Source organism: Cervus elaphus, chromosome 15 (assembly GCF_910594005.1).
Source record: "Cervus elaphus chromosome 15, mCerEla1.1, whole genome shotgun sequence".
Lineage (NCBI taxonomy): Eukaryota > Metazoa > Chordata > Mammalia > Artiodactyla > Cervidae > Cervus > Cervus elaphus.
Window position 1 is genome coordinate 81357662 of NC_057829.1, and position 142527 is coordinate 81500188.

The 142527-nt window shown below is 44.3% G+C and overlaps 7 protein-coding genes and 2 non-coding genes across 11 annotated transcripts in view; 3 read left to right on the plus strand and 6 right to left on the minus strand.

Annotated features, from left to right (window-relative positions):
- Positions 1-404: 404 nt before the first annotated feature.
- NANOS1 (nanos C2HC-type zinc finger 1) lies at positions 405-2958 on the plus strand. The gene has a single exon (XM_043925467.1). The coding sequence runs from the start codon at positions 833-835 to the stop codon at positions 1715-1717; it is 885 nt and encodes a 294-aa protein (XP_043781402.1). The 5' UTR covers positions 405-832; the 3' UTR covers positions 1718-2958.
- A 2076-nt stretch (positions 2959-5034) lies between these two features.
- On the minus strand, positions 5035-36104 carry EIF3A (eukaryotic translation initiation factor 3 subunit A). The gene is made up of 22 exons (XM_043925466.1): positions 35911-36104; positions 30547-30737; positions 30254-30390; positions 29702-29865; positions 28152-28351; positions 26807-27015; positions 24903-25074; positions 21641-21745; positions 20956-21054; positions 19580-19696; positions 19127-19312; positions 18164-18511; positions 17626-17730; positions 17432-17545; positions 15942-16064; positions 15282-15435; positions 14522-14706; positions 11622-11710; positions 10348-11063; positions 7816-8053; positions 6972-7153; positions 5035-6244 (listed from the first exon to the last, which is right to left on the minus strand). Exons 1-22 carry the CDS (start codon positions 35957-35959, stop codon positions 6027-6029), a joined length of 4101 nt encoding a protein of 1366 aa, XP_043781401.1. The 5' UTR covers positions 35960-36104; the 3' UTR covers positions 5035-6026.
- On the minus strand, positions 20023-20152 carry LOC122709756. The gene has a single exon (XR_006345718.1). It is a non-coding gene; the product is annotated as a small nucleolar RNA SNORA19 (small nucleolar RNA).
- LOC122709757 lies at positions 21189-21318 on the minus strand. Its single transcript, XR_006345719.1, has one exon. It is a non-coding gene; the product is annotated as a small nucleolar RNA SNORA19 (small nucleolar RNA).
- Positions 36105-50948: 14844 nt separating the features above from the next.
- Positions 50949-51242, minus strand: LOC122708613 (10 kDa heat shock protein, mitochondrial-like). Its single transcript, XM_043924877.1, has one exon. It carries the CDS (start codon positions 51240-51242, stop codon positions 50949-50951), a length of 294 nt encoding a protein of 97 aa, XP_043780812.1.
- A 5941-nt stretch (positions 51243-57183) lies between these two features.
- Positions 57184-74869, plus strand: DENND10 (DENN domain containing 10). 2 transcript variants are annotated; one of them, XM_043925116.1, is made up of 9 exons: positions 57184-57318; positions 59623-59819; positions 61180-61259; positions 64103-64251; positions 65193-65304; positions 67272-67372; positions 69535-69642; positions 71743-71837; positions 73323-74869. In XM_043925116.1, exons 1-9 carry the CDS (start codon positions 57264-57266, stop codon positions 73497-73499), a joined length of 1074 nt encoding a protein of 357 aa, XP_043781051.1. In that variant the 5' UTR covers positions 57184-57263; the 3' UTR covers positions 73500-74869. The 2 variants fall into 2 exon arrangements, with proteins under 2 accessions (XP_043781051.1, XP_043781052.1); XM_043925117.1 differs by lacking the exons at positions 57184-57318; positions 61180-61259 and having other exon boundaries at positions 59682-59819.
- Positions 74870-77033: 2164 nt separating this feature from the next.
- Positions 77034-92754, minus strand: SFXN4 (sideroflexin 4). The gene is made up of 14 exons (XM_043925119.1): positions 92548-92754; positions 90918-90983; positions 89654-89728; positions 88734-88760; positions 88596-88650; positions 87871-87896; positions 86957-87010; positions 86815-86871; positions 86617-86682; positions 85888-85966; positions 84535-84650; positions 81629-81714; positions 79070-79187; positions 77034-77447 (listed from the first exon to the last, which is right to left on the minus strand). Exons 1-14 carry the CDS (start codon positions 92584-92586, stop codon positions 77370-77372), a joined length of 942 nt encoding a protein of 313 aa, XP_043781054.1. The 5' UTR covers positions 92587-92754; the 3' UTR covers positions 77034-77369.
- A 2115-nt stretch (positions 92755-94869) lies between these two features.
- PRDX3 (peroxiredoxin 3) lies at positions 94870-103993 on the minus strand. The gene is made up of 7 exons (XM_043925120.1): positions 103857-103993; positions 102242-102377; positions 100422-100563; positions 99311-99446; positions 98393-98496; positions 95946-96111; positions 94870-95732 (listed from the first exon to the last, which is right to left on the minus strand). Exons 1-7 carry the CDS (start codon positions 103890-103892, stop codon positions 95679-95681), a joined length of 774 nt encoding a protein of 257 aa, XP_043781055.1. The 5' UTR covers positions 103893-103993; the 3' UTR covers positions 94870-95678.
- A 19091-nt stretch (positions 103994-123084) lies between these two features.
- The window catches only part of GRK5 (G protein-coupled receptor kinase 5), a 225651-nt gene continuing 206208 nt past the window's right edge, over positions 123085-142527 (plus strand). The window contains exon 1 of one of the 2 annotated variants that reach the window (XM_043924897.1): positions 123085-123433. In XM_043924897.1, coding sequence (XP_043780832.1) covers positions 123382-123433 — 52 coding nt within the window. In that variant the 5' untranslated portion in view covers positions 123085-123381. The remainder of the gene's footprint in view (positions 123434-142527) is intronic. The other variant, XM_043924896.1, reaches the window with a different exon arrangement.

Genomic DNA, 142527 nt, shown 5'->3' on the forward strand with positions numbered 1-142527 from the left:
CTCTCTCAAGCTCTCTGAGGTTTGTGCGAGGATTCCACCCAGTTGAAAGCTCTCCAGAACGCTGTGCGAAAGGAAGTTACTTGATTGCTGGGCGGCTCCCACTTAAAAACTGCATCGTTAGCTCGCACCAAGTCTTGCCTCCCCATCTTTCCTTGCTGATGCTGATGAGAAGGAGAGAGCAAACAAGGGGTTTCTCAGAAGGCAGAAGGCTGGCTCAGGGTACTAAAAGCTTGGGAGGTGGGTTTCACCCCCAAGCCGAGGGAGATCCAGGACTGGTCACCTGTTTCAAACCCCGGGAACAGAGCTCAGGCGAAGGCGGGCCCCAGCATCCGCCCCTCCCCTACATCCCCCTCCCCTCCCAGCTGCGCGGTAGGGCACGCCCCCTCCCCCGGATTCACCAATCAGCGTCTGGAGCGGCGCCCATGGCGCAGGGGGCTCTGGTCAGCAGCCAATTAGCGTAGCGGCCCGAGGCGGCGCCTGTCCGCCCCCTCCCAGAATGAAAGCTGCCCCGCAGCTGGCTAGGCGGGCGCAGCGCGTGGGGTGCAGGAGCCTCGCGGGCCGGAGCAGCGCGCGCTCACTGCCCGCCCGCCCGCCCCCCGCGCGTCCGCCTCCGCTCCGCCTCCGTCCCGGGCGCGGGCGAGGTGGCCCGGGCGGGGGAGGGCAGGGGGCAGGGCCGCGGCAGAGAGGCTGCGGGGCGGGGAGGAGCGGGGCCCGATAAAAGGCGGCGAGGCAGCCCCACCCCGAGGCAGGCCGGCGGGCAGGCTCGGCTCGTCCCTTCCGTCCGGCCCGCGCCGGCGGCGGGGAGGTGGCGCGCGCGGCCCGCAACCCGCCCATGGAGGCTTTCCCTTGGGCGCCCCGCTCGCCCCGCCGCGGCCGCGCCCCCCCGCCCATGGCGCTCGTGCCCAGCTCCCGCTACGTGAGCACCCAGGGCCCGGCGCACCCGCAGCCCTTCAGCTCGTGGAACGACTATCTGGGACTCGCCACGCTCATCACCAAGGCGGTGGACAGCGAGCCGCGCTTCGGCTGCGCCCGCGGCGGGGACGGCGGCGGCGACGGCTCCCCGCCCTCTTCTTCCTCCTCGTCGTGCTGCTCCCCCCACGCGGGGGCCGGGCCCGGGGCGCTAGGGCCCGCTCTGGGGCCTCCCGACTACGACGAGGACGACGACGACGACGACAGCGACGATCCGGGGTCCCGGAGCCGCTACCTGGGGGGCGCGCTGGAGCTGCGCGCGCTGGAGCTGTGCGCGGACCCTGCCGAGGCCGGGCTCCTGGAGGAGCGTTTCGCTGAGCTGAGCCCATTCGCCGGTCGCGCCGCCGCCGTGCTTCTGGGCTGTGCACCCGCCGCCGCCGCCGCCGCGGCCACCGCCGAAGCGGCGCCGCGAGAGGAGCGGGCCCCGGCGTGGGCGGCCGAGCCCAGGCTGCACGCCGCCTCCGGGGCGGCCGCCGCCCGGCTGCTCAAGCCCGAGTTGCAGGTGTGTGTGTTTTGCCGGAACAACAAGGAGGCGGTGGCGCTCTACACCACCCACATCCTTAAGGGACCCGACGGGCGGGTGCTGTGCCCCGTGCTGCGCAGGTACACGTGCCCCCTGTGCGGTGCCAGCGGCGACAACGCGCACACCATTAAGTACTGCCCGCTTTCCAAAGTACCGCCGCCGCCTGCAGCCCGCCCGCCGCCGCGCAGCGCCCGGGACGGCCTGCCCGGCAAGAAGCTGCGTTAAGGGCCCGGACCCCGGTCTGCTGCTGCCACCTGATGCCACCAGGGTAGCCGCCCGCCCACTCTCGTGTTTGGTCTGCGCACCATCTCTTCCCTCGCTGCCGGGGAGTGTGGAGCTCGTCTTGGTTTTTCCAGAGGAAGCCGACGGTACTATTTTCCTGTCGAAGAGCGGTTGAGACTAGACGTTAAAATCTTGATTATGTTTCTAGTTTGTGCACATCCAGACGGTGAAGGCTGGGTATTCCACTAACTGAAATGTGGCAACTTAGAGGCGCTGTGGTTTATTTATACGTCGACCTATTTTAGATGCGCATCAGTATGAAATTGTCTCAATCTAATCTTGGATGTTTAATTTTATGAATGGAGGCACTTTACTAGGTCTAGAATATTTTTTTAAAAGCCTCTCAGCTGAACTTAAAACAGGCGATTTTATGGAGTGTCAGCAAAATGACTATTTTATTGTTTGGAACAATTAATATTTCTGTTGTCCTTACCCAGTTATAATTCCAGGTGAAGCCCTGCCTGGTAGCATCATTAAGTGAAGAGTTGGTATACTTTACAGTGTTAGTTTGGGTGGGTGTTCCCTCCTTGTGGCTTGTTTTTGTCCTAGCTGGAGATGTATAAAATGTACAATTTGTAGGTAGGTAGAATACAGCTCATGTACCAGATCTTTTTATTACTGAGTGAGCAACTACCGTTTTCCCCCTTTAAAAATAGTGCCAAGTTATAATTGTGTATACACTTAAATGGTGCTGTTAAAAAAATTGTGTATTTATACAGTAACAGTATATGAATTCATTAACCATGCCTTTAACTCTACTACTTGGCTTTTTCTTTATGCCCCTTCCTATTCTAGTTCTTCAAAAATATGTCATACTTAAGATCAAAAGGATGCAGTATTAATTCACTCTGAATTGCTGCTTTCAGGGTCTCTAAATAGTGGCAATCTCATTCCAGCTGTTGCCTCTCAGACTAAATGCAAGATGGAATCCTTTGAGCTCCGGAAGGTTAATGGAACAACTGGTGTTCAGGAAGGTTCCACTCTGGACTATGTCAGATTTAAACCATCATATAAGTTCTCAAACCAGTATAGGCACCAATTAAAGGAACTGGGGGGGGGGGGGGGGTAAGACAAGGAACAACACAGCCTCCCTCTGTTGTGTTCCCATTCTCACTGGAAGACAACCCTTCTGGAATCCCACCAGTTATTTTCATCAGTGAGATTAAATCTAATCTTTGGGCAAAGGTGCTTGACTTCTACTTTAACCTCCCATCTTCATTTTCAAGTCCACCATAGTGAATACCACATCTACCATCAGAACAGACACAGAAGGTAAAAATGGAAATGAGTTAACATGAAGTCATCTAAACTGTACAAAATCACTATCTGAAAAATAACAGCAACAGACTTAGTCTTTAGAGGTCCCAGGATAGCTTAGCTAGGTTATTATAAATTAGACTGCCTTCATATTAAACAACTCCCTCCATTTTTTGAACACTTCTTTGAAAATCTAAGAAGCTGCCATAATAACTGAGATAGCTATGAGCTTTTTTGGTCAAAGGGTGGGAGAAAGGGGGGGCACACAAGCAAACCATTCATTTCTTGGTCAAGAAAAAATCCTGTTAGTCTAGCTCCAAATTAGAGAACTTCAGACATGAATATACATAAACTCAAAAGCATGCATTAAATTCTCTTCAGTTTTGCTAGAAAACATACCAACTTAAAATAGTTTTCTAGCTTTCTGGGTTGTTTTTAGGTCACATGAATTCCTGTCACCTCTTGCCACTGCTTTAATTCTACCTTTTCAAGATTTACTATTAACAGATGGGTGCATTCTCCAGGAGGGAAGGACTAGGCAGGTGACTTACTGTATCAGCAGCACCGCAACCCCCCCACCCCCACCCCCCCCACCCCCCGCCATTTGCCTGTTTTCCAGCTAACTTTAGCTTCTAGTATTTTAAAGCATAATGGAAAATGTCAGTAGTTTTCTAGAACTCTCTTATGAAAAGTTTACTGAACAGGCTCTAACACATTTAAAAGCAACTCTCAATCTGAAACATGTTTTAAGTACTTGAAAAGCTAAATTTAAGGTAAAAGGAAACCCAATTTTCTGAAGTCTAGAAAGTATACAAAATACTGACAAAATTACTTATTTTCATAAGACTGCATGTTTTGGGGAAAAGAAGAACATTCCTTCCATTAATTTCCAGTATATTTTAGACTCCCAAAATTTTAAATCGGTGTACAGTCAAATCATGTCTCACATATAGATGCCAACCTCCCCCTAGTAGCCACTTTGGACAAATACTGGGATGTGGAACCGTTTCTGGGCCGCTGTCTCCACCCTCAGATCCATCCATACTGATAATGATGCCCGGTCTAAAAATGCAGAAGCCACTGGGAACGTGGAAGACACCTGAAAATACACACTGAGGGAGGGGTAAGGCTGTGAGGCCCTGAGCATGATCACAAGCAGCTGCCCTCCTCTGCCCTTACCTTGTGCTCTGAACTCGGGAGAACAGTACATCTGGGAAAGGGTCTGGGTTGGAAGGGTGATTTGCAGACCAGCCTGGAAACCTAACCATCAGACCACCATCTAAACAAATCCGCTCAAATCAATGTCTGTCGGGGGCCTGTATGTGACTGCCACATATGTCCTGCTCTAGTAACTTGGGACAGAGCAGGTTACTGTCCCAAGTTTTCACTTGTTACAAAAGGTCTTCTTCTCACAAGACTTTTACTTGTTTGAAATATAAATTAAGAAAAATGTTTTTTAAAGTGATTTCTATCACTAACATCGAAAAGGAAAGGCTGCATTTTGTAAAGTTTTTTTTTTTAAAAAGCACCAATACTCCCTCTTCTGGCTTCATGGCTGCACCAAGAGTAATTCTCCCCACTACTCAACACCAGAAAGAATCTAAGTGCCTAGAGCCACTATAAATTTGCAATTAACATTCTGTAAAATCAATTATGCTTTTAATTTCAGGGGAAAACTCAAGATGTACATCACACACACACACTCACCCCACACAGAGAGGACAACTTTACAGGGAAACACAACTTTACACACACACACCATACAGAGAGGACAACTTTACAGGGAAACTAAGAAGTTCATCCAGTAACAGAGGAGGACACTTCAGTGGGACCATCCTAACCACATTTGCTTTTTGTTATATTTAGGTTATTTTCTTTGATACTCAACAGTGAGAAAGTTAATACCACTGGTAAAACCTCAAGTGAAATAAACTCAACTGAATATGCAAGCTAAACATTATATATAAACACTAACTCTAACCACAAATCAACACTAAAACAAATTCTGTAAGTGTTTTATTTATCATTGAAGAAAAAACACAGCAGCAAGTTCTGTGTTGGCTTCAATAAGACCAAATAGTTAATCTTTAACATAGCTACTACACTCCAAAATTGAAGTCAACACAGTCATTACTACAAATTACTTATTGAAAGAATCTATTCTGAAGAGAAAGGAAATTAGGAAAAAGAATTTAAACAATTCCTCCAAACCACACATTTATAAATATTGTCATATTTAAAATGCTTGAAAGGCATGAATTCTCCATAAATGGAAAAGCAGTTTGCTATTGGCAACAGAAAAAACTCAGCCACAGTTTACCAAATGCTTTAAAATTTAAAAGCTATATCTGTTTTGGATTCACACTCCAGCAGTATTCTCGTCATTATAATAATGACCGCAAGTTGGTTTATACTCACCTTCTTTCAAGTAAAATCTACCAAAAACTCCACTGTATCCAATGTGTGTAATGTTTACTGCACTTAAGAGTAAACCTAAAAACCTTCTGAATTTAGTAAATAGTAAATACCTCAAAATACCTAGAGGTATGTCTCAATGGTGTGAGAACTGTTTCAGCTCCCTGTTTTAGAGACTTCAAATACATTCTCTATAACAGAACCTTACTTCATTCCAAATTAATACCAGATATTTCAAAATCAAAAGAAAAAAGATCAGTTCTATACCAAGATATAGGTGTTACTCAATACCTGAAGAATTCTCATTTTAAATTTATTTTTAGTTTTTCTTTTTTTGTAAACAAATGATTGATGAAATAATGCAACACCTTAAATTCAAAAACATGGCGTGGTTTTCCAACCGTCTGTGGATGCGGTGTCTGATCAATCTATTATATAGGATTAATACAAGTTCATGCTTTTTGCGTTATGGTGAGACATTAAAGAATCCAATTTAGATTGGTTGAAGCACAAGTATAATAATCCTTGAATGTGATCAAACCTATGCAGAGACATGAGTTTGAATCCATTATCTTGAGACTTAACGTCGTACTGTGGTCCATCCATCTTCATCAGTCTCATTTTTAGTACGACGGAGAGATTCCCTATCTTTCTCAGCTCTCCAGGAGGTCTTCTCTTTCTCACCTTCCCTTTCTCGGTCTCGATCTCTCGAAAGAGCTGCAGGAGGAACACGACGAGGGGTTTCCCTCTCTTCTGCCCGGTCCTCTTTCCTGTCATCAGCACGTCTCCAAGAACTTACTTTAATTAAAAGAAAAGGAGAGAATAAATTTATTACTGTATTCTATCAGCTCAGACTAAACAGAACTGAAGCGAAAGGAATGCCTCAAATTACTCAGAAATCCAGTACTGAAGATAAAGAATCATTGGGAAAAAAAAAAAAAAAAAACACCTAAATACATTTTAATCATTTTGATACAATTTCTGAAAAACCTTTAAAACAAACTTAAAATACCAACTCGCAAGCAAGACATCACTGGCCTGGGAAGTGTACTAATTTTTAAAAAATTAGGATAAGGTGACAAAAATCTGGCTGGATAAAAATTTACAGGATTTTTGGCTCCTGTTGAAGACTTAACAGCAAATAAGTGAAATATATTTCATTATACTATAAAAGAAGAAATACCCTCAATGTAAAACCAAATAGTCAAAGCTTTTGAGGCAAAAGTGCCATGGTCATTTAAAAAAAAAAATGAAAGTCAAAGTTAAGTTGCTCAGTCGTGTCTGACTCTTTGCAACCCCATGGACTGTAGTCTACCAGGCTCCTCATTCCATGGAATTTTCCAGGCAACAGTACTGGAGTGGGTACTCCTCCAGTAAGTTTGTGAAAACCATGAACTTTAAAGGGAATAAATGATCTACTTGGCCATCTTATTTTTGGTGTTCACACAAGTTAAAGAGACAGTAAATCCCCTCATCAACTATGGCTCCCCAGTGTTCAGCAGTCACACAGAAAATACATCTCTACCTTCCTCGCGCTCTGATCTGAGAGGCGGTCCTCTTCGGTCCCTGTCGTCTCGTCTGTCCCTTAGATCACGGCGATCATCTCTCTCACGACGCCGGTCATCGCGGTCCCTATCGTCACGACGACCTGCATCTCTCCAGCTTGAAGACTCCTCAGCTGGTCCTCTTCTCCAGCCACCTTCATCCCTGCAAGCCAATTCAAATGACATGTTAAGTTCTGCTGTTAGACAACAGGGGTAAATTTAAGGGCATATATAATATCCAGGTCAGCAAATAACAGGAATAAACTTTATAAACTCATGAGCTGACCTCACCCTGATGCTTCAGGCATGAAGTCAAATGAGAACATCTGGCTCTGCACTGTCCAACAGAACAGTCAAACGTGACAGCTGGTTACCATGTGGACATTACATCTACAGGACACTTTCATCCTTGCAGGAAGCTGTACTGAACTGTGCTGATCTAGATTAGATTAGTACAAAGCCACTCTGACCAGATGAAGCAAGCCAGAACTCTTAAAACTAGTAAAAGCAAAGGGACTTTTTAATAATTCAAAAGCAATAACGGACCTCAACTACAGGGGAAAACTAATGGACAGTGAAGAACCTGGACTGGTTCCACCACCACAGCAGCCACACAACCTACACACAGCACCAGCCCGCCTGTCCCCTCTTTGAAAGGCGGAATCTGGTTCAGTTAGATGACCTCTAAAATTTTTAAAATCTGACTCTACTAGATGAATATATGAAAAGGGGGAGCATGTTTTTCAAAAAGCTGGGAATGCATAGGACAACATTACAGGAGTTTTAACCATAAGGCCACAGACAGTCTTAACCGGAGTATCCAACCTTGGCCGTCTGAAGCGGTCCTCTCGATCGCCGTCTCGGTCTCGGTCTCTCTCTCTCTCTCGGTCCCTCTCCCTCTCTCTGTCCCTCTCTCTCTCCGGGTCCCTGTCGTTCTCATCTCGATCTTGATTATCTCGGTCTCTCTCTTTTTCCCTCTCCCATTCACGGTCTTCTGATGGTCTCGAGTCGCGAGGTGGACCCCAACTCTCTTCTCTGGCTTTTTCTTTCTCTCTCCATCCACCTAGGTTTTTAAAAAACAAAATGAAAATTTCCACTCAAACAGATTGGCAACCATGAATCTTGATGTTAACCCATCACCACTGTAATAGCTAATAAGACACTCTAACCCAATTTAAAAAACTAAATGCATTTACCTCATTTCACAGAACCAACTCCTATTTATGACTACCTATTACTGTTTTTCTAACATATAACATATAGGAACTTTATATTCCACATGCAGAGATTTCAGGTATAAAAATCTATAAACCTGCTCTGACAGTGAAGACAACTCATTTAAGCAGAGAGCTTCAAGGGTGAGGGGTAGGATCTAGATCTGAAAGATAGAGCCCCAATTATGAGTTCACTGTTATCTTTCAACATTTTCAAAACCTTTCTAACTAAAAAGACTCTTTCCTTTCACAATCCTGCCCCCTACCATTTACCACCATAAGGTCATGAAATAAGGACAAAGCCATTGGCCCTGCTCAATACCTCCCTTAGCCATGGGATGTCCAAATCTAGGAAGAATGTGTGCACACAAATCCACAGGCACACACACAAAAGGAAATGAAGCAGATTATTTTGATGAAAACCTCTTATAGCTGCAAGGCCAACAATTATCATCACTAACATTTATATTCCGGTGTGCTACAGCACTAGTCGAAACCATCTGTCTATTATTAGCTCTTTCAATCCTATCCACAGCTCTGAGATAAGGAGATTATTCCATACCTGCTAATTTGCTACCTGCTAAAAACCTGTGATTCCAAAATTAGCACTCCAGCACTTTCACAAGTCACTCCCAGGCATGTACCCAGTTGTGAAATATTTGAGCCGCCTGACGGGCCTGTTCTCAGCTGAGCTCAAACAAGGCAATGCTGTCTTCTGGCTGCAGCTCTCCTACTTTAAACAAGTACCCTTTGAATGGCCTATTTAGTGCCACATTTCCACTTTTTTTGTGCTTTTTGTTAGTGACTTCAGTTTTTAAGTGCACCATCAACCCTACCCCCAGCATTCTCCCAAAGACAAAAAGACAATGGACACGATTTAGGGGGAACATACGGGTGTTAGATAAGCTTCTTCAGGAACAAGTGACCGTGCTGCTGGCCAGGGGGTTCAATGCTAACGAACCAATCACATACATTAAATGAGGTAAACTGACCAGAGGGTTCAGGAAAAGACAGGAACCTAACCTAGTATTTCCCTTAGTAGCAATGGTTCAGTATTCACTGACTTTATAAAAATGTAATTATCATGAATTAATGAGAATCTACTATGCTATTATCCCCATGTTACATAAAGCACAGTAAAGTTAAGCTAACCCAAAAGTCACAAAGTTTCACAATGGAATGAAGTGAGAAGAAACACAAGTGTGCAACAGAAACCACTCAGGGGAAGGGGCAGGCAGGCACTCAAACTGCTTTTAAAACAAATCACTGAAAAGACGTTGGTCATTGAAAAGATACAAGAAGGATGAAAGAGCAGAGTAAAGGAGAACGCCCATCTTATACAATTAGATGGACAGTGATGCCCTTGAAAAGGAACATGTGTGTGTGTGTGTGTGTGTTTTGGGGGGGGTGGGGGGGGGCGCAGGATTCTGTCTTCATAGGTTGAGTCTGAAGTGTCAGTGACCAGGTGCTACATAAAAGTTGGAAACACAGGTCTGAAGGTATGGGGAAAAGTCATCTGGGCAAGACAGCAATGAAGGCACAGACCTGTACACAATTACTCGAGAATAATAAAAATTATGAAGGGGGGATATTTCCCTGGTAGTCCAGTGGCTTTAAAAACTCCACGCTCCCAATGAAGGAGGCCTGGGTTCAATCCTTGGTCAGGGAACTAGACCTCACATGCCACAACCTAAGATCCTGCGCTCGGCAACTAAGTCCCAGCACAGCTGAATAAATTGAAAAAAAAAAAGTATGAAAGGATGAACCAGGCCCAAGACCGAGAAAGGAAATGGGCTCCTCTCACAAACATAATGTCATGGTTGACAAGAGTACAGACAAATGATTAATAAGAATATTTTTATTTTTTACTACTTCTACAAGCAGTCCAGTCCAGGAAGGAACCTGAAGAACACCGATACTTTGGGAAAAACACAGAAAGAACCTCAAAAAAGCCCTGCAATAGCAGGAACACTTCTAACTTAACAATCAAACTGTAATTTGTCCTTTGAGACCTGAGTTTTTTCTTTGAAATTACCTGCCATTCTCTACAGAATAGTGGGGATAAGCTGGTGTAAAATTTTAGGTAGCATTTGAAAACACATATAAAGCATCCAATTTGGTTTTTTGAATACCACAATTTTACCTGGTTTGACAAATGGTCTCCAGGGGCCAGGTCGTGAATCATCACCCCTTCTGGGAATCCGATCGTCATCAGCCCGCCTTGAGATCCGATCGTCATCCATGTTTCTCCAAGGCCCCCTGTCATCATCTGCAACACGCCTGGAAAATCTGTCGTCATCTGCACCTCGCCTAGAAAATCTATCATCGTCGGTATTCCGCCAAGGTCCTCGGTCATCATCCAAGCCCCTCCTGGGACCCCGGTCATCATCCATGCCCCGCCTGGGACGATCGTCGTCAGCATTCCGCCAGGACGAACGCTCATCGTCCGCACCTCCTCGGCGTGGCCCCCGGTCCTCATCCAGCCCGCGCCTGGGTCCTCTGTCCTCATCGGCCGTGCGCCAGCTTCCTCTGTCCTCGTCCAGTCCTCGTCTAGGTGGTCTGTCGTCATCCGCGTGACGCCAGCTACCCCTGTCTTCATCGCCAATTCGTCTGGGAGGCCTGTCATCGTCTGCACTACGCCAAGAAGGCCGGTCATCATCTGCCCCCCTGCGAGAGAACCGATCTTCATCAGGACCACGTCGGGGGCCTCTGTCATCATCCATGCCACGTCGGGGAATCCGATCATCGTCTGGTCTGAGAGAGGACTCTCTCTCTTCATCATCCCCCAGACGCCTTGGTCGGTCTTCATCTCTTCTGTGAGGTCTCTCTTCGTCCCGCCCTTCTCCACGTCTCCACTCCCTACAGAGTAACAAGCCAAACACCGTTAAGAGTATGCTTTCTTAAGTACGTACGTGATCTCTTTCGGAATGATTTGACTCACTTCCAAAGTATAAATTCACTAACCTTAGTCCTACAAGAGTATGTTCCAATAAAAACAACCCCACAAAACCCAAAATTTTATGTTGACAAATAAACGAGTAAGCAGACAACTCCCTCTAAAGAGTATCTGCACCTTGTGAGGAATGCCTGAGCAAATTTTAAATCTATTACTACAGCTTTCAAAACGACAAGAAAAATACTATGAAACCATTCACTATACTCTAACCACAATACCATTAGTTTAGGAAATTAAAAATAAAAGAAAAATCTAAAGCACATATTGTCCAAGATATCTATTCTATGTCAGTAATCACAGCAGCATTGAAGTAAACCATGAAAACATCTCAGTAATAGATACGCATACAATTCTTCATGACTCCCTTTTTCCCCACCGCCACAAAATATGCCAAATTAGAAAAATACTAATAAGATGCTAACAGGACCTATGATCAGTCTCTTCTCCTTAATTCTACTCACTTCTCTGGAGGGCCTCTTCTCCACTCAGAATCTGTTTCGGGTCCTTTTCTCCAGGTGCCTTCTGTATCTCTATCTCCCCAACGAGAGTCCTACAATGAGCAAAGTCAGAGTCACCACATTAGCAACACCACTGATAGAAACTGAACAGGAGCCTCAGAGTTAGTTGCTATAGCACAAAGAGATGAAAAGAGTAAATGAAACATTAAAAGAGATCAAGAATAGGACGTTGAAAGGCCAGAAGAAGAGAAAAGGAGAAAAAAATCTCCCTGAGTTAAGACAATTCAATATGCTCTAAGTAAACTGAATCCTGACTGATGGGGCACACATGCCAAAAAGGGTGAACAGTAAAGACCTAAGCTTAGGCAACTAAACAAAGACTTGGTGAAACATTAGAACTTCTTTTCTCAGAGCTTCCTATGAATAGAGCAGAATATCTACTGAAGTAAAAAAATCGAGACTATTGTCCAGAACCCTCCTCTTCCCACTAAGTACTAGGACAGTGAGGACAGACAGGTCTCTCAGCTTCTGGAGGAGGATGATTCTGAACTGGCCAAACCAATGAACCATTATGCAACTGTGAAAGAAAAACAAAACCTCTTGTGAGGCATACACAAAAATAAAACAGTTAATATACAGAAAAAAAAAACTTACATGCAAAGGGGAAAAGATACAGTGTAAACATATTTTAAACTAAATCACCTTGCCAATGCAGTTGTAAAACTGCTAAGCAATTTCTAAATAAAAAACATTGTTTAAATGCACTGGAGGCAATAAATTTAAGTAAAGCCTTTAAATAGATGTGGCTCAGATGGTAAAGAATCTGCCTGCAATTCAGGAGACTAGGGTTCGACCCCTGGGTTGGGAAGATCCCCTGGAGAAGGGAATGGCTCTTCACTCCAGTATTCATGCCTGGAGAATTCCATGAACAGAGGAGCCTGACCAGCTATATACAGTCCATGGGGCTGCAGAGTCGGACACAACTGCATGACCAACACAGGTGCTACTGCAAGAGATAAAGAGGCCTTAAGCCTTATAATCTTTGGGCTTCTCTGGTGGCTCAGTCAGTGAAGAATCCACCTGTAATTCAGGAGACCTGGGTTCGACCCCTGGGTTGGGAGGGCATGGAGGATGGCATGGCAGCCCACTCTAGTATTCTTGCCTGGAGAATCCCCATGGACAGAGGAGCCTGGCGGGCTGCAATCTGTGGGGTCACAAAGAGTCAGATGCGGCTAAGCTCGCAGTGGTTGTTTTGTTTGTTTTGCACATTTTGTTTGTTCTGAAGAAAGGGAAGAGTTCTCAAAATCTACAGAGTGTAAGTTTAGACTCTGAAAAGAATGGATGGTAGAAGACCAAAGAAAAGCATAAAGGCCAAAACAAACGTCAGGAATAAAGCCACAAGCACTAGTTACCATAGTTAGCTGCCATGTTAAACATGAACAGAAAGAATGAACACTCTCCAACTGAAAGGGGGGGGGGGGGGGTAACAAAACAGAAACAACAACAACAAAGGATTAACACAGAACTGCAAAAACCGATAAAAACCTTTGAAACCCATAACCATGGGTGGGCTACCTCATCTGCCTCAGAAGAACTAAATTAACAGGATGTAGCAAATCAAACAGTTAACTCTTATTTTACACACACACACACACACTCTCACACAACACTCTGTGCCCAACAGGAAAAGAACACTCATAATAATTACCAACAAGACTAACAAAACTAAAAATCCATTCATATATTATAAAACAAATTGAAGGCTACACAACTAAGAGCAGACCCTCCAATAAAGGGAAGCATTTGATACAGGTGTGGCACAGATAAAGGATCAGAGACATGGCAGGCAAGAAACCCTCCAGCTACTTACCCCTAACCTTAAAAAATAGCAGTATTTCATTTAAAGGACAGCATGGACACATTGCAGGAAAAACAAAGAGCATGCGGGCAGATGTCACAGACACAACGGAAGACAACACTAGCTCAGAACAGCTAGAGTATAAGTGCTAAGAAAACAGTGACTGATGAAGCTAACAAAACAGCAGTAAGCATAAAAGGCCCTGACTGCTCCGGTGTGCTCAGCTGGGCTGTAAGCAATGAGCGCGACCCAAAGGCAGGTCTGAGACCCAGGGCAGCGGCAACGATCGAGCACACGACGTGCAACACCGAGCAAGCCACAGTACAGACGGAGCTCTGAGGCTGGGGGAGGATCGCAACCACGGGTGAGGCCTGGAGGTGATACGGGCAAAAGAAACCAGCTTAGTTAAATAAGGCAGGAGCAGAGGAACAGAAAGGAGGGGTGGGTTTGAAGCAATGTGGTTTAAGCAGGTAACAAAGCTACTGCCAGGAGAAGGTATTGGACACCCTCTTTATACAAGATAAAGTCAGAAGCACTGGTCATTTTGGACATGAATGGAAATTAAAAATAAACACTTAGACCAGCATTTGAAGAACCTGGTAATCTTGTTAAAATGCAGATTCTGATTCAAAAGATTTGGCTTTGAGCCTGAGACTGCATTTCTAACAAGGGATGTCGAACACTGGCTGGTCCCCCAAATTCATCTTTGAGGACCCTCACATCATAGCAACTCCCTTCAAGGAACCGAACAGCCCCTCTTCCATATGACTGTGTTACTTTTCATCAAATACTTAATTTCATGGGATTAGTTCTTACTGACAAGTACTCTAAAGCCTATAAAATCCCAGCTTGCTAAGACAAGTCTAATCCCCTCCCCATCCTCCTTAGGAACCCTCTTTGGAAAGATAAGGCAATACCAGACTTAAATCTGAACAGATGTAATTCAAAACACCATGCCCAGACACTGACACACGCACGGACAGCTCTGTCATGCAGAGACCTGGCTGATACCCACACATCACAGAACACTGACGGCCGTACTTACCTTTCTAGAAAGTGAGTCATCACCAAGTCTCCTCTCCTCCTCTCTGCGACGCTCCCTTTCTTCAATTTCCAACTCCCTCTGACGTTTTTTTCTTTCAACTTCTTCCAACTTCTTGACCCGCTCCTGATATTCCCGAAGCTCCTCCTCACGCTTCGCGCGCTCAGCCCGCTCCCGCTCTTCTCGCTCTGCACAACACATCAGGTTAGAAAGTGTGCCTCCCACCCACACATTTCCACCAGGGCCATACGTCTACTTTTCTGGTATTAGAGGCAGCATAATGTAGAAGAAAACTATTTTTAAGAATTTTAAAATAGTTTACAATCAGCTAAACTTGAATATCAGAAAATATTCAAGAAAACAAGTATTATCCCACTCAACACAACTAAAGAATATATCAGAATCCCTCCCCAACACCCGAGCATCTGCAACGACACAAAAAGGATCATTTGAGAGACTTCACGTGGCACGTTTTGCTCAATCAATGTTAATACTATACAGACTACAATGATAAAAAATACGAGGGCAGAGTTTGTGATAGAACGATTCCAAAATTGTTGAAATAGGCCGGCAGAGGACATTAACACCCTCACAGGTAACACACTGCAGAGAACTAAGTCAGGCTGTCAGAACCTGAGAACTAGTTAGCTGCAGTGAAGAAACGAATCACCTTGGTTCCACATTCCTTTCCTAAGTAAGGTTGTACAGAGGAGACCTATTATCAACCTTGCCGTATAGCCCCATTCTCGGTCTAAAACGTTACCTTTTAGCATCTTTTCTTCTGCCCTCCTCTGCTCTTCCTCTTCTTTTTCTCTATAATAGGTTATCCTTCGTTCTTCTTTACGCTGCCTTTTACGTTCTTCCAAGCGATTATGCCGTTCTTCTGCTAATCGCTCTTCAAACTGTTTAAGTTTTTCCTGTAATTGAATGATCACCAAAAGAAAGGAATCAAATTATCAAGGGCTACAAAATGGCAGTAAGTTACAAAAGCACTGTTAAATTTGGTGGAACCATAAAAAGCAACCTACAAACCTAAAAATCAAATTTCCAAATGAGAAGTTCTCAAATGGTTAAAACTTTGAATCGACAGTATTATCTATACACAGTGGATTTATTTATACAAAATAAATGATTAAATCAGAGTCTAAGAGCAGGACTGTTCGATCTAGTTTTTTTCTCTTTCTGAATCAAAGAACAAAAGTTTATATCAAAACCAAGTTTAATGCAGTCTATTTTCACCTTCAGAAAAAATCCATTTATAGTGATGGCTACTTAAGTCTAGGAAATAATTCAAGATATCTCTATTAAAATATTATTTGAATGATGATTATGTTAGCTCAAGACAGAGAATGTACCACCACACTGAAGATTCATTAAGGCAAAAGCTCATGAATAAAGGTTTCCCTGAAACCAGGAAATTCACCTCATAAACAGACTGTCGTGCTGCCTTGAGCCGCATTACAAACAAATCTCTGTCTTCAAGCATTCGTGACATCCGGTTCTTATGTTCTAGAGCCTTTTCCCGTTCTAGCTGCATCGTAGTAATCTGCAAACACATGATACAAAGTTAAATTTCAAAGTGCTCATTATCTGATTATGAATTTATCCCAAATTTCTGACAGATATTCTTGAAGAAGTGTAAGCATCTCCTCTGCCCCCTCCATTCTGCCATACCAACAGCTCCCTAGGATGACAATGAGGAACAGAAGATGAATAAAAAAGACTTGGGGCATCTCTAAGAAATAGCTTTAACCCCACGGTACCAGAACATCACTGACTCAATGAACATGAGTTTGAGCAAACTCCTGGAGATAGTTAAAGACAGAGAAGCCTGGAGGGCTGCAGTTCATGGGGTCACCAAGAGCTGGACAGGACTTAAGAGACTGAACAACAACAACCACAAAATTTAAGGAGGAAAAACTAAAATGTGTATGATAAAACAAAACAACAAAGACTTCATGGCTTTATTATTTACTATATTTTCTTCTTTAAAAGCAATTGGAGGGACTTCTCTGGCCCCTCCAGGGAGTGTGGGTTTGATCCCTGATCAGGAAACTAAAATCCCAAATGCCATGAGGCACAAGCAAAAAAACTTTTAAAAATTTTGTTTCAATAAATTAACTTAAAAAAGCAGGAAATCTCAAGCTTTTAGCTGGTCTGTAGCACTTCCGCTAATTTCATGTTAAAAGAATTATCACACAAATTCCAACTTTAAGAAAACTGGAAAAGATGGTTAATACTAGGCCCAGAATGACAACAACCAAGAGGATGCAGCCACCACAGATAAATGTTGTCTCCTGCCCGTGGTTACTTTTTTAACCAAAATGAGGTCACTCATTTTTTCTACAAATTTGGCCACTATAAGCATTTGCAAATGTTGCTTTTCTACTGTTAAGTACATATAAGCAAATAAAACTACAGAAGGAGCTGTTTAGTCTCACACACACACACACACTCACACACACACACAGACTATACGATTCCATCTCTAAGAAATACCCAAAACAGACACATCTAGAGACAGAAAGGAGTTAAGTGGCCACTGAAGAAGTGGAGAGAAAATGGAGTGACTGCTAATGGGTATGAAGTTTCCTTTGGGGTATGTTCTAAAATCAGATTGTTGCCCAATTCCATAAATATACTAAAAATGTCAATTGCACACTTTAAATTCGTGAATTGTATCTCCATAAAGCAGTTTTCAAAAAAAATAAAGTTCAGCTATCCTTTGTACTTTACAAGTTTCATTTTTTAATCCCTATTTTGTAAATGTCTATTGCCCTGTTTGTATACAGCCATGAGAGCGCAATTTCTGGCAAAATAATACAGAAATCAATTTGAAACCCTGTTCCCATTACTGGCTTTATTATAGCTTTCTTATAGTCTAAAAATATTACAATTAAATTAAAGCCTTACTCTTTCTTCTTCTTGTTGTTCCCACAGATCCATGTCTTTAATTCTCTGTTCTTCATAGGCACTCTTTATCAAGGGGATTTCTTCCAAACGCTTAGCTCTTTCAAAGTAGTCAATCTGAGAATCATGAAAACAAATGTTGTTAAAAAAATTTCTTTTAACTTGGCACGTTAAAGTTCATCAGTTCTTTCATTTACCTTCTTTTCTTGATTCTTTAGGCGTTCCTGAAGTTCCTTCTTTTCCTTCTCCAGCTGTTCAACCTGTTTAGCCATGATGAAATCAGGATCCAATTCTTCAAGGTCCTGAAAAGTAACAGAAATGTACCACAATTAATAAGAGTATAAAAGAAGTGCATACCAGTCAATATGGAGCACCACTTCTTTCTAGAAATGGATCCTAAATTAATTTATTTCAAAAGGGCAAATGCTTATAATGAGTAAATTCAGGCAACAGAAGAATGTCTTTAAAAGAGGCTTATTTGCTTGTGAGGAAAAACAATGTAACCATAACATCTACTTCTTATTCCTGTATTCTACTGTACCCAAATTCCATTTCAACAGTGACTAAAAGCTGTGGAGTCGCCAAATCAAATGCTTATTTCATAGACTATTAATAGTTGTATCAAACGGAGCAAAATAACCAAATAACCCAAAGTAAACCAATAAATGGTAAAGAACTGTGCTTCAAAGGGACCTGAATAAAACTGGCATTTTAATGCATTAATATGCTACATACTTCAATGTCAATATCTTTGAATGCTTTGGCACCCAGTTCTGTCTTCTTGATTTGCTCCAAACGCTCACGAACAGTTTTCTTCTTGATTTGTTCATGTTCCTGTAAGATCCGCTCCTTCTCTCTCTCCTTTGCCTCCTGTCTCAGCCTCTCTTCCTCAGCCTTCCGCACTTTCTGGAGTTCAGCTTCCCTCTGCTCCAGTTCTTCTTTCTCACGCTGAATATTCAGACTCTCAAGCCGCTCTTTTCTTTCCTCAATTGTCTGACGGCGAGCCAGGATACGCTGATGCTCTTTCCGTGAATTTTTAAGGTATGCGGTAACAGCCAACTGATGCTGTTCTTCTTTCTCTTGCTTCAAAAACAAATGCATTAAAAATATTAAAATAAATAAATAAAATAAAAATAATTTTAACTGACATACCACAGTATTCAACACCAAAAATATTGCTACATACTCCTAATGTGTTTTCCTAACATGTATTTGCATTTAAAAAGAGAGTGACATTATTCAACTACTGGTTTCTAGCACCAAATACTACAACTATTCAGTCTTTAACAGCAATGATATAGCTGAAGAACCTTTATCTGCTAGGCCAACTTTTATCTGAACCACATATACTATAAAGAGTTCAAGCCAAGGAGAAAAGACTAAAAGAGCTCACAAACAACTTAAACAGAAAGGAAAAGCGTGATCACAGTACTCCCTACATGGAGGGTCATCACCTGTGGTCTGTTACCACTCATCACAGTACTCCTATGATCACCTTACCTGTATTCTGACCCAAAGAAGGTAGCTCAATGATCTGTGTTATCTGACAAAGATTTAACAAAATATCAAAAGTATCAAACACACCTAAGACGAAATATATAATAAATCCCTTCTCTGAGACATCATTTCAAACCTTTTTGTGCAAGACCTAGAGGGCCCCTCCTAATTCCGTCATCCACTTCTCCCACAGATGCGTACCAGAATATGAGCTGGCTTAATGACTTCAAGTGCTTTCGCAAGTACTGAGGACATGGCAGTCAGCTGATTTCTTATCTGTTCTGAAGGCATGCTTTGCAGATGAGGACCAATTGGAGCATCTTCTCTAGTAGCATAATTCAAATCAGATCCAAAACTAAGGGTCCGAGAAGTGTGGTCAATACGAACCTATGAAAATTTGAAGAGTATTTTAAATAGTTAAATCTACATGCAAATATAAAGTAACGACAAAGTTACAAATGAGTAACTTTGATTAAAATTTCAACTGAATTTAAGAAAAAAGATCAACTGAAGAATGTCAAACATCAAAGCTAGAAGCCTCAATTCATGAAAGCTTTAAAACAGTGCCACTCGACCAGAAGCAGAGAAACAAACAGTGTGTGTTTCAGTCCTCGCAGGCTTGCCACCCCCTCAGTGTGCCCTGGGAGCGCCTACCTGCAGGTCGCAGTGCCTAGCTGCGTCTACTATGGCCCGTTCCAGTTGGAAAGCATCAACAAAAGGAACCAGAGAAGTCAAACGAGAAAACTCAATGCTCTGATAAATTTGTGCCACCTGCATAAGAAACACAGGGTTAATAATAATAGCTATCATTTATTTAGCCAACTGTTAAGTGGAGTCTCATGGAACAGTAAAAAGTTAGAAAAGTTAGCCTATTTTTCAAAGAAAAGAAACGGAAGCTCAGAGTATGTAAACAATGCACTGCTGGAGCTAGAATTAAAATCCAAGGCTAATGAAAAGATTACGCTATATTTCAAACCATCACATAATCCTTTCGAATCCTAGTTCCATAAAAACAAACCAAAAAATCCCTAAATGGTCACATATTTGTAGACAGAGACCTGCTACTTACCTAACTCATCTGAACATTTAATAAAACTGTTTGTCTGAAGGAGACTGGCAGTATTACTATTTAGTTATACTGCTAATTAACCTTCAATTATTTGTATAGCACAGAAGAAATAACACTGCTCACACACAGGAGAGAAAGCAGGTCAATGACATGTGCACCAACATGAAGTTAACACACAGTAAACACTCTCCACCGCCAATGAGACAAATGGAAGACAGAACAGGATCATTTAAGTCATACTGTAAACCATAATATTCAAACTTAAGTACAAAGTTGAACTACAACAGTTGAAAGGCTGGCAATACTGGGACTTCCCTGGTGATCAAGTGGTTAAGAATCCATGCGTCCAATGCAAGGCATACGGGTTCCATCCCTGGCTGGGAAACAGATCCCACATACCACAGGATTGCCAAAAAAACTAAAAGACTGACAATATTTAGTGTTAGCAGGAAAAAAAGCTTTCTTCACTACTGGTGGGAGGGTCAATGAATTCAATCTTTGAGGATCTGTTAAAAGTTTTAAATGTGTAGACTATGGCTAATTCCACTTCTTAGCTACAAAAGTTACAGAAGTATGCAAAGATACCTGTATGGAAAATGTTCACTATTTCAACTTTTTATTATGGCCAAAAAAACTAAAGAATTTCCACCAACAGTCTGAATAAATAAACCAGGGTACTTCTAGACAATGAAAAACTAAATAGGTATTAAAAGGAGTAAGATGTACATGGCTAACAAGGAAAAATGTATGAAGACAATGGTTAACAAAAAGAGACAAAAGCAGCTATGAATTATGTAAAATAGTGATTTTTCAAATCAAACACATCAAAACTACTTTTGGTGAGGGTTAGAATTTGATGAAGCTTTTTCCTGGGCTATTTCTAAATTTTTTAGTTTTGTGTTCCAAACAATCGATGGAAAATTCCCAGCTGTTCATAACACATCCATTTTTTCATCTTTACCTGCTGGAGAAGCCGGAGTATGGTGTTGTTCTGCAGTTGGGGAACATACTGTTGTAACTCTGGTTCCTTTTCAGGTTGTTCCCTAACCCAATTGAGAACCTATAAAACCCATTACAAGAGTTATATTTTCTCTACAATAAATACTAAAACACTGGTGATACTTTTTCATTTTCTTCACAGACAAAATCATCACATAATGCAAAGAAACACAAAATGTAACAGGAAGCTATGACTCTTGTATGAAGGTGACTGACAGCAATGGCTGAATTAAGTCATGCTGCTAATTTACCTCCAAAGGTTTATTTAGCACATCAGAAATATCTTTTCTCCTGACATAAAGAAAAAAGACAATGAAATGTGCACCAAATTCGAACACATAGGATAACACTTCTCTGTTAACAAATATGGGACTAACTGGGAGGTTCTGACTGACATGTATACACTGCCAGGTGGAAAACAGCTAGTGGGAAGCCACTACACATAAAGCTCAGCAGGTGCTCTGTGATGGCCAGGGAGGAAGGGAAGTCCAAGACAGAGGAAGACATATGTATGCACATGGCCGCTTTACTTCATTGTACATCAGAAAACTAACACACTGTAAAGCAATTATATTCCAATAAAAAGAAAATACTACAACATAAAACTGTAACAGGGATGGCTACATGATAATATAACCAAAGCTTACCTTTGTGACTCTCTCACAGAGTTTTAGTGGGTTAAATTCGACTTCCAGCCAATTGTAAAGGTCTTTTACTTCTGGGACAACATATTGTAGCACATTGAATCTGACCTACAGTAAGCAAAACAAAAGGATTAACTGCTGAAGGTATTTTGTAACTGGGATTCTGAATTGATTATAAATTAAATAAAAATATCAGGCTGGAGACCTGGGAAATAACTGGTATTTATCTAGCCTCAACCACCTCTAAATTTACCAAAGAGAAATCCAGGACCACTATGTTGAGTCTCTTACCCCAAATTATGCAGCTCTCTACAGTGAGACCCCACAGGAGTTTACAAAGGAAATAAAAACTCATCAACACAGTCAAAATATTTACAAAGACCATTCATGTGGCCAACACAAATCAGCTTATTATCAATAAAAAGTAAACACCAGTTTACAAATAGCTGTATCAGAGAAAAGTTATTACAGCAACCCTGCTCGGAAAGCCAAAAATTCAAAAAAAAAAAAAAAACTCAGGACAAAACAGGCCCTGATTCACATAATACACAAAAACAGTCAAAGAAAGAACAACTATATTCAATACATGAATATATCTCACCAGTGAGAAGAATTTCATATAGTTATGTGAGATTTAAATTTCATATAAAATACACAAACAGGCAAAATTAATCTGTGGTGTTATAAATTAGGACTGTGGCTATTCTTGGGAGAAATAGGAAAAAGTGGTGAATGGAAAAATCTTTTTGAGAACTTACACAATTATACTTAGGACATGTACTTTAAATATGTATGTTACAATTTAATCAAAGTTGATATGTGAATAGAACTTTCTTGCACAATAAGGATGTAGCTTGTATAACCTGCCCTCAGGTTATGGGACATCAGTCATATACCTATCAAGAAATTATTCTATGGCCATTAGCAAAAAAAATCTACAAATAACAAATCCTGGACAAGGTATGGAGAAAAGGGAACCCTCTTACACTGCTGATGGGAATGGAAATTGGGGCAGCTACTAACGAAAACAGTATGGAGGTTCCTCAGAAAACTAAAATTAGAATTATCATATGATTGAGCAATCCTACTCCTGAGCATAGATCCAAAAAAAAAATAATTCAAAGAAGATACATGCACCCCTACTATTGTGAATAGCAGCACTATTCTCAACAGCCAGGGCATAGAAACAACCTAAATGTTCATCAACAGATGAACTGATAAAGAACACACATACACAGTGGAACACTATTTAGTCATTAAAAAAAAGAATGGAATAATACCATCTGCTGCAACACAGATACAACTAGAGATTATCATATCAAGTGAAGTCAGAAAGAGAAAAAAATACCATATGGTCACTTTCATGTGAAATCTAAACTATGACACAAATGAACCTATCTATGAAACAGAAACAGACCCACAGACATAGAGAACAGACTTGTGCGTGCAGGGGATGGACTGGGATGCTGGGGTTTAGTAGATGCAAACTGTTACATACAGAATAGATAAACAAGGTTTCCTACTGAATAGCACAACTATATTCAGTATCCCAAGACAAGCCATAATGGAAGAGAATATAAAAATGAATGTACATAAAATTAAACCACTTTGCTATACAGTAAAAATTAACACATTATGAATCAACTGTACTTAATAAATGAATATTCTGGATTTTCCACTGAGCACCCCCTCCAAATAAGGAATGTGCTGAGATAGGCTATCATAATCTACTGAAGTATACTTGCTTCCCAAGCTTAACAACCTCTTATGAACTTGATTAATTTGAGTCTGTTCCTGAGATATAGAATCATTCTCTAGGTGATTATGAATTTACCTACATAAACCTAATACTCAGGTCTCAACCTTGTACATATAGTGAACACAAAATTTATAAAATGCCTCCTGACATCTAGTTAAGCCATTCATCTGGCACCAACTAAAAGCCTTCTTATAGGCATTTATTTATGGGTCCAATGAGGACCCAAACGTGGATGTCCTGCCTACTGACCCTGACCCCACCAACGGATTCCTGCATCAGTATCAAAGCTGATCAACTTTAACATTGAGGTGTGCTACATGAGCTCAAGAGATATGGATAATACTTCCAATCAAGCACACTTTTCAGTATTCAAAAAAAATTTTTTAAATACTTATCTGCTAGTTAAGACCTCTTCCTAAACACAATGCTCTTATTTAATTATATTTAATCCTAATTCAGTCCCATAAAAACATGCCAAGACACAAAGCCGGTTTTTATAAATGGCAGCAGAATAAAACATGAAGGCATTCAGACAGAAATACTATTTCAGAGGTTAAGTTAGTTCTTTTAAAAAATTGACCACAAAGGGAACTTGCCTTGCTACTAACAGAGCACTGTTAACAGAGAACTGTTACAAGCGAAAACTGTTGCCATATACAAAATGTATTAACTTTTATCCAAACTGATTGACTCTGCCAGTGAAGGAATAAGGCCTATTCTCTAACACCTGTCCCTCTTTTTTCTCTTATCCTGAAGTAATTTGCTAGAGGGGTACCACAGTAACCACTAAGTCAAACTACTGTGAACCAAACTCCTCTGGAGTACAAATTCCATTTAACTATCACCTGCCTGGCAGGTAACAGACACTAACATGATAAATTCCCACTGAATTAAAGAGTCCAATGTAAAACACTGTGAGATACAAAACCTTGGGCTCTATATTCTGAAATCAATTTAATATATGCAGTGGATGAAACCTAGAAATCTGCATTTTCAAAAGTACTTCACACACAATTACAGTGCATAGCCCTAATTAAGAACCACTGCCAAAAAAGAAAGAACCACTGCCTTAACAATGAAAGTTAAAGAAAACAAAGTTGGAAACACTTGAGTTATCCAGAACTGGGCCTAATCTAATTCCACACTTTCCTGGACTCATCATCATATTTCTAACACCTATCAGCTTAATTTTTTCCTACAGCCCCTGAAATAAGCCATGATCATTCTTGCCCATCATACTTCCCTTATCAAGGGGTCCATGCTATTCCTCAAAGCTAGTCTGAGTCTTGTCTGCTGCATCCAATTTAACTCCAGCTCATTCAAGACAAAACATCTCACCTCAACACAGGGCTGACTTACACCAATGGTTCTCAAACTTGTCCATGCATCACAATCCCCTGGCAATGCATCAGAATTCCCAGCATTTAATCATAAATTATAAAACCTGACCATAGAGCGTTCTGTCCAAAGCTGTTAAGAGTTAAGAGTGCTAAAACTTATACCAACCATATCGTTAATAAGGCCAATTCGCGTTGGTGGGGCTTGCAGGCCTAGCAGGGTTGCAAGGCGACGCTGTTTCTCTACTATGATGCCGTCCATATCCAGAAGTCGAGCAATATCAGTACGCTCAGGGGTAATAGGGATGGAAAGAGTGGCCAAAAGGACTCTAGTAGACATTCTGGAGAACAAAGTTACAATCTGTTAAATTTGCAAATGTCACTTGATAAGCAGAAAGACACTTCTCTTTAATTATCTAGTAAAATATGCCAGTGACAGAATTATGTATACCGCCACAATGAACTGGCCTCGTAAGTATTCATCAAAGCACAGGATTAATTAAAAAAGAAATGGATTATCCTAAAATGAACACTCGGAGAAGCAGAACTTCACCCCCAGCCACTTACTACTGTCAGTGTTTTCTAGCTGTAGAGAAAAGACTGTGTTAAATGGCAGCACAGACACACCTGCATATACCCCTACTCCCTGACAAAAGCTATTAGGGAAGATTTTAAAACTAAGAAAAAACTGACACTTAAGAAAGAGGGAAAAGTTACAGTTACAAGGACCACAAAAACATATTATGGGAGTTGAGGGCAAAAGTTAAATGTTAGCTTCCTTAAAACACAAAACTCAGGTTGAATTTGAAGCACCGTAGGACACTAAGGATTGCAGGCTCTGGAGCCCAATTAGAACCTCAGCTTCACCATTTCCAAGACTAGAAGCTTAGGCAAGATACCGAATTTTCTAAGTCACGAGGTGTTGGGAGGATTAAGGAAAATAATGTACATAGAGCCAAAGAGCCTAATGATTATGACAGTACTCTTACAGTATTTTCTAACAGAAGAATATAGAAATAACTTGATAAAATCAAGTTTTTTTCCTTATTTCAATAGACAAGGATTATATAACAGATAGTGAATGACATAATGAACACTGTCCTCAATAGTTTTTTAAGGGACTCTCCTGGTGGCCCAGTGGTTAAGACTCTGAGCTCCCAAAGTAGGAGGCACAGATTCGATCCCTACTCGGGGAACTAAGATCCCACATGATGCTCTGTGTGGCAAAACATACACGTACATACATACATATATATGTATATATATATATATATGGAAGTGTAAGTTTTAGTCGCTCAGTCGTGTCCCAACTCTTTGCAACCCCCTTGGACTGCAGCCCACCAGGTTCCTCAGTCCAAGATTCTCTAGGCAAGAAGACTGGAGTGGGTTGCCATATACACTAGAAAAAACTTAGTTGGTTCCATGCACTGCTTACAAGCTAAGAAAAACAATTTGGTGTATGTACTTCTCCTAGAGACCAAAATAACATGGTCTGCCAGTAAGAAGTGATATGTGAGTTGCCTAAGCCCAACTAAAATGTTTAATAAAAACCAAACATGACTGAAAGTATATATGTAATGCTAAAAAAATAAGTCTTTAGATTGTTAGGTTACAGGCTATCTACAAAAAATACACATGCCAATTATTTACAGAGTTAATGTTTTATAGCTGGGGGGAAAAGTTACTTGATAAAAGTATTCATTTTGGGGGGAGGGGGTCTAATTTGTTCCTAGATTCTGAATACCTACACTCAGTTAAGGAAGCTTAACACTGCCTTTCCTAATATTCCATTTTCTCAACTGGAGGGTTGGTTATCAGATAAAAGACAGCTACCAAAGAATACTTCCCAAGAATACCATTGAGGTTTTTTGGTAGTTAACAGTTATAAGGAGTGCGACTGGCAATCAGTGGGTAAACCAGGGATGCTGCCGAAGATCCTAAACACAGTCCCCTGACAAAGAAATAACCAGCGCCAAATGTCAACAGTGCAGCCGAGAAACCCTAATCTAACATCATGCCATTTACAAGATATTTCTTTTATATCTCAATACTATCCAACAATAAGACTCTTACCTTTGCATCTCTTCTTGTGTAAGATTCTTTCTCATTTCTCTAGATAAATGATAAAGACGATGGAGTGTAGACGCATGAAAAAGAGCATTTCCAGATTTCCAAAATACAGTTGAGACTTTGTTATAGTAATTTGCCATCAACTGAGGCTTGGGCGGTTTTTTAGATAAGGAGAATAGTCCATGAATATCTTCCACAGCTTTGAATGCTTCCTAAAATTAGTGGTATAAATTATAGTCATTACAGTCCAAACAAACAAACAAAAACAAAAAAATCTCTTTATGAAACTGAAAATACATTACACTTAAGAATAAAAATGGCAAATAAAACGCCTTCATGTGTGGTTCTTTTTATTCATAATTTAACTATCTGATATATCTCAGAAAACGAACACAATTTCTTAGACTGCCCAAGCCTTTAAGAGTATCATACCACTTGGCAGAATATATTTTTAAAGAATCTGGAAGGACATAAAACACAATATAAAGGCTACTTCTCAGTGTTAAGGTAATGGATAAATATTCTCCTCCTTTAACTTATCCATATTTTCTATACTAGGCTTGTTTACTTGTCTTCTATTAAACTTTTTTTCTTTTGTTCAGGTATCTTAAGGGTGTACCTGCATAAAAGGAAAATATGGGAAAGCAGGAAATCACATTTTCATTGGCTGAAGACTACCAATTTTTAGTTTCTTCCTCTGCAATTTCAATAAGATTTGGTGGGGGAACCAAATATATAAAAATAACTCATGAGAAAATGTCTATAGAATCCTTAGAGTAAAAAAGTCCATGCTGACAACAAAATGCCCACTCCGGAGATCTCTGATGTAGGATATTTACTGTGCGTGCTTACTAAGTCTCGGCAGCACTGAGAATCTAGGGGACAGTCTGGTGCTGCGTTTCTCCAACTCTCTGCGGTAAAGGCCAAGTTTGTCTTTGTAATTTCTAAACTGTTGCCATCAATACTTTTAGAAAGTACAATAAATTACTATTAAAATAAGATGGAAAGACAAACTGATTTTTTAAAATCAGGGTAAACAGACAGAAAACTACCATGAAATTATTTACAAAATTCTGTAAACGCATACTCTCCAGGCATTGAACCACAATTTGAGCACTGAGGTCTGAAAAAGATTACATGATTTGGCTTGGAATTGACAGCAGGCATTTGGAACCAAAGTAACTGAGATTTCTTGTCCCAAACCCTTACCATTAGACAACCTCAAATCTGTTACCTAGCTATTGAAATTAACCAAGAGATACCAAGATGCAGATACTCATTAAGAGAAAAAAAAGGTAGTATGAGTTACTATTACTACAAAGAAAAGCCAAAATAGTTCACAACATACCTGCCACAATTCCATGCTGATAGCACTGTCCAACTGAACAAGCCTGGTTTCCAAATGCATAGACTGGCTCTCTGGATTATTAAGGTTGATTGCTGTACTTTGGTTATGGTGGCGTTGAATCTGAGACAAGTGCATTCTCAAGTTGTCACACAACTTACGGAATTCAGCCTTCCGGGTATATTGGAGGCAGAATTTGAAAGCTATAAGCATAATTGTAAAATATATTAGGTACTTTCCACCATAAACTTAGTATTTAAATAGGTTCTATTTCATGTATTAAGGTCAGTTACCGTAACAAGATTTCCCAAACTCACCATCAGTCTTGAGAAATGATCAGAGTCATAACTCACTTCATGTGCCCTGAGCACCTTTTAGACAGTCATCAGTCCTGGTCTAGGACTAAAATGGTTCTGAGAACTAAGGAAGCTATTTAAGTCTAAGAGGGACTCACCTTTCAAACACTTATCACTTCAAACCCTAAAAGAGCAAAAAAATTCTGGTCTGAAATATAATTAACTCTCTTACCTAATTTACTAGAAAACAAAGCTTCTGCACTAACTGAAACTGAATAATACAAATTGGGGGTTTATGGTAACCTAATTTCAATTGTGCAGAGATGTATAAATGAACTACTTGCTCTATCATTAAAACACATAATTTTCTACTATCATACATGCAATACTAAAATAACTTCTTCCAGTGTCCTTTGTCAATCCCTTAAAATAGAGTATTTCTATTTCAATAGGCCTGAAACAAAAGGATGAAGTTTAACGACAAGCTAATATTTATCTCAACTGTTATCAAAAGGTCCTAGTTTACTTGTGTTAGATGCTAGCCATGTGGGCAAAACAGATTCTAATACTCCTTTACAGTAAGCTATTCTTAGTCACATAATCACTTAAAACTTGAATAAACAAAAACAAATGCCATGTTAAAAAGAATGGTGACAAGCTTGTGCCGAAGGCTAAAAGTAAGAAAAAGCCAAGAGCCACTCATGTCACATATAGTTAAAAGGTTGCACTGATAGGAAGATAAGCTGCAACAGTAAGGCAAAAAGACAAGATTAGGAAAACAAACTTAATACAGTTCTTCAGATTAAAAGTGCATGGAGTGTTAACTATTGGATACTTTTTATGATGATCCTGAGTCTTCAGTAAGGTTTAGTTCTATACTCAATAACACTCTGGAGCTCAAAAAGACCTCAGAAACCCAGCATATGGTTAAGTAGCTTGCCGAAGAGTATGCTATAGCGTCAAAAGTATTGATAGAATCAAGCCTGCCAGAAAGCAACAGAAAAGTTTATCTTTTCAGTCACTTAGAAAATTCCAAAATGACTTTAAAAGGTGCTTCAGACATCAACGGAAAACAAAAAATTACCTTGACTAATGAAACAAATTTCTTATTTAATATTTAAATGAATGCCAATCATCTAAAGTAAGAATTAAAACTATGTAAAATAAGTACTACAGAGAAAAGGAGGTCAACTTTAACAGTTAATTTTTTGCAAAACCTATCCTTAAGTCAACTTTTCAAATCAGTTCTTGTTTTACCTTGTTGGGCAATATCATGGTAGAGACGCTCTACTCTAGAATTGTTTCGAAGAAGGTCCAAACACTGTCTGTATGATTCCCACAGGAATTTAACCCATGGAGTTAAAAGTAATCTGTCAGTACGATCCTGAGTGTCTTCACCACTTACAGCACTTAGGAGAACACTACAAAAATATTTAAAAACGTTGAAAACAATTTTAGACATGGTTTCCTACTTTGCCATATGATTATAAAACCAAAACCAACAATGATCATTATAAAATAGTTCAAATCCTACCTACAACTTTGAACATACTGTAAAGCTATCACTTAGTCCAAGTATTTGAATTCTCAATCTGTATTAAAGCCATTTAAATTAGTATACACCCTATTGGATGGTTGTAATTTTTCACTTTTATGAACTTTGAATAGTACATGACTTGAAGTTACTGTACATTTAAAATTCCAAAGACAAGCATTCTTTCTAATAAACATTTACTTCAAATGGGGACAATGGGACACATGTGAAGAAAAACAATGAGAAAGATATATTTAGCAATTTAGCCCACATACCTTTCAGGAGTTTGAATATTATCCAGATCTTCTATGTCTAAGACCATCTGCTGGGACTCTTCTTTAGCAGCTTCCGTTTTCTCCTCTGCCAATTTCAAATATGCCCTAACAACATCCTCTAGAGATTTGATGTTCACCTAGCCAATAAATAAATAAATAAAATTCGTTTCCCAACAAACCAAAAAATATTTTAAAAGCAAAGTTTATGGTATGAAACGGTAAATTTGAAAGGTAAATGCCTCCCAAAATGACTAAAAGCACTTACTAAAATATAAAAACCCAGCTGTTCATACCTGTTGACAAATGTTCTTATACTGATATAAGCCTTCTTTAGCCAAATGGCTCTTGCGAAGATCCACACAAAGTTCCAAGTATTTCAACATAATCGGCTCGTGTATCTTTTGCCATGTTCTATGTTTCTTACTTTTCATAACATCATAAAGAACGTCCAAAGCAGGTTGCTTTTTGCCAACTTCAAGAAATTCTGGAAAAGTAATTCAGGAGAATTAAAATTAGTTATGTATGCTACATAAAAACCTAAGTCTTGCTTTTTAACTCGGCTGTTTTAATTTACCAATCTATTACCATCTCTTTTGAGGTCACATTTTTTATTTCTAATACTATGCCAAGGTAAAACAATGAAAAACTGATACTATCTCAAATATGCCCTATAGGTAAAACTAGATTTCACTCAATTCCTCTGCACCAATTATGTCTAAGTTACTTTATAAAGTTCCAGAAATTCAAGTCATGAGATTAACAATCTCCCCCTAGAATAGGCAGAAAAAGCAAGTGTAACTTCAGTCACAATGATCTGGCTGATGTAACTTTTGCTAGTTTGTATTAAGACTTGAGAACAAATCAGATTGGCTACATTCCTTTTAGATCAATTGACTGTGTCGGTCTATTTGGGGGCTCTACTTTGATCATTTCTCTACTGACCTGCCTACACTGTGGCCAATACCTCACTGTCTCGATCACTGTAGCTGACAGAAAATCTTGAAGTCAGGTAGTGGGGGTACTCCAACTCTGTTCTTCAGTACTCGCTGGCTATGTAACACCTTTTGCCTTTTCATACAAACTTCAGAATTGTTTGTAGATACCTACAAAATAGCTCACTGGGATCTCACTGAACCTATATAACAAATTTGGAAGAACTAACAACAGCATTTGTCTTCCAGTCCATGAGCACAAAGTATCTCTCCACTTATTTATCCCAATCTAAACACGAGAAACAAACTGAGACAAATCCCAGCTAAGAGACAAAATACCTGAAGACCAATACTCCTCAAACTGTCAAGGCCATCAACAAATCTAAGAAACTGCCACAACCAAGAGGAGCCTAAGAAGACAACCAAATGTAATGTATCTTGGGTGGGATCCTGGAATACACAGGGGACATTACAGAAAGCTGAGAAAATATGAACAATGTATGGACTTTCCTTAATAATAATGTATCAACACTGATTCATTAGTTGTAACAAACATACCACACAGATCTAAGATATTTATTAACAGGTGAATCTGTGTGTGGTGTGACCCTCTGTACTATCTTTACAATAATTCTGTAAATCTCAAACTTCTAAAATTAAAAGTTTTTTAATTGAGAAAAAAATTTTAGAATGTAGAGCAAACAAATGGATACTCTTTAAAATTCACTGCCTAAACCTAATAGCATTCTGTATGTAGCAACATTTCAAAATCTGTTCCAATCTCAGATTTTGGGTACACTCCTTGTTTTGAAAAGCAAAAGCAAAGGCCCCTCCATCACATTTCTGACCAAAGTTAAAATTTATCATATTTTTTTTTTTTCTTTTTAACTTTCTCAATACACTTAACAGACTATGGGTGGCTCTTTTCTGGTTTTGTTCAACTTAAAACTCAGTACGTGCCAAATTTCACACATACAAAAATTTCTCCACTGAAAATTTGACAAGTAATTTAGTAGAATACTAGTTTACTCCATAAAAAACTTAAAACACATCTGTTTTTTACAATCATTGTTCATTTTTCTAAAAAAATCCTTGACAAATAATTATTTTTGGCATTAACCTAACAATGTATAGCATTATCTAAGATATAACTATGCTACAGCAAACACAGACCAAAATGTCTCTCTTATCTGAAGGATTTACTAGATCTATGGATTTAGTGAGTAACTCTTATTTCTTCTTCCAATCATCATATCTTTCAGGAATGCTGCCTCTGAACATTCCTTCCTCCAGGAAAACTATAAACAATATTCCAACTCTAGTATATTTTTAAAACCTTATACAGAAAACATCACAAAACACACTGAAATAAGTATCTTTTAACACAATATCCTACATCATCCCATATTATACCAAATCATACTCCTCACATGCAAATTAATATAAACCCCTCTTCAATACTTCAATAATTTCAATGTCAAATCTGCCAATATGGCAGCAAGGCCATTTTCACATTACAGCCCTCCCAATCAAAGATGTAACATTGAATACAACTAGATACTTTGCTGGAGTAAGCCTTTTCTGTTTTAAGGGAATGACCTACTCATCATCTTCCTGGAGCATGCACACAGTTATTTTAAAATTCAACAATATTTTAGTGTTTTTTCACAACTATTTAACAGAAACAGCTTCTATCAGCCAAAAATTGGGAAGTAAATGTTTTTACGTTTATCCTTTACATTAAGGCTATCACAGGAGCCCACCAAAATGACTTATTATATCCAATTCCCAATCTTACGTTGAGGATTCAAATTCCATTCTACTGTATATAAACACTATCAATATTTTGCAAAATAGGCACTAAGGGTTAAATTTAAGAGCTGGCCCCAGTATGATGTGGTAACAAAATAACAAACTATCAAAAAATAATTCCCAATCTCTTATTTTTAAATGACTGTGGTAACAATGTCACTTTAAAAAAAAGTAAGTCTTGTTTAGTGATAAAACTGAAAGTACTTTTCATTTCCTCAACAGCTAGTCAAAATTTAAGATTCAAATTCAATACTTTCAAATTCCAAACCAATCATCTAATTAGGGGAAAAAAACAAGTTTTTGAGGCTGGAGAAAACTATCACACACTAAAAGCTGTATTGCAATCGTTAAAGAAACGTTCATTTCCAGATTGGTATCGTCTTAAAAATAAAATCTGGAATTAGAAACTATTCCTAGGAGGGTAGGCATTCTTAAAGAAACAGTGAGTGATCTATGTATCTACCTACAGTAAAGTTTAGGTCAGCCCTTCAATTTTACTAGTTTATTTGTGTAACAGACCAAGTAGATAAGCTATGTTACATAATTTGTGGGTTTAATAACAACTTTATTTTTAAGACACTGGTTGTAGAGTGTAAGTTAAAAGGCTGTTATTTCCAATTGCTTCCAAAAATACTGCTCTGACAAACCATTCTACACCTAAATTTACTCACATCTTATTAAGATACTCTGATGGATGGCGTCTAAATGTGACTTTATATTACCAATGTTATAAATGAGATTATTCCCATTAAAAATAAAATGTGCTCTGATTACCCTATTTATAAAATTTTGTCAGCAGTGTCATAGGCCATCCACATTCTGCTCTTTGATACTAAAACAGGATCTCTCTAAGATGAAAGGTACAGAAATTATACTACTTGAAAGGGAAGGCATCTCTACCATACCAGCACTCATCTAAGAGCTTTTTAAAAGGCCTTTTACAAAAACTACACTAACAAATTCAAGTCCCTATCCCCACGTCTTTGTCATCTTGCCTACTTTAATTTGACATCTTCACAAATTGCTCTTCATGAATCAAATCTATTTCAACTTAGAAATTGTGAGAAAAGATTTTAAATGTTAACACATATCCCTTCTAATTTTAAAGTTACTGAAATATTAAGTTCATATACATTCAAAAGAGAGGAGTGAAGGATACAAGGCTTGAACACATCAACATGTAGTATTTAGGCCACGGAGATTACAGTGCTTCAGCCAATTAACAGGGGAGAAAATGTGTTGGTAAAGCATTCAAAGGACCATAAAACAGACCTACGGTAGTAATTTCACCCAAGCCATTTGTATACCACAACATATAATTATTCTCTTAAGTTTCATAACATTCAAGAAATAATGCTTTCCCTAAATTTGCTATTTTGTAGGGTTAAACTTCCATCTCAATCTTGTTTCTTTCCTATAAATTAATCAGCATGTGTAAACTTCCTGCCAGTTCAAACTAACATGGAGGATCCGAGTGAGTGATTCGATCAAAGTTGTAGTTTCAATTGTTTTTTAGAACAGTTACTCTATTCCACAGAATGTGGCATTATCCTATTCCACAGACGGTTACTTAGCCCCGAAATCGTTAATTTACAGTAAAAATAACAAGCATACGACAAACAGCTCTCTGGCCCTGACAGATTATCAGTAGTACCAACTGTACGCATTGACTGAAACTGACCTTTTCCTAAGAGGATTTTCAAACGAACTAACAAAATAAGCTTCATAAGTATAAAAGGGTTAACAGACACTGTACATCGATCCACAACAGGGGTTAAGACCCAAAACTCGTTTGGCTTGAGGAAGCGTGAAAATGAAAGAGCAATGGACGCCCTAACACTTATAAACCCTAAATAAGAATCTATTGAAAGACCAGAGAATACATTTGCACCCCTTGTAATGGCAACGTAATAAATGCCTCTTGAACAGATCAGGACACACACAAGTTTTCCCAACAGTGCCGCCGACTCAAGCACCCATATGGAAATAATCGCAAGCAGCAGCGCAACAGCGGGGGGGGGGGGGGGGGGGGGGGGACCACGATGGATCTGGAAGTTCAGAGACCTTGGTGTTAGGCTTCTAGCTCAACAACTCACTCCCAGAGTGACCTTGGGCAAACCAGTCTCCCTAGGCCTCACTTTCCTAATCTTTGAGAGAAACTTCAAGTCTCTCTTATAGTATTAACTCTGTCCCAACTTCCTTGTGACTCGGAGTAGGCTTCGCAGCTGCCAATAATCAATGCCAAAATAAAAAGAAAAAAAAATAGGGAACGAGTTAAATGGGTCAGAGTCCCCGAAGCGGATAAGAGGGGTCGGAGGGGGAAGTGGACCCTGGGCCGGCAAAGCACGGCGCTGAATTCTGGGGCGCGGAGGCGTCCGCAGGAGGGCCCGGAGGTGGGCCTGCCAGGCCTCCCGGCCCGGCGGGAGGTGGAGCCGAGGTTCTCGCGTGCATTGTCCCCGGGAGGGAGCCATGTTTCCTCCTCCCCGGCACTCCCAGATGGCGGCTGGGGACGCGGGGCCGAAGCGCACAAGGCCCCGTGGTCTCGGGTGAGGGGGTGCCCAGCAAAGGCGGGGAGAGAGAGAGGAGCTCGGGCCCGGGTCGGCTTGTCTCCGGAGCCGCGACGCGCCACCCTGCCCCCCGAGACTCACCGGGCGGCGGCGGGAGGAAGGCCAGCCCCGCAGAGAGACGGTTCCCGACTCCGCGCCTCCCACCCTCGCCGCTCAACCTCCCATGTCGGTTGGAGCGAGAAGGGATACCATACCCAAACCCAGGCTGGGTCGGCGGCGGGCAGGCCGCAGGGGCCTCCCGTGCAGCCACAGTCGGGCGGTCGCACACCGCGCACCAGGCCCGGGCCCCCTCGACCTCCGAGGCCTCGGGCCGCCCCAGTCCGGCGCGCTCCGATCCCCTCCTCACCGTTGGCGCGCTTGAGGGCATTTTCCGGCCTCTGGAAATAGGCCGGCATCTTGGCGGCAGGCTCAGTTCACCCGGCGTCAGCGAATCCTCGGGGTCCCAGGCCGGGAGAGGAGACGAAGGGGAACCAGCGCGAGGCTCCACGCGCCTCGCCAGCAGTCGCCCGCGCCCAGCCGGCCAAAGACGGAAAGGAAGAAGCCACGTGACCCGCCCTGCGCGGCGGCGCCGCCGCCGCTTAGGCCCCGGATGTAGGGGGCAGGCCTCCGGCACGCCCCGCCCCCGCCCCCCGCGCGCAAGCGCGTTGGCGTCACGCGCGCCGGCTGACGTGGCGGCTGTGCTCGGCTGACGGGCGCTCGGGTTCCACCTCCACACGCTGGCGAAATGTACGTTGGCGAGCGGGTTCTCAGGCCCCTAGCTCCTCGAGTGAGAATAGGGGTGAGAAAGATGCATTTTGGGTCAGAGCTACTATCTGGCGAGAAAGCGCTGTCTTCCTCTCATATGATTTGTGCGGAGTCCTGCAAAATTAGAATCAAGTCTCATTCGCCTCAGTTCGGTTTCGTTCAGTCAGCTCAGTCGTGTCCGACTGTTTGCGACCCCATGGATTGCAGCACGCCAGGCCTCCCTGTCCATCACCAACTCCCCGGAGCTTACTCAAACTCCTCTCCATCGAGTCGGTGATGCCGTCCAACCATCTCATCCTCTGTCATCCCCTTCTACCGCCTTCAGTATTTCCCAGCATCAGGGTATTTTCCAGTGAGTCGGTTCTTGGCATCAGGTGGCCAGAGTATTGGAGTTTCATTCGCCTGGGGAAGGGAATGATCTAACTTGAAAGTGAAAATTAGTCGCTCAGTCCTGTCCAACTCTCTGCGACCCCATGGACTGTAGCCCGCCAGGCTTCTCTCCCTGGAATTCTCCAGGCAAGGATACTGACTTGGCTGAGTTAAAATACCAAATTTATTCACTTAACACAAATGCGTTGAGCACATATCATTAGGCCAAGGATGTCCACCTCTAGTGGAGACCTGTCACATGACGACTAGCATGGGGAGGAGAGTTGCAATAAGTAACTAAACAACTAAGCAGGTTTTTTCACATCTAGATAAAATTCTAAAGTTGGTGACACAGAGAGTGCCCGGGGCCTCAGAAAAGGCTTGTATTGAGCCAAGACCTGAAGGTTGGGATATACTGGAGACAACAGTCTGGCGTGGGGAGAAAAGAACATGCAGCAGACCAGACCCTCAAAATATTTGAAAATACACGGGAGTGTCGTCGCCTTGATGTTAAGCATACACATACTGCATACACACCTAAGAAAAGGTTTGTGAAAGGTTAATGAAAAAATTCTGTAATAGGCCCTTCGCTACAGATCTTCTATTTTTGATGAACAACTTTAATGTTCAAACATTATACCTAGAACTTGAAAGCCATTTCTAATTACTCAAAATGAGTTCTCGGACTTGCCTGGCAGTGGTCCAATGGTTAAGACTATGCACTTCCACTGCCGGGGCATGGGTTCCATCCCTGGTCAGGGAAACACAAGATCCTGCATGCCCTGCAGCTTGGCCAAAAAAATTAAGTTCGTGCTCGCTTCGGCAGCACATATACTAAAAAAATTAAAATAAGTTCAGAAGAAAAATTCAGAAAGCAGCAGTGGAATAAATTGTTGCAAATTTATTACACATTTTGTAATAATGAGCGATAAAGAACCTGCCTACAAAAGAGGAGACCACCTGTAATGCAAGAGATATGGATTTGATTCCTGGGTGGAGACGACCACCTGGAGAAGGGAATAGCAAATCATTCCAGTATTCTTGCCTGAGAAATCCCATGGACAGAGGAACCTGGCAGGCTACAGTCCATGGGTTCACAAGAGTCAGACACGAAATTAGTGGCTAAACTCACCACCGCAATAATAGATGGGATGTGTAAATTAATGAGAGTACCACATTAATGAATGAGAAAACTATAGTATATACATACCAAAAGCATTTCCCCCTCATTCCTTCTGCCTCAGCAAAGAGGTTTTTCTACTTATCACTAGAAAGTATTTGAGAAATGCAGACATAGACAAAAAATAATTCACAAATTCTAAAAAAAAAAATTTTACTTTAAAATTCATTTCATTCCTCCAAATGATTAGATCACCCTGAGCTTACTCCTCAAAAAATAAGAGCAAAGTTGAGCAGTAAGTATTAAAAAGCCATGGGAACTGTTTTATAGGACGAGATCAAGAGACTTATTTGTGTATTCAATAATTAAGTCAAAATTAAAGAGCTAAACATAAAAGCAAATATAGCTTTTAAATGCTGTATATAGAAAACTTTTTCAGTAGACCAGAGAGATACATAACAGAATAAAATAAAAAGAAACCTGGCCTAAGTATCAAAAAAGCTTTCCAACATTCTTAACTTTCCATTTTCAAATCTCAAAGAAAATGGTAAAATGATTATTGATTATTACTCATTATTTGGTAGACCTGAAACAAAATACTAGAAAATTGGAAGGTAAAATGAAATCCAATGTTTCTACATCTTCATTCTTTTCTCTTTGAAGTTATTTTAAAAGTACAGTCAACCCTCTGCACCCACAGCTGTGGAGTTCTGCATCCTCAGATTCAACCAGACATGCATCAGAAATATTCAGAAGGGAATTCCCTGAAGGTCCAGTGGGTAGGACTCTGCACTTTCACTGATGAGAGTCCAGGTTCAGTCGCTGGCTGGGGAACTGAGATCCCACATGTCATGTGGCATGGCCAAAAAAATAAAATGCCTTAAAAGAGAGAGCAACTGATAGAAAGAAAGAAAATATTTGGGAAAAAAAACGTTCCAGAAATTTCAAAAAGCCTAATTTGAATTTGTTACTGGCAGCTATTTACATAGGTTTACACCGCATTAGGGCTTTTTCCCAGGTGGCACTAGTGGTAAAGAACCTGCCTACCAGTGCAGGTAGACATAAGAGACATGGGTTCAGTATCTGGGTTGGGAAGGTCCCCTGGAGGAGGGCATGGCAATCCACTCCAGTGTTCTTGCCTGGAGAATCCCATGGACAGAGGAGCCTGATGGGCTGCAGTCCACAGGGTCGAAAAGAGTCAGACACGACTGAAGCAACTTAGCACTCACACTACATTGAGAGTTATACGTAATCTAGAGATTATTTAAATTATATAGGAGGATGTGATAAGGTTACCTGCAAGTCCTATGCCATAAGACTTGAGTATTACATATTTTGATATGTGGTGGGAACTGGAACCAATTCCTTATAGATACCAAGGGAAGACTACATTTGAAGCATTTGGTAATATGTCAACACCAAATGGGGCTTCCCTGGTGGCTCAGTGGTAAAGAATCTGCCTGCAATGCTGGAGACCCCAGTTCAATCCCTGGGTCTAGAAGATTCCTTGGAGGGGGGCATGGCAACCCACTCCAGTCCTCTTGCCTGGAGAATCCCATGGACCTGGTGGACTTCAGTCCATAGGGTCACACAGAGTCGAATATGACTGAAGCAACTAAGTAGCAGCAGCAGCAATAACAAAGGACTATTTAAGTGCCTGAAAAGTATTTAGAGTCTGTTACCATGTTTTTGAATGAGTAAAGGTATAATGTCAATTTCCGGGATAAATTTACCTATTAAACTCAACTAGCAGGCATTCAGTACCAGCTAACAGCCATAACGTTAGATGCTGGGGATAAAGACAAGCACGATGCCTCCTTTCACAGAGATGATGATTCACTAGTGAAAATAGACTAGTACACAAAGAAGGACAAGATGGGATCTATTCTGGGCCTGGAGAAAAGCATAATTACTTGCTGTTGATTAATGCTCACTTAGTGGAAAACAAGCAACCTGAATAATGCTAAAAGCCACTCAGGAAGTGGCGAAAGGAAGTAATCAGTCTGATGAAGGTTTTTTTCCCCCTAATCAATCTAGTTTATACTGTATATGACTGGATAATTTCTCTAATACAGTGTTTTGTAGGATTTTTCTGACTTGAGTGGAATAAATAAGGTTCTTCAAAAAAAAAAAAAAGTTGTTAAGGGTACAACTGAAGTACTACTTTATACATATTTGCAACATAATACTTCACAGCTTTAAAACAAGTATCATGCTTCACAATTTACTGAAATGCTTTCACATTCATTGTTTACAAGAATGCTATAATGAAGATATTTGTACTGATGAACATAATAAATTTCAGAGTTAAACCAAGGTTCACATTTATACATTCATTCAGCAAACCATTACTATGTGTCAGACTTGAAAGGCAGGCACTCTATAGGTAGGTATGCAGCGCTAAGCAGGACAGATTTGGTTCCTGCTTTCTCAGACTTTGCAGTCAAGAAAGAGGAAAACTCTGAACACTCATCAGAAGCTCCATGGAGGGAATTCCCTGGCGACCCAGTGGTTAGGACACCATGCTTTCAGTGCCCAGGGCCCAGGCTCAATCCCTGGTCAGGGAACCAAGATCCTATAAGATGTACCAGGTAGCCAAAAAAAAAAAAAAAAGCCACATGGAGACAGAATCCACTCCAGCCCAGGCTGCCATTGTCTCTCTAGACCCATCTCTCACCACTCTCAATGTCTATCAGTGCCTGAAACAGCCCTCTCCCACCTCCAACCCAGTGCATGCCATCACTTCACTTGGAAATTCACCACCACCCGTTCCTTACTCTGGCAACAAGAACCTATTTCTCCTTCACATTAAATGTCACTTCTGCCAGGATTCTTCCCTGGCTCCCAGATTAATTTAGATACCAAGGCATTGAGCACCAATAACATCCTCTCTTAGCGCTGACCATACTTCAGTGTAATTGCTTGCAGACTGTAAGCTCTGAGAGGGGAAGGACCATATACATGTTGTTCACCACTGTATCCCCAATGCCTGGCAGAGCATCAGGCAGCAAGATGCTCTCAAAAGATGTTGGAGAGAGAAATGAATAAATCCTTATGTAAACACATAGAATACATTTTCCTATAATACTCATGGGGCAGTAACAAGTTTAAAGGCCAGTGTATGTCATGTTTCACTCATAGAGCATCTACCCATCTACACAGAGCATTCACTATCCCTAAGCTTCACATGCAAATATTAAAGGAGAAACAATAATATTCTTCACCCAAAGCTCCTAATTACACTGATTCCAGACCTCCAACTGTGCCCAAGTTCATTCATGATTTTCTGAGGTCAGTGTTCAAAGATACCATGCTTTCCTGCAGTATATATCCCTTTCCCCTCACCACCATCATTACCTAACTCCTGCTAATACTTCAAGCCTCAACCCAAAGTCTTTCTCTGCAAAGCCTCTTCTGCCAGCCGGGGCTGTCCCTTTGCCATGGTCTTTGCTCAAGTCACCGTTAGCTCCATCACCCAGGCCAGTCATGAGCACTCTGCAGCTTCTGCAACCCTGGCAAGGGATGGCTGCGTTTCTCCAAACCACTGGCAACTGGAGGTGGATCCATGACCAACTAGCTCAACCTACTAACTTTATTCCAGAGCACGCTTTCTGTATCTCCTTCTCTCTCTCCCTCTTCCCTTAAATTCTCACTTCTGATGCTCACACATCAGTCTAGGCCATGTGTGTTTCCTCCATGCTATGGTCCTTTCTCTTCAGTCATCTACCAATCCCAGGTCATACCCCCTCATTCCTTGGCTGTTAGTTCTGGTTCCCTGTCACTCTCTCCAACACAACCATTGTAATGATTGGTGGGCTCTATACCCAAGTAATTGATCCTGGCAGATATGCTGGCCACCTGGCCTTCACCATTGTGTCCTCTACCTGACCTCAGCCACTCACACACCCGTTGATACCCTAGAGTCTAGACCAAGAGTCAGCACTCTTTCTATAAAGGGCCAGGTAGTAATTATTTTAGATTTTGTGGGCCATGAAATACCTTCAATTCTTGGAGCAACTGTTCTTGCTAAAAGGATAATAGCCTTTTTTCTTTTTTAATTTGAAAAACCATTCTTATCTCAAGGCTGTATAAAAACAGGCTGCAGGCCCAGATTTAACCTGCAAGGCCATAGTATGCTAACCTCTATCCAGATCCTGTCACACTAACTATCTCAGTTCCCAAATCTAGATTTCAAGCATATTACTTTCTGACCACCCCCTGCTGTTTGGTTAATGCTATCAGACCCCAACTGGAACAGCCTTGCTGTTTGACTGGGATTTATTTGCAATCCATTCATCCATTGTACCTCTTTTCTGTGCTCTCATCCCCCATGTCCTCTGTTTCCCTCCAGACCCAACTTCTTCCTTATTTATTAATTTATTTTGGCTGCACCTGGTCTCAGCTACAGCTACAGCACGTGGGGTCCTCAATCTTCGGCACGGCATGCAGGATCCCTAGTTGCAGCATGTGGGATCCAGGGCCCTGACCAGGGATCAAACCCAGGCCCCCTGCATTGAGCACAGAGTTTCCCCCAGCCATGGAAGTTCCTCCAGGCCCAAGATGGACTCCATCATTTAGTTATTGTCTGCTCAGTTCTCTATTTTACCCCAAACCCTGGCCAATCCAACCCTCCACCTACTCTTGCCTGCAACCTCATATGATTGGAGATGAAGGCAGAGCCACGTCGAGAAGTCTCACTTCAAATTCACGACCACAAGCCTCAATGAGCGCCAATGCTGCTGCTCACCCATCCTACTGCACTTCTCTTGGCCATGCTCTCACTCTCCTAGATGATCAGTTCATACATTTTCCTCTCTCTAACCTCCAGGCCCTCCTTTCTCTACTCTCCATCGATGGCTGAGAGAAAATAGAGGAGAAGTTAGAGAACTTTGGCACTCTGCCATCTGCTGCCTACCTTCATCTGTGCTCAGACTCCTTCCCTCCTATTACCATTCATCGGTGCTCCTATCTAGGGTCAGCCCTTACCTACCAACGCGTTGGATTCCATCTCCTCTCACATACGGAGATGACTGCCATATCCTCTCTAAGAGACTTTCTCCACTTGACTTCCAGGAACCTCCTTTCCTGATTTCCTTCTCACCTCTCTGTCTGTTCCTCGTCCTTCTGACCTCTAAGGTTGAAAAGTCCCGGGGGTCAGTTCCTGGACCTTGTCCCTCCTCTAACTGCCTTTATCTCTTGGTTCTAGCTCATGGTTCTAGATGCTTTTGCTGTAAGCATCTTTGCCACAAGCATTTTTGCCCAAATATTTTTGCCTCATAACTAATTGGCCATAGGCAATTTTGCTATAAAAGATAAAAACAGTGGGGGGAAAAAAAACTAAAAGAACAAAAAGTAAAGGAGAGACATCACCTGGTAGCTCGATAAAGACATCAGTAATGTTACTGACTGGACAGTCAGTCCAGCTAATGCATTTCAACTCATTGAAACCAAACTGTCAAACCCCAAACTGTCAACTGGTTATTATATCCTTCATGGCAAAATTGTCTTATGGCCAATTCGTAGCGAAAATGCTTGCAGCAAAGACGCTGACAGCAAAGGCACCCAAGATACTAGCTCATAGCTTTACAAATCACGTCTGTGCTGTCAAGTTACAAAACTATCACCAGCACTTGACCTCTTTTCCTGAAAGCCCAGCTCACACCCAGATGTCTATTTGAAACATCCATTAAATGTCTGACACGCAATGTACACCAGCCTGCCCCAAACCAGACGCCAGGTCTCTCTGGCTCCATCCTGCTCTTCTTCTCACCATCCCCCAGAGAATAATTACCCTGTTTTTCTGGTTGCTTAAGCCACAAAAACATTAAAGACATCCTTGACTCCACTCTTCTCTGTCATAGTCCCACGTCCAATCAGCCCATCAACAAATCCCACACACACCACTTCCACGGCTCTCCAATGATGGTCTGAGTCACCATCACTTCTGAGCTGGAGTGTATGATAACCAGCAGGCTTGTCTTTCTCTTTTCATCTGCCCCCCTCCCTGTTTTTCTCCACAAAGCAAGGAGGGGGATCCTTTTCAAAACAAAAGTGAGGTGATCGTGTCAGTCTCCTAATCAAGACCCTCTTGAGGCCCCCAGATCACTCTGTGAAAGTCAGTCCTTATAATGACCTGCAAGACCCAACACAGCCCCTTCTCTTCCCTTGTCCCTCTCACGTCATGCCAATGTCACCTTTTCAGCGATGTCTTCTCTCACCTCTTTAAAGCAATAATAACCTCCCTTCTTTCTATACTTCTTAGCACGCTTCTAGTCTTTCATGTCCTCCATAACATTTATTTACTACCATTTGACCCCTGATATATTTTATGAGTTTATTTCTTTACTGTCTGCCCCACTAAAAGGGAAGTTTTTTGTTTGTTTGCTTGTTTGACTGTGCCATGTGGCCTGTGGGACTTTAGTTCCCTGACAAGGGATCGATTCCAGGCCTTCAGCAGTGAGAGCAAGGAGTCTTAACCACTGGACCATCAGGGAATTTCCTAGAATATAAGCTTGATGAGGGCAGGGATTTATGTCTGTTTTGTCCAACTGCTGTATCAGTTGCACCAGTAACAGTACCTCACTCAGAGTAAATACTCAGTAAGTCAAAGTCATTTGAATAAATGGCAGTTGGTTAAAGCAAGCCTTCTATGTTATAATTGCCCATCTGCACATTTCTGCTGTGTCACCTTGGAAGTCCCTTGAAGGTAGTGACTGGGACTGTTCATCTTTGTATCTGGACGGTGCCTGGCTAATGGTCACATCCAGAAAGTGTTTGGTGTGTGTTTCAGAGCAAATCGGTGGCACCAATGCTTTATGATAACAAACTAGGTCCAAGACCTCACAGCCTGGCGTTCCTCACCTTGAAAATGTCCAGCTGGGGTTTGGAAGCTTTTAAACAGTGGTGTGCCCAGGGCACATGTGGAGTGCCCTGTGCTTATGCCAGGCAGTTCTCACCTCCCTGAAAGTTTGAGTTCTGCAAATTTAAAGCAGGAGCTTGGCAGTAAGCCTTTCTCTGCTCCAAACTCCAACGTTGTGGGATTGTTTGGCCTCACTGTGTATCGGCACACGGACTTATGTTCGGTAACAATGGGTGAGGTATAAAGGAAAGTGTCAGCAGTTTTTAGGAACCTTCTTTAAAAAGACATTTATTTGGACCATTGCTTTTATTTCTTCATCGCTTCCTCTTCCCTGTTGGTTGGAATTTGGATGTGATGGTTAGAATTAGGCAGCCATGGTGGACAAAGAAGGGACCGTGAATATGGAGTCTAGTGGAGCAATAAGGGGACCCTGGCCCCCTGAGCCAGGATTTATTGCTTAATGAATTAATTGGATTTATAAAAGAGAAATGAGTTTCTTTTTTTAAAAGTTTCTGTTATGTTGGATCTTTGCTGTTCATAGCGAAAGTTCATTCTAATACAAAAGGAGAATGAGTGAACTCTGGATTACTAATTAGACCACCTGGATTCTAGTCCCACTCCTCCAATTCATCTTCCATTCAAATTTGGGGGTGAAAAATTTAGTCCCTGCTTCACAGCCCTCAGCCTTCATTTTAAGCTTCCATTGGGGTTCACCCCGTGGGAGCTCTCAGTTCTGCTCAGGGTGCTGGGTGTTTCTGTCCTGAGGCAGTGATGTGGGCAGGGTGCCCAAGGAAGGAGCAGGATGGGAACTGGCTCCTGCTGGAGTTTATCTCAGGCGTTACCCTGTCAAATAGGCGATCGAGGTAAAACTGGGACCCAGAACTGTGAGAGCATCCTGTGTTAGAGGGAGAGCAGACCTTGATAGCTGTTAAATAGCATCACACAGGGAGCACAAAAAAAAAAAAAAGGCAGGAACTTGCAATTCAGATTCAGTCGAGTATATTTTTTAGCAGAAACATGTCCTGGTGATATATTATTATTGATTGGGAAACATGCATCTTACATTCAGGAGTCTTCAGTTAACATTCTACTTGCCTTGGGGCTTCTCTGGTGGCTCAGTGGTAAAGAACTCACCTGCCAGTCAGTGCAGGAGACACAAGTTCGATCCCTGGTCCAGGAAGATCCCACAGGCCGAAGAGCAACGAAGTCCGTGCTCCACAGCTACTGAGCCTGTGCGCTAGAGCCTGGGAGCCCACATGACCTGGAGCCTGTGTGCCCTCGAGCTCGTGCTCCACAACAAGAGACGCCAGCACAACGAGGAGCCCACACGCAGAAACAGAGGCGCCCCCGCTCCGCGACTAGAGAAAAGCCCTTGCAGCAGCGAAGACCCAGCACAGCCAAAAATAAAAAAATTAATTCATTTTAAAAGAATTAAAAAATATTCTGCTCGCCTGTAGAAGAAAACTGAAGGGAGAAACAGGGGCTTGTTTATGGGACATGGAATACATGCTCACACAGGCCAAGGTTGGCATGCCATGGAGCCCAGCTACTGCAGGGGAACTTGGGAGATTATGCTCAAAGCTACACAAACCAACTGCAGCCAAGAAAGCAGAATGAGTAAGACACTGTGCATAGTGGTTTTGGGTGTGGTTTGAAACAAGGCTTCTCTGTGAAGCATGTTAAACATGATTAGAAGGAACCCTGGAACATGTTGACTTTTATCTTGGGTTTGTGGATGTTAGATTATCTTCACATGGACCTTTTCATTGTGTTATCTTCTCACGGAGCAGCTAAAACAGTCCCTCCACACAGGGCCCTTTCCTAAAGACCAGCCCATTTTAATTCTCCGCAGAGCATTCAGCACTAACAGGGAGTTTTCTTTGTTACCTTGGTTACTATCTGTCTTACTATGCTACATAGTAAGCTTTAAGAGGTCAAGTTTGTCTTGTTCACCATTGTATCTCCAACTCCTAGAACTATGCCTGGCACAGGGCACGCATTCCATAAATATGAGACGTGTGAATAAATGAAAGAATGGAGGCTGTGGTAGACAGACTTGTAAGATGTGGTTTACGCAGCCTGTGTAATACCTAAGACTGTAAATGTGATGGGGTATTACTGCTGTGCTTCCCTGGTAACTCAGATGGTAAAGAATCTGCCTGCAATATAAGAGACCCGAGTTTGATCCCTGGGTTGGGAAGATCTCCTGGAGAAGGGAATGGCAACCCACTCCAGTATTTTTGCCTGGAGAATCCCATGGATGAAGGAGCCTGGTGGGCTACAGTCCATTGGTTCGTACAGTCAGACTGAGCGACTAACATTTTCACTTTTTTTTTAGCTTATATTATGTGTCACAATTGACTTTAAGAAGGGGAGATTGGGACTTCCCTGGTGGCCCAGTGGATAGGAGGGACTCCGTGCTTCCACTGCAGGGGGCCCAGACTTGATCCCTGGTCAGTGAAATATCCTGCATGCTACATGATGTGGCCAAAGAAAAAGGGGGCCGGGTACATTATTTGGGTGGGCCTAACCAATCACATGAGGTCTTTAAATCTGGGTCTCAAAGTCAGAGGCCGAGGAGGGAAGAGATTCAAAGCATGAGAGTATCTGGAGGGAGCTACACGAAGAAAAACTGTGGCGGGGGTGGAGGACGGTCTAGAAGCTGAGAGCATCTCCCAGGCAAAAGTCCTCCTGTGAACAGAGGTCTCAGTCTGCGAGGAACTGAATTCTGTCAACAACTTGGATGAGCTTGGAAGCCAATTCTTCCCTGAAGCCTCCAGAAAGGAAGGCAGCCTGGCCATCAAGTCCCTGAACAGAGAGCCATCACCCAAATCTACAGAACCGGGAGCTAAGCAGTGGGTATTGCTTTAAGCCTCTGTTTGTGGTCACCTGTGACACAGCAAGAGAAAACGAATCCAGAGTCCAGAACAGTTTTCTCCACAGTAACTCACAGAAGAAAAAAGACTAAAACACTCTGGAGTCTGCTTTGCAGGAGGTGAAAACTGAGGTACCAGCTCAATGGAGGAAAAGAGCGAGACTGTAATTAAGGTGTACCTACAAATTCAGACAGAGCCAAAGAGCTCTGAGCTGAGACTCTCTGAGACTGTGAACATGTACTCCACATTGGTGTTTTTAGAAGTATAAGTATGTTTCATTTCCTAGGGGACCAGGATTATAAATACATCTCAGTTCTTCCTATGAGCACATCAGATTTGGAGTCAATTGTGGCTTAAAACCCCAGCTTTGCCATTTGACTTGACATTGAGCAGGTAATTTCTCTGAGGCTTAGATGTATCAGCTCTGAAATAAGCATGATGAGGTTGTCGTGAGGTTGAGTGAGATACTACATGTATGGTTCTCAGCACCAACGCTGACACAAGCTCTCTAGAAAACATTTCCACATATATGCATACAAGATGGATAAAATAATCAGTGCTTGAAATATTCATAGCCTCTTTCTGCCCCCTCGACTGCTAAACTATTCTGATGTTGACTAATGAGCATTCCCCGCTTCCCTTCCCCCTGTTTTCTAGATATTTTATTTTATTTATACTTTATTTGCCAGATACTTTATTTGGTATGCGGAGTAACCAATTGACCAATCAGGAGGACAACTGGAGAAATTGGGTAGGAGATTCAAGGAAAGGGATGAGATGAGAGACAGAGGGAGATTAAGGGGGTGGGAAAACAGGTTAATGGAAGTGAAAAGGAAAGAAGAGAGAAAATGAAAATAATGGAAAAAGTTATTTGTAAGGAAGAGTAGAAAGAGATATGTGAACCCGTGCCAGATGAGTGAGAGACATAATTTCCCAAAATACGAGGGAGTCAGTGCCAATATAAATACATGATTGAATAACTAAATAGATGCGAGTAAATAGATTTCCCGAGGAGAATTCTACATAATTTATATAGATACTTTGCCCTCAAGAGAGTGGAGCATAACCCTCCACTCTTTAGGCATGGGCCATGCATCGTGCCTTCTATCCAAAGAGAACAGTACAGAAAAGGGGGTGGGGGGTGTCTTTACAACAAACACAACCTCAGCCAGGTGGGCAAGGTTTCGTAAGATGTGATGAGAACTGCACTTGACCTCTGTGGTCTTCCTCCCCCTAAATGCATAACCCAGTCTTATCATGAGAAAAACATCAGACAAACCCTAACCGAAGGGCAGTTTCTAGAATACCTGGCCACCACTCCTCAAAACTGTTAAGGTGATCAAAATCATGGAAAGTAGAGCCAAGAGGACCCTAAGGACACACATTGACTAAATAGGTTATCCTCACTAGAAACCTGAAACAAAAAGAATTAGGTAAAAATTATGGAAATCTGAATTAAATATGGACTTCAGTTACTAATATATCAACATTGGTTCCTTTTTAGTTCATTTTTTAGTTATGACAAGTTTACTATTGTGATATAAGATGTTAATAATAGGAGAAATCGGGTGAGGAATATATAGTAATCTGGGGCTTCCCCGGTGGCTCAGTGGTAAAGAAGCCACCTGTAATGCAGGAGACCTGGGTTCAATCTCTGGGTCGGGAAGATACCCTGGAGGAGGGCAAGGCAACCCACTCCAGCACTCTTGCCTGGAGAATCCCAGGGATAGAGGAGCCTGGCAGGCTGCAGTCCATGATGTCCGTCCATGATGTCCCGACGAGTCGGGCAAGACTGAGCACGCACACTGCCATGCACACATATATTAATCTCAGTATTATCGGTACAACTTTTCTGTAAACTGAAAACTGTTCTAAAACAAAACGTTTATCCCAGATTTCAGCACCAAAAAAATTTTTTAATTAAAAATTATAAGTGAAATGTTTAAAAAATATGAGCGGAAATAAATTTTAAGACATTATCACTGAAGGCAATAAATCTATGGTTTTTAATGTTCTTTGAAAAATGCAAATAAAGATCAGAATCCATTTTAACTGCATTTTCTTTACTGAACTGTTTCTTTTAATGTGACACAACTCCAAAGCTGGACTTCTTGGGGCCTAGGTTCCAATATAAGCATCCCGAAACCTTGAAGAATACAGGAAGAACGACCTCCTCTTGGCGATATTCTGGAAGCCTCGAATAGGCTGGAAGCCAGTTAACCATCAAGACAGTGTCAGGGTAGCTGACTGAACCCCCTTCCAGAGGTGACTTTCTAGTCCCCAGGCAGGCCTGGAATCCCTCAAAAGAGCTGCCACCCACCCCGCCAAAGAAGTTCTTGGCTGACATGGTGCCTAATCTCTGCTTAAATCCAATTATTGAAACAGATGAAAAGAAGTGCCACACTTGGCGCACAGGGACGTGGGCATTGGAACATTTGTGGGAAACACTGGGTCCCTTGTCCACGTGCTCGGAGGGTTTGGGCATTTTCCAAACCTGTATCAATGCCAGTGATTTCTTACTCTTTTCCTGGGGAGCAAGGAACAAGCAGGCTGTGCAAACCAGCCGTAGCAGGCCAGAGACCGCCATCCGGAGAGACGCCTGCTGAGAAGCTTAGGCCGGGGCTGCTGTCTGGGAAGTCGGGTTTGGAGGTTGTTCCTGCCATTCCCAGAGTTGATGAGTGACTGTGCCTGAACTATTCACACACGAAATGGGGTTCACATTGAACACCTGTTTCCTTGTGAGAGGCTGGAATTTTGGTATGCGTTGGGCAGGAAGTGCCTCTGTGACCAGCCCTCAATAAAAGCCTTGCATCTCTAATGAGCTTCCCCGATGGACAACATTTCACATGTGCTGTCACTGCGTGTCACTGGAGAAGCCAAGTGCATCCTACGTGACTCCACTAGGAGGTGATTCTTGGAAGACTGGACCTGGTCTCCTCCAGCTATCACCCTGTGCCTTTCCCCTTAGCTGTCTGGCTTGGATCCTCCAGCAATAATAAATTACAGCCTTGAGCATAGCTATGTGCTGAATCCTGTGAGCCCCCACACAAGTCATTGAACCTGGGGTGGTCTTGGAGATGCTCTCCACATCGGGGTGATAGCATTAGTTTATTATAAAAGAGAGACATGGAAGTTACTTACATGATGAAATATTTCAGTGGAATGGGCAGATGCCATTTTAATAGTGATTTATTTCAGTCTATAGGCTTCCCAGGTGGCACTAGTGATAAAGAACCCACCTACCAATGCAGGAGGCACAGAGACATGGGTTCAATCCCCGGGTCGGGAAGATCCCCTGGGGGAGGACATGGCAACCCACTCCAGTATTCTTTCCTGGAGAATCCCATGGACAGAGGAACCTGGTGGACTGCGGTCCAAAGGGTCGCAGAGAGTCAGAGGTGACTTAGCACGTACTTTTAAAGAATGTCACCACGTCCAAATGAAAAATAATCTTTGTCGACTAGAACTACTTTGGTGCGTCCATATTCTGGGAGAAGAAATTTATCTCCAACTTTGTTAGTAACTGATTGAATCTCTCTACCCCTTCCCTTAGAACCCAATCCAGCAACTACTACTGTTGCTTGCAATACTTTTCCTTGCAATTTTTTTATGGAAGCATAATGCCGCCACTGGCTAGTTTCTGCTGCACTCTTTTTAACTAATACTTGGACAAAGAAGGAAAGAAACTTCCTAAATGCCTGTCCTGCCATGACTCCGGCCACTGTAGTTTAGTTCATTCTCTCCACAAGGCTACTCTTATCTATAACATTAGCATAAAGATTTTTCTTGGTCCAACCCTTATTAAGACAAACACAGAGGAAAATAAGATTAGCTCCATTTGATCACTAAGAAAACAAGCCCAGAGAAGACTGATTTAACAGTAATGAGGGGCAAAGCTAGGATTAGAACTCAAGTTTGTGTTGCCACACCCAGTGTGATAACTTTTGGTTATCACCAAAAGTTGGGGTGCCTCTCCTCTCTCCACCCTCTGCTTCTTCCTCTTGACTGTGGAGAACCTGTCTGGCAGGTCTGACCACACCAGGAAGTAAAAGAGGAGGGAGAAAATTCCAATCACACTTTGCAGAGACAACCTCTGCACTCAATAGCCTGTGTCCCCCTTCCCTCCCGGTATATACCACCATCTCCTTCCAATCCTTTGTTTCAGTATCTACTTGTCATCATCTCATCCTCATTTATTTTCTGAATGCCTCCGGAACGTGCCAGAGACGAAGGTGACACCCATGGGCCTTGGCCACAGGGGGCTGTCCCTAACTCTCTTAGAGGAAGTACTTAAGGTGCCCAGAGCAAAGCCACCTGAACAGGCAAGGAGAGGTTGTGCTCTCATCCTGCCCCAGCTCTGAGGCTTTTTTCTCTTTCCACAAGTTGGCCTCTCTAGGTCTGAAGTCCCAGAAGCAATAGATCTGGTCATGTGTCCCCTCTCTTCCGCTTTCTTGCCTGCTGTGAGATGGTCACAGATAAGAACTGTGCTCTACCATCTCCCCAGCCTTTAGTCCACGTCACAGTCTGTTTTGCAGATGCTAGCACACTGAGCAAAGGAAATCAAGTCTTACTGATTCTGCATTCTTGTTAATTTAATGGAAACTGGTTACCCAAATACCATACCAGTTAGTGTGGTAATACTGGTTAGCCCAAATACCACACAAAATTATTATGTATTTTGGGCTAACTGTGTCTTTAAGATTCAGCAAAGTGGTGAAGTGGAAAAGACAGGATATCTGGGGTCTACAGATTTAACAAATTTTCTTATTTTTTTTCTATTTACCGTGTTTCACCAAGTCTAGAAATGCCATCAATGATTAAGCACATCATTTTATGTACCATTAAGAAGAAAAACACTTCCAGTTATAATTATAGGATGTGTCCCAATTTCAGAGATTTAAAAATTTGAACTCCTGGATGCAAAGAAATATAGCATTTTTAAAATTGTGAAATAAAAGCAACAGCATGAGAAAAAAATTGCCATAGTCTTATCTACCTAAAGAAAACCACTTTTACTAACATTTTAACTTTTTTCTATATTTTTAGTTATGGACCTTTGCTGTTGTTTAGTCACCCAGTCGTGTCCGACTCTCTGCAACCCCTTGGACTGCAGCATGCCAGGCCTCCCTGTCCCTCATCATCTCCCAGAGTTTGCCCAAGTTCATGTTTATTGCATCAGTAATGCTGTCCAGCCATCTTATCCTCTGACACCCTCTTATCCTTCTGCCCTCAATCTTTCCCAGCAACAGGGACTTTTCCAATGAGTCGTCTGTTCAAATCAGATGACCAAAATACTGGAGCTTCAGCTTCAGCATCAGTCCTTCCAGTGAATATTCAGGGTTGACCTCCCTTAAGATTGACTGGTTTAATCTCCTTGCTGTCCAAGGAACTTTCAGGAGTCTTCTCCAGCACAGTTTGAAGGCATCAATTCTTTGGCGTTCAGCCTTCTTTACAGTCCAGCTCTTAAAACCATACGTAACCACTGGGAAGACCATAGCCTTGACTATATGGATCTTTGTCAGCAGAGTAATGTCTCTGCTTTTCAACACACTGTCTAGGTTTGTCATCGCTTTCCTGCCAAGAATCAAAGCCTTCTGATTTCATGGTTGCAGTCACCTTCCTCAGTGATTTTGGACTCCAAGAAGTGGACATCTGTCACTGCTTCCACCTTTTCCCCTTCTATTTGCCATGCAGTAATGGGGCCAGATGCCATGATCTTAGTTGCTTTAATATTTAGACTTAAGTTGGCTCTTTCACTCTTCTCCTTCGCCCTCATCAAGAGGCTCTTTAGTTCCTCTTTGCTTTCTGCCAAAGATTAGAGTGGAATCATCCACGTATCTGAGGTTGTTGATGTTTCTCCCACCTATCTTGATTCCATCTTATAACTCATCCAGCCCAGCATTTCTCATGGTGTGCTCAGCGTATAGGTTAAACATACAGGGTGACAGCAGACAGCCCTGTCGTACTACTTTCTCGATCTTGAACCAATCAGTTGTTCCACACAGGGTTCTAACTGTTGCTTCTTGACCCGCACATGGACCTTACAGATAGCATATTTAAAGCCTTTATGTACTAAATATACTAATTTATAAATATTTGTAAATATATATATTTATGCACTATACCTCTACCTGCCTCCTGAGAAACCTGTATGCCGGTCAAGAAGCAACAGTTAGAACCAGACACGGAACAACAGACTGGTTCAAATTTGGGAAAAGAGTACATCAAGGCTGTATATTGTCACCCTGCTTATTTAACTTATATGCAAAGTACACCATGCAAAATGCAGGGCTAGATGAATCACAAGCTGGAATCAAGGTTGCTGGGAGAAATATCAACAACCTCAGATAGCAGATGATATCACTCTAATGGCAGAAAGCAAGCAGGCACTAAAGAGCCTCTTTATGAAGGTAAAAGAGGAGAGTGAAAAAACTGGCTTAAAACTCAACATTCAAAAAACTAAGATCATAGCATTCAGTCCCATCACTTCATGGCAAATAGATGGGGGAAAATGGAAACAGGGGCAGATTTTATTTTCTTGGGCTCCAAAATAACTGTGGATGGTGACTGTAGCCACAAAATTAAAAGACACTTGCTCCTTGGAGGAAAAGCTTTGACAAACCTAGATAGTATGGTAAAAACAAAGACATCACTTTGCCCCCCAAAGTCCATATAGTCAAAGCTATGGTTTTTCCACAAGGAGGAGAAGAGGACGACAGAGGATGAGATGGTTGGATGGCATCACGGACTTGATGGACATGAGTTTGTGCAAGCTCCAGGAACTGGTGATGGACAGGGATGCCTGGAGTGCTGCAGTCCACGGGGTTGCAAAGAGCTGGACACGACTGAGCAACTGAACTGAACTGAACTGATGGTTTTTCCAGTAGTCATGTATGGATGTAAGAGTTGGACCATAAAAAAGGCTGAGCGCTGAAGAATTGATGCTTTCGAACTGTGGTGCTGGAGGGCTCTTGAGAGTCCCATAGACAGCAAGGAGATCAGACCAGTTCATCCTAAAAGAAATCAACCCTGAATAGTCATTGGAAGGACTATTACTGAAGCTGAAGCTCCAATACTTTGGCTACCTGATGCAAAGAGCTGACTCATTGGAAAAGACCCTTATGCTGGGAAAGATTGAGGGCAAGAGGAGAAGGGGGCAACAGAGGATGAGATGGTTGGATGGCATCACTGACTAAATGGACATGAGATAGTAAGGACAGGGAAGCCTGGCATGCTACAGTCCATGGGATTGCAAAGAGTTGGACAGGACTTAACGACTGAACAACATTTCTAAATATTTATATTTGTATTTTTATTATACAATCTACAGCCCCAAACCTTCCTTCACACTATCGCCACAGCCCGCATGCTCCTCCTCTAAGGAAACAATTGTCAGCACTTGGGTGTGCATCCCTCCCATCCTATACATGTTATATACATACACAAGTACACACAGAACTTAGAGTTTTACCAGGCAGATACCACTGAGCCACCTGGGAAACTAGCAGCACTGTAATGATAACGTTTATGGGATTATAATGAGTTAGTACAAATATGTCCACCTCACTTTCCTTCATAGCTTCATAGCATTCTGTTATGTACCACTGTTTTGATTGGCTAATTTTCACATTTGATTTTGAAGCCCAAGAAAAGAAAATCTGTCATTGTTTCCACTTTTTCCCCATCTGTTCGTCATGAAGTGATGGGACATTTATAATACTTTATTTCTGTTTATTTTTTTCCGCCGGGCTTCACTGGCATGTGGATCTTAGTTTCCTGGGGTGGAACCCTCAGCCCCTGCAATGGAAGCACAGAGTCTTTGCCATTGGACCGCCAGGGAACTCCCTGTAATATTTTATTTCTTAAGCTGGGTGGTAGTCGTTAAGTTTTTCTTAGATTGGTGTGTATGTATGAAATATTTCATATTAAAATTTTTTTGAAAAGATCAAATGAGATGAAGAGTGAATTGTTTGCCTATAGACTCCAAGGGCTTCCCAGATGGTGCCAAGTGATAAAGAATCTGCCTGCCAATGCATCTCAATGCATGAGATGCAAGAGACGCAAGTTGGATCCTTGGGTTAGGAAGATCCCCTGGAGGAGGAAATGGTAGCAATCGACTCCAGTATTCTTGCCTGGGAAACCCCATGGACAGAGGAGCTGGGCGGGCTACAGTTCAGGTAAAGGCAGAGTCTGACATGACTGAGCGCCAGCGCACAGGCTAGGCTAGACTCTAAGCATCCTTCCCTGATGAGTTTTGTGTGATTTGGGTTTGGAGACACAGAGAATTCAGCAGGAAGGATCCTGGAGCCACCCAAATAGTTTGGTTTCTTCCTATCATTCAGATCTTTGTTCAAATATCCCTGAGGGAAGCCTTCCTTAATACCCATTTCAGATCACCACATGCCCATTTAACTCTTTAACAAACAGCACTATTTTACTGCAAGAGGCTTATCACTCTGGGCTGTTTTAGTAAGTCCCCTACTAGAATACTCTGTCTTGGTCAACCCTGTATTTCCAAAGCCAGTTTAAATCCTCAATTATTTTTTTTGTTTGGGAATGGCTGGATGAATAAGCCAGTGAATGAATGGGGAGACCTTCCCTCCAACCTCAGGACACCTCTTTGGAGCCAGACCAGAGGGCAGAGGTAGAATGAGGAAAACCTGAGGGGAAAAGCGAAGATTAGGATGGGTTGAGGATAAAAGTGAAAGGGGAGAGTGAAAAAGTTGGCTTAAAACTCAACATTCAGAAAACTAAGATCATGGCATCTGGTCCCATCACTTCATGGCGAATAGATGGGGAAACAGTGACAGACTTTATTTTTGGGGGGCTCCAAAATCACTGCAGATGGTGACTGCAGCCATGAAATTAAAAGACGCTTGCTCCTTGGAAGAAAAGTTATGACCCACCTAGACAGCATATTAAAATGCAGAGACATTACCTTGCCAACAAAGGTCTGTCTAGTCAAAGCTATGATTTTCCCAGTAGTCATGTATGGATGTGAGAGTCGGACTATAAAAAAAGCTGAGCGCCAAAGAATTGATGTTTTTGAACTGTGGGGTTGGAGAAGACTCTTGAGAGTCCCGTAAACTGCAAGGAGATCCAAACAGTCCATCCTAAAGGAAATCAATCTGAATGTTCATTGGAAGGACTGATGCTGAAGCTGAAACTCCAATCCTTTGGCCATCTGATGCGAAGAACTGACTCATTTGAAAAGACCGTAATGCCAGGAAAGATTGACGGCGGGAGGAAAAGGGGACGACAGAGGATGAGATGGTTGGACGGCATCATCGATTCAATAGACATGAGTTTGAGTAAACTCCGGGAGTTGGTGATGGACAGGGAGGCCTGGCGTGCTGCAGTCCATGGGGTCGCAGAGTCGGACACGTCTGAGCGACTGAACCGAACTGAACTGAGGAGGCGGAGGATGAAGATCTGGATGACAGACAAGAGACAGGACTCGAGGGTGAGGCGCCTGGGGCAAAAGTGAGTGCAGAGGCAGGAAGTTCAGGAGAGCGGGTCAGGCAGTAGGTGTCTTCAGGGCGGGGGGGGCGGGTCCTGGAGGAGGAAGGGTGTTTTCAGGGCGGGGGGCGGGGCCTGAAGGGTGGGGCCTGCGAGCGGGTGGGGCCCCTGGGTGGTGGGTCAGGAAGAGGGGCGTGGCCTGGATAAGGGGCGGGGCCTACGGGCTGGGAGCTGGGTTCCGCGCTCTGAGGCGGCGGCGGCTGCGACGGAAAATGGCTGCTACAGAGGCTGCGGACACTCAGCTGATGCTCGGAGTCGGGCTGATCGGTGAGGACACAGGCGCCCTGCCCCGCAGGCCCGTACCCAGTTCCGTCTCCGCCTGGACCCCAGGCGACCCCTGCTCCCGCGGCCCGCAGCACCGCCAGCGGTGGGGAGGGCGCGGCCCCCTCCAAGTTGGGCCTGGGCTAGGGGCTGTGGGCCCGACCTCCTCGGCGCAGGGACCGGGCTTGCAGCCCTGGACCCGTGCCCCCGCGGCCTTGTTTTGGGGCCTGCCCGGGCTGGGAGGCAGGGCGGGGGGACCCCGGAGACCTCCAGGATTCTATGAGGGGAGTCCTCCTGGACGCCCCGGGCTGCAGACGAGCCTGGACGTGAAGGCTGACCGAGCTGCTCAGGCGAGGCCCCGTTGAGGCCGAGGGCAGCTTGCAGGCCGCACGTCTGTGAGGCTGCAGGGCCGGGGTCCCTCTGAGCGAGGCAGAAGACGGGCGCTAGCCCGGCGCCCGGCTGGCCCCGGTCATGTGATCGAGCTGGTTCCAAACGCGATGGCCTGCTACAGGCCCGGGGTGCTGAGCGTTCTGCATCGTTTGTTTCCCGTCTGACTCTCACCTCGGCTCCAGGGGGTCTGGCTAATGTTTGATGCCCACTTCACGGAGCAGATGGAGGCCCAGGGCGTCATTTGTGCAAGAAGGCACACTAGGAAGTGGTGGACCCAGGATGGGGACCCTTGCAGTCCAGCCCCAGAGCCCCACCTCATACTAGGGCAGAATGCTTGCATCCGAAGAGGGAGGTCGTGCATTAATATCATAGTGGGTGGAATCCCAGTTTCTTTTGAGTAAATCAATGAATAAGGAAGTGCGTTAGGATCTTCGGGCGGCAGGAAATGCATGCCCGAGACTTGAGCAATGGTTTGAAGGAACGTCCAGCCGACAGCGACAGTGAGCACGAGGCTGGTTTAGGGGAATGTCTGTCGGTTCCCTGCATGCCATTGTGCTTTGAAAAAATATTCTCCAGAGATTTTCATACATGCCTAAATCCTAGTGCACAAGCATATTGCTTGGATTTAGCAAAACTGGTGGAAATGTGGCTAAATGTTGCTGATTATTTTCACTGTCTCAAAGGAGTGCATTTATCTGGGAACAGATTCTGTGTTCATTTCTAATGTGATTTTAAAACTGGTTCAAAACAAAACCTAAGTACCTAAGACATCTTCCACTCCAGTGTTCTTGGGCTTCCCTTGTGGCTCAGCTGGCAAAGAATCAGCCCGCCATGCGGGAGACCCGGGTTCGATGCCTGGGTTGGGAAGATCCCCTGGAGAAGGGAAAGGCTACCCACTCCAGTATTCTGGCCTGGAGAATTCCACGGACTACACAGTCCATGGAGTCTCAAAGAGTCGCCCACGACTGAGCGATCTTTGTTGTTCAGACTTCTTAGTCCTTGAAGGTACTTTCGAGTTAAGACTGAATTAAACTGTGACTTTATCTGGTATCAGCAAAGAAAAAGATGACTTACTGCATTTTCAATTCATTTAAAAAAATATTTCATGTTGACATGAATTTAAAAGGGATGGCTTAAAAATAATGGGGGTGAGTGGAGCTCCTTCCCATGATGACCGGAGGAGGACCAGGTGTTGATAATTGCTGAAGCTGAGCGATGAAGGTTCCTTTTCTCATTCTCTACTTTTTTTTTTATACTTGACATTTTCATAATAAAGGTTTTTTTTTTTTTAAGTCTGTAGATGAAAAATTGGATTTTTGCTGGTGTATGTTCAGTTACTGTTTCTCTAAATTTTAGGCTGTTTTTTGCCTGGAGTTGTTTTTATTAGCAAATTGCTCTTGTTTTGTTACTGAGGTGTTGACTTTGGTGGTGAAACTTCATGTATGATTGTTTAACCATTATTATTAAAATTTTAAATATAGACTTCATACTATCAATGCATAGCATGATATGACAGAGATTTCCCCATTTTCTTAATTTCCAGTTTTCAACAAACCCTTTGTATGTATTTATTAAACATACTTCCAACTAGATCGTAAGATAAACTTATAGTTTATGAGAATTTGTATGGGAGGAGATAGAGAAGACCCTACCAAACCTCTAAAGCTATGTTTTCATTCATGAATTGTTAGAAAAGCTTCTTACTCAGGTGGCCTAAAATTCGAGATCAGGAGAGCTAGCTAATGGGACCAGGAGAGGTAGGTGAGAACTGGGGGTTGGGGGTGGGGTATCTCACATGCTCTGGGTTTCTTTGTAAAATGGGGTGTTGAAACTGATTCCACGAAGTGCTTCTAAGTAACCAATCAATTCACTTCCTTGCCGCTGTTTGACATTCTCACAGTGACCATCTTTCCACCGTAGAAAAGGACACAAATGGAGAAGTTCTGTGGGTATGGTGTTACCCTTCCACCACAGCTACTTTAAGGAATCTGCTGCTGAGAAAATGCTGCCTTACAGATGAAAACAAACTGCTCCATCCCTTTGTCTTTGGTCAGTACAGAAGAGCATGGTTTTATATCACAACAGTTGAAGTTCCAGATTCTTCCATTTTGAAAAAGGTATGACTGTAGGAGGGTCAACAAAATGGAGAAATAGTTTAAGTGATGTAGATTCTAATCTAATAACCCTTAGCTTTAGACTTCCTCATTCATAATATGTTTTGGGAAAATATTAAATATATTATTTTAATTGGAAATGTTCTCTTTCACATTTCACTCTCAATCATTATATTGATTGGTATATATTGTTTGATTGACCCGAGGTTGGTATACAGACGCTTTTCCCAGGTTACACTTGGATGGAGTAGAAATGTAGAAAGGTTTTCAAAGCCTTGACTTTGATTAATAGTGGGAAGAAATATTTTTCCATAATTAAAAACTATTTTAAAGGATATAATTATCCTGGTTAAGAAAACTTTTTTAGTGGTTTATGTTTGTAAGGGTATGTTAAGAATAGAAAGGATAACTAAGGAAATTTTGTGTGTTCAGTAGACTTTGTGTATGTGTCATTTGATATGGACACCATCAAGGTGACAGGCTAAAAGCCAGTAAGTATGTGGTCATTTTGGACTTTCCTAGTCCTGCATAACCAGCAGGTGTTTTCAGAGAAAAGAGTATTAGTACGGAGTGGCTGAGCCCCTGGTCGGTTTCTGGGTGAAGACTTCTTTTAGCATTTCGGGGCTATTTCTGTAGTCAGTCACCAGATGGTGTGACGCGTGTTCAGGATACCAGCTTTAATGTAAGGAATTACATTTAAAGTAACAGGAAGGCAACAGTTTAGAAACTATAAGAGGTTTAAGACAAAACAGAGATTAATAATTAGAGAATGTAAATTGTAAAAAGATAGTAATGGGAATAATAGGTATATGATGATTGGAAATTTGTATGTATAGTAATAGAGGCATATAAATAAATGAAGGTTATAACAATGCCCTTTAGCCTATATAACATCCTACAGAGAATTGAATATTTGGGGAACAGTATGATTTTTACTGAAACATATATATGTTGTTTTCCATCCTTCTATTTCATTAATGAAAAATAGTCACTAAGTGGTAGGTCTGATATAGCATTCCTAATTCTGCTTTGATGAAGATAGGGGGTTTTAAATAAAAACTCACATTTCTGATATTTGAAATATTTTTATGTTTTTGAGGAAAAGAATTCTAACTAAAAGGAAATTAAATATATGTATATATATATATATACTCACACAAAATATTTTTTATGTGTGTGTATATATTTATAAATAATATACACATAAAAGTATAAAGAGGCAAGTGAGGACTTGTTACATTTTGGTCTTTTCTTTTTAATGCTGGTTTGTCTTATACAAGAGACTTGTTAGGATGTAGTAATAAAGATTAATTCTATTAAAGTGTCTTTAAAGAGTGTACTTTTTTTTGTTTGTTTTGGACAGGTGACTCATTTTTCTATTGTTCTGACCGCCAAAGATTTTAATCCAGAGAAATATGCCGCCTTCACTAGGATATTGTGTAGGTCTGTATGAAAACTGTATTAAATGCTAATATACAAAAATGAGGATCTTACTCAATAGTCATGTAGCAGATTTCTACATGAGGAAGCATATTTCAGCCTTCTGTTTGGGCATTGTTTTATAAAGAGGAATTTTGTCTTACTTCCATGGTACTGCTCCTGTTATCAGGGAAAACGATAGTTGGGGAGAGGAAAGGCAGTTTGCACAACTGTTGTAGGTGGGTATTTTGAGTCACTTGCCACTTTTGGTATTTTACTTCTGCTCATTTCCAAGCTGGAACTTTCCTTAGGATGGGATTGGTGAGCTGGCTCATTTGTGTCAGTCTGTGTGTGGGAGTCATTTGGGGAAGGCTAATAGGCATTTTGATTTATGCTTAAGGACAGGAAAATATTTCTTAGCTGGAATGCTGAGGAGCTGAGAAACTGATGAACTGGTTAATCATGATTCAAGTGGACTCCTTCAGTTTCACAACTGTTGAAAAAATTAACCTAAAGTATACTAGTTTGCTTTCTTGCCTTGATAAGTGTATCTAGTGAAATTAATGTAGCCTCTCTTATATGTGAGAGACATTATCTTTTTCTTTAAATAAGACTTTTGCAGGGTTTTGTGTTTTGCTTTTTGTTCCCCCTAATATTGTCACTAGATAGAATTATAATTATCAGTGTTATGTATTACCCTCAGATTTACATCCAATATGTAGATTTTTATAGGGGCGGGATAAGAGGCATTGTTTTTGTTTTTCACACTATAAGCCTGATAAATGGTTGCATTTTTGCCATTTTTATATATGTATACACACACATACACACAGTGTAAGAATACCATCTCATGACCTAAATGTTACAGTTAGGTTATATTTTGACAAAATGAAGTTTTACTGTTTTTGCAGTCAGCTATGATAAGAAAAACTTCTTGCTCTCCATGAGATAAATTCCAGGAGTGTGGCTCGCTGTGGAATATACACAGTTGTCTGCAAATAAGGCACTGACACAAAGGGAGATTATTACTGTTAGAAGGGTCACTATCCAGAAGCCATGAACTAAAGACACTGCAGAGGTGTTTTTGAACAAACAGTGGACTCCCATTCCATTTGATTGAGTCAAGGTTAGGTTACTCAGTTGAATTCACTGGGAAATATTCTGGGCCTCCAAAGGCCGGGTAGCTTTAGAATATACTTCCTGCCCTGGAGGAAGCCCAGAGGGTTTCTCAGCTTGTGCAGTGCTGTGACATTGTCACACTCTGAATTCCCCCCCCCCCCGTCACAGTTACAGGAGGAATGAGGACTCAAGCCAGTGCCAACCACTTCCTCTGTCTGCTCCCCCTTAACACCCTCAAGTGTTTGCCCTGGCACCCACATGCTGTCTGCATGCACACTCGTTCTCCCCACGAACACATGTGCCTCTTTACACACACAGAGATAAACACTTTTTCACTTTCCCTTTTTTATTTTACTAAGGTATAGTTGATTTACAGTGTTGTGTTAGTTAGAAAAGCACTTTTTGATGGCGGGAAGGTGCCCTTCACAGCACGCTGCACACAGTGGCCAGGAAGTCCCCACATGGCTGGGTCCATTCCCTCTGTGGGATCTGGGCCCACTGCCATGACCCCTTTTTATAATTTTAAATTAATTTTTTAAATGAAATTTTATTTTATTTTTTAAATATGTAATCATTTTAATGGTGCCGTTTGGTTTTCTGCTCTGCTTTGGTGGTGGTAATGTAAAAAGAAATAGTAAAAAGAAATGCAAATAACACCAAAGGGTGTTCGGTGTACAGTGAAGTCTAAGTCCCCGTTTTCCCCAGTTCCCAGTCTCCAGTTCTTCCTCCTGACCCCCGCACCCCAGGGCAGCCTTCCTTATGTCTTACTGGAGCTGTTTTCTTCATCTGCAAGCATTGGATGAGTTCATGGGGTTGACTGTTTTCTATACATGACAGTTCACCACATTCATTATCCTCTGCCTCTTTTTCCCCAGTGTGTGCACAAAAATAATTTAAAAACACTGACAGTTGATGAAACTTAATAAGCAGTTAAGTCCCATGCTTTTTTTCACTTAATTTACAATAAATATAGTTTTCAAGTGATCTGTCTTAAACAGTTATTTTATGTTCATCCCAATTTTGTACCCCTTCAGCTACTAAAATGCCCAGCTACTAAAATGCTACTAAAAGACCTGTTTCTCTAGAATTCACGTTTAGTTTCTCACAGGACGAGATTGCAGGGGAGGGGCCTGATTTCACATGTGAGCTGTAAATGTAGCCGGCTTCCTGTAAGCATTTTCTGGACCTTTTTAATTTAATGAATGTATCTAGTGTGTATTTATCACCAGAAATTTAGAGGAGTTTGATTTCTTAATTATCTAAATATAGCTACCTCTGAGAACTCCAATAGTAAATATATGTTCTGCAACTAATTGCTGCTTTCTCTGTGGACAATGCATAAACTCCTTTCTTAAGAAAGGAAATCTAGCAATGAAACAGAGTTGCTATGCCCAACGACACCACCTGTGAATGTAAGACATAAAAACAGATAAGGATACAGTATTCTTGAGAGCAGCAGGGCCTCAGGAAGTCCTTAGTTCATTCTCCTGCCTAACTGGACCTCAGCTGGCCTCCCCAGATGTAACGAGAGCTGACTGCACAGAACTGTTGAAGGTTTCTCCAGTGGTGGTTTTATTTTCCAAGTAAATTTATAGAAGTAACCATGTCATGAAAAGATGCAGGCATTCAGAAGTGTGGTAGCAAGTTGGCTCAGGTTCTCTAGAATGTACCCATGCCTGGCCTTGGTGCGTTACTCCAGGTGGTCCATGCTAACTAGAAGCACGCTTGCTTTTTGTCCTTTTTCACAGAATGTACCTGAAGCACGGGAGCCCAGTTAAGATGATGGAGAGCTACATCGCAGTTCTCACGAAGGGGATATGCCAGAGTGAAGAAAATGGCTCTTTCCTTAGCAAGGACTTTGATGCCCGAAAGGCATACCTTGCAGGTTCCATCAAAGGTAAAAAAAAAAAAAAAAAAGATGCAAAAAAGAAACAAAAACCCATCCCAACAACAATAAAACCCCAGGCCAAGGACAGTTTGTATTAGACTGTTATTTCCTCTTTCCACATATTTTCATCTACATGGTATTTGTTTCCTGTGCGGGAAGGTAGTTCTGCATTTCCTTATGTGGTTAGAACTCTGTCAGGAAAGCAGACTTGTGTGATGTTTCTTTCCATATGATTTCAACTGTCTATAGAGAGTTCTTTCATTGGTGTGCTGAAGTTCGCAGGTAGTAGTCTCCACTGACTTCCATTGTTTTCCTTTCCTTAGATCTTAGCTGTGACCTCTTCCTCGGGGGGAGCTAAAGCCCCTGCCCCAGTTCCTAGTCTAACTTCCTGCCTCTCTTTCCTTGCTGGAACGTCCAGCCTAGAGCTGAGCCGAGAGTTTGTGTCCTTAACAAGGAAAGAAAGGATTCCGCAGGCTATGCTGGCCTTCATTCTCATCCCCAATCCCACTGTGTCATATGGTTTCTAAGTATCCCTGCTGAGGTGTTAGGTGTTTGTCCAGCTGTCTCTCACAAGGACTTGTGCAGTGATGTGTATGTAGGTTTGAGGAGTCAGTGAACCTTTTTTCTTAAAACTTAGGCTTTCACAACCCCAAAGATGGTGATTCCCTTCATATAATTCCCCTTTCTTGTGAATCTGGCTTCACCTCTGCATCCAGCATCCAGTCCCTTGTGGGAGTGGGTGTAGCTACCGTAACACCCATCCTGGGGAGCAAATGTATGGAGTGATACGCCCATCCACCAACTAAGGTGCTTCTGTACTTATAACATTTACCAAAATTTATTCTCTGTAGTGAAAATAATTAAGCATTCATGTGAAAAGAATTATTTCTGATAAAATCTTGATTTTCTTATATAATGTTTAATGCACTTACAATTTCTTTTGTTTTAAGACATTGTATCTCAGTTTGGAATGGAAACTGTTATCTTACACACAGCACTGATGCTAAAGAAAAGAATTGTCGTCTATCACCCCAAAATAGAAGCTGTCCAGGAGTTTACCAGGTATGATCTCTTACCATTAAAAAGTGTAAACTTTGTCGGCAGCCACTTTGGGGTCCTTTGTGTCACTGGACCCTGTTGCTTTGCATATTGGTATAAATAAGACGTGTTAGCTTAGGGGTGAGATACCACTTTGGTTTGGATTTAGTATTCAAGGTCACTGAGTTTGAACAGATTCTTCTTTAAATTTTGAAACAGGAATATTTTGGAGCAGGAAGTTTGCAGACATTCCCTTGCCAGAGAGTAGATCTCAGCCTTGTAGCCACATGCTTTCTGTCCCAATTACTCAACTGCCATGGGCTGCACAAAAGCAGCCATGGACAGCACATGCGTAAATGAATGAGCATGACTGTGTTCTGGTGAAACCTTACGTGCAAAGAAGGGCAGCACACTCACGGGCCATAGTTGCCCGACCCCTGTTTCTGGCAAGTTGTTCTTCCATTCTGTTCTATCACAGACTCTTGTTTATATAGTAAATATAGATTCATTTTGTTTTCTTTGCCAAATCTAACTTAGATTTGTTGTTAGATTCTTTTGTAAAAGTAGAGGAGCTAGCATTTATGCTATTCACTGTATGTGAGGCATTGTGTAAATCACTTAGATGTATTGGACTTACTCACGAGAAGAACCCTGGGAGGAAGTGTGACTGCCCTGTTTATAGATAAGCAGATGGAGGCTAAGTGGTTAGATACTGAGAAGGAAAAAGGCTTGCTAGGCAGAAAAACCTGCAATAAAGTCCTGGGAGATAACTTCTTAGCCTTGTGACCACATAAAAGATATGTAATGTTTCTACACCTGAGTTTCTTTATCTGTGAAATGAAGCTGGTAATACCCACCTCATAAGCTTGGTTTAAGGATTGGAAATAATTTTCCAATTATATTTCCATTGTGTATCATGCTCAGCACATGCCTTGCTCATAGTGTGCTCTCTAGAAATGATTACGGTTGTTAGGATGGTGATTGCCTCAGGTCACAGTAATGGGACCAGAACTGTTATCCTGCTCTCACTCCCAAATTCTGTGTTTCTCCACCCATTTTCCCTCTTCCTCTACATTTATGCTTCTGAAACCTTAGTGTCCTCAGTTTCTGAGATATCTAGTAGGCCACCAGAGGGTTCACAAAACCACAGGTGCATTCAACACATACTTCTTCCTGAATGAAGTGGCTGTTTCACTGGAAGTTTTTAAAGAAAACTTATTTTCATATAAAAACAAACACAAAGTAGTTTGCAAGTTTGGCTGGAATTTTAAATATGAAATGGGAGGCTTCAGAAATATTTCTTGCTTGCAGGGCCCACTTTGGATTTTACCCCCAGACCACCTCTATGGTGGTCTGCAGAGTGGGGCATTGGGAAGAGCACTTTATTATTATTATTGTTGTTATCGTTTCAGCTGCCCTGTGAGGCATGTGGGATACTCCCTAAGCAGGGATGGAACCCACAGCTCCTGCAGTGGAAGGCAGAGTCTTAACCACTGGACCGTGGGGGAGCACTTTAAAAGCATCATTCCTTTCCACCGTGGAGATCTTTTGAAACTAATACCTTCAGTTTTTTGTAGCTAATCTAACCCAAAAAGTGGTGTTTAAAACACTTGGGCTTCCCTGGTGGTTCAGTGGTAAAGAATCCACCTGCCAATACAGGAGACTCGGGAGTTCGATCCCTGGGTCAGGAAGATCCCCTGGAGAAGGAAATGGCAACCCACTCCAATTTTCTTGCCTGGGAAATCCCATGGACAGAGGAGCCTAGCGGGCTACAGTTCACGGGGTCACAAAGAGTCAGACACGACTGAGCAACTAAACAACAGCAAAACACCGTGTTACTTTACTCTGAAGCCCGGAAGTGTCGGCACAGTGAGTTTGTTCTCCTTCTGCATCTGGAAGCCAGTTTCCTCCCCGAGAAGAAGAGGGAACAGGACGGGCGGAGTCTCAGGGGTGGGCTGGCAACCATCTGTGTTCTCACTTTGATTGCCCAGGACTCTGCCTGCCCTGGTATGGCATCGACAGGACTGGACAATACTTCACTCCTACGTGCACCTGGATGCCGATGAACTGGAAGCCCTACAGATGTGCCCAGGTAGGCAGCAGACTCCCAGGGGAGGAGAAGCTCAGCTTTAACCGGGTTGTTGTTTGTTTGGGGGGAGGGGAGGGGTGGATTTTTTTTTTGTTTTTATTTTAGAGCATTCCTAAGGGGAAAGTTGGGCTTTCCTGGTAGCTCAGATAGTAAAAATCCGCCTCCTGCAACATGGGAGACCTGGGTTCAATCCCTGGGTTGGAAAGATTCCCTGGAGGAAGGCATGGCAACCCACTGCAGTATTCTTGCCTGGAGAATCCCCATGGACCAAGGAGCCTGGCGGGCTGCACTCCATGGGGTTGCAAAGAGTTGGATGCGACTGAGCGACTAAGCACAGCACAGCAAGGAGAATGTTGATTATTTATTACTTCTTTGGTAAATGCAGCCAGTTTTTTTTCCCTTAAAAAGTTTTTTTAATTAAAAAAATTTGTACGCCTGAAACTAATACAACATTGTAAATCAACTATGATAAAAATTATAAAATAAAAAAAATTGTTATAAAATATACAATATCACCTGAAAGTTACCACCTTTTTCATTTTCCTTTTTATGGAGTGGGGCATGTTTCAAGGCTTGTGGGATCTTAGTTCCTTGACCAGGAATCGAACCTGTACCCCCTGCAGTAGAAGCATAGACTTAGCCATTGGACTACCAAGGTAGTCTCCTCCCGTGGTATCTTTTGATGAATAGAAATTTAAATGTGTTGGGATGTTTTTAGACTTATGATTTTATCTTTTATATTTTGTTTAAGAAAATTTCTATCCCAAAGGCAGAAAGATATTCTCCTATATTTTTTTGTAAAAATTTATAAAGTTTTTTCTTCCCCATTTAAGCCTTTAATCTACCTGGAATTACTATTTTTGTAGGTAGTGTGTGAGTTCCGCTATTTCCGTTTTTCCAATCTGGATAGCAACTTGGCTCAGGAACACTTACTGAATAGTGCCCTCTCTCTCTAGGAATCTGCAGTATCTTTTTTTTTTTAATATTTGATATATGATTTTCTATATCATAGAAATGATTTTATGAATCATATTTGATATATGATTTTGGTCATCATATATCACATTTTCTTAGGCCTGAGGGAATCTTTGTCTGGGTGCTCTGTGGTAAGTTTGCTTTTGTTACTGCCATTGTTTTTTTAAACGTCCTCACTTGGTAAAGTAAAATTGGTCCAAAAAAAACAATTTTTTTAAATTGTATTTCTCTGTGAAATCTAAAAAGTCAGGGAACCTTTGTTTTAACACCAGTTCCAAAAGTCTGCTAATTCTTTTTTATTTATTTTCGGCTGTACTGGATCTTCGCTGCTGCACCCAGGCTTTCTCTAGTTGCAGCGAGAGGGGTTTACTCTCCAGTTGCGGTACGCAGGCTTCTCATTGCGGTGGCTTCTTTTGTTGCGGCTCATGGGCTCGAGGGCACACGGGCTTCAGATGTTGCGGCCCATGGGCTTAGTTGTCCCATGGCATGTGGAGTCTTCCTGGAGTAGGGGTCAAACCCACGTCCCTTGCATTGGCAGGTGGATTCCTAACCACTGGGCCACCACGGAAGTCCAGTCTGCTGATTCTTGAGTTGCTTTGATTCCTTTAGTGTTTATTGTATCTGATCTAAAGTTGGTGACGATGATGCTATTTCTTCCATGCTATCCCTGAGGAACCTGAGTGTTTGGCTGTGACTTCTTGGCGACAGAGACCTGGGAGGGGACAGTGGTCAAGAGAATTCTTGCTTCACGTTTTCTCTGACATTCTCTTTTAAAGACTTTATTTTTTATTTGGCTGCATAGTGTGACCTGGGAGATCTTAGTTCCCCAACCAAGGATTGAACCCGGGACCCAGCAGAGAAAGCACCAAGTCCTCACCACTGGACCGCCCGGGAATTCCCTCCTGTCATTCTTCACCCAAATAGCGACAAGTGAAAAGCTGATGCTTTACTTCAGCATTCTTCCTTGACATAAAGTCTAATTTGGGGACATTCTGAGGGGTGTGTGAGTTTCTTCAGACAGTTGGCGATAATGTCACCTTAAGAAATACCACAGATACAGCTTAAATGCCCTGGATAAGTAACGCAGAGAAGAAAAGCAGCTGATGAGCTCTTAGACTCACTCCCGTTTTGGTATGTTCACAGTGTGATTTCCTCCTTCTCCAGTAACGCTGGTCCTCCCTGTAACACAGGTTACATCGCTGGATTTGTGGACTTGGAGGTGAGCAATAGATCAGACCTGTACGATGTGTTTGTGAATCTGGCAGACAGTGAGATCACCATTGCCCCCCTCGCAAAAGGTTAGTTCTCTGTTCTTCTCTGATTTTGACACTGGATGTAAGCCAAGCAGTTGTATTTTTTAGGCTGATTCTCAGTATTTAAATACTAAATACTCACCTGTTGTGTTGGAGGGATTTTTCTGTGTCTGGAACACAGCACTCATTCTAGTAGACCTAACCATTAAGGATACATGTGAGTGCTTATGTTGTATGGTGTGTGTGTGTGTATATATATATACAAGTAAGGTCTATTCATCTTGTTTCTCCACTTTTCTGTTTAAACAAGGTGTATTTGTTATCTATTGCTGCATAACAGATTACTGCTAAACTTTGTGATTTATAACACCAAATACTTATTATCTCAAAGTTTTGATGGGCACGAATTTAGGAGGGACTTAGCTAGGAGGTTCTGGCTCAGGGTCTCTCATGAGGTTTTAATCAAGATATTGGCAGGGCTGCAGTCAAATGAAAGCTCAACTGGGGCGAAGAGGATCCTTTCCAAGCTTGCTCACATGGCTGTGGACAGGCGGCCTCACCACAGGGGCCTTTCCCTGGGACAGCGTGAGTGTTCTCAGCACGTGACTGCTGGTCACCCCAACAGTAATTCAAGACAGAGGGGGCCACAGGGTCTTCTGCGACCTAGTCTGGGAAGTCACATACCGTCACTTCCTCCGTATTCTATTTGTTAAAGCAGGTCATTAAGGGAAAAGAATTTAGACTCCAGCTCATGAAGGACAAAGTATCAAAGAGTGTGCAGACATCTGTCACTACACAAGGGTTGAGTATGGCTCCTGTGTGGAAAATCTTTTTGAACAATGTCTCAGTAAACACCAGGGAATGAATATTCTTGGGGGCTAAAGACCAAGAAAGGGTGTTCTGGTGTCATAGGGTCACCTGTGGAAACTGTAAATCATCCTAAATTACAGCTGCATGAAGAAGAAAAGATTTGGGTTTTATACATTTTGAGCCCAGGACATTGTGAAGTCTTGTTTTTAGATGAGAATTACTGATAACAACTTTTGTGTTATCATTTATCTTTCTCCGAAAATTGGGAGCAGCTGAATGCTATCCATTGAGGGATATTTGTTAGGTAGGTTCTGATTATGTGAGGTTTTATCTAGCAACCTCCAATTAATAGAACTAAAACTCGTTTTAGTTCACTTGGAAATTACAAGCATAGTACATATTCATGGTGAAAAATTCAAAATATGGTATCAGGTCTTTAGGAGATGCTGCCTTTTGTAAAGCCAGAGTGGTAGAAATCTAGCTGTGGCCAGGGCCACTGAAACTGCTAAAGCGTTTGAACCAGAAAGCGTGGCCGCTCCCTGCTGTCCGCTGCTGCTCTGAGTCAATAAAATGGGCTTATCCCAGTGGAGTATGTCCCTTTCGAGTGTTAAAACAGAAATCTCTGTTAACCTTCTTGCTGCAGAAAATAGCAGTGTAGATATTGGGTTGGCTAAAAAGTTTGTCACAGAAAAATCTGAACGAACTTTTTGGTCAGCCCATAATTACTGTAACCCAGGTTGCTGCCTTGGCTCATTCCTAATGGCCTTTACACTGTGATTGTTGAGATGCTTCTGCCGAACTGACAGGAAGCACTGCTTCCACAATATTCCTGCCAGAAAGATAAACGTGAATTCCCACCTGTGAAACCATGGACAGGAACATCAGGCTCTTGGCTTACAATCACAACCTACACGTAGTCAGTTTTCATTAGGTTTTTGTCTTATCAGAATTTTGGTTTGGCGTTGGTGTATTTTTAGTTTGGACACGAAGTACATAAATCATGATCATGCCTTAGCTCCTGTTGTGTCGTCCTATTTGTGTGTAGTCAGTTCAGTCACTCAGTCATGTCCGACTCTTTACAACCCCATGGACTGCAGCACGTCAGGCCTCCCTGTTCATCACCAACTCCCGCAGCTTACTCACAGTCATGTCCATTGAGTCCGTGATGCCATCCAGCCATCTCATCTATGTGTAGTAACAGGATGGAGATGTGGGGGCTTGTCAATTGTTTTTTCAGAATCCCCTCTGTACAGTCACTTGGATTGTCATGTAGATGATTATTTTTCATTTTGTAAATGTCTAAACATTCACATAACATATTCTTGATTTCACCAGAGGCCATGACAATGGGCAAACTGCATAAAGAAGTTGGTCAGTTAATTGTCCAGTCGGCAGAAGATCCGGAGAAGTCAGACAGCCAAGTTATACAGGTAATGCCTTCATCTTCCCACTGACGGGGTCCTGAAAAGGCATCTTTTGGCAGCAGCAGGTTATCTGCTGTCCACGTGAACAGAGTGAAGTGACTGGAGAGGCCCATGGGCAGCTGCTCAGAGGAGGTCTTCAGGATGGGCCTGATGAAGATGAGCCAGTCAGTTACCAGGCTCCAGGAAGAGACAGATACAGGGGGCTGGTGCCAAAATCAAGCAGTTATTGTGGAAGATATAACCTCAAGTGGTGAGAGGGGATATAGGTTTGGTGGGCACTCACCAGCAGCGCCTTCCTCTTCAATGCTGGTGGCCCGCCCAGCTGTGGCCTGGAGGGGTGGATTGGTTTTGTCCTGAGAACTCAGGCTCTTGAGACTCTCCTCCTGGACAGATGGTCATTACCCACCCATTCCACCATCACCATTAGAGTGAAAGCAGTGTTGGTGAAATGTATAAATTTGAGTTTTGAATTACAGTGTTTTTCATGGACTAAAAGTGATCCATAGACGGCTCAGTATAATGTCTGATGTAGTGCCTGGTGTGTATTCAGAATTCAGAAATATCCGAATGAATTAATGATGTCAGCAAACCAGGAAAGAGATATGACTTTAATGCGAGCCCTGCTGAGTCCTCAGCCACCAGAAGGGAATGTCAGTCAGTGAAGGGGAAGGAAAGCCTGTGTGGCGGGTGCCGGGCTGCTCATCCCAGGCAGGAGGGGACTCTGGGAAGAGATTTGTTCTAAGAACAATAGCAGGTTCCTCAAAAAGCCAAACACAGCATTAATATAGATTTGGTAATTCTATGTTAAAAATTGAAAACAGGAACTCAAATAGATATTTATGTACCCATGTCCATAGTAGCGTTATTCACAATGGCCAAAAGGTGAAAATAACCCAGATGTTCATCAACGGATGGATGGATAAACAAAATGTGGTGTGTACATACGGTGGAATATTACTCAGCCTTAGAATGAAGTGCTGACGTGTGCTATAGCATGTATGAACCTTGAAAACGTTATGCGGAGTGAAATACGCCAGTCACAAAAGGACAAATGTTTTGATTCCACTAGTACCTATTAATAGAAGAGGCAAGTTCATAGAGGCAGAAATCACCATTGTACTAATGGTGATTGCCAAGGTCTATGGGGGTGGGTGGGGAGTTATTATTTAATGTGTACAGAGTTTTGGTTTAGAATGATGAAAAAGTTCTGGGAATGGGTAGTGGTGATGGCAGCACAACGTGATGAAAGTACTTAAAATGCCACTGAATTGTGCACTTAAAAAAAAAAGGGGTTAAAATATTCCCCCTACCCCTACCACTGCTGCTGCGCAAAGTCAGCTGTGACATTTATTTTTTATTGTTTTAACTTTGTTTCATTTTTTATAATTTATAAATTAGTCTGATAAACTTAAAAAATAGCAGGAAAATTTCTGGAGAGCTATTCAAATTTTTGGACACTAGCGTATTGTATATTGTCCTGTTCTGTTAAAGGATATCTCCCTAAAAACAAAAGAAATCTTCACCAACCTGGCTCCATTCTCAGAAGTTTCGGATGATGGAGAAAAGCGAGTGCTCAATTATGAGGCACTAAAGCAAAGACGGTTTCCGCCAGCCACAGAAAACTTCCTCTACCATCTAGCCGCCGCGGAGCAAATGCTAAAAATCTGACGGTGGGCAGAATGTATCACTGATGACTGATCTAAAGCCCTAGCACCACGATTATCCATTAACTATGTAAAATACTGGAAATAACCAAGAAAATGTTATATTTTTAATGTTTTATTTGAAAGCATTGTAATTTGACCTGAAAAAGCACTGAAACACACATGAAAACACTTCTGATTTCCTCCTATCTGATTAATTTCATGCCTACTCTCAATGTTTACAAAGTGCTGTAACCACCTAGGTAACTTTATAAAAGCCCAACGTCCCTGGGTAGGAGCAGAGCAGCTCTGTCAAGTTCTCCTGCAAATCGCAGCAAATCTGAATGCCTTCATTATTATAAGTTCCAGTTTATCTCATTGTGTAACCACAAACTAATGGTTTATTTTCAGAAAGCTGCCTGAAATTTTGCTTTGAATTCTTCTAGGAAGAACTTTCATTCCTCATGAGGAACTCTACTTTCTGAGCCAAACTACTAAGTTCTCTGCAGAACTGTCTAGAAGATCATTCAAAAGACCTTGCAGTTGCACTTTCTTGTAAAAGAATTTTTTTTTTCTTAGCCTTTGAATATTTTGCCTGTATTACAAGGGTTTTGCCTAGATTTTATACTTGAGTAGACAACTTTAATAATCCATATTTATACTGTCGCAGAGGTAAGCATTTGGCAAATTTAAGCCATGAGTACTCTTTAATTAACCTACTTGCTAGCAATATTCTTTTGAAAAAAAAGAGGCTAGTCCTTATGTAGTAGCATAAGAGAAGAAGCCCATTTTGAATATAAATGTCTGTCTGACTGAAACAGCAACCTTATATAATTGGTGAGGGACTGTGAGAATTAACTTCTTATAAAGGCCAAAACCAGAGAATGTCTTCAAACAACGTCAGTAAAAATAATTTGGCCACATATGAAGGTATCCATTCTTGTTTAGTTAGGTACCTTTTTCATAATTGGAGACCTAAAAATTGCAAAATAAGCATGGGGGTCTAAATTACGTTCTTGTTATATGTATTCATATTAATTATGACAGGTTATTTTTTTCACTCAGTACTCTTGTCCTCAGAAATCTTAACCAGAAAAATGTTTGCAGAAAAACTTGTATTTATTGGATCTTTCATTTATCCTGGGTGGTAGACATTTGTTAAGGAAAAAATTTTAAAACAGCCCCTTCTTGGGTGGGGGCAGGGGAGGATTTGAAGTGAAATGATGTTTACTGGGGCAAACAATTGAAAATTAAATCTGCACTTTATGAAAATGAATACTAACGTCTTTTTCACCCTCATTTTTTTTTTGTATTACTGTATTAGCTCATGATCAAAGCTGTTGAAATAACAAATTTATGATACAGAAATAAAGTGAAATATTTTGATATTCAGCACTTTAAGACATAAATTGTGCCCTTTCTCCCCACTCCAGCCAAACGAAAGGAAAAACCCTCTCTGTCAAATGCAGACCCCTGGGGGATTATCCAAAGACCTATATGAATATTCAAGCAGTCTGGCTCCTTCCACCCCTGGCTTGGCCCTTCTTTCCTTACGGGGTCCTCCTCCACGCCCCCTTCCTGGAGCTGACTCTAAGGTCCAAGTGTTATCTTCGAAAAGATGTCCTCACATTACTACTGTATCATCAATCGGGCTAAATCTTCACTTGGAGCCTTTGCACATTTGTCATTTTGTTTAGTAGAAACTTGTGGCTACATGGAGCTGACTGGTAGATCATTTTGACTGGTTTTGTCCTTTTAGGCCGTGGTGAAACACCTTTTACCAAATTTGGAGATAACTGTCATTTTGTGACCTAGGGAAAACTGAAAGTTACAGGTGCATTGTGTTTTTTTTAAGATTTATTTTTTTGGCTGTGGTGAGTCTTCATTACTGCATGCAGGCTTTCTCTAGTTGTGGTGAGCGGTGGCTACTCTTCATTGCAGCGTGAGGGCTTCTCACTGCGGTGACTTCTTGTTGTGGAGCATGGGCTTGTAGGCTCACAGACTTCAGTAGTTTCAGCTTCAGGGCTCGAGAGCACAGGCTCAGTAGTTGTGCGGCACAGGCTTAGTTGCTTCACAGCCTGTGGGATCTTCCCAGACCAGAGATCAAACCTGTGTCCCTAGCATTGCAAGACAGACTCTTAACCACTGGACCCCCAGGGAAGCCCCGCAGGCGCGTTCTGAGATGACTTGGGGCAGGGTGTGTTAGAAACACCCTCCACCCAGTACACAAACGTGAGTGCCTACTCTACACTGTGCACTGTGTATCGTATCCTGGGGCTTCCTTGATGCCCAGGACAATGGTTCTCACTCTCAAGATGCACCATCTGTGGGGGCATAGGGTCAGCAAACAGGCCATGGCATGGCCGTGTGGCAAATGCTAGGCGAGACATGAGCGCTATGGGAACACACTGAAGGAGCACCTAATTCAGTCCTGCGAATCCTGGAAGGCTCCTGGAGAAAAGTGGTTGACGTCCAGGTCAGACTTGAAGCCCAGGGAGAGGTTAACCTGGAACAGAGGGAACAGCGTGTGGGAAGGCTCAGAGACACTGATGGATGTCAGTCCAGAGTGAGGAGCGGGAGTGACAGGAGAGGAATAAAGTCTTCTACCTGCCGTGGCAAGGAATTTGGACTTGATCCTGGTGTACTGGGAGGCCATTTAAGGCTTGTAAGCAGGTGTGGTTTAGAAGAGCAGGCTAGAAATGGATTGATGAGCAGTACCAGCAGGGGATGCTGTTGGACTGCGCCGGGGTGGTGGTGGCGGACAGAGGGCTGCGGGTCTACTGAATGGGGCGGGGGCAGGAGGGGAGTAAGGGTGATGCCAGTGGTCCTGACTAAGCCAGTAAGCAGCAGTGCCATTTCCTGAGACTGGGAGCGAAAGATGCTCCCAAATATATGTCTGGATGGCAAAGTGCAGGGGACAGCTGGACGTGGGCCTCTTGCTGAGGGGAGAGCCAGCCCCGTGACAGGGCTGCCCAGTGGGCAGTGGCTGTGTGAACAGCACTGGGGGCACGGTGACAGCAGCCTCAGCAGAGGAAGGTGGGGTGGAAAGAGTGAGAGCAGAAAACTCTTTGAAAAACTTTGGCTACACAGAGGGGTGTTTGTTTTTTCATGAGCCAAGTGACTCATGCAGTTGAAATGCTCCTGGGAAGCAGCAGAGGAGGGAGGCTGAAGCCAGAGGGGGCAGTGAAGGCTGCAGAGCAAGGCCGCGAGGAAACAGGCAGGGTCGGTGGGGCCCAAGCCCAGGACACCGCTGATCATGCAGGGAGGAGGGGAGGCTGGGCGTGGGTGGACGGAGGTCAGCAGGCTTCCTGCCAGGAGGCCGAGAGCCTTGGCTTTCTCCGTGGAGGGCGAGAACGAGTCATCTGCCAGGGAGGAGAAAGAAGGAGCCTGGGTAGCAGCTGGCAAAGGTTTTAAGCAGCTGTCCAAACAGGACAGCTTACACTAAGAAGGGAAACACCATTGCTTTGGGGGTGGAATGCCTTCACCCACTCCCCACCAGTGTACCTGGAGGTGGGCTAGCAGTTTAATGCCTGTGCGTTGGGCACATGGACCTTTCTCCTTTGTTTTCAAATACTCAACTCTAGACAAGTTTATTGGTGATTTCACAGTATCCTTTCACAGGCTGACAGACAAATAGAAAACCGAATCTTACGTCACGCACACATCCCCTTAGCAACCGCATGTGGTGGGTCAGACAGGACAGCCCCCGTTTCTCTTCTTCCATCCAAGCCTGTTAACCCGAGGCAGGACCAGTCTCATCAGGTGTCTTCGTAAGCCATCCTGTCGGCACAGACACCTCTGGGGATTCCAGGACCCTTCTGGCAGGTTCTTGAAACTGAAATCTTAGAGGAAGGTTTTCACGCAGGAACCAACCAAATGCAGCTAAAACGCACACCTACACCCCTCTGTTATAGAAGAGTTCTGTTTCTTCTGTTGCCGACTGAATTTCCTTTTCAAGCTCACTGCACTGTATCTAAAAAACAAAGTTAAATTCTTAATATGCATATTCAGTTTTTTTGCCTTAGAAGTTAAAATTTTTTTTTCAGGAGTTTCCAGTGCTCTAGTGGTTAAGACCTTAGGATTTGGAGCTTTGACTGCCAAGGGCCCCTGGGTTCAATCCCTGGTCGGGGAACCAAGATCCTGCAAGCCATGTAGTGTAGGAAAAAAAAAAACAGTTCAGAAAGCATCTATTTCAGTCCAATCTTTTCAGTGATGTCTTAAAAAAAAAAAATTAACCTGGAATTCACTGGCAGTTCAGTTGTTAGGACTCCATGTGGTCACTGCTGAGGGCACAGGTTCAATCCCTGGTCAGGGAACTAAAATCCCACACACTGTGAGGCTTGCAGGATCTTAAGTTCCCTGATTAAGGGCTGAGTCTGGGCCCCTTGCATTGCAAGTTCAGAGTCCTAACTACTAGACCATCAGGAAAGTCCCTTAAAAACTTTCTTATGGAAAATTTCAAATATAAACAAATGCTGCGGCTCACACAACGTCTGAGGATGTACCCTGGGCAGGGCCCTGGCAGAACCTCTCAGCCCCGCGCTCTATCTGCAAGCCACCCAGTCAGGACAGGACCACCATTCAGCCACCTCATGCCCACCTTGGATCAACAAGTTATTTTAAACATCCAACAAATGCCAAGGCTTGCTTGATGGGGGTTGGAGGTCAGGGGGTGGTGATGGTGACAGCAACAAGCATTTCAGCCAAGAAATGCCAGAAATCAGTATCTACTATATCAGTAATGTCCTTGCTATCAGCAACAAGCCTTTGCAGAGGTATTATGACCTCCATCTGTCTTTAATAGAAACTAAGCCTCAGAGAGTTTAAGCAGATTGACCAGGGTCATGGATGAGCTGGGAATCTGAGTCCAGGCAGTCTGACTCATCACAGATTATAATATATCCTGCTCTATAGAGCAGCAGGGCCTTCCCAGGTGGCACTAGTGGTAAAGACTAAAAGTGGTAAAGAATCTATCTGCCAATGCAAGAGACAGACTCAGGTTTGATCAGGGTCAGGAAGATCCCCTGGAGTAGGAAATGGCAACCCACTCCAGTATTCTTGCCTGGGAAATCCCATAGACAGAGAAGCCTGGTGGGCTACAGTCCATGGGGCTGCAGAGTGGGACACGACTGAGCACGCACAGAACGGGTGTCCCTAGCTGCATGTGAGCACTTAAAATTAAACAGATTAAAAATTCAATCCCTCAGCCTCACTAGCTATGTTTCCAGTGCTCAACAGCCAGCTGTGATGAGGGACTACACATACTGGACAACAGATTACAACGTTTCCATCGCTGCAGAAAGCCCTATGGGATGGACCGTCACTATAGTATCTTATGAAGCTTTAAACTATCTCAAAGTTGTTTTTTTTTTTAATGTCCCAGAAAAACACTTCAGATACACAGTTAAGAAAAACAGAATCCAAAACTGTGCAAGTCATCTGCAGGGTGGGATTATGCGTAAAGGATGTTATTTTGTTTTATTCTTCTGTAAACTTGGCCCGATTTTTTTCAGAGAATGAGTTATCTCACTCTGATAATGAGGAGAAGAGACACATTTTTCTTTTTTTAAGAGGAAGTTGAAGGGGGACACTTACCCGTCTGATCTGTGGGAAGATGCTGAAGGAAACTGGTACCATCAATCCCATGACGAGGATCGTACAAGAAAACTTCAGGGTCCACAGTGACCATGGATTCTGCAGGAAAAACTGGGTCCTGTAAGAAAAAGGTACCAGGGCTTTTAAATTTAATTAAAAAAAATTTTTTTAAAGATGGCTTACTTAAATTTTTATTTATTTTTTTGGCCTCACCACACGGCACGTGGGATCTCAGTTCCCCATCCAGGGATCGAACCCAGGCCACCTGCCATGGAAGCTTGGCCTCAACCACTGGGCCACCAGGGATGTCCCTCCAGGACTTTTTTAGAGGCCCGCCCTGGGCTCAAATGGCAGTCAATTGTTTTGTGAGCAGCCGCAGGCCTGGCCTCCGTTCCTCATCACCCCACAACAGGTGATACCAGTAGCTGCACAGGTGGAGCAGTCACTACATGTCAGGCCTGGGTCAAGCACTTCACATGCATTTGCTTACCTGCTATCCCCCAACCCTATGAGGTCTATGTTATCATCTCCTTCACACCAACAAGAGGACGCAGCCACATCTTCAAATTCTTAAAAGTGAGAGGTCAGATTCTAGGACCTGCACCCTCCCCTGGACTGTGACGTTCTGACCCTGACCTCTGAGACTGTGGGAAGAAGGAGCAAGAAGCCCCGCCTGGGAAGCCAGAGATCTGGGGTCCTGGGGTCCGGCTGGGGCTTGACCACTGACAGACCCTGTGCTCTCAGGTAAGCCGCCTTCCCCTTCTGAGCCCTGAGACTTTTCAGAGGCAAAAATGAAAGGGTTGAATCAGAAGGGCCACCGCGGCCACTCTACCTGGGATACTGTCATGGGTGTGGGACGAGGTCCCTTCCAGGCACCCCAAAGGCCCACCAGGATGAGGACCACCTCTCCCCACCAGGCAGGTGGTACCACTGTGCAGGCCTTGGAGGATGAACCTCTAGATCCCAGCTTTCCCAGAATCCCCCACGTTGAGGTCAGCCAGAGAGGAGCAGGGGGACCCAACCCTGGAGAAGTCCCCACAGCCACCCAGCTGGATCGACCATGGGAAGTAGGAGTTGGACAGAACACTGCTGCTTCCTGAAATGCACTCCTTGTGTGGTCCAAGCAGAGGCTTCCTAGCTCAGCAGCCCAGACAGAGCAGGCTGGGCCAGCACCAGGCAGGTGACCCCTCCTGGACCAACAGGATCCTTTCCCAGGAGTTTGTGAACTGTGTGGAAGACACACCCTACCCTTAACCCCCCAAGATTTGCTGTGTTTTTCTCTCTCATCAAGACACTGTGAGGACTTCCCTAGTGGTCTAGTGATTAAGGGGCTTCCCAGGTGGCACTAGTGCTAAAGAACCCGCCTGCCAATATAGGTTAGACCTAAGAGACACGGGTTCAATCCTTGAGTTGGAAAGATCCCCTGGTGGAGGGCATGGCAACCCACTCCAGTACTCCGCCTTCCAATGCAGCCAGTGTGGGTTTGATCCCTGGTTGGGGAATTAAGGTCCCATATGCTGTGGGGTACGGCCAAAAATATAAAAAAAAAAAGACAAGACACTGCAAGGATACCAGCTGGGAGGTGGCCACAGTCACGTGTCAACGTGAAGAAGCCAATGTACAGAGGGAAAGGAGGAAGACAACAGCCACAAAGGAGAAGAGAGGACTGTCCTGCACAAGAGTTCTGATCAGCTGCCGCAGGCCACACCCCCCCCCCGCCCTGTTCCTGGTATCTAAACCAACGCCTCTCCTCCTGCCCTAAGCTGCTTCCTGCAAGTGGGGCCTCTCATACTAGCTGACCCCAGGGTCTCCTCCTAACAGGCCATGGCAGGGATTTCCCTGGTTGTCCAGTGGTTAAGATGCAGTGCTCCTAATACAGGGGGCCAGGGTTTGATCTGTGGTTGAGGAATTAGATCCACAAGCCACAACCAAAAGATCCTGCATGCCACAAGTAAGAACTGGCACGGCCAAATGAATAAATATTAAAATAAACAAATAAAGGAATGGCAGTCAACTGGTTCTGGGCCACTTAAGCTAATTTAACACATGCTTGGAACGAAGAGGGGAAAGAGACCTGAGCAGCAGCCATAGCACATGAGAGCTGGGAAAGTAAAGTGAAAAAGTGAAAGTGTCAGCCACTCAGTCATGTCTGACTCTGTGACCCCATGGACTACAGCCTGCCAGGCTCTTCTGTTCCTGGAATTCTCCAGGCAAGAATACTGGGGTGAGTTGCCAGGCCCCGCAAATCCTCCAAACTCATCTTTCTATCAACAGAAATGAGGAATCGAGCCTCAGCAGGTGCAGGGGCACGCCCAAGAAGTAACTGAGGACAGAGTAACTGGGGGAGAGTCCAGGTTTGTTGGAATGTGCACATCAGGATTTCCACACCTGCCCTAAATCAATCCTACCATCTTAATGGTGATGAAGACTGTTTAGAGGGAAGATTCCTAAAGGACCTTCTTCCCATCCCACTCATCAGATTCAGTATTTGACAAATTTTATACAATTTTGATGGTCAACATGTTTATTCCTTCCCGGGGATATAAGCATACCTCTTACCTTTTAAAAAAGTATGCGAAGACTTCAGGAATAAACGCAGAGGTCCCAAACAGCACAACTCTGGATGTTGCTGTATCTTTAACGGCCTAGTGGAAATGAAAAGAAAGCAGCTTAGCACATGGAGTAGGCCGAGTTCCAGGGATCTTGCAAGTCATGACAGAGACTGGCAAGCTGCCATTCTCCCCTCTCTGCACGTGCAAAGGGCTGGAAGCAGCGCTTGACCTGCATACGTACAGAAAATGCCTGGAGTTGGTGCCTGGAATGACCGGAGATGAGATTAACCTCTCCATGACTCCACAATGGTCTCCATCACTCCCACCAACCACCCCAAATAAAACATTAATTACAAGCAGAAGCAGCTGACAGACAAATCCTTACTTAGAACCAAATGGCAGTCCCTTTGCTAGAAAAGCTTGATTTACCACTGAGGACATCGCCACATTTTTCTTTCAGTCCAGGATTCTGCCACCCACCTTCCTCTCCTAAACTGCCCCCAGCTAATCCCACTCCTTCCAGGAGGGGAAGCCCAGCTCTCAGTGCACTGGCATGGCATCATGTCTGCGTGTAACATGCATGAGTCTGCCTGCATGCTCCCATCTTTTGCTTGTGTGATGAACAGTGTTTTATAAAATTTTATTTTGCATAAACATATATGTATAGTCTATACTGTGTTGCCATCTTTTCTATAAGTTACTCTCTATATTGAACCTTTAAACATATCACTGACAGTATGGGTTATATGCACAAAAATCACGTGTACTCAAGGGCAATATCGGAGATGTTCAAGGGAAATTTTGACTATAGATGACACTTGCGTTGGAATGTCAGAACTCGACCTCTGGGTAAGGCACAACTCTACACGCTGAGTGTAAGATAGACAGGCACTCTGCCCACCCTGCCCTCCCCTGAAATCTGTTCTGTGCACTTCCGGCCTCCTGTGACTCCGTGGCTACAGCCCATTGTCCAGGCTTCTCTGCTGTGGCCCACATGCCTGTTCTGCCCAGGACACTAATGCTCGGCTCATCTGATCCCCTGCAGGAATGCCCTTCCCCCACGAGGACAGAGGGCTGCAAGGAGGGTGTGGCTTTTAAAAATAACCTTTCAGGAATACAAGATAAAGTCGCTGGAAGAAGAAAAGAGTGGTAGCTGAGCCTGGAGTGTTTCGGCGTCAGCAGGGCAAGGCCGGCCCCTCTCCATTTGTCTTGTGTGGAAGGGAAGACATTCCAAACCAGACACCGGTCATGAGACACTGCGAGATGCGTGGCGGCCTGCAACTGAGTAGCCAACACGGCCAGGCAAAGGAAAACAGCATGGACTAGGCTCCTGAAATCTAATCAAAGGTGCTCTATTACAATCAGATATTGCTGGTTACGCAGTTTCTGAAATTTTAGCTGAAGAAAAGAAATCTTCTGGTGACAGGGAAGTGATAAAAGAATGACCAAGCTTACGCATGGTCACAGACACTTTATTCTTAAGAGAAAGATCAACTTTTTTTTTAAGATCACCAAACCTTTCTTTCACCCTAAATTGGCCATGTTGCAAACAAGGAAGCTCCTCTCAATAAGATGGGCTAGATAACTGGGTAGCCAGCAGGGCCCGAGGCTCCCTCCCAGCCCCTGGAGAGAAGCAATGCTGACCAGTGAGGGGTGGGTCTCCAGAGCCCACCACAGCACCCGAGAGGCGGGAGGAGCTAAAGAACAACTTGGGGATTAAACATTCACTCTCGTGTTTCCCACCGTGCCCTGCAGTTAAAATTCAGCTGAAGAAAAATGCCAACACACATCCACACACACAGTTGTAGGTACACAAGCAGTCAGAGTGGCATCAAGGGCAACAGCCAAAAGTTGGACACAATCCAAATCTCCATCGCCTGGGGAGCAGACAAGCAAAATGTGGTATAGTGGAAGACTACTCGGCAATAAAAAGCCATGCACTACCAGTGCATTAAAAGATGAATGAACCTCAAAAGTCAAAGAGGCCAGACAAAAATACTGTGATTCACTTGTATGAAACTTCTAGAAAAGACAAAACAATGAAGACATAAAGCAGATCAGTGTTTCCCTGGGGCTGCGGGTGGGAGGGGGAGTGACTGAAACAGAATTCTGTTTCACCCGACAGAATTTTCAGGGGGATGAAAATGTTCTAAAATTGGACTGTGGCAGAACTTCCCTGGTGGTCCAAGGGCTAAGACTGTGCTCCCAGTCTTGGTCAATCCCTGGTCAGGGAACTAGATCCCACAAGCTGCAACTAAGAGTTTCCGCATGCCGCAACTAAGACCCAATACAGCCAAATGATAAAAATTTAGATAATAATAAAATAAATCTCAATATATACATATATATTTGGGTTCTCTGGTAGCTCAGCTGGTAAAGAATCCGACTGCAATGCAGGAGATCCCAATTCGATTCCTGGGTGGGAAGATCTGCTGGAGAAGGTGGCGCTAGTGGTAAAGAACCCGCCTGCTAAGGCAGGAGACAGAAGAGGCGTGGGTTCAATCCCTGGCTCGGGAAGATCCTCTGGAAGAGGAGGGTGTGGCAACCGACTCCAGTATTCTTGCCTGGAGAATCCCACAGACAGAGGAGTCTGGTGGGCTACAGTCCATAGGGCTCCAAAAAAGTCGGACACGACTGGAGCGACTTAGCACCGCCCACACTTAACGTATTTATATAGATGACTGAAAGATAGATGGTCAGATATTCTATTGGTTCTGTTTCTCTGGAGAACCCAGATACTGCATCACCTTTTAAACATCACAGTGCAAATGTGAACTCTCTCTGAGCACCATGAGAAAAGACAGATAAGAAAAGGCTGAAGGGAGATGTGAATTTGTTACCAGCTCAGACTGACAATTAAATTCTTCGCCCCAAAGGCAAGCAGCTTGTAGCTTCACAGCGTGGGTCCCCTACCTTTGTCCCGGCTTTTCTGGAATAACCTATGACATTGCCTTCCTTGTCCATGACCTCGATCCCGCGTATGGGCTCCAAACTTCGGGAGGCGATCACGTTCATCCCACTGAGCTGGGCTGTGGACGTAAAGAAGGAAACAGAGGGATGAGTGTGGGTCCAGTGAAGGGACATGTTTTCGAGGGTCACGCCTCTTTCTCTGATGGGTGTGCTTTGCCGATCCATGGGTGGTCACCTGACACATACAAAGTCAGCTCTCTCCTGGGCTGTGGAGTAGGGGTCAGAACTGCTGGCCTCTCGGCCTTGGATCCTGACTACAGCCTAGCCCCAGGTCCCGACACCCTTGACAGGATTCCCAGAAAAACCCCTGGGCCTTTGAAATATGCCTGCCTTCTTTGCTGAAGCTGGCTTGACCCAGTTTCTATAACATAATTTCCCAGATTTTACCACTGACCTAATTCTGCCAACACTTCAAGCTGCTTTGATTTCCAAGCCCAAATGCTGAGGGTGAATTACTGAACTTGCAGGCTGGCAAATTTAAAACAGTTGGTGACTATCTCTGTCCCTCCCTTGGAGTCATACTACTGGTTTGAAATCCCCAAGACTACTACTTCCTCCATGGGTAACCCTAGAAAATCTCCCTAACCGCCCCTTGCCTCAGTCTCCTCATCTGTAAGTGGGGATAATATTACCTGCCTCTAAGTTGTTGTCAAGATTCAGTGAAATAATATATGGACAAGGCTTGTACAATCTTTACAAAGAGATGGAGACATAGAGAACGGACGTGCGGACACAGAGAGGGATGGGGAGAGGGGAGTGAACTGGGAGATTGGGATTGACATATATACATTTCCATGTGTAAAACAAGACAGCCAGTGGGAAGCTGCTCTTTAGCACAAGAGCTTAGCTTAGTGCTCTGTGATGACCTGGAGGGGTGGGATGGGGGCGGTGGGAAGGAGGTTCAAGACGGAGGGTAAATGTGTGTACACACACACACACACACACACACAGAGACATACATATAGGGATTCACTTCGCTGTACAGCAGAAACGAACATTGTAAAGCAATTATATTTCAAGAAAAAATTTTAAAAAATATTAATTGGAGTATATTTGTTATAAATAATAAATATATATTTATATAAATATAAATAAATAAAATGTAATTTGTGTTTCCAGGTTCGTGTTCATCCTTTGACAACTAAAGGGGTACCTACAGAGAAAGCATCATTTCTCAAACCAAAGACCCCATCTGGACCTGGGGGCACCAGCAAGCTATAAATGGTGGCTCTCACCAACTGCAGTGAGGCCCAGGGACTGGGGTATCCCTGAAGATGGAGGCAGGCTCCCGCTTACCGAGAATGATGACGGGAATGACGTTTCTGCTCAGAACGCTATTCATTGAAAGCTTTACTTGGAGCAAACGAGGGAATAACTAGAAAACGAGAGAGACGAATCATCATTGCATGGGACCAGCAGAGGGCTAGTGTCAGCCTAGTTCCTTTTACAGGGCAGGACCCTGCAAGTGTCTCCACACGTTTCTTGTTTTAATTCCTGCAACACTGAAGTGCTCTCCCTGATCCTCAGAGGAACGCTTAGAGATTTAGGCTACAGAATGTGTCCAGAGTCACTAAGATGTTAAGGATTTGACCCAAGAGGTGAACCCAGGCTCACCAGACTCTGAAGTCTACATTATCACTCATTACAGTATCCCGACATTGAAAGCAACACATAATTTGTATAACATGTTTACAAACATGACATTATTCTTTTTTTTGGTCGCATAGTGCTGCATATGGGATCTTAGTTCCCTGACCTAAGGGAACTACACCCCCTGCAGTGGAAGTTCAGAGTCTTAACCACTGGACCACCAGTCAAGTCCCCTGAATTAATTTTTTTAAGAAAGATAACAGTACTGAGTCCATGCCTAGAAACTTAGAAAAAAAAATCACATAATTTGGGGGTTATAGGATTACAGGTAACTTTGATTTTCTTCATGTCTTAATCATACTTTCTAAATTCAGTTAGAACATAAAATTTTGATTCTGAAGAGTAAAAGATTTGACACATTTTAAAAATACATACGCCCAAAAAAGTTGAAGACACAATCACTCCTGCACCTAGTAATAAGCTCTCGTGTGCACGACGATCCTAGGGAAAAACAAAGGTTCATATTTAGTAAATGCCACAGTTCTACCCAGGAAAGATAATTCCAACAAACACACAAAATCGCCAAAAGAAACACCGTGAAACTGCATGCCCTCCGGGCCTCGTGATACTCACATAACTTGCATTTCCATTGACGATGTTGAAGACTGTACTGTAGGTGTAGAAGGAGGCCTACAGGAAGACAGAGGCTAACACGTCACATTTTGGTTTCAAGTTCAACAAAATTCAATAATTCTGAAATAGAAAGAATTGCTACCTGAGGTAAAATCATGGACTTCAGACTTTTCACCGGTAGCATTGACAGAAATAGCTGTAAAGAAAGTAAAGCAGATACAGACTACTATATATGAAATAAACAAGGACCTACTGTGTAGTACAGGGAACTATACCCAAGATCTTGTAATAACCTACAATGGAAAAGAACCTGAGAAAGAATACATATAAAATGAATCACTCTGCGGTAAACCTGAAACACTGTAAATGAAGTATACTTCAATTAAAGAAAATAATGCATAGCTGAGAGCGTCTTGGGTGGGAGGGAAGGCTTGTGGCACACAGAACCTCCCCAGGGAGATGTAGAACTGAGTCCCCAAGAGCAGGGGCAAGAAGCGGAAGATGTGGATGCCCGGGGCTAGTGGCCCGTGGACAGGTGGTATTGGATGGGCCCCCATGGGCAGTGAGAGCCCAGGGGTGCCTCACACTGGTCCCCGTCTCCAGACATGCAATCGAGCAGGGCGGCTGAGAAGCATCATTTTAATTTATTTTAAATTAAACTTGCAGGGGGCAGAGCCAAGATGGACAGCTTCACTTCGGGTGATTCCGGGTCCCAGGGGAGGGCCTGCCTGATTGGGGGGGAGGGGACTTGGGGAGAGGAGGTGACAGCCAGTGACATGGGCCTGTGCCATGGAGTATGTCCTAACTCATTAACCTCCTCCTTAGTGCTTGGCCCATGGTAGGTATTCAAAGAAAGGGCTACCTTGTGACATTGTGTATCCTCAACAGGCCCTGATGCCCGGGGGGATAAGTAGAGGTGGGGTGTGGACAAGGGTCAGAGGTGAGAGGTCCTAACCATCTATCAGGCAGTCACGGGACAGGGGCCCAGAGCTTAGGAGATGCCTGGACGTCCTCCTGACCCCTTGGCTTCTTAGTGGTGAATGGCAGCTTACTCACCGTGGGTGCCGTGAAAGGCAGGAGAGCTGGCGAGAAAGACAAGAGGGTCAGTGACGGCAGAGAGGGTGGAAAACCGCCCACCCTGAAGCCTCTTCTCAGGCATGGGAGTCAAAGGATATTTTTTACGCACTTTTCTTTCTAATAAAAATAATAACTACGTGCATAAGGCAAAACTTAAAACCAGCACAGCAGAGGAAGACCTGACCAGGCTTTCTCTCATTGAGGGTAAGTGGTCACTTGTTGCAAATCTTTGTTCATCCTTCTAGGTGAATTCAATACATCTGTGACACTGTGACTTATAATAAGACATATGTATTTGCTCTTCATCCCTATCCCTGGCCCAGAGATCCTAAAACCCTTGAAATTTCCTAAGTGAGAAGGGCGATAAAGGTAAAAGGAGTGTCTCTTATTCTTTAAAATTTATTTGGCTAAACCAGGTCTTAGCTGTGGCACGCAGGATCTAGTTCCCTGGTTGAGGATCGAACCTGGGCCTCCTGCGTTGAGAGCATGGAGTCTTAGCCACTGGGCCACCCAGGAAGTCCCAAGTGCCTCTCATTCTTCAAAGCAAGCCCCTTTCAACCACACCTGAGATAATGTCAATGCGGTGACTCTGGGAAAGCACCGAAGGATGGGGCTGGTTGCCAGGGGAACCAACCACATGACTTGGAGGGAGGCAAGGTTTTCTAAAGGTTACAAACCACTTGTGAAAATTAGAATCAACTCACCTGCAGGTCGAAAAGGACCAGGGATTAGCCTGCTATTGTCAGGATGCACTGTGGACTTCAGAAGGGTACACACAAAGGTGAGTCTGATGTTTGGTTTTGTTATTTTAGGCTAAAAATTAGGATGGGGCTGAAACTTACAAGACTTCTCTTCCAGGCTTCTTGTATCTAAAAAGAGAAAGACCAAGCAATAGTTTTTAAAGGTGTCCTGGCAGCCAAAATAGCTCCTCTCCAGTTTCATTTGTGGTATCACCTTTGCTCCACCTTTCAGGGAGTGAAGGGTGAACTGTTTTCTACCACGGGGGCAGAGCAGATCAAAACAAGTAAATCAAATGAGTGAACTAACAAGAAGCAAAAAGAAGAGCCACACGAAAATGACCAAAACATTAAAAAGGCCCCCAGGTTTGTGACCTTGGAGAGGCCAACATCTAACTTGCCCCTTGGGGGAGTCCTTGAATGCCGCCAGCCTCCCCCAGCTCAGAGCAGAGCAGGCTGTGTGCAAACCACGCTATTAGCCAAGTCACTGTAAGAGAGCCAGGTGTGAGTTCAGAGGCCCCAACAAGTTCTTAGAAAAACCAAGTTAAACATGCGAGCTTTCCGCAGGCTGCCTCAAGGGACTGATGTTTGTGGGCTCTGGAAAGCCCCACTCGCTGCAAGGTAGATAACAAACACTGGGCTTAAGTCTTTGGGCAGGGGCTGTAACCCCGCCCCGTAACACTGCTTCTAACAGGGAGCAGATTCTGACTTCAGAGGCCTGCCAGAATTCTGGAATTTGCCATGGGGCTCAGGAGTCAGCTACAGAGAATAGATACTGCAACTGCCCATCTCTGTTGCACAGGAAGAACCCTATGCTGTTTTCCCTTAATACTAGTTCCTAACAGTAGTAACTCATATTCATCTGGCTTACAAGAAGGAATCATAACTATATTTTAAAAGCTAACCCAACTGAGCAGTGTTTATGATGCCAAAATACCACCTGATTTCAGACCATGCAGTTAGAATCACCTGAAGGCACCCAAGCCCAGCTTTGAGCCAGGCACACCTGGGAACAAGAAACATACCCTTTTGTCCTCCAAGTCACCTCTGGATGCATCTTCATTTGTTAACAAGAGTTGCCTCGATTTTTCTATTTTTTCCTACAATTAGATATAAAGAAATCAAGCAATGATCTCAACTTCAGATTTATCCACAGATTTAAGGATCACATGCTTACTAACACCTGATTTTAATTTTTTTTTTTTTTTTTACTTCTCCAAGAGGCTCGCAGGATCTTAATTCTTGACCAGGGATTGAAGCCACACTCTCAGTATTCCACTGCATGAGTATGCCATTTTATATTTCTCTATTTCCCTACTGATGTGCATTCAGCTTGTTTCCTGTTTTTCTCTATTATAAACAAGACGACAGGAAGCATTTATTTGAGCACAAAGATGGGAGTGCCCCTGTGGATCTGGCTGTAAGTGTCGTTGCTGGTCTCTCACGAAGGGTTTCTCTTCCTCTTCATCCCTCAGCCACACCTGGTTCAAACTCTCCTCTTTCACTTAGATAATTGAGTCATCCCCTGAACTGATCATAGTCTGGGTCCCTCTGGTTACTCGTCAGATGGCTAAGTAAAAATCCCTCTTGTCTGAATGACCCACAAGGACCTTCCAGAACTGTCCGGTTCCCCTGAGTTAAAAGACCCAGTAACTGGGTGACCTGGCCCCTGCCGCCCTCCCCTTTGCTCACAGTCCTGTCTTCCTGACAGTTCCTCCCTCCCAGCCTTCTTTAAATAACCTCCCCCAATTCCCTGCTACACCTTGCCCTTGGAGCCCGGAGTCAAGGTCTGTGGCTAGCTTTGCTTCTCTGTCCTCCATCACCAGGGAGGTTTGTTTTGATTCCCTTTGAAACCACCAGCACCAGGCCCAGGATTTGGTTGGTGTTGTTTAGTCGCTAAGTCCTGTCCAACTCTTTTGTGGCCCCAGGGACTGCAGCCCGCCAGCCTCCTCTGTCCACGGGATTTCCTAGGCAAGAATACTGGAGTGGGTTGCCACTTGCTTCTCCAGGGGATCTTCCAAACCCAGGAACTGAACCTGTGTCTCTTGCGTTGCAGGCGGATTGTCTACCACTGAGTCACTCACCTGGGAAGCCAGGATTTGGTACTACCTGTTAAATGGATTGCTCTTATGTAGCAACTTTCCAATCTCAAGTTCATTCACAAGAAATAAAAACATGATAATATACATGGATTCTGCTATTTCAACTGCTTTGATAAGAGACACACAGCCTTCACATTTCAGAATAAAGTGTGAAATTCACTATTTTTGAAAACAAGAAAATACTTACAATTGAAAGGACCAAATTCGTAGGATCCAACAAGTCTGTCCACTGAAGAACTCTTTGAATAAAAGACTTGAGAGGGGCAGGAGCACCAGAGAGGTTAATGGCAGCAGAAAAACAAAAACAGGTAATAACACTTAACAATATTTTTAGAACCTCATAGGGCCTTCTCCTTGCAGCATCTCCTAGAATCCTCACAACATCCCCATCCTACAGGTGAAGACACTGAAGCTTCCAAGGGCTCATGAATGTACTCAAGGAAGCCCAACCAGGAAATGACCCAATGGCCTGTGCTCTTCACCTCAAATTGCTCTTGAGGGTTACAAGCCCAGACTCTGGGGTCAAATGGACCTATGTTCACACCCCACATATCACCTTGAAGCACTGCCTAGAAAGGTCTCAATCCTTCTAGATTCCTAGAAAGGAATCTGTTTCTTCACACCCCTTGGGTGGTTATAAGGCTTGCATGCATGCTCAGTCATGTCGTTAAAACCCTAAGGACTAAAAAAAAAAAAAAAAACCCCTAAGGACTGTAGCGCGCCAGGCTCCTCTGTCCATGGGATTCTCCAGGCAAGACCACTGGAGTGAGTTGCCATCCCCTTATCCAGGGGATCTTCCTGATGCAGGGATGGAACGGGAGTCTCCTGCACTGCAGCAGATTCTCTACCAGAGTCACCTGCAAAGACCGGTTATAAGGCTTAACTCCAGTCATAAAGAACTGGACACTTCAGTGAAGGCTCAATACAGGCAGTTTGGTTCACATGTGGAGAAAGAAGGCCTGGTTTGCTCCCTAAAGCCCCCAAACTTTGCAGTGATTCCCGCTTAGAGGCCTGGCTCTGCTAGGACAACTTGAGTTTCCTGTCCTTGACTTTCCCACCTAAGAGAACCGAGCTAGGCTCTGCTCTAGGTCAAGGCGGAAAGAGAACACTCTAGAAACGTGCTGTCCAATTAACCACATGTGGCCAGGCCAATTCCAGATGTGCTGTATGTGGAAACCATACATAAAGACTTCCTACAGAAAAGGATGCAAGAAATCTCATTTATAATTTTTTATACCAATTACATGTTGAAATGTTAATATTTTGTTTCTACTGAGCTACATGCAATATATTATTAAAATTAAAATGTGAAAAGTCATATATTTTTAATGTGACTACTAGAAAATTTGGAATTACCCACGTGGCGCCATCTTATTTCTATTGGACAGCGCCTCCCGGCCACTGCCTGGAGGCGGGGCTTCGCGCAGCCCTGAATCTCAAGGTCGGGCGGCTGAGCCTACAGACTCCTGGGGAGGACCTGTTTTGTGCCTCTCCAGCCTGGTGCTCAGCAACAGCCTAGGCAGCAGAAGCAGACCCCTGAGGGGTGCGGAGTGACTCCTGGTTCGTGCGATCTGCAGGGTGACACTGTGTTACCTACCCTCCCTAGCCAAGCCTGCGGCAGAGGCGACGCACGCTAACAGCCGTGGCCGTCGGCATCCTGCAAGCCCGGCTTTCCTTTCGTTCCCTCCCGGGGTCTGAGACGGGAAGGTGGGTGCTGCGACCACGTGGCCTGCCCAAGGTCGCGGCGGCCAGCGGCGACTCCAGGCCGCGCGGCCCGCGCCCTCCCCGCCCCCAGCCGCTCCGGGCCCGGGCCGTACTTGGCGTTCGGTGATCCAGAAGCGCACGTTGGGCTCCATGCGGGCGGCGGCGCCGCTGCACCCTGGGAGCCGCCCGGCCCCCCGCGCTTCTTCCTCCTCTTCCGGGCTCCTCTTCCTGGGACCTTAGGAGCTGCCAGGAAAGGCCGCGGCGGCCGGGCCTGGCGGGGAGGAGGAGCCGGGCGGCGAGCCCCGCCCCGGGCACGCGCGCGTCCCCTGCCCCGGCTCCCTGGCCCGCGTGCGCTGGGCTCCTCCTTTCCGCGTGCGCTCTGTTCCAGCTCCCGGGGTCCCGCGCGCCTGCTGTTGCCGGGAGCCCACCTCCGCCATAGGCCAGGTCTTCCCAACCTTGTTCCTCCCTTTCGGGTAGGCTGGCCGCCTCCGGGCCTAGACGGGTCGCCTATGTAACAAAGCCCATATCACGGGACCTACAGTGGAGATCCGTTCAGGGGCGCCTGGCGCCTTCCGCAGGCTCACCCTGCAGTCCTACAGCGTCTGACTTCCCCTAGCACAGGCTTTGTACCCTCGGAAATCTCTTTGATTGCACCTGAAGTCCAGCGTACACGGGATGGGGGATAGGACGTGCTACATAATTTGTGCGGCCCAGTGGTACCTCTTTTTTGAATTTTCAAAAGTCGACTTGAGAGCATTATACCAAACCCCGGGGCCCTCCTAGGTTCCCCAGCCCTGCCTCCCAGGCAGTGTCTCTGCCCAAGGGTTTTCCCCTGCGCTGGGGCAAACCCAGTTTCCTCTGCTGTACACGAGAGAGGGTAGAGACCACTTGTAGAGGAAAATGTGCCTTCCTTCGGCCTCCACCCACTTCCCCAGCACTGGGGTGTGTGAGGGTTATGTGTGTTTGTGGAAGGCTGGATGTTGAGGGCCTTCAAGGGGCTCCTCAGTCGTCCCAGGTTAGGGACCTGGTGCCATGGAATACTTGTTTGTGGCCATGGTCGTCAGTAACTTCAAGTCTACTTTCTCATCTGTAAAATGACAATAATTGTACCTATTGTGTTTTTGTTGTTGGTCCAATGAGATAAAACATGTGAAAGCCCTAGCAGTGCTGGGTCCATAGGAAGTCCTCAATCTGGACCACTTGCAGCCGGTTGGCCTTTGCCCTCCCTTTGATTTCACCTCCAGGAACATGAAAGCAGCTCATGGTTTTCTTCAGGCCCATGTGGCTTCTCAGCTCCCACAGATCACTTTTCCATATCTCCAAGACTTCGTCTCCTCCTCCAGGAAGGCTTTCTTGATGCCCATAGCCAGGTAAGGTGCTCCCCTCCTCAGAGTTCCCCGGAAGGCATCTATTGCACCGTAGTATTTAGCACATCTGTATTATCCTGCTGGCTCTACCGCAAGTATGTCACAAATCCAGCCCAGCTGACCTGCTTTCCTCTCTGCACTGTTATGGGTCTAGTCTTAAGATAGGAGCCAGAGTGAACCTCTAAGAACAAGGTGATGTGACTCTTCTCAAAACATTTTTGCCATTTCCTGTCTCAGAATAGAATCTGAAGTCCTTAGCTTGCCCATAAAGCCCTCTGGGCTCCCCATTACCATTCTCCTCCTTACTGGGTCTGGTCACATTGTCCTTCAATTTTTCTCCCACCCCAAGTCCACTCTTGCCTCAGGGCCTTTGCACTTGTCATTTGCTTTGCCTAGAACCTTTTTATCCCTGCAACTCCCTCACCTTCTAGGTGTTTTATCTCATTTGACACCAAAACCCCAAGGTAGGTACAATTACAGTCATTTTGCAGATGAGAATACAGACCTGGAGAGACTGACTCCCTGAAACCCTATTAAAATACCTGTACCTCTCTGCTCTAGTCCCTTTTTCCACTTTACTGTCCTTCCAGACATTCTATGTAATGTTATTGTTTACTCCCTCTACAATGTAAGTGCAAAAAGGAAGAGGTATGTCTTTTTTGTTCGTTCTGCCTCCAAAATAGTACCTAGCATATAGTAGGCACTCTAGGATTTGACTGTAGCTTGCCAGGCTCCTCAGTCCATGGAATTCTCCAGGCAAGAATACTGGAGTGGGTAGTCATTCCCTTCTCTAGGGGATCTTTCCAACCCAGGGGCTGAACCCAGGTCTCCCACATAATAGGCAGATTCTTGACCATCTGAGCAACCAGGGAAGCCATTAAAATGAATAAATGCTTCCACATTTCTTTTGTCCAGTTCCTTGGATGTGTAGCCAGCATCTTATTCATCTTTGTAGCGACTGAGTTAAATGCTCAATAAATGTCTGTTGATATAATCAGAGAAGGAAAACTAGAGAGCCCCACAATATAAGTAAGCTGAAGCAAGAATTAATGGTGTTAAAAAGGCAAGTATTTTAAAATGTTTATTTTTTATTATATTTTTTACATGGAACACTTCAAGAAAGAAAATAATTATAATAATTCAAATGCATGAATGATTCAAATTTCATACTGCAATCCCTGGATTCAATAAATATCCTTTCTAATTATACCCAATCAATATTAGAAATGTATGTAGACACTAAGTCAGCTAACAAAGTAAGTACAATAACTATATAAACTATAAATCTCAGGAATGGGGAACATGCATGATCAGTTAAGTCACTTTGCCACTGTGTTGTTTTTTTTTAAAAAAAAACATGATTCACATTTCCTTCAACCATACACACATTCATTGCAAGTGTTAAGTTAGACCACTAATACTAAGAACTTAAAACTATGGTCTTTAAAGAAAATTCAGTTTTAATACAAAGAAATTCAAGAGGAAAATTTCAGGACCCTTGATCAGAAGTTTTCAATACCTGTCGTACTACTCTGGTATACACAAAGGTTCAAGTAAGGCTGAGGAAAAAGATCTGTTTCCTTTTCCTACTGAAGACATGATCCAAGAAATAGGTGAACTACACACTCTGTAGAAACTAGCCATCCATCCATACCTTGCCCTGGACTCATTACATTAGTAACTGAAAACGTTTTAAAAGCCTTGGCTAACATTACAAAAACAAAACATTTAGAGTAATACTATTTATGAATACAAGCATCATTGAGTTTTTTTTTTTTTTTTTGCTTTCTAAAAATACTAATCTTTGAAAAGCTACAAGTGAGTTCCCACTGTGGTTCTTTTCTGGTGTGGGAAGCTTCAGGTGTGCACAGGATGGTCTACTGATTTACCTTCTCAAAGTATTCTCTGGAAGCAGTTGGATGGGGCTTGATCTGAAAATACAAAAATATTTCACTGGGTAAGTGACTTTATGATCTCAAAAGGGAGCTGAAGGCCCTCAATTTTTAACCTACAGTTATTTAACTTTTTGCACACCACCTCCACCCTTGCTCCAACGTGGATGTTCCAGGCCAGCAGCCCTTGAGGCAGTGAGGACCTGGGACCCTCTTGGCTAGGCTCCCATTGCTTTTGGGAAAGAAACCTACTGTAGGAGACTCGGGTGTCCAGTTGGCCGGGCAGACTTCTCCATGGGTTTCCACAAACTGGAACGCCTTCACCAAGCGGAGGGTCTCTTCCACGCTTCGGCCCACTGGGAGATCATTGACGCTCAGATGCTTGATAACTCCGTTGGGGTCAATTATGAAGAGACCGCTGCATAAAGATTCACCATCATCAGAATGTCAACATTACCAGAGCTAGAAAGACTCTACTTCTACCCTGCCTTTAATTCTCCTTGATAGAGCATTTATTAAACTCTATCATGTGCTTAAAAATCAGGTTTTCCTTATACAGAAAGCTTATTATCTCTTATTGATGACAGGTGCTTTAACAAAGATAGGACTGGACTAGGCCACCATGGAAAACAGGTAGTGTGTTCACATTCACAGATGTGACCTGGATGTCTCATAATATCTGAAGGTCACTGAACTACACAGAGCAAAGACTTCTCGTTAGTGATGCAGTAAGCATTCTTTGGGCAGCTGTATCAAATCTTGGCAAGAAACCATAAGCGACTGAGAAGGAACAGAGACGTATTTTATCTGTATTCTGTAAATACTTATGAGTGAATTGAGTATCGGGGAGAAAATCCCACGGGAAAATTTACTGGCCTTACGTCTAGGCAGAGTAGAAATCTAAAGGAAAAACAATCCCATCACTTTTATTTTGGGCTACCCTGAGGTACAGTTTGTATAGGAAAGACAGAATGACTGCTTAGTACTCTTCCATTATTAGGTTTTCAAAATAATGAACTGGTTTCCTGGAATTCTTCGAATCTTGGATTTAAATATATTTGATGTGTTTCAATCACTTACAGTTCTTATTTTGATCCACAGATTGTCCAAGTGTCCCATCACTATCACTTAGCAGCAATGTAATGAGGTAACCCACCACCCTGGGGTCTGTGCTTATCTTCTATACAAGTGAGGGTGATACTCTGACTTACCTAGAGGTCATAAAACTCAAAGAGGTTTTTAACAGTCCATCTTTAAAAGGGTGTGGTATCCCAAATGTTGATCACTCAGGAAAAAGGCAAGTTAGAAAAAACTCAGAAGATAAAAAGGTGGTTCTCCCTCCCTGGGCCTGGCCTTAGGGGGTCTAGGCTCTGAGGCTAAGGGGTCCTGGTGCATGTTCCTGCAGGGAGCAGCCAAGGGGGAGTCCACAGTGCAGATGCGGAAACAGAGAGCTGGGTTGGAGATGGGCCCACAGCACAGTCTCCAGAAAGAAAGGCTTATCTTACAAGCCAGACTGACTCCTCTCCCTTTTGTCAGTCCTAACAGTGAAACCAGTAGGGAGGTAACTACAAAGTGAGCGAGACTATACAGGGGATTCTGGGAGGAAAACACCAGGACTCTCCTTCCCTTGCCAATGCTGTCAGAGCTAGGCTTCCACTTACTACAGGCAGGCAGTAATCTCCTTAGAGTCAAAAGGCCCAAGTTCCCAGGTGGATTCTGGAGCCAAAATTCCAGCGTACCCCGAGCAGGCTGGAGATCAGCTACGACGGTGGGCAGGTGACGGGTTCAAGCCAGCCCCCGACAAAACTGTGAGGCCCATCCATGTGGGATCCTCGCTTGTGTCCTGGAGGGTCAAGTTCTGCCCCCTCCCTCCTTCATCAGCAGCCATCATGATGCCTAAGTTCTGTCCCTCCCAGGAAGGCTGACGGCCTGGGATGGGGCTCACAGCAGCTCCGAGGACCTGTGCCGCAAACTCTGTAGCTGCCTCACCTTACTCAATGCTCACAGCCAACCCGGGAGGTACATTCTCATTTTAATTATGGGCAGAAAGGGACTCGAAGAGGCTAAATACCTTGCTCAAAGTCATATAGCTGTTGAGCAGCTGAGCTTAAATAAATAAATCCAAACTCTGCTCTGGCTCCAGCACTTGTACAAGATACTAACTGTACCAGGAAACTGACTCCTACCCTTGCTGGCCCCCTCTGCCCCCCACCCCCTATCTCCAAGCAGTCTGACGGCTTCACTGCGAGGAGTGACTCCCATGTGGTCGGGGAGAGTGAAGCAGTGTGGCCATTAAGACGTGGTATTGGAGGCTTCCCTGGTGATCCAGTGGCTAAGACTCTGTGCTCCCCAATTCAGAGGGCCCTGGTTCGATCCCTGGTCAAGGAACTAGATCCTGTGTGCTACCACTAAGAGCTGGTGCAACCAAATAAAATAAATAAATATATATATTTTAAAAGGGTACGATATCCTTCTTCAGAAACAGGCCCAGGGAGACGCAGGGGGCACACATATCACAGTCATTTCTGAAAGACTGCCAATCCTCGCAGGAGGCATCCACTGATGCGTATTACAATAAAAGACAAGTGAAGGGTTTGGGGTTCTAAGAATTCCCTACCCAGGTTTCTGTAAATTCCCTATGAAGTACGATAACGCTAAACACAAAAGACAATTTTAAGTTCATACAAAACGGATCTTACCGTAGCGCAAGGCCAGGACCTTCTAACAGCACACCGTAGTCTCGGGAAATCTGTTTGGTCAAATCTGACAAGAGTGCGATGTTCATATGGCCCAAACCGCCATTCTGATAAAGATACAAACAGGGCTGGTGGTTACACTGAGGCTCCCACAGCCTCCTCAGCCAGGTGACAGGGCGACTGACCACAGCCAGAAGGCAGTAACTGAGCACCCACAGCGGGCCGAGCGCTGCGCTAAGCTCTTTCTACTGCCTCACTACCCCCTCCAGCTCCCTGGAGCAGCTACTATCATCATCGCCATTCTACAGATGACAAAACTGAGGCGCACACAGGCTGAGTAACTTGCTCCAGGTCCCAGCTAGAAAGGGGCAGAGGCAGGATTTAAACCCAGCGAATACTACAGACTTTTCTTTCTTTTTCTAATTCTTAAAGTATCCTTTTGGTTGAAGATTCATTCCTGAAGCATAAAGGTGGAATAATTAAAAAAAAAAAGAATACTTTGAATTATTAGATAGTCCAGCATTATAGCTAGAAATTGATTCTCCCAAGCAAGTTTTTAGGCAAGAATACTGATCATGCAGAAGAATAAAACCAGAGAACTTAACCACTGTCTCACCTGCCTCACAGGGTATGGGGATCTACAGGGTCCAGCTGAGAGGGGAGACAATGGAGTCCAGCTGTTTCCCCAGCCCTGCTGAGTTTGTTCTGTTATTGATTGAAAAACACAGGTGTAGTGGGGAGTAAATACATGCAGTGTTACAGGAGACATGGATACAGCTTAACAGAGTCTGCTAGTAGGTTAGGACTGACGGATAGCCCATTTCAGACTAGTCATGCTTTAACAACTTCTAGGTTGGTCTTTCATGGGATCTGGCAGTTTTTGAGATCACAAGTGCAGAGGCGGTGTGGATATGTGTATACCTTCCTCGGCGTGTTTATCCAGGCCAGGTGGCTGAAGTGGGAATCCACCGACACTGCAACGACTTCACAGTTCACATCATGAAATTCATTGGCTTTGTCACTGAAAGCAATAATTTCTGTAGGACACACAAAGGTGCTAGAAAAAAGGGCAGGAATTCTTATCAGAGAATGTTTTTTAAAAGACTTTTAAAATCTGAACAGCAGTTGTCTAAAGAGTAGTTCTATTTTCTTAAAGGAGAAAAAGGCAAAAGGGTTAATCATCCCCACTGAACTCCTGGTCACAGTGATACTCCAGTTTAAAAAAAACCACCACCAACTTTCTATTTTAAGAATCATATCAAAAAATAGGGGTGGGGGAGGCACACTCCAAGAATAAAGACAAAATTTTATTAAATAAGTAGCTTCATGAGAAAATTCATTTTATCATCCTTACTTTTCTCAGTGGAAACTTCCTCCCTGACGGGCTTACAGGAACCACTACTCCAGAGTGGAAAGTGGGCTCGAGGCACGTGGGTTCAGGAGTGCAGCTCCCGGGCTGCAGGGCCGTAAAACAAGAGCCACAGGGCTTCTCTGGTGGTCCAGTGGGTAGGAATCTCCTTGCAGTACAAGGGACACAGGTTCGACCCCAGATCCCGGAAGATTCCACATGCCACAGAGCAACTAAGCCCGTACGCCACAACTATTGCGCCTGAGCTCTAGAACCCAGGAACTGCAACTACTCAGCCCACGTTCTCCGACTATTGAAGCCCATGTGCCCTAGAGCTCATGCTCCGCAACAAGAGAAGCCACACAATGAGGAGCCCCCGCTCACCACAAGTAGAGAAAGCCCACGTGCAGCAACTAAATCCCCCTACAGCCAATAAATAAATACACACATCTTTAAAAATAAAAAAGCCATGTTAAAACCCATTAAAAGGAATACCACTCCACCCCCTATACTTAGCACTTGTGAATTAACTACAGATGCAAGCTGTATCAACAAGACCAACAGTGACAGAGTCAGCAGCAACCCTCCCCTTGACAAGAGTAAAGACAGGCCGTGTCAGTGGGAAGGCAGCGATCTTTGCTTGCTCCCAGAATGATGTTACAGCATCACAGAAAATACACTTACAAATCCAAAGGATAGAAGAAGAGCACCAAATATTTCCCCTTAAAGTCATCAAGGCTAATTTCTTTGAACTCTCCGCTGACAACGGCTGTACCCTTAAAATAGGGGGCATGCTGGGTGACGGCGGGGGCATGGTATGAGGAACCTGAAAAATACCCCAAAAACATGCATATACAGTTCATTCGTTAAACCAACCACTTCTCTGATTTTACTCAAACCTCTCACAGTAATTAATCAGTAGTATAATTAAAAGGTTCAGTTCAATTGTACATCTTACAAAACTGTTTCTCTTTCCATAGGTCTGACTGTACACTAACTCAAAATGCTATGGAAACTAAAGAGACAGGAGGGAATTCCCTGGCAGTCCAGTGGTTAAGACTCAGCTCCCGCTTCAGGGGACACCAGCGTGCTCCCTAGTCGGGAAACTAAGATCCCACATGCCGTAAGGTGCGGCCAAAAGGCAAATAAATAAAAGAAGACAGGAGAGAGTAGGGATGGATGAACATAGAATTAAGGACCAATGAGTCTGAAGGTGGGTTCTAAGCATGGTCTGCATTTCTGCCAAGACCAGGGCGGATGGCACAAAGGAAGGAACACAGCAGGTGCGGGGAATGGCCTGCAGCAGAGTTTGCTTGACGTAGAGAACAGGTGTGCATAGAAGGAAGACGCATGGGGGACAGAGCAAGGACGGTGGAAGGCCACGCTGACAGGGCCCTTGTGTATCAGACAGATGAGTCTGTTCTTAAAAGGAGAGATATGGGAATCACTGGAGGCTTCTGTGCAGGAGATGGGTGATGTGCTGGCTGTTCTTAGGAAGATTAGTCGGGCAGGGGAGAGTAAGAGGAGCAGGGAGAGCCTGATGTCAGGAGGTGACTGCAGCTATCTAAGTGAGCGGTGAGGCGGGCAAGGTACGGCAGAGGGGACAGAGAGGAAGGAAGGGATGCAAGAGCTGTGTCAGGACTATAGAGGCCAGGCTTCAGGCTGGAAAGGCGGGACAAAGGAGGCCAGGTGTCAAGATGCCTGGCTTCAGAAACAGGAGGAGCTACCGGGAGCTGGGGTTTGGGACAGGTGAAAAGGAAAGTGAAACTCGTGTCATCAAGTTGATACTAGAAACTTCTTACAGCTCCGAGAAAATTGTAAATTTTTTTAAAATACTTACCAACAAACAAAGGTTTTGCTAAAGTACACCCCCCACCCCCACCACCATTACAAGTTAAATAGTCTTTTTTAAAGGTGGGACAAACCTAAAGGAAGCCTTTTCAAATGCCACTCATTATCTGCGGCTGTACCAAGCAAATCTCATATTTTAGAACGGAGTATAAATCTCAAGAAACAGCTGTGTGTCACTCAGATCACGGAGGAGTCCAACAGACTGGCCTAAGGTGGCCACGTGGAGCCAGGCCACTGGTCTGAATCCAAAAGCCTGTAGAGTAGCTGCACCGTCCGTCCCCAGTCAGCTCATGCCCTTCACACACAGCAGGTCCAGACACCTCTGGCTGTCCCCACCCCTCCTTCATGTTCCTCAACCCAGGGGATTAAAACCTCTGGAGTCACCAAGGAAATGTGACACTCGGGCAGTCTGCCTCAGTGAGTCGCAACCCTTGGCTGCACATGAGAATCACTTGGTGAGCTTTAAAAAAAAATTCGATGTTCTGGTCCCATCCCGGAGACTGACTTTATTTGTTTGGGGTGGGACTAGGAAAGTGGTACGATAGTAAAAACTCCCCACGTGAGTCTAATGTATGGCCATAGTTCAGAACTCCTGTTCAGAGATGATAAATGTTTCCATTATCTGGTCCAAACGAAAGCATAACAACACTTACTGGTGCTAAAGGCGAATTTTGCTTGATCAGAACCAGACCACAAGGCATTTGTCAAAAACATTCTTCGAGAAGCAGCAGGCCTAAGGGCTGCAGAGGCAGAAATGCCCCAAGGAACGGCACTCACATGTCGGGCGAGCTAAAAAGAGAAACACTTTATATCAGAATGTATTCCCAGAATGGCGGCTGAAACCCTGCTGAAAGGGCATCAGGGCAGTGGTGGCCTCCGATGGCCTTGTTCCCATGAACAAAAACTCCAAACTGCAAAAGCATGGATTGAGTCTACATGTTCTTAAAATTCCCTTCTGCTTCCTTATCCTTTGACACTGTAAAGGAGACTGGGAAGACAGGGAGATGTTGGTCAAAGGGTACATTGTTGCAGTTATGGAGGATGAATAAGTCTAGAGCTCTAATGTACAAGCATGTTGACTATACTTAAGAATACTGTGTTGAAGTTGAAAATGAGAGTATTATTCTAAGACAGTAGACAGGTGCACTCATCACGCATACAAAGGCTAACCATGTGAAGAGATGTTAATTAGTTTGACTATAGTAATTATTTCATTACTTGTATCATGATGCACACTTCACATATGTAATTTTTATTTTTTTAAAAAATACAGGGAATTCCCTGGAGATCCAGTGGCTGAGTGTATATGTATATACCATATACATATGTAAATATAATTATCAGGTTGGCCAGAAAGTTCATTTGGGTTTAACCTGAACGAACTTTTTGGCCAACTCGACACATATGTATTAATTAATGGGAAACAAAAGACTGCAAGGCAGAGGGAAATTACAAGAATGTGAAGATTCCATGCTTTTAAAAGGAACCCGGAGCACTCAGCCCAGGAGACCGGCCAGGCTCTGTGTATTAAGCTCTTTACCAGCAGATGTGCTGGGCATGTTCTACCATGTCAAGGTTTTCCCGTGGAAAAGACAAGGCCATTCCGGCCCACACAGAAGCAAACAAACAGAGCAAAGTTCAGCCTCTGGGCTGGGTCAGACCCCTGGACAGGGGTCAAGGGAAACGTTTGCTCAATTTCAGAGTCCAGCATGACTCGGGAAGAAAGAGCCTGGGTGGAACCCCACCACGAGAAAGGGGAGGGCGGGCAGCCAAGAGCCTCAGGCACTCAAGGACTTTGTTACTTTAGCATTTTGGTGTCCATCCAGCATTTAAGGGGATGTTCACGGAAACCCTTGAGGTAGGCAGGCCATGCTAAGGTAAGGAAGTTATCTGAGGTTCGGAAAAGAAAACAATGGCCCAAGGTCATAGAGTCAGTTATAGAACCGCGACCAGGGGACAGGTCGCCTGCATCCAGAGCCAGGTGCTTAAGCAGGGGACAGGAGACTGGATAGCGGCCCACGACTGGGAGCGAAGAGGGATTTGGAAACTGGAATGCAAGGCGCGGGGGGGGGGGGGGGGGGGGAAAGGACGGCTCTGCGCAGGCGCGGGGAGCCTGCCTTAGAGGAGGCGGCCCGTGGTCCACTTCCCTCTGATATCCTCCAAGGGTGAAAGACCCCCAGGCCAGCGGAAGCGGCATCCCACTTGGGAAGCACGTTCTCGGAGCCACCGCAGGGTCTCGGTGCCTGTGCCCCGCAAGCAACCACTCACCGAAGCCCGGAGCAACCTTCCCGCCGCGGCCGCCATCTTCGGTGCGCAGGGGACCCCGGGGCCGACAGAGACGCAGAGGAGGCGGAGCCTACGGGGGCGTGGTCAGGGGCGTGGCCTCGGCGGACAGGGGCGGGCCCGCGCCGGAGCCGGGGCTTGGAAGAGCTACGACCTTCGGGGCCCTCCGCCTGGTACACGTCTCGGTTGTGGGGTCCCTCGATCCCACCCAGAGGAGGATTAAGTCCTGTTAAAACTCCTAAGTAGCTTCATGCTTGGGAAATTGATAGTTTGTGTCTGTCGCCCCAGCCTAAAAAGATCCAATCCAGGGTGGGAAGATAGATATTTCCATATTGGCTACTGACTTAAGAACTGACTCATTTGAAAAGACCCCGATGCTGGGAAAGATTGAAGGCAGGAGGAGAAGGGGACGACAGAGGATGAGATGGTTGGATGGCATCACTGACTTGATGGACATGAGTTTGAGCAAGCTCCGGGAGTTGGTGATGCACAGAAAAGCTTGGCATGCTGCAGTCCAAGGGGTCGGAAAAAGTCGGACACGATTGAGCGACTGAACTGACTCAACTGTGAACCTGTGGATTACTGTTAGTGTAAAAGGCTCCCTTTCCTATTTTGGCCGGAGGTAGAGACTTCTGGCTCCTAGATGAAATGGAATTAATCATGAATGCAATTTCAGGGACTTCTCAGTGGCTGAGACTTGGTGATCCCAGTGCAGGGGCTGGGGGTTCCATCTGGGGTCAGGGAACTAGAGCCTAGATGACTCAACTAAGAGTTTGCATGCTGCAACTAAGATTTGGTGCAGTCAAATAAATAATAAGTGTTCTTTTAAAAAATCATTAATGCAGTTTTTCTGTTAGTAAGCCAAGTTGAAGAAGGAAATGGCAACCCACTCCAGTTTTCTTATCTGGAGAATCCCATCGACAGAGGAGCCTGGCAGGCTGCAGTCCATGGGGCTGCAAGAGTCGGACACATCTTAGCAACTAAACCACCACCACCAATAAGCCAAGTGGGTCAGACACATCAAGATTTTGTTGTCCTGAAAAATCTTTGGGATGATGTGTGGGCTTCCATTTTGGCTTCTCTTGCCAAAATTGGGAGAATTAAGACACATTTAACATTTATTTTTGGTTGATTAGTAAAGCCAAGTACTCAGTGGTGAGCACGGTACCTTGAAGCATGTTCATCAAACATGATAAAAATCAAGTAGGTGTGATAAAATGTAGATCCCAAGTGGATATTTTCCAAACTGGGTTGGTGGGTATGGAACCAAATGACACAACCTAGGCAAAGATCAGGAAAGGGAAGGATTTATTACTTGCAACAAATAAGACTTTTTTTTTTTTAATATTTCTTTGGCTGTGCCATGTCTTAGTTGTGGCACGCAGTATCTTCCATCTTCATTGAGACATTCAAACTCTTAGCGACGGCATATGGGATCTATCTAGTTCCCTGACCAGGGATCGAACCTGGTTCCCCTGCCTTGGGAGTGCAGAGTCTTAGCCACTGGGTCACTGGGGAAATCCTAAGTAAGGAGATATTTTCCAAAGCATTGTCATGTTAAATAGCAAAATTAGGGAAGTTTCAAGCTAAGGGTATGTGGGTATGCATGAAGGGGCTTGGGTGGTAGATAGAATCCAAGCTTTAGTTGATTGAAGTTACGAGGGTCAGAAAAGGTCAATATCATTCATCGCTTAGGTTCCAGTTGATCTGGTGGTTGAACACTTCAGGCCAATCTTTATCATTGAAACAGACTTGGAAGTGTTTATAACTGAAGTATCCTTGCTGTAGTTACTTCTATTACCTGATAAAGTCATTTGCTTCTGCATTCTTTTCTTCCCTTTAGATCATAAATTACTAAGACCTGTTCAAGGACAGCACTGTGGCCAGCCTTAGATCACAAAAATAGCTTAGGCCAAAAATGGCTTTTCTTACACCAAGACAGTCATGTCTGGTTCTCTTTCTCCAGGGAACCCCTACCCTATCTGCTTATAGGTCCAACGTACGTGCATGCTAAGTCACTTCAGTTGTGTCCGAATCTTTGCAACTCTATGGACTGTAGCCCACCAGACTCCTCTGTCCATAGGATTCTCCAGGCAAGAATACTGGAGTGGGCTGCCACGCCCTCCTCCAGGGGATCTTCTGACCCAGGGATCAAACCCCCCTCTCATGTCTCCTGCGTTGGCAGGTGGGCTCTTTACCACGAGTGCCACCTGGGAACCCTTACAGGCTCAACATAGATGCCCAGTTCCCAGGTCTTTTGGCTATTGGAGACTTTTCACTACTTATCACTTCTTTTCCAAATAGAAAGCTGAAGCAATTGCCTGTGGTTCAACAGCTTGCCTCAAGTCACATAGGGATTCACTGACTGGGGGACAATGAGAATGGAGAACTCCTCATTGGACACATTGGTCTGCTGGTGTTTGTCTAAAGCTTATCTACCTGGTCCTAGAAAGAATGAAGTACCCTAGAATCTCCAGCCCAGAGGCCCAGAAGGAATTTCACACTAGAGCCTTTCAATATCCTGTTTAGAAATTGCAAAGTGAGTGTCCTTCAGCTAATCTCTGGCTAGAGCCAAAGACGTCCTCTGGGAGGATGAGCAGAGTCCCCCATTTGTTCATTCCAAGAAAAGATAACCTTAATTGGAATTGGTATTTGAGTACTATTCTGCCAACCCTTCTCTGACTACCTCCCCTGGGGGTCGTTAGAGAAACCTCGAAGGTACCTAGAAAGCTTTTCTCATTCTCATCTCTCATTCTCACTCTTGCTACATCACGCTGGGGTTCTCAATAGTCTTTTCTGGGGCTTCTCTGATGGCTCAGCAGGTAAAGAATTCACCTGCAATGCAGGAGACGCAGGTTCAATCCCTGGGTCGGGAAGATCCCCTGGAGTAGGAAGTAGCAACCCACTCCAGTATTCTTGTGTGAGAAATTCCATGGACAGAGAAGCTGGGTGGGCTACAGTCCATGGGGCCTCAAAGGGTCGGACACAACTGAGCAACTGAAAACACACACACACACACACACACACACACACATAGTTTTGTTTAGATCTTAACCACACTGTGAACTTCATGAAGGTAAAGCTCATATATGATACTCAGTTCTGTGGTCAACCATGGTTAGGCTAGTACCTGGCTCATAACAAATGCTCAGAAAAACTTCATCGAACTAATGAATAAGCAGTGGTTGACATAGTGGCCAAGATGTTCTTTCCACATTCATTCAAGGCGGGGAAAAAAAAATCTCTTTATACAGTTTTCTCTAGCTGTCACAACAAGGACATAGATTGTTCCCCTAAAGAAAAAAGACAAACTGAACTTGTCTTGATTACCAAAAGAGTAGAAAATGACTGAAATTCTCCGTTTTGAGTTTGGAAGAAGAACTTTTGGACCTAGACGAGGGAAAGACAAATGAAAAGATATATGCTACTGTTTTATGATGATTAGGAAAATACCTCCCTGGAACCACAAGTTAATATTCTGGTAACCGGGGCTGCAATTAGAGATGGCAGACATTACTCTGGGTTTTCCTGAGTTCTTCCTTTTTCCATGGCTAAAAGCATTCATTTCCCCCCTTTTTTTCCTATTGACGAGGGCCCGATTCAGCTGTCTCCTGGGTTCTAGGGAAGATGCACCCTCCATGCTGAGCCATGTCTCCTGGCAAAGGCCTCTCCGGACAACCTCATCTGAATTCCCACTGCCTGACCTTGCGCTGCTCCACAGCAGTGAGTAACAGATGGGGTCAATCTGTCCTCTGTTCAGAACCCCACAGATTATTTCACCTTCCTGAGTCTGAGACTTCCCATCCTGCCCCTAGCACACCTCAGCTTCCTTCTGAGCCTTTCCTGAGTCTTTCCTCTGCTGTCTTTATTGCCTATCCCCAGCTAGTCCCTGGAGGAGTAGGACAGAATCCGCCTGCCAATGCAGGAGACTCAAGAAACACAGGTTCAATCCCTGGGTCAGGAAAATAGCAAGTGGCAGCCCACTCCAGTATTCTTGCCTAGAAAGTTTCAAGGACAGAGGAGCCTGGTGGGCAACAGTCCTTGGAGTTGCAAAGAGTCAGACACGACTCAGCATGCATGCATGCATCTATTCCCACCCCTGCCTCCTTTTTCAATAGACTATACATATGTGTGTGTGTGTGTGTGTGTGTATTTTTTGATTTTTTGAATGCACTGCAGGGCACATGGGATCCAACTGATGCCCCCTGCATGGGAAGCATGGAGTCTTAACCACTGGACCGCTAGGGAAGTTCTCAATAGACTATATTTTTTAGAGCAGTTTCAGGTTCACAGCAAAATTGAGTGAAAACACAGAGACTTCCCGTGTACTCTCTGGGTCCTCCTCTGCACAGCCTCCCCGACCATCTGCCAAGGTGGTGTGTTTGCTACAATCCATGAACCTACACTGATAACGTCATGATCACCCTGAGTTAACATTAGGGTTCACTCTGCTGTTGTACACCCTATGGGTCTGGACAAATGTGTGCTGATGTATATCCACCACTCTAGTCTAGGGCACAGAATAGTCCACTGCCCTAAAAATCCTCCTAATTCTAGGCCACCTACCCCCCTCTTTAGAGCAGTGTCTCCCAGTCAGCCTGCCAACATCTCCACTCGGACATCTCTTACTCAGCCCAAACTCAACAAACACAAGACCAAACTCTTGCTTTCTCTCCTCAAACCTATTCCTCACTACCTGCTCATTGCCCCCGCGACCAACCAGCACCCAAAGGATGGATGTCTTCCCTCTATGTCCAATGCCACCACCTCAGTCCAGGCCATCACCATTTTGCCCCTGGAATTTTCACAGCTTCTTAGGGCCTCTTGGTGGTCAAAAAGGCTTAGGTCACTTCCACGGTGTGAGGTTGTCTTTTTTTTGTTGTTTTGATGTGGACCATTTTAAAAGTCTTTATTGAATTTGTTACAATATTGCTTCTGTCTTACATTTTGGTTTTCTGTCTTATGTTTTGGTTTTTTGGTCTGGAGGCCTGGGGGATGTTAGCTTCCTGATTAGGGATCAAAACCAAACCCCACGCATTGGAAGATGAGCTCTTACCACTGGACCCCCAGGGAAGTCCCGAGGTCTATTTTAAAAGGGAAAGAAAGCAAAACACAAAGTCCATGCAGCTCTATCACAAGTCTCTGTATCCCTCAGACCCTGCTACTTCTTTGGACCCTGGAGATTCCTAACTGCCCTTACCTGCATCTCTGTGTTGAGGTCTTTCAGAACTGGGAGGGCTGGACCACCCACCCCGTGGAAAGACAAATTTAAGAGAATTAACCCCTGTTCTTGTTTGGGAAATCCCATGGGCAGAGAAGCCTGGCAGGCTACCGTCCATGGGGTTGCGAGAGTCTGACACAGCTGATCGGCTAAACCACCACCACCACCGCGGCTCTTGCAGTGGCCAGGTGGGAAGAGCTGGTGTCAAAGTAGTCCAGCTCCCCTGCTCCTGGGTAGATAACCTGAGGTGTGTTTCCTGGAGTTTCCACAGGGATTAAGTTGCAGTTACCCATGGAGGTTACTTAACACATTTTTACCAGCTGCTTTCCTGTCTGATCTCCCCCTGCCTCACCTGCACTTCTTGTACCTCCCAAACAAGCTCCTTGCATTGAATTAAGGTCTGCTGCTGCTAAGTCGCTTCAGTCGTGTCCGACTCTGTGTGACCCCACAGACGGCAGCCCACCAGGCTTCGCCATCCCTGGGATTCTCCAGGCAAGAACACTGGAGTGGGTTGCCATTTCCTTCTCCAATGCAGGAAAGTGAAAAGTGAAAGTGAAGTTGTTCAGTCGTGTTCGACTCTTAGCGACCCCATGGACTGCAGCCTACCAGGCTCCTCCGTCCATGGGATTTTCCAGGCAAGAGTACTGGAGTGGGGTGCCATTGCCTTCCCTGAATGAAGGTCTAGGAGAACCCAAACTTAAACACGGCTCTACAAAAATTGTAATACAAAGTGTTATCCACAGGCTGACTGCAGGATTTAGGTGTAAATATTTAGTCATAATTTATTCCATACTGGGAGAACTGGTCTCAGGAACCAAGTTGAAAGGTGGAGGATGGACTTCTCTGGTGGTCCAGTGGTTAAGAATCTGCCTGCCAATGCAGGGGACACAGGTTCGATCCCTGCTCCGGGGAGATTCCACAGGCCTCGGGGCAACTAAGCCTGCGAGCTACAACTATGAGCCCACTCTAGAACCCATGCTTTGAAACCAGAGAAGCCACCGCAGTGAGAAGCCGGAGCGCTGCAGCTAGAAAAAGCCCATGAGCAGCAATGAAGACCCAGTGCAGCCAAAAGTAAATAAATAAATGAGAATATGATGTAATTCTAGAATAATACAATTTAAGAAAGAGAGAAAGATAGCGGATGAATGCCATCTTTCTCAGTCTTGTCAGCCTCTTTGTAGCAAACTTTATTCAGAGATGTTGCAAAAGTCACATGTGAGGCCCATCCCATCATCCGATCTGTCTCCTTTCCTCCCTACCTCCCATGATGGGCCCAGAAGCTTCCTAACCTGTCTCTGCTTTCACTGCCTCCTTCCGATGCATCCTCAGCAGCAAACACCAACCAGGTTATTTCATCTCCTACATAAAACTCTTCAGTGGCTTCCTGGTTTTTATTAGGGTAAAACCCCAATTCACACAGTCTGTGCCCCTGCCTCCCTCCAGACCACTCATTTTGGGCCCGACATCCACCCCATTCCTGACCCAGCCCTACTGCTTTACTCCTCCTTCCCCAGCACCCAGCCCACACCTTGGCACCTGCTGTGCTCCTTGACTGCAATTCTCTCTACTCGTGTCTGGCTGCAGTCACCATCCACAGCGATTTTGGAGCCCAAGAAAATAAACTTTGCAGCCATGAAATTAAAAGATGCTTGTTCCTGGAAGAAGAACTATGACAAACCTAGAGAGAGTATTAAAAAGCAGAGATCTCACTTTGCTGACAGAGGCCTGTAGAGTCAAAGCTATGGTTTTTCCGTAGTCATGTATGGATGTGAGAGTTGGATCATAAAGAAGGCTGAGCACCAAACAATTGATGCTTTCTAACTGTGGTGCTGGAGAAGACTGTTGAGAGTCCCTTGGACTGCAAGGAGATCAAACCAGTCAATACTAAAGGAAATCAACCCTGAATATTCATTGGAAGGACTGATGCTGAAGCTGAAGCTCCAATACTTTGGCCACCTGATGTGAAGAACCAATTCACTGGAGAAGACCCGGATGTTGGGAAAGATTGAAGGCAGGAGGAGAAGGGGACAACAGAGGATGAGATGGTTGGATGACATCACCAATTCAATGGACATGTGTTTGAGCAAACTCTGGGAGATGGTAAAGGACAGGGAAGCCTGGCATGCTGCAGTCCATGGGGTCGCAAAGAGTCAGACATGACTTAGTGACTGAACAACAAACAACATGTCTGGTTACCTCCTCCTCCTTTTTAAAAAAAATTTTTGGCCATACTATACTGCATGTGGAATGTTAGTTCCCTGGCCTGGGATCCAACCCATGCCCCCTGCACAGGAAGCACAGATTCTTAACTACTGGCCTTCCAGGGAAGTCCCTCCTCCTCCTTATTTAGGACATGGCTTGGCTGTCATCTTCACCAAGAGGACTTTCCTAACGACCCAGTCTGTTATTGTCTATCTTGGCCCTTGTTTCCTTTGATTGGAAATTATAATTACTTTGTCTGTTTACTAATTATTTGCTGGGTTTCTTCCCAAGGTAAAAGCTCCACCAGGGCAAGGTCCATGCCCACCTTGCTCACTGTTACATGCCCAGCCTGTAGCACTGTGCCTGGCACATGGCAGACCCCTAGCGTATGTAGATGGACCTGGTTGAAGATCTAGCTAGAAACTTACAATGTGCAGCCATTTCTGATTACCCATTCCCCTACCCCAGCTGACATCCCCTTCCCCTAAATGCCTTTGAAAGTTATCATCAACATAATTCTCTCAGTAATCAATCCTCTGTGTTTTATCACAGATCTTTCACTGTTGCCTTGAACTGTTTCTTGAGTCATGTTTCACTTCTGAATGATTTCTGATGGCTCTCCTGGTTTGCAGTTTTCATAACTAGCTAATTCACTGTTTAAAAACCCCTCAATACTTAAGGGTATAGTTTCTAAAAACAAGTACATTCTTATATAATAATCATAATATTCAATACAATGATCAAAATCAGGAGTGTTAACATTGATCCACTATTACCAAATCCACTGTCCCCAGTGATCCAATCCAAAAATTATACATCGTATTTAGTTGTCTTTTAGTCTCCTTCAGTCTTTCTTTATCTTCCTTTGACCTTCACAGTTTTCAGGGACGGCAGCTGGCTCTTTTGTGGAATGTTCCTCCACTTGCTTGTCTGATACTTCCTCACCATTCAATTCAGGTTAAATATTTTTGACAGGAATGCCACTGGAATGTTGTTCCACAATTTACTTAACCAACCTGATATTATTGAAGATTTGTGCTGTTCCAAAATTTTCTTTATGTTATAATCAATATTATGATATTGGCACATCTTTGTAGCCAAACCTTTGCAGACATTCTTACCTATTTCTTTAGGGTATATTTCTGGAATTGTAACTGCTATGACCAAGGGCTGTGTGTGCTTTGGTAATTTTTGTTATGTGTTGCCAAATTGCTTTCCAGAGGGGTTGTGCCAGTTTACACTCCCTCCACAATGAGTATAAGTGGTTTCTAGGAGATTTTGCCGACATTGCATCCAGGCAGTTTAAAGCAGCCTTCTTTCAGCCCTCTGCACTTCTTCTGTTGATCTGTCTCCCACTCCAGTTGCTTACATGTGACTGGTTGTCCCAAAACACCTAGAAGCTGTTAAAAGGTAGAGCCTATGTGTCTTACTCATCCCATGGTGCCTAACTATGCTTCCTACTTAACAGTCACCCCGTAAATGTCAATGGAATGAAGGAACAAATGGTAACGATGACACCTTGTGTGACTGTTAGGTTCTTCTCTGGCATGTTGGGCTACTAAAAATGTCACTAAAATTAGCATGGCAAAGTCCAACAGCCAGAACCCCTCCTAGCCTAGATTAGAAAGTTGTCTGGCCTTTTACCAGTCCCCATTCCCAGGACCTCTTGGGATTCCCAAAAGCATCTTTACATCTTGTCCATATTGATCCTGGGGCTTCCCTGGTAGCTCAGCTAGTAAAGAATCCACCTGCAATGCAGGAGACCCCAGTTCGATTCCTGGGTTGGGAAGTTCTTCCTTTGGAGAAGGGATAGGCTACCCACTCCAGTATTCTTGGGCTTCCCTGGTGACTCAGATGGTAAAGAATCTGCCAGCAATTCGGGAGACCTGGGTTCAATCCCTGGGTTGGCAAGATCCCCTGGAGGAGGGCATGGCAACCCACTCCAGTATTCTTGCCAGGGAAATCCCATGGACAGAGGAGCCTGGTGGCCTATGGGGTCGCAGAGAGCCGGACAGGACTGAGCGACTCAGCACACACGTGTGGATCCTAGGCAGGCCCTGCACCTCGGGCGGCAGCACTGCTCTGGGCTTCTCAGCTCCCCTCTTGCCCAGAAGCTTTTCTGAGCTGCTTGTCTTCTTGTTTATACTTCTGGACCCCAGGATGGTCACATGTCTTTCTCTCAATTCCTGGATGCCAGCAGAGATGAGCGATCGTCTTAAATGGAAGGCTTGGGGATTATAATACAAACAAGACAAACGTAAAGCAGGGTGGGAGCTATGCCTTAATGTTCTCTGTCACCTTCCCAGCTCCTTAGGCGCCCCTGGGAGACCATTTTCCTCCTTTGCAATAGCCCTCCTTCCCCACGTTGCAGGGATCTGCTCCCTTGGGAAAATATCACAGGGAACACCCTTGATCTCACCTTTTTTTCCCATCCCAGCCCTCCCCCACTCCCCCCTTGACTTCTCCCAGAAAGCATCCTGTGATCAGCCTCCCCTGAAGAAGACAGTTTTTAGAGAATGTGTAGCCCAGCTCAATTCCTCTTTATTCCCATTCCAGAGTGGGTAGTGGCTTGATTCTCAAGTAACTAAAAGCCCCTGAATGTGTTTTCCCAAAATAAAAGAGCCTTCTTTCCTTTCAGATGAATTTTTCCTCCACCCCTACCACAACCACAACAAAGTACTGTTTGCCTAAGTCTTCTGTGACTCCCTTTAGTCATCAATGGTTCAGAAATACTGGTGCCTCGTCATGGAGAATGGAAGGTTTCCACTCAACCTCACCATTTTCAAAGCGTTCTTATGGGCTCCAGCTCCCCCCTCTGTTAAAGCCACTTAGGGGAGGGGCCCCAAGTCTTGTGCAAGGAGAAGCTGCTTCTAATTTTCCCAGGGGTGGGAAATGCTGGAGGCCAGAGTGGGCAGAGGTTGAGTGAAGTGGGACCAGAGTTTGTGTTGAAAATAAAGTTGCTTTCCTGCTTTTGTCTTGTCTCTGGTCCTTCCCAAGTGGGAAACTGACATCTCAGAGGGGAGAGAGGACGAGAAGGGTGCTGGGGGCCAGGGGAGCAGTGGATGAGCTCCTGCAGGTTAGCAGGTGGCAGCGTTCCTAATCCGCAGTTTCCTAACTGGGGAGTGCTTACCGTGGCTCAAGGCCTTTCCTTCAGTGGAGCCCCACCCCACCACCACGCAAACCAGCCTGCCGGTGTCCCTCCTGCCCCTTCTCCTGATTTTGTTCAGCATGCATGTTCCGGTCGGTCCTCCATTTCCTAATTGCTTCCCCCTCCCCTCTGCCTCTCCCTCTGTCCATTTATCTATTCTCTGGACTCTAGGCTTCCTGCCAACATTCTCTCTTTCCTGCAAGATTGGTGCACTTGGTAAAAATGCTATGTCTTTCCTCTCATTCTGGAAGATCATGCAATAAGTAGAATGGAAATAACGCAGCATAAAGAATCAGAGACTGGTCTTGGGACCCAGTCCTGCAACTTTCTGGTTATGCATCTTTCATTTCTCTGGCCTTTAATATCTCTTTAATTTCCTTTGCACATTAATAATATTATTATTATTTTGAAATTAATTACTTTTGTTTGCTCTGGGTCTTTGTTGCTGTGTGTGGGCTTTCTCTAGTTGCAGTTGCACGGGGGCTACTGTTTGTTGTGGTGCACAGACTTCTAATTGCAGAGGCTTCTCTTGTTGCAGAGCACAGGCTCTGGGCACACGACATTCAGTAGTTGTGTGGCTCATAGGCTTTTGTTGCCTGAGGCATGTGGAATCTTCCCAGGCCATGGATCGAACCCGTGTTCCCCGCACTGGCAGGCGGTTCTCATCCACTGTACCTCCAGGGAAGTCCAGCATATTAATATTATTAATCACTTAATCCAACCTAGGGATTCTCCAACTATTACTTGGATTTAAAATTTTTATTTTTATTGAGATAAAATTAATACAACATAAATTTGACCATTTTAAAGGAAACAGGTCAATGACATTTAGAACATTCACAATGTTGGGGAACTGCCACTTTTATCTAATTCCAAAACATTTTCATCACCCCCAAATAACCCCCCAGACCCAGTAAGCAGTTCTTCCCTATCACTATATCCCAGCTCCTGATAACCAATCCATGTTTCTGTCTTTTTGAATTCTGAATATTTCATATAAATGGAATCATACAATATTTGTCCTTTTACATCTGGCTTCTTGCACTTAGTAAGATGTTTTCAAGGTTCATCTACTTTGTCATGTATCAATATTTCATCCCTTTTTGTGGCTGAATAATATTCCATTGTAAAAATTAGGATGATGGCATCTGCTCCCATCACTTCATGGCAAATAGATGGAGAAACAATAGCACCACTGAGAAACTTTATTTTCTTGGGCTCCAAAATCACTGCAGATGGTGGCTGCAACCATGAGATTAAAAGACGCTTGCTCCTTGGAAGAAAAGCTATGACCAACCTAGACATTGTATTAAAAAGCAGAGACATTACTTTGCCGACAAAGGTCTGTATGGTCAAAATTATGGTTTTTCCAGTAGTCATGTATGGATGTGAGGGTTGGACCGTAAAGAAAGCTGAGCACCAAAGAACTGATGCTTTTGAACTATGGTGTTGGAGAAGACTTGATTTTTTTTTTTTAGTCACTTAGTCGTGTCTGACTCTTTGTGACCTCATGGACTGTACTCAACCAGGCTCCTCTGTCCATGGGATTTCCCAGGCAAGAATACTGGAGTGGGTTGCCATTTCCTTCTCCAGGGGATCTTCCTGACCCAGGGATTGAACCTGGGTCTCCTGCATTACAGGCAGATTCTTTACCACTGAGCCACCTCGGAAGCCCTGGAGAAGACTTCTTGAGAGTCGCTTGGACTGCAAGGAGATCAAACCAGTCAATCCTAAAGGAAATCAGTCCTGAATGCTCATTGAAAGGGTTGATGCTCATGCTGAAGCTCCAATACTTTGACCACCTGATGCAAAGAGCCGACTCATTTGAAAAGACCCTGATGCTGGGAAAGATTGAAGGCAGAAGGAGAAGGGGACGACAGAGGATGAGATGGTTGGATGGCATCACCAACTCAAGGACATGAGTTTGAGCAAGCTCTGGGAAATGGTGAAGGACAGGGAAGCCTGGCATGCTGAGTCCATGGAGTCGCAAAGAGTCAGACATGAGTTAGTGACTGAACAACAACAATCTTTCCTCCACTTCCCTGAAACACAGACAGGCCAGATTGAGCCTGGAGAGGGGATTCTCTGGAATCCCAGCTGGATCCCGGAACACAGGAGGGTTGTGGAGCTTGAGATATAAGTCACTGAAACATTCTATAACCCGATGGCCATGTCAAGAGCAGAATTCTCTTTGTAGCAGGTGAGGATGGTTTGTGTTGTACTGAGTCACCTACCACACTCATGGGCTCATTTTAGCTTACAAATGTGGAACCTGAGGCTTCCTTTTGCCATTTGGGGGCTCGCTGCAGCTCTCCAGAGTTTGTGCTAGATGGCATCCTCTCTCCATAGAGGAGAGGAAGACAGAGAAGTGGAAGGAGTGCTCCAACCTGCCGGGTTCCTGTGCAAGCTCATGTCAATGGCAGGGAACCCATGCCTTTGCTCCTATAGGAGGAAATTAAGCTGTTCTAAATTATAGACTATGTTCTATTTTACATATTTAAAAAAAAAAAACCAATCTGTGCAAAGCATTATATTTTTTAAACTCCAAATATTTGTTAGATTTCCTTTAGCATATAACTGATTAGCTAAGACTTTTAGTAAGGGAGCAAGAATGCCCTCCTTTTTATTGGGTCAATTAAATTTTCACCTACCCACAGTGGCCTGAGGACAGTCAAAGTGTATATCAAAGTCTCAGAGATAATTAGGCTCAGAGTCTTTGGAGTCAGATAAAGTTTATGTTATTGCAGCATTAAGGTCGAAATTGCTGGAGCCCTCTCATCCATGAGTCATCAGGCTTTAAAGGCTCCTAACACTGAATTTAATTCAGCTCACCTTTTTCTCTTTAAAAAGCAATTCTACCTTTGTTGTCAAGATTTTATCTCCATTTCCAGGGTAGGCTACCATGCTCAAACAAATGACCTGCCTGATAGATGCTAATCATAAAAAGACCATCAGTGATTGCTTGGATTCTTTCCTCATCCATACTAACAGAAAATCATTGGCTTTTAAACAGATTACTAGGAAAGAGTCTGTTTTTTCTCCTTCCTCTCAGAATTAATTTTTATGCTTTCACTGTGTAATTTCCTTACCAATTTGAGCATTTTTTTCCGTCATGTAAATCTATCTGATTGCTCGGCGCTGAATCAAACAAAAAATGCCCATTTTGGAGGGGTAAATAGCTTGTATCTTATTCAAGTCTGTAAAGTGAATTGAAATTGGTCTGCTTAGTCTTCCTTAAAATTGTGTGATTGGCTTAACTCTGATTGGCAGAAGGTGAAATCATTCCAGGGACTGAGTGTCGTGGCTTTTTAGATTGACCTCTCAGACCAGAAGGCCAGACTCCCCTACGTTTCCCTTTTAATCTCTGATCAGGCAGTGATGAAGAAATTTTGACAGTTAACTAGTGCAGAATAACTAGCACCCCAGAGGCCTAGGCTGGGCTGTGTCTTGGCTTGTGCTCTGAGTCAGCAAATACTGCCAAATACTATGTATGAGGTACTTACTAGGTTCTACAGAGAATGGAATCAAAAGATGAAAAAGACACATTTCAGGCCTTTGAGTAGGGAAGATAGTTGATTGTTGTTGTTTAACTGCTAAGTCCTGTCCGACTCTTTGCAACCCCAATGGACTGTAACCCTTCAGGCTCCCCTGTCCATGGGATTTCCCAGGTAAAAATACTGGAGTGGGTTGCCATTTCCTTCTCCAGGGAATCTTCCCGACCCAAGGATCGAATCTGGGTCTCCTGCTTGGCAGGCAGATTCTTTACTGCTGAGCTACTGGGGAAGCCCTCAGGGACGGCAGGCACTCACCTAAAAAACTAGCCTTGCCATGGCTCATCCGTTGGCCTAATTCTCCCAGGCTCAGTACCCTTTGGGCTTCCATGGTGGCTCAGACAGTAAAGAATCTGCCTCCAATATGGGAGACCCGGGTTCAATCCCTGGGTCGGGAAGATCCCCTGGAAAAGGGAACGGCAACTCACTCCAGTATTCTTGCCTGGAGAATCCCATGGACAGAGGAGCCTGGTGGGCTATAGTCCACGGGGTTGCAGAGTCAGACATGACTGAGCGACTAACATTTTCAGTTTCCTTTACAATGGAGACAAGTTTGTAACAATTCAGGGCTCAAGTAAGTCTACTATGGGTACCCTCCCAACAGAACACAGCATCAGGAAGAGGGTCTTTCTTTCTCACTAAAGATCATGCTAAACTGCTTCAGTTTGAGGAACACGGAGATCACTTGTGGCTGGAATCTTCTTTCTGAACTTGCAGTCGAGACCCCCACAGATGACTCGGTAAAGTCTTGTTACAAAGCTGAGCTTTTGGATGTCTACAGGCCATAATTATCTGGCAGCACCAAGGTGAAGCCTCCGGACAGATTTATCACGATCAGCCAGTTTATCTTGAAACTGTAGGCTGTTACTGTCCCACGTGTTGCTTGGAGGTCAGTTTTTTCCAAAGTGTGATATTTCTACTACTACTCACATGTCAAAAATGTTTTGGTTAGGATAACAGAAGTTTTTTTTTTTTCTTTTCAAGCAACTTGATTTTAAACAAAAGTACTAAATAAAGGGAAGAAGAGTTGTGGTCTACAATATTGCAAAGTGCTTTGTTTTTTTTTTTTAATTATTTAGAGCTTCTCTGGTCATCTGGTGGTTAAGAATCTGCCTTGCAATGCAGAGGACACTGGTTCGATCCCTGGTCCAGGAAGATCCTACATGCCATAGGGCGACTAAGTCCATGCGCCACAGCTACCGGAGCCTGTGCTCCGCAACAAGAGAAACCAATGGAAGAGAGACCCACGCACCACAACAAGAGAGTGGCCCCTGCTCTCTGCAACTAGAGAAAGCAAAGAAGACTCAGCACAGCCAAAAATTAAAAAATAAAACATTAAAAAACTTATTGATTTATTTTTGGCTGCATTGGGTTTTCATTGCTTTTCACCAGCTTTCTCTAGTTGCGGTGAGCGGGGGGGGGGGCTACTCTTCTTTGTGGTGCAAGGGCTTCTCACCACTGTGGATTCTCTTGTTTCAGAGCAGAGGCTCTAGGAGTGCGGGCAGGGTTGTGGAGCAGGGGCTTAGTTGCCCCGAGGCATGTGGAGTCTTCCCAGAACAGGGATTGAGCCTGTGTCCCCTGCAGTGGCAGGTAAATCCTTATCCACTGTACTACCAGGGAAGTCTGCAAAGTTTTTAATGTCAGATTTGGTCACCACTGGGTCCATCGATGAAGGGAGTCTTCAGAGAGGCGGGAACATAACAGGAAACCTCCTTCATGCCTCCAGTCCCACCGTCAGCTCTCATTTCTCCTCTCGGATTCTTCCTAAGTGCCTGAAATCACTTCCTCTCTGCTTCCAAAGTCCTCTGTGTCTGTGTCCACGGTGACTCTTATTCCGTTTTATCTCAGTGGTTTTCCTCCCAGTTTGCTAGTCTTCTTAGCGGTGGACTCTCCTGGGAAATCACCTTGGTATTCCCTGCTGTGCTTGGCACATAAAGGTAAACTTTGAAGAAAGAGAAAAAAAAATGGGTGAATGAAAGCACTGTCTCTCCAGGTGTTTCCTGATGATTAGAAAGCAGCGACACAAGGACAGGGAAGGAAACTCCAGCTCCAGCACTGCTCAGAAAGCCAATTTGATTATTCAAGCAAAAGCAATCCATGTTTTAGGACAAAGATAGGATTGTGACTTTCAGAATAGTTCATTTCAATTTATAAGAGCTCTGACCAAGCAGCTTCATTCACAAAATATAGGTGCTGACCGAAGAATGGGAAGATTCCCTGTTTCTTTCACATTTCTGGCCCAGCTGATCCTGAGTAGATTGGGAAGTCAGTATTTGTCTATGGTGTATTCCCATCCTTCCCAAAATGGCCTGCTCTCCATTTGGATTTCCATTCTTGCTCTCTGCCAATGAGATTCCCAACTTACCTGTTGATATTTAATAGACTACGCTTCCTGAATCAAATCCATTTTTCAAGAGGACTATGCGTCATTAATGCATTTAATGGGAAGGAATGAAGTTATAATGCTGGTGTTATGATCTGGAATGGAAACCTCCCCCCTCCCCTTAATCACTTAGCCAACAGCCTACTTTGCTTTCTTACAATACAGTTTAAGTTTACTCTGGGAGCCAAACAAAACAACTGCAACCCAGTTCAGTACGCTGTTTGCCAGAAATTAAGTGCATAGACTCCGAGGCTGATTGCTAGGTTCAAATCGGTAGGTCTTCTTTGGCAGGTCTTCTTCTTCTTCTTCGGCAGGTTTTCTTCTTATTAGTTGTATGACTTCGGGCAAGTTATAAAACATCTCCTAACCTGGTGACTTTATCTATAAAATGCAGCTCTGTTTTCTATCTCATCTGGATGTTGTGTTCAGTGAAATTAACCATGTAAAGTCTTTTGACGTGGGGTATCTTTTTTTGGTGGGTTCCAGCATTTTCCTGTGATGGTTGTTCAATAGCTAGTTGCGATTTTGGTGCTCTCGCAGGAGATGAGCGCACGTCCTTCTACTCTGCCATCTTGAACTGGAAGCAGGGGGCTCTTTAGTTGCTTTTGTCAGTCAAATAAGTCAAGTTTGGACTGGATCAGGCCTTAGGCTACTGGTAAGGGGCAAAATGCCTACTGCAGTTGGTGAGCTCTAGGTGGCGCTAGTGGTAAACAACCCGGCTGCCAGTTCAGAAGACTTGAGAGACTCGGGTTCCATACCCGATGGGGAATGTCCCCTGGAGAAGGGCAGGGCAACCCACTCCAGTATCCTTGCCTGGAGAGTCCCATGTATAGGGGAGCCTGACGGGCTACGTTAGGGTTCATAGGGTCGCAAACCTTCGGATATTACTAAGCGACTTAGTACTCACGTGCACTAGATGCTCCCAGCTCTGATTCTCTGTCTCTCTAAGAGACTCTTTCATTCTAAGTTAGGGCTTTCATTTTAAGTAGGTGGCTATGTAGCCAAGACCAAGCGTGGGGTGCTTAGAATAGTAATGCCTAGAGTGGGAGATGCCTAAGAAATCATCTGCTCAGCTCCCTGCCTTTTGAAAGGCAAACTGTTATTCCCCTACTTCGCAGACAAGTGAGGTCCAGGGAGACCCACTGACCCAAATACAAACACTAGCGAGTGGTGATGATGGATACACTCCATCAGGAAACAAGACAATCCAGAGCTGTTAGAATCAGCGACCATCCTAGTTTCCAAGGCCTGAAAAGTCTATTAATTTCTTTATATTCTCCAATGCATAGTAATTGTTCTCCGTTTCTCTCTGCACCTCCCTGCCACTTCCTGGCAGCCCTGGCGGGTGGAAGGTTTCCTCTTTTTGGACCGAGAAGGCCCAGAGCCGGCTTCCGGACGGATATCCGGCCCGCGGGGTGCGCAAAAGGCAAAGACTTCACTGTTTTTTTGGGGTCAGCCCGCCCCTCTCCCAGATCCGAGGACACTTGTCGCAGACCCGGGGTGTCCCACCGCCCATTTCCCCGGGGCGAGGCCTTCGGAGGCAGCAAGGAGGCGACGCTGAACGCAGATCTGGGGTCCGACGTTCTGAGCATACAGTGGGAAGGCACTAACAGCCCCAAGATAAAAAAGCCTGGACTTCGAAAACGAACGTCCAACACACACTTGGTGCTGTTAATTCACTCATGTTTCTGACCCCGGCGATTCCGTCTGCGTTTTTATTAATATGAATCAGTTTGGGTTGGAATGAAGACACTTGATTCGCAGCCCCGCGTGGTGGAAGGCAGGTTATTAGCAGAACCGGTCGGCATCCCACGCCGGGATCCCCGGAGTCGCAAACGGGTGTCCCGGGGCGCAGAGAGGGCTGGGGTTTGGATCCGTCATCCGCGTGGCCCCGCCGCAGCGCTTCCACCCCGCGGCCGCCGAGGGGCGCTCAGGCTGCGCGGGTGCCGATGCGGCCGCCAGCGCCGAGTCGCCGCGGACTCGCAGACCCCCTTCGCGCCCTCGGACGAGAAACAAAGTACAGCTTTGTCATCCACCCAGCGCGTGTGCGACGGCAGCATCTCGGCCGGCCGCCGCGTGCTGGGCCCGCGGGCACGCCTGGGCGCCTTTGGGCTGCAGCCCCCCACCCCCGTCCGCGTGGGCTTGGCGTTCCCCGGAGGAAGCCGGGCTGCAGGTCCGGCCGTCCTGACCTCCCTTCCACCCAGAGCACGCCACGCGGGGTGGGGGTGGGGGTGGGGCAGAACCGGCATCGGCTCCTGCCGGACGCAGCGGTTCGCCCCGCTCTCGCCGTGGCCCGTGCACTTCGTTTTCTGGGCATTCCGCAGGACGGGAAGCGGGAGAGCGGGACCACCCCTCCCCCCCGGGCGTGGATGTGAGAGAACGGGCCCCAGGACTGGAGTGGGTGGGTAGGGGGGCTTCAGCTCCGCCGAGCCGCCTTTGACTCGCCAGCTGCACGCCCCCAACGCCTTCCCTCCGAAGGCACGTCCCGGGGCGGTTCTCGGATTCCCGCAGCCGCGCGCCAGTCCCGGCCCTAGCCCAGCGCGCGGGGCCGAACTACAAGTCCCAGCAGGCCCCGCGCCGCGAGGGCTGGAGCGGGAGGCGCGGCCCGGCCCAGCGCCTGCGCAGTACGGCCGCCCCGAGCCTGCGAGTACCACACCCCCGGGACGGACAGAGGGGAGGCAGAAGCATCCGAAGCCTTAAAGCATCCGCGGGAGCCCGAGGGGAGGAGAATGGAGTGACAGAGCAGCGCGCAGGGTGGGGGGTGGGGGGGGAAACTGTTGAGGGAGGGGGGGGAGGGGGGACACAGAGGGAGGAAGAAGCGGCGGCGTCGGCTCCTCTTTGCAGAGGTGGAAACTCCGAGGGATAAGAGCAAAGAATAATGCGGTAGGCTAGGCGGGCTGCTCGCTCCCGGCTCCGGCAAGCAGCAGCAGCAGCCCGAGCAGCGGCAGCACCGTCAGGCGCTGACAGCCCCGCCGGCCGGCTCCCTCGCTGACCGCCGACTGTCAATGGAGCTGGAAAACATCGTGGCCAACACGGTCTTGCTGAAAGCCAGGGAAGGTAAGAGGCAGTGCGGGTGCGTGCCTGGTGCCTTCGCCACGAGCCGGGGTACCGGGCGGGTGCGGGATGCCCGCAGTGAGTTTGGTCGGGAGCAGGGCACCTCGGAGAGTGCTCGGCAAACGCTTCACGGCTCCTGCCCTTGTGCTCGGGGAACCTGGACTTGGGCAGAGAAGGGGAAACGTCACGTCGAGGTTGCAAGGATTAGGATGCTAAGAAAGAGTCCCTAGTTTCCAGCTCTAACCTTACCATGCCGTGCCTTCTCGGCAGCTGTTGAAAGGTCAGTTGGAAAGGCATTCATTCAGGAAGAGATGGGCAAACATACAAATCAAACAGCTTTTCCAAGTTGGCCCGGGATGGTTCTGTGAGTGAATTCGTGGGGGGGGGGGGGGGGGGGAGCGGTGCGGGGAGCGGTGGAGGGGCGCCGGCATAGTTGATATAGGTTATTGCTGGAAACCATCCGCTGGGAATGTTTCTTAGGGAAATCCCGTCTTGTGGAAGGAAGCCTTTTAAAGGCAAAGTAAGATGTTGAGGAATTAGCCTGTTCACATAACGAGAGGATGGCTGTACAAATCATGTAGAAAAGAATTCATGATTTCAGGGGTGGTATTTTCCCCCATTGAGGAGAGAGAGAGATAAGTGGATTTTGTTGGTTTGGGGCTTAATTAAGAAAAGAAAGGTAAGTGTGCCAGTGCTTAGATGTGTTTTGGATGCAAATCATTAGATTTTCTGCATTAGGTTGGCAGGAAATATCGTCTAAATGGAGTGGGTAAGAAGCTAAGTCGAGACTATAAACGCACTTTTTGACTCTTCCTTGAGACGGAAAGAGAGAGGGAGAGGGTGAGAGAGAAAGTGCCCCAGAAACTTAGATGCTTCCTAAAATGATTCCGTGCGGGCAAGCATACATATTTAGGAACACCTGGAATTTATGTAACATTTCTTTTGCCAAGATTTGAGCTCTGGGTGCAGCCTTTTTATGAAAAGGGAAGTGGTTTTCCCTTTCATGGGAGGAGGCTTTATTTGACACCCAAGGTCGAAAGCAGTCTCGGTAAGGTCTTGACTTCAGAAGAGTACACGGCGAGCAGTCCATGAAAACACCCTATTTACTTCTTAATATTTTTCATTCACACACTTTGATGAATGAAGGAAGACTTTGCTGGCCAGCAGTTCATGTTTATCCAGCCGACTCCATCACCTTGTGGCACTGTACACGGTGTGTGAGTAGGTGATGTACAACTCAACAACTCATGTCGTAATTTCAGCTTCGCTTGTCTCCAAAGCAGCAGCCTATAAGGTTTGCATCGAAAACTCCAGCCGAGTTGAAAATGTGCAGGTCTGTTCTTCCCATTGCCCAGCATTGGTGTGAACAGACTTTTAACAGAGGCTGTTCCTGGTGACTTCAGTGTCTAAAGCCCGAGTGTTTTCTTTTTTCCTAACCCAACATTTTAAGCAAATTGGGCCAAGAGGCTAGTGGGCTGTCTCCTGAACAGGGCAGTGAGTCCTGGAGGGGGAAAAAGCGGAGAAAACAGCCCCTGGCTCACAGCCTTTGCAGCCGCCACCTAGTGGTGGAATATGGTTGTACACCTGAGGGCTCGGGGGCTGGGAAAGTTTTCCCTCTCCATTCTGAAATTTTTTCCTGGGAAATCATTGGATGTGACGATACTGGAGGCTTTGCAAGTTTCACTGGTTTCTCCTGTTGCCCGGGGAATTCTGCTGCCTACATTTGCTGCTCTACACACTTATTTGCCTAGAGCTTGCTTTTTTTTTTTTTTTTCCTTAGCATTTGATTGCTTCTTTTAAAATGTTTTGCTTGGAGTGGGCAGAGTGTTATTAATTTTCTCCCCCAGTTTGGTCTCCCCAGATTTTTTCACTGAAATGAATGCACCGCTTGGTAATTTTGTCTGTCAGGTTAACAAATTGGTTTTTTTAGAGCCTTGGAAAAGAGAGCTACAGTCTGGAGGCTTATATGGAATGACCGAATTACAGTGATTAAAATGTTCTCAAGAATGTGCCTTTTACTTCCTTTTCCTTTTAAAGTCTTTTCAATTTCTCTTTGAGAGTTTGGTCATCATCTCAGGGTGAGAAAATAGCTCCTGCAATTCCTTTGAAATGGAGGGGGCCTTCCCAGTAAGAATACAGAGAAACTTGACACCTGAATGAGAAAAACTAATCACTTACATGGAAATTTCATTTTGAAATCTGCATTTCTCCCCGTCTTTCTCTTTTATGTCTAAAGAGAATCCATGATTTTAAGTGCTTCCACTTTCTTCTCTCTGGGTCTTTATTAAAGATTTGAGCACATGTATTCTAATTATTGTAGAAGCTTTTAGAAATAAAAGCAATTTATTTTTCTCTTTTCAATTCTTACATAGTTGAAGTCATTCTTTTCAGTTAAATAATTCTCCTAGTAATCACATTATCCACATATTCAGAAATGAAAGTTCCAGTTAGTGTAATGAAAGATCTAACATAAAATTTTTAGTATCTCTAAAAATCTGAATTGTTTACAGTGTTTAAAACCACTTCTTCCTTGAAGATTCTTGTGAGTGGTTATAAATGAGAAATATGGTTGGTGAATGGGAAATTTAATTTAGTTCAGTTAACAAAATACATTGTAAACAATTTAAAATGCGGCTTTCAAGTAAAAGTCACATTTGTCCCAAACAGTAGAGAAACAGGCCTTGAAGAAAGACAGACACACTTTGCAAATGCTATGAATTTGTAGTTGTCTATGTTGGTGGGTAATTTGGGGGCCTATCTCTTGTTATTATTATGCATTCTCAAAGGCAGATGCCTTATAAATTCATTGTAACTTAAAATTCTTACCTTAATAATACTTTTATAAAGTGGAAAAATGAGTATAGCAATAAGATAGAAAATCTGTAAGTGAATTAAAGTGGTTCATCATTAATAATTAGAAAACACTGGAAATAGCTTGCACCTTTGTGACTGTTTTTTGAAATAAGATGGAGATCTGGGTTCAAAATTATAAACCACCCAAATGTATTTTGTTCTGGACTCAAGAGAAAGCATCAACTTGATCACTCTTAGGAACTTTAGATTACTCTCCTAAAAAATGGGTGGTTAAGGGTGAAAAAGGAAAAGAAGCTGAGACTGAATTCATGCCAATTTATGGAAATGAGCTAAGTGATTAAGCATTTAATGAAAAGAAACCCAAGACTAATTCTATCTATTTACATTTCAGAATCTCAGAAAATTGGCAAGCACACTAGTGCTGAAATCATAGTAGTGAGAAAGAGTGTTTGCAGAGGGCCTTTTGTGTGTTTCCTTTTGATTTTATTGTTGCAGTCAAGGTTTTTGTGATTTTTGTCATATTCTAGTGTTTTGTCTCACTTCTTTGAACGGTGGTGAGAAGAAATTTTGTAAGGTCCCACCCTTCCTTTCTTCCCAGGGCAGTAGTAGCCATATTTGATCAATAAAGAGGACAGAGAAGGAGTATCGATCACATTTTCCTGAGCATGGTACTAGCAGGCACGACTACAGGAACTGAGAAGTCAGAAACGTCATGATTTTGCCCTTGGTCAGGATGTCGAAAATCAGAACGTGCAAGAACCTTTCACTCACAGATCTCTGTAAATTTGTTGGCCTGGATTTTCCCGATGATTAAGACTGGGGACCTGGAAACAGGTGACCGCAGAGGCTGGGAAGGGCAGGGGAGAGGAGGGGGTTTGCATGCAGCCAGCCTGCTGGGACAGACTCAGCATTCCACAGCAAGGCTGAGAGCCTTTCCCTCTTTTCCTTGCACCCCTAGTTCATGATGACAAAATTGAAATATCGTTATTAGAACACTGGAATGTCTCTGAAGCCCGCAGCCGTTTTCACAGGCGTACTTAATCCACCCCCGTGGCTGCTTCTGCCCTAGAGCTTCTCTGCACAGAAGAGCCGCAGTTTTTGCATCCTGGGCGTCGGCAGCTCATCGTGTGTTAAAGCTGCTGGGCCTATTAAGTACAATGCTATCATTAAACAAAACTGCCTTTTACTTTTTCTGAGTTTCTTTTCAGTACTGACAACTTGGACGTGGAGAAACCAAAAGCAAATGGTTTCAGAGGCCTTGCTTTCTTACAGAAAGGTTTCAAATGATGCTTTTAATTAATCTAGCTGCCGGTTTTTAAAACCATCAGATAAATGCCCTCAAGACTCTCATCTTTCAATAGCTTAGCTGCTTCTTGTCAGATTCTAAACTCCAGAAAGCTTGATTCTTCCACTCCCCAGACTAATCCTTGTTTGAATTATGTCTTCAGCAGCCATAACTCTTGTAGTGGCTTGCTAAATGATACCCTTTGGGTGTGGGCCGAAGACTTCAATAACATCCGAGTGAATTTCAGGAAAGAGCTCAGTGAAGGACCAAGTTGACCTTTACCAAGGGCCAATCAAACCCATTCTTCTAATGAAATGGTTTCAGGACTTTGGTCAATACTTAAAGTTAATAATTTGTTGCTGGCATATTTGTAGCTCATGGTAAAGCATTATAATATCTTAACATTTTTGAAATAAACAAGTCTTACAGTTACAAAAAGCTCTTACTACAATAGATCATACAATTTTAGGTGAAACTTGAGAAGATGATAGAAGGTGACTAAAAACAGGTGACACACAGGAAAGGAAAGGGAATTTCTTCAGTCTTACAACCCCTAGCCCCCACACCTTACTTCAAAATAGAATAGTGAAGATAAAGGGTTTTAAAATGTGATTTTTAAATGATTAAAAATAGATTATGTGGGCTTAAGTAATAGGAGTGATTTTTACTTTGAAACACATGCTGTTACATTTCAGGGGAAAATTTTATTTTAAAATATCCTAAATATCGAAAAGATTTTAATCCATAAACCTTCTTAAAATTTTATCTTTTGGGGATAAAGAAATATTGTTGCACTTAATACCATCCAGACAGTGGGGGAAGCACCCCATTTGGTATAACTCGTGCTTACTTTTTTTTTTAAGCACAAATTCTTTATTATTATCAAATATTCGAACAGTTATTCATGTTACCTTTTAAAGAGAAAGCAGTTCTGTCCTGTCTAGACTTTGCCCCCTCCCCCAGTTTCTTGTTTTGTGAAAACCATTTTTACATTGTCTTTTGAAATTCTTAAAAGGCTCAAATCATTCATTCATTCATTCATTCATTCATTCAGCATTTGATTGTTGAAGGACCCTGAGAGGTGACATTTTGGATGTTAGCCTTGGAGAGGCACAGCTGGAGGTGGGTTAAGAGATGGAATTGGACATCATCATTAACTTCTTAGGCTTTTAAACTAATAGATCTGAGTAGAACCTGATTTTTCCTCCAAGGAGCTGAAGCTGATTGTGGTATAACCTGCTTAGCTGGAAACTCTGTTGACTCTGCTATGCCTAGAACTTGGACACTAGCCTGCGGGACCAAACCATGATTTAAGGATAACTCAGAGGTCATATTTGAGGGATAGGCTGGAATCTGGAAGACAACTGCTGATTTTCCAAGACGGGTGTTTTTAATGAAGGCCAGTTCCTACAAATGGAAACCACATAAAACAATTGCAAGAGGTCCCTTTGGTTGGGGAATGAGAAGATCCAAGAAGAAACTGGTGTAGAGAGGTGTCTTCCAGGTAACACCTTGGTGGTCTTCCTGGGGCAGCAGCCTGGGCGGAACCGATGGGCCGCCTTCCTTTCTGGATTTTTCTTGGGATTTCTTGGGTTTGAGCACGTCCCCTGGTAGAGCCTGTCACCTGGAATGACCTGAAAATGTTCAAGTGTCTGTCTAGTCCTCTGAAGATGCGCACTCCAACATGGTAGCTACTAGCTGCATGTGGCTGTTTATATTTAAATTAATTAAAGTGAGGGACTTCCCTGGTGGCCCAGTGGGTAAGACTCGGAGCTTCCAATGCAGGGGGCCCCCGGTTCAATTCTTGGTCTGGGAACTCGATCCTATGTGCCAAAACTAAAGGGCCCGAGTGCTGCAACTAAGACCTGGTGTGCCAAATATTTGGTGTGCCAAATATTTTAAAAAATTAATTAAAGTGAAACATTCCATTCCATAAGCGTGCCAGCCACGTTTCAAGTGCTTAGCAGTCACAAGGGGCCAGTGGCTACCCTGCAGGATGGTGCAGAAGTGGAGTACCCCCGGCTCTGCAGAAAGTTCCTTGGACGTAACTTCTAGGGTTCTACACACATTGGGTTAAATGAAGGTGAGAACCTCTAAACTTCTGACATGAAAATTGGGAGAAGGTAAGAGAGGGGGCAGGGGGAAGGAGGCGAGAAACAGAGGGAGGACTGGGGGGCAGGGGGCTGGGGGATTGGAGATTAGGACTGAGTCCTAATCAGAGAAAAACACAGTTCAAAGACAATCATAAATATTGGTGGTAGTAATAAGCCACTCATATTTCTCACCTCCCCCTCCTTTTTTCCATATCTTTTTGGGAAGTTGGCCTTGATTGAGCAACTGACTGTCCCGATTCAAACTAAGTGTGTGTTATAGGCTTCCCAAGTGGCGCTAGGGGTAAAGAACCTGCTTGCCAATTCAGGAGACTTATATGAGTTTTGGGTTCGATCCCTGGGTTGGGAAGTTCCCCTGGAGGAGGGCATGGCAACCCACTCCAGTATTCTTGCCTGGAGAATCCCTGTGGACAGAGGAGCCTGGCAGGCTACAGTCCATAGACTCACACATAGTTGGACACGACTGAAGTGACTTAGCATGCATGCAGATACACACAGGGCCCCATGTTTCTTCTAGAAACTCCTGAGGTGAGGATATTTTAAAATAATTTTATTAATTAAAAAAAAAGTGTGTACAGTAAATCCACAGAAAGAAGGAAAAAAAAAAAAACCTTCTTTCTATTTACTTCAAAAAAGGTGGTCTAAAATGAGCAAGATGATTTCTTTTGAACAGGACAGATTGCAAGAAGATCATGGAGAAAGATGTCAAAAACACACTGTTCTTGCGTCCACTTTAACATAATTTCTCCTTAAAAGCTTTTCCTGTGAGATTTGAAACATTTTAAGAACAACACTGTTAGAACACACTTAGAAAGCAGCATGGTTATTTGAAACAATAAAACAGCTTGCTGCTGTTCTTGGGGTCAGAAGCAGAGAATAGCTATCTGAAGTTGTGCCAAGGAGTCAACTGGAAACCTCCTCCTGACAGGAGTCAGTAATAAATTAGGCTAATTTCCACTGGGCCTGTTTTGTCTCTAGGAATCTGTAGCCTGTGGAGTATCAGTTGTTTCTTTTCTTTTTTTTTTTTTTTAAGGCAATGATGAAATAAACCTCAAAGGACAACTTCTGGGACCTGTGCAGAAAGTAAAAGAAACTGAGATAAACAGATACAAACATTCCTGGGTTGGGAAGTGGCCGCAGAGGCCCACAGGGTGGCCAGGATCTGGGCTGCCCCAAGGCTTCTCAGGGGATTTCCTCATCTGTTCTCCACTTTCCAGAATAGAATCACCTCTGCTTATCAGATGGGGAAAGTGAGATGGAAGAAAGGGACTTGCTTGTCCAAGGTTACTTGAAATGTGGACTTTTCTGGAGAAGCCCTCCAAAATCCTTTAACATTCCCAAAGAAATCTTTCCCTTCCCTTATAATCATATTAACATGAGCCCCAAACTCCCACAGAAATCAAAACCCCCCAAACCAAACCCATTTCTCAGGGCGGTATGGTTTCTAAATGTAAATGCTCTGAGGTTGCCATTGTGGGTGAGAAAGAGTCTGTAACAGATTTCTTGGGGAAAGGGGCAAAAAAAAAAAAAAAAAAAAAGGGAATCTGACTGCTCTCCCAGACCCTGATTTCAGCCAAATTGAGAGCAGTTGGAGGATGTAATTCCTATTAGGCTGTGAATGACTGCCATAAGGTGAGTCCTCCCAGTCAGCGTTTCCATTTTAAAAGTAGAACTGTTGGGACTTCCCCAGTGGTCCAGCAGTTAAGACTCCATGCTCCCAAGGCAGGGAGCCTGAGTTTGATCCCTGGTCCAGGAAGATTCCAGATGCTTCAGGGCAACTAAGTCCGCCTGCCACAACTACTGAGCCGGTGTGCTGCAACTGAAAAGATCCTGCTCGTGGCAATGAAAATCCCACCTGCCACAACTGAGACCTGGCGCAGCCAAATAAATACATAAATAAAAGCGATGATTTAAAGAAGCAAAAAATAGAACTCTTTATCAACGCAAATGAATCTGTGATTGACGGGGGGTGGGGGCGGGGAGGGGCAAATAACATACATGCCCGTGTGTGCGCGCACACGTGGCTGCGATTCTTTCTGAAGCCGCATCACCTGTGTTCTCCTACCTGCCTTCCCCACATCCTCATGCATATCTGCACACCCGAAGAGCAAGGCCAGTCAGCCTCTTGGCATTCTTTAACTGGCAGGGCTTGGGGAGACTCTTGAGTAGCCAAAGAATTGCCCCCAAGGGACAGGAGCTTAAAGGAGATGCACGGTAGTAGCCGCATGTCAGTGGCGGCAGCCCTCTCCTTGGCAGGGCCGGGTGTGAGCACCCGGCGCGTGCAGGTCACGTCTGCCCCGGGCCCCGCGTCCTTCGGTGCCTGCTGCCCCCCGGGAGATCCTTGTCCCCAAGCACCTCTGTGCGATGGTGGCGCCTTAGTTATATGATCTGCTGCTGCTGCTAAGTCGCTTCAGTCGTGTCTGACTCTGTGCGACCCCATAGACGGCAGCCCACCAGGCTCTTCTGTCCCTGGGATTCTCCAGGCAAGAACACTGGAGTGGGCTGCCATTTTCTTCTCCAGGTATATGCTCAGGACTTTGCAACTCTCTTTACTAATAAAAATGTAAAAAAAAAAAAAATGTAGGGGGACTTGCCTGGTGGTCCAGCGGCTAGAATGCTGCACTCCCAGTGCTGGGGGGCGCAGGTTCGATCCCTGGTCAGGGAACTAGAGCACAGGTGTCTCTACTAAAAAGGTCAGGTACTACAATACAACTAAACACTCGGCGCAGCCAAATAAATAAATGTTAAAAAGAGGAAAAAGTAGGGGGCTTGGAAGGGGAAGTGGGAAGGGGAGGGGGGAAACTACTGGAGTGATTTCCCTGCCACATCGCGGGGCACATCCCTTCTCCCTCCCAAAGAGAATGTGTGAAGCAGTCTCTTTCCCCCAGAAAAGCGCTCTCAGGGTTAACCTTTTAGATGTTACAGGGGTAACCGTATGGGTATTTGCGTTTAGAAACCAGAACATGTGTGTGCGCATGCGTTTTGCATTAATTTAGCAACTTTTCAAAGCTCTTTGGGAGCTGAGAGTCTCTTGGGGGTTGCTGTCTTGATGGAGAGGAGACAGCGGGATGTCACCAACCCCCTAACGAGGGGACAGGAAGTCAAGCCTTTGATCTGCTCCTGCAGAGAAGGTGAAGCTCTGAACTTAACCACTACAGGAAAGGAAGTGGGGGGTGAAGGATAGAGTGATTCAGCTACGGGGTAGAGAAAACCCAGTCAGTGTAATTGGTCTGCATATCTGATAAAAGGCCTTATGAAACCTCATTTGAAATGGAATTCCATCTTGGCACGGGTCTTAGCACCACTTGTGAAATGGAAACAAGCTGGAGAAGGTCAACAAAGGGGCCATGGAAAACAGCTCCCTCATGGCTTGTGCAGGAACGCGCTCTGCTCCATCTTAACCTTGTCTGTTCAGACACTCAGGAAGAGCTCCTTGGGATGCTTAGGTAACATCCCCTGAGAAGGAATCCCAAGCTCTAGAAAAGTAGGGAGTTTTTGTTGTTTAGTCGCCAAGTCATGTCTGACTCTTGAGACCCCATGGACTGTATGTAGCCCACCAAGCCCCTCTGTCCATAGGATTTCCCAGGCAAGAATACTGGAGTGCGTTGCCATTTTCTCCTCCAGGGGATCTTCCTGACCCAGGGATTGAAGCTGTGTCTCCTGCACTGCAGGTGGATTCTTTACCACTGAGCCACCAGGGAAGCCCAAAATAGGGAGTTGGGTGCAGACAGAGAATTGGGCTACAGATGCAATTGGGCTACAGAATGCAAAGATGTCTCAAGATCCCATTTTTCTCAAGCTGAGGGCTGTTGTGAGTTGATGCCACCAAGCCTACAGTCACAGATTAAGGAGACTGTCAGTCAGATGAGTGTGTGCCTGCAACATAGGTGTTCAGCTAACCTTGATCTGCGAATGATTGATTGATGCTGTGTTTGTTATGTGGAGGAGGGGAAGAGCCAAGAAAATAAGGTCCTCAAGAAGTAGCCTTGGGGGACTTCCCTGGTGGGCCAGTGGCTAAGACTCTTAAGTTCTCAGTGCAGGGGCCATCCCAGCTCCCATGCTGCAACTAAAGATCCCTCTTGTCGCAATTAAAATAAGGTCTTGCATGCTGCAGCAAAGAAGGAAAAACCTCAGTGCTGCCGCTAAGACCTGGTGCAGCCAAATAAATAAATATTAAAAAAAGAAAGACGTGGCCTTCATGTCACAGTAGATGGCAAATTAGGAGATGATTCAACATGGTTAAGAAAGATTAACTAAAGGTATAGGGCAAATTGGAAAATGTTTTCTAAATGTTTGTCTTAACCGTGAAAAATGTCTGGCAGACTTCCCCACCCCCACCCCCAAGTTGAAAGTGGTTTGTTTTACTTGTTTTGGAAGAAATAAATATTTGCATTAGTCCAAACATTTGGGGCAAACAGTTCGCCCCAATTCTAAAGGCTTTGTGTGGGTCGAAGATGTTTCACGCTGATAGCACTCATACCTTTTTTGGCTAAATCGGAGGTAGCTTAGGACACGATCCTCACATGCTTTTCGCATCACTGCTAGAACAACGCTGAGCAAATGGAAAGAAAATAGGAAGCCAAACATTGCTCCTTCCAGACTCGGGGATGGCTGATGACCGACCTGGCATTTGAAGGATAGAATCGTTATAGAAAAATGGCCTCTTTGCTCAGGGGCAAAGAGGCTGGATCCAATTAAGACAAGGAAAATGTATGTTCACTCAGAGAAAAAAAGTGTCCAAACAGTCAATCCTGTAATCCTCTCTGGAGAGGAAGGGGCCTGACGATGGGGCTTTATGGACGATGCCAAGCCCTGTGCTGTATAATAATTAGTAACCATTGCTTATTCTGCCGCACACTCGTTCCCCAAACCACTAACCACTGCTTGGGGTGGAATGCACCAGGCCTAGATATTTGCCCCAGATGTCTTCCCATCAGTAGTATCCAATTAGGGGGTTTTTTAAAATTAAAGCTTAATTTCTTATAACATAGAGCAGGATGCAAATTAAAGAAGGACAAACCTGATTTCCTTGAGGTTTCCACGGGTGACTAAGGTAAGGGTTGGTCTTCCGGTTCCCTTCCGTTTACTATCAGGTGGCTAACTGTTTTATATCCTAGTGCCTGGTACTGTCGCTAGTCTTTTTGGGCGGCTTACAAACGTTTCAGGAATGCCTGTGAGGGGGTCGAGCATTTGAGAGGCCTAATCAGAGAAGTGGACTTACGTCTGCTTATAATTTCATTCTCCCATGGTGGGCCTCTGTGTTCTAATTGTCTGCCCTAAGCAGAGAGCTTGGGGGAAATCCCTGCAAGCAGAATTCTCAGCGGAGAAACCCTACGTTGGTTTCTGCATCTTCCCCAGTGTCATAAATTCAATATTTAGTTAAGTCCCACTGTGTGTGGGGCCCCATGCTAGGCTCTGAACGGAGGACAGGAAACAATGGCGTTTCCATTTCTTTCTTTTTAAGTAAAGGTCGTTTTATTTTAATTTTATTTATCTTTTTGGCCACACTGCAAGACTTTGGGACTAGTTTCCCGACCAGGGATCGAACCAGCGCCCTCAGCAGTGAAAGCATGGAGTCTTAACCACTGGACCACCAGGGACTTCCCCCCTTCTTTCTAACGGAATCATTTAGGAATTATACAATCCTTCGTACCCATGGTTTCATTTACTCTTTACAGTCCTGTGAGGTGTGTTCTATCCCTCCCTGTATTACAGATGAAGAATCAAAGGCTAAGAGAGGTACATGCCTTTTCCTGGTGTATTCTGCTAGTTCCACAGCCTGGACCCAGTGTAAAACCCAGTCTCCACTCTGATAGTCTTTCTGCTCCATCGCAGCCGCTGCCCCCAATAATCTTACCAGCTAATAGGAGCATCAGTACTAACGTGTATGTAAAATAATCGGTGTGGCCCTGTGACTCATGGTTCAGTATGAATCATTCTACCTAATTTGAAGGCTTTCAAACATTTGCACAGACAATGTATGCTGTGTGTGTGCGTGCTCAGTCGCGCCGTCGTCTCTGACTCTTTGCGACCCCACGGGCTGTACTCCGCCAGGCTCCTCTGTCCGTGGAATCTTCCAGGCAAGGATACTGGAGCAGGTTGCCATTTCCTACTCCAGGGGATCTTCCCGACTCGAGGATGGAACCTGTGTCTCCTGCCTCGCAGGTGGGTTCTTTACCAATGAGCCGCCTGGGAAGCTCCTGCACAGACAGTAGTTGCTTACTAAAGCAAATGCAAAGGACAGTGCAAAACATCAAGAAGGAAGTAAAAATCTCCCTCCTCCCATGTGCCCCTGCTGCCTGTCCCACCCCTCAGAGATGGTTACTGTCAGCATTCTGGTGGACATTTCCCCTGATCTCTGTGTATATGCACGTATGAACATACAGATGCGTTTGACACCGATGGGATCTTAGTATACACATGCTTCTGCAGCTGTTCTCGGTCAACAGTAAGTTGTAGTGCCGTCCCATATCTGTGTTTATAGTTTCCCATGGGATGGAGGGGTGTAAGGAAAAATTGTGAAAGACTCTGGAAACGGAGTGTCGTTTCAATGGAATGCTGGGTGTTTTTCTAACAGACCCTTAGGGGTTATCTGTTTGTAAACAGGTCTGTGTCTTTGATTGTTTTGGAGTAGTTTGAATGATGTATTTAACCAAGACATTTACCATAAAGGCATTGGAGAAGACCCTGATGCTGGGAAAGATTGTGGGCAGGAGGAGAAGGGGACGACAGAGGATGGGATGGTTGGATGGCATCACTGACTCAATGGATATGAGTCTGAGCAAACTCCAGGAGATAGTGAAGGACAGGGAAGCCTGGCATGCTGCAGTCCATGGAGTCGCAAAGAGTTGGACACGACTTAGCGACTGAACAACAAACAATTTAGGTTTTCCAATTTTTCGATATATTGTAAACAGTGTGGGACTATTCTACTCATTGGATAACATTATATGCTTAAACACGTAGTTGCCTACACGCCCCCCGCCCCCAACATGGTGGTATCTGTCTAATAGGGTCTCCCACCACCCCATTCTTCACCCCCCACTTTGGGAAGAATAGTGATAATTTCTGAAATGGAGTTAAGTGACCCTAGGGATGTACAGAGCACATTTTCTTAGGAAGAAACATGATACACATGAGGACACGTGATGCAACATTTTTGAAACCTTTAGGATTTAACACCCCCATGTGAGTGTTCAGTCATGTTTTCTATGGTATTCAAAGCCTCAGTTAGGGAAATAAGTTCGGGCAAAGACTGACTTGGCAACAGCTTTGTAATTGCTCTTGGGTTTTGCATGTGTGAATCAGCAGGGAACACAGGCTCAGATAAGGGCCCATAATTCTTTTTGTCTTTTTTTCTTGGCCTCACTGCGAGGCTTGTGGGATCTTAGTACCCCAACCAGGGATCAAACCCGGGGGCCCCTGGCAGTGGAATTGAGGACTCCTAACCACTGGTCTGCCAGGGAATTCTCATGTATTTCTCTCTTTTGCTCATCACCACCAGCCAGACTTGGCAGCCATTATTATTGTTATCTCAGGTTGAGAAAAAGCAAGCTCAGAGAGGTGATGTGATTTTCCAAAGTCACACAGCAAGGACCCACTTCTCTCCATTCCTCCTCTGGTGCTAACTCACTGCATCTTTCCCCAGCTTTAAGGACTTCCATGTTTGTTGAATGTTGAGTAACTCTAGGGAGGCATCTGAACTTGGGGTTCAGAGTCTGTTGTTCAGAGGAAGTAGATTTATAACTGTATTATGGAGAGGGGGGCACCATTTCCTAATTCTTTCAAAGGGACTGCTGTTGGTTCCACATAATGTCCTTTGCCTCCTGTCACTGAGCCGGTTGGGCTCTCTCCTCTGTGGACTCCTGCAGGTTCTTCCATCCGTAACTGCTTTGACTGCCGGTTTGCATGTGATTTACCTGGGTGAGGGTTCTGTGGGTCCCACCTTGAGCCTCCAGAGCGCAAATGAAAACAGTACAAAAGAGAACAAGTCCTGGCCCTGCCCGCCCTAGTCTATCTCCTTCTGAGATAAGCTTGGCTCCAGAGCAAAGTCCAAGGTCCCGGGTCCTCAGTATTTTTGTAACAGTTGGAGAAGAGAGTGGCCTTTTCTTCCGGGAAGCATTTACGGAGGTTTTGGCTCAGGGCTCACCGCGCCTGGAAGCCACAGGGGAAGGAGAAAGGCTGTCCCTTAAATGGAGGATGTCCTCACAGGGCCCTGGGCTCCCTGTCATCTGCAGGAAGGAGCTCTACCACCAGAGCCCGCTCCTCCCTTCCCCACTTCCCCAGAGGAAGGACCGAAGGAAGCCCCGTGGGCACCGAGGGCAGGGCCAGCGTGGAAGCAGCCTTCAGAGTGGGACCCGAGGGTGCTCCTCTGCGGCAGTTGGGGTCTGATACTGATTCCCAGGCGGCATGAAGTCCCCAGGGCCGCTCAGGGCTGCGAAGAACCACAACATGGGCAGCTTAGAACCGCAGAAGTTTATTGTCTCACAGTTCTGGAGGCCAAAATCAAGTTGTGGGCAGGCCACGCGCCCTCGGAAGGTGCTGGGGAAAGAGATTTTCCAGACCTCGCTTCTGGTAGCCTCCAGCATTCCTTCGCTTGCAGATGGCGGTCTTCCTCTGACTCTGTCTCTCCAGGCGGTTTTCTCTCTGTACTCGTCTGTCTCTGGGTCCAAACTTCTCCCTTCTATAAGGACAGCAGCCTTACTTTTTTTTTTTTTTTTGTAACACACTGATTATTTTTTTTAATTAATTTTTATTGACATCAGTCTTACTAGATTGAGGGCCACCCTAGTGACCTCATTTTAACTTAATTACCTCTATAAAGACCCTGTTTCCAAAAGGGTCACATTCTGAAGGTTATGGCTTCCACATATGTTTTTTGGGGGGGGGCCACGGGGGAGCAGACACAGTGCAACCCATAACATCAAGTCCTGCCCACGATATTCTGAATCAGAAGCTCATGAGAAGCTGTAATTTAGAAACTCCCGAGGACCAGCCAAGTGTGAGGACCACCACTCTGATGGGCCTTAGAGCCTGTAATACAAAGTGAAGTAAGTCAGAAAGAGAAAACAAATATCGTATATTAATGCACGTATGTGGAATCCAGAGAAAGGGTACAGATGAACCTAGTTCCAGGGCAGGAATAGCGACCAGACAGGGAGAAGAGGTGTAGACATAGGCAGAGAAGGGGAGGGTGGGATGAATTGGGAGACTGGGATTGACATATAGACAGTATCATGTGTAAAATTCAGAGCAGTGAAGTGCAGGAAGCTCAGCTCAGTGCTCTCTGATGACCTAGAGGGGTGGGATGGGAGGGATGTCCAGGAGGGAGGGGATATATGTATACATATGGCTGATTCACTTAGTTGTACGGCAGAAACTAACATAACAATGTAAGCAATTATACGCCAATAAAAAATAATTAAAAAATTAAAGTTTTCTCACTCTCTTTGGAGATGATCTTGGAGACTCAGCTCCAACCTGGCTCCCTAGATAGGATCCTCTGCTGCTTCCCCCGCAGTAGGTTTCTCCCCTCTGCTCATGTCTTTTAGTGTTGGGGCACTTGTACCCTCTGTCAAGCTGGATTTTAAATATATATATATATATTAGGTAGGCTTTTTGCTTCACCCACTGAACAGCAAACTCCTTGAGAGCAGGGACGAGGGATTTTTCTCTCCTTGTATCTCCCTGGCCTCACCAAATGTTAATGGTGAACTGAAGTCTGCGGTTCAAGCCCAGAAATGCCTGCTGCAGCGCTGACCCACCGAGTCCTGGTTCTGCTTTGGCAGCATCGGTGAATGGAATCAGTGGGCTGCCCTGCTGAGCGGGCCCTTCTGATGCCAAAACACAGCTGGGATGCCCGCTGTAGAACTGGCACCAGAACTAGATTCCCAGGTCTGTGCTTTCCTTGTGCGTCGCATTCAAGGAACAGACACGTTCGACCAGGGGTCAGAATCTTCTAGCACGTGGGGCTGCCGTGTTGCTCGTACCTGGCACAGCTCAGGGAAAAGCCGTTTCATAAATTCCTAGAGGCAGCGCTGAGACATCCACTTTTTTGCTTTTCAGGATAACGTGGTATCTTCTCTTGCTGTTAAGTGCACCACATCAAGACGTGCCATCTCTACTGAAAGCGCAATTAAGGCTTCTAGTGACAAGGTTTCCCAAGTAGCCCTAGTGGTAAAGAACCTTCCCACCAATGCAGGAGACGAAAGAGTCATGGGTTTGATCCTTGGATTGGAAGATCCTCTGTAGGAGGGCACGGCAACTCACTCCAGTATTCTTGTCTGGAGGATCCCATGGACAGAGGAGCCTGGTGGGCTATACAGTCCATGGGGTTGCAAAGAGTTGGACATAATCGAAGTGACTTTTCACACAGTGAAAAGGTTGAAAGGGAGGAAGAATATGCCACCGACCCACTGGCTGTGTGAACTTAGACTCACTGCTTCACCTTTCTGAGCCAAACGTTCCTCAGCTGTTTAAATGCACACCTCAGCCTACAAGAATTCCAGAGCTCTTCTCACCCTTCAAATGTTGAGAATTTGCTGGTGCATAGTCCACTGATAACGATTCATCTGTGGTTAGTTCATAATAAAATTTGATGTTGATTTGAAGAGCAGGCATTACACATTAAAATGAAAATTACCCTAAGGAAAGGATTGGAGCTGGGAGGGGTTATGTGTGTAATAGAAACAAACAGGAAAAAAAGAAAACCAAAAACCCCAAATCCGTCGCTGTTAATTTAACTGAAGCCTGCAATCTAAGAAAGGCAAATGCATGATTCTTTAGTATTTTCTTTAGTGGATTATGGAAAGGAAAATTAAATCAAAAGTGAAAAATAAACAGTTTGATTGTTCTGCACTGTATTATCTTCCTGGAAGATTATCTTCCTGTAACAGTCTTCCTGGAAAGTTTAAAAAGAGACAGTGCTCTGTCTGGTTAAAAAAAAACCTATAAGGAAATAGTGTTGAGAAAATGTAAATTTTCCATCTAGGCATGAGTGATGTGAACATTTTCATGTGGACTTGGTGACGTCCCTCAGGGAGTCAGAGATAGACTTATTGGCATCACTTGCTTTTCAGACTCTAGTTGGGGACACTGTTGTCACCTACAGGGAAATCGGTTAGAGATGGGAATGGGAGCTGCCAGGCACTCTTGTCGGTTTCCTGGCAAATCCTGACCCGCTTCTTTATTCCCCTGCAACATCCTGTCTAGACATCTGCCTTAGCTTGGCTGGTGACACAGATTTCATAGACTAGCGTGATGTTGAGAGGGCTGGTGGTCCTCTTCTGTGTAAGGTTTCTACATCTGGAATCGGTACGAGGTGGAGACTGGTAATTTGGCTTCTGTCCTTGCTTTGCTGATCGTTCATCTGAGGTCACAAAGCTAATCAGGTAGCCTTTCTGTATCTTGGTCATCACGTGGGGATAATGCCCTAAAGATTACAGAGACCAAAGAAAGAATATAAATAGAATACAAAGTTCAGATACAGACCCAAGTATATGCAAACATTTAGTATATAATAAAGGATGCATTCAAATCAATGGAAAAAAAACAGCTTACTCAGAAAATGGTGTTGAGATGACTAGCTAACTAGTCATTGAGACAGGCGTGTTAGATGCCTGCAAGACTGGTACTTCCCTCCCCAGTTCTGATTCAAAAATAATCCTAAGGAATGACTACATTGGCCTGCTTTCTGTTAGTGGATCGCCCTGGAACAATTAACATTAATCACAGGCATCAGTTCTTAGACTCTTAGGTTGCTGGCCACCGAGGTAAAGTCCTAGGAACATGGTGGCTCCAAAGAGGATGGAGGTTATTAGTGGGGAGGTCACTTCTAGTGGAATGAAAAGGGTACTGGTCAGATAGGTGGTATATAGGGATTCACTCTACAAGAAAACAGTCTCAATCGCACTAGTAAGCAGAATCTTATTTATATGCACATAATCTTAGCTTGGCAAAATTTTTAAGCATTGATAATGCCTCTTTAAGGAAATGTGGGTAAATAAGTTCTTTCAAACATACTTCCTCTACTGATAGGAGTGTAAATTAATGAGTCTTTCTTGAGGACAGCTTGGGATACATACATATATATATTGTGCAACCCTTGGCCTTGAAATTCTATTTCTAAATTATTTTCTTAGGGACTTCCCTGGCTGTCCAGTGGTTGGGACTTCCCCTGAAGATCCAGTGGTTAGGACTCCATGCTTCCAATGGAGGGTGTGCGGATTCAATCCCTGGTTGGGGAACTAAGATTCTGCATGCCACATGGCATAAAAAGTTATTTTCTTTGGAAAAAGGAAAAATCAATGTACAAGTGCTATGCAGGTGGTCATTCAGTAGAGAATGTTTCTAATAGAAATTGGAAATGATTTCAGTGACCTTCAGTAGAGGCTTGATGAAATGAATTTTGGTGTATTCAAAAAATGGACTCATATGCAACCCTGAAGAAATTATGGAGATTTATTCTTACTGACACAGCAAGATGATCATAACACAGTGAATGGAAGTTAGGAAAACCTGGATTTTGTATACTGAGCGTTCATTATATTTGGAAAAATAAAGGCATTTCCATTTGGGGGTGAGGAATGACAATTTGTGTCTTGTAAGGCCATTTGTTGGGAACATAAATAAAATCCATAAGAAAAATAAACATGCCAGGCCCTCTGGCTCTCACCAAGGGTTGTCCTTAGCATTTCACTATGGTAGTCATAAGATTATTCTAGCCATCTTGCCCAAATGATTCTAGAAATTTCCCCTTTTGGACCCATCTGTTGGCTGACTGACTAGCTTCTTTGAATAAATGCCTTAGTGCATCTAGTGCACTAAGATGCACTAGACTCTAGTGCATCGAGACTCTGCTGCATCTAGTGCCTTTGACTCTGCTGGGT

What these genes read in the sequence shown, in the direction of transcription:
- PRDX3 (XM_043925120.1), bottom strand. Translation starts at nt 103,892, where the DNA reads ATGGCGGCCGCGGCGGGAAGGTTGCTCCGGGCTTCG. An exon ending in GAAGGTTGCTCCGGGCTTCG is followed by an intron (nt 102,378 to 103,856) that starts GTGAGTGGTTGC and finishes TTCTCTTTTTAG; the next exon opens with CTCGCCCGACATGTGAGTGC. An exon ending in AAAATTCGCCTTTAGCACCA is followed by an intron (nt 100,564 to 102,241) that starts GTAAGTGTTGTT and finishes GGTATTTTTCAG; the next exon opens with GTTCCTCATACCATGCCCCC.
- EIF3A (XM_043925466.1), bottom strand. Translation starts at nt 35,959, where the DNA reads ATGCCGGCCTATTTCCAGAGGCCGGAAAATGCCCTCAAGCGCGCCAAC. An exon ending in ACACAAGAAGAGATGCAAAG is followed by an intron (nt 25,075 to 26,806) that starts GTAAGAGTCTTA and finishes TTTGTTCTCCAG; the next exon opens with AATGTCTACTAGAGTCCTTT. An exon ending in TAAAGAATCAAGAAAAGAAG is followed by an intron (nt 17,546 to 17,625) that starts GTAAATGAAAGA and finishes CATGATTCTCAG; the next exon opens with ATTGACTACTTTGAAAGAGC.
- LOC122708613 (XM_043924877.1), bottom strand. Translation starts at nt 51,242, where the DNA reads ATGGCAGGACAGGCATTTAGGAAGTTTCTTTCCTTCTTTGTCCAAGTA.
- NANOS1 (XM_043925467.1), top strand. Translation starts at nt 833, where the DNA reads ATGGAGGCTTTCCCTTGGGCGCCCCGCTCGCCCCGCCGCGGCCGCGCC.
- DENND10 (XM_043925116.1), top strand. Translation starts at nt 57,264, where the DNA reads ATGGCTGCTACAGAGGCTGCGGACACTCAGCTGATGCTCGGAGTCGGG. An exon ending in ATTCTTCCATTTTGAAAAAG is followed by an intron (nt 59,820 to 61,179) that starts GTATGACTGTAG and finishes TGTTTTGGACAG; the next exon opens with GTGACTCATTTTTCTATTGT. An exon ending in CCTTGCAGGTTCCATCAAAG is followed by an intron (nt 64,252 to 65,192) that starts GTAAAAAAAAAA and finishes TTTTGTTTTAAG; the next exon opens with ACATTGTATCTCAGTTTGGA.
- SFXN4 (XM_043925119.1), bottom strand. Translation starts at nt 92,586, where the DNA reads ATGGAGCCCAACGTGCGCTTCTGGATCACCGAACGCCAA. An exon ending in CGAATTTGGTCCTTTCAATT is followed by an intron (nt 89,729 to 90,917) that starts GTAAGTATTTTC and finishes ATCTAATTGTAG; the next exon opens with GAAAAAATAGAAAAATCGAG. An exon ending in TCAATGGAAATGCAAGTTAT is followed by an intron (nt 86,683 to 86,814) that starts GTGAGTATCACG and finishes GTTTTTCCCTAG; the next exon opens with GATCGTCGTGCACACGAGAG.